The 121896-nt window shown below is 42.0% G+C and overlaps 1 protein-coding gene across 2 annotated transcripts; it reads left to right on the forward strand.

Annotated features, from left to right (window-relative positions):
* The first annotated feature begins 37353 nt into the window (after nucleotides 1-37353).
* Nucleotides 37354-116103, forward strand: tnmd (tenomodulin). Of its 2 annotated transcripts, none has more exons than XM_061686093.1 (7): nucleotides 37354-37438; nucleotides 41592-41726; nucleotides 76715-76855; nucleotides 87286-87393; nucleotides 102901-103054; nucleotides 104367-104479; nucleotides 115501-116103. In XM_061686093.1, exons 1-7 carry the CDS (start codon nucleotides 37391-37393, stop codon nucleotides 115708-115710), a joined length of 909 nt encoding a protein of 302 aa, XP_061542077.1. In that variant the 5' UTR covers nucleotides 37354-37390; the 3' UTR covers nucleotides 115711-116103. The 2 variants fall into 2 exon arrangements, with proteins under 2 accessions (XP_061542077.1, XP_061542078.1); XM_061686094.1 differs by having other exon boundaries at nucleotides 102904-103054.
* The last annotated feature ends 5793 nt before the right edge of the window (nucleotides 116104-121896 follow it).

Raw genomic sequence — 121896 nt, forward strand, 5'->3', positions numbered from 1 at the left:
GAGTCAGGAAGTTCTGCACGTACACGCACCCCAGTCAGCAAACATACATAGCACCAATGTCGGCCTTAGGAAGGCGCGTCAGCCGGCAGTTGCTGTACATCTGACAAGCATCAGCTGAAAATCATGTATTTCCCAGCCTCATTAAATGTCTCAGCAAGGTCTGTTTTGTGTCGGCTCGGCTGGCCAATTTCGTGTTGTGTGGTTGGAAACTTACCGGTCCTCGTGCAGAGGCTGCACTCATTTTTCACAGCTGTATTAATTAAAGCATCAGCACGCCTATCGCCACCAGCATTTTTCAGGTAAGTTATCATTTCAGTTAAATTGGCGAAAATTGACCATGTTGCCAAAAGTAATTAAGTTGTGTGTTACTGTAGGAACAAACTAAGTGTTCCCGGAGCCCATATCCATCCTGACTGCCAGCTTTACGCACGTACTAAAGGTAACTCGACCAGCTGGCTGTGAATTTCACGGACGAGTACTACAGAATATAAATCGGTGCGTACCTGATTCACCACCCAGCATTGTTTTGTGATAATTCTTTATGTAAACGGTTTACCTTTCATTACCATCCTTTTTTTTTTCAAACTTTGTCCTGTTTTAGGTGGCACGGTGAACGACTGGTTAGAGCGTCTGTCTCACAGTTCTGACGACTGGGGTTCAATCCCCGTCCCCGCCTGTGTGGAGTTTGCATGTTCTCCCCGTGCCTGCGTGGGTTTTCTCCGGACACTCCGGTTTCCTCCCACATCCCAAAAACATGCATGGTAGGTTAATTGACAACTCTCAGCTCGGCTCAGAAAATGGATGAATTGATGGATGTCCTGTTTTAACCTGACCAGGTATTGACTCATAATAATTGCAGGTGATGTCACTCAAAACAAATCCATGTGTGGACACCAAACAATAGCGCCGGCCATGAGTTTGACACATGGTTTGAATGATGAAACATACTGTACGCGATGACGTAAACTATTCTAAGTGATGTTGTGCTCATATAGGTTTTTTTCCCCCTTCTGCAGGCTGTCAAAGGAGGAATTTGGTGCTGATTTTGCTTTTGTTTATTGTTTATTCATCTTGACTAATAGTTATTCATTGTATTTTTCTCGGTTTTTTTCTGGAGATTTGATCTAGCATAAACAAACATTTCTGTTAAGTACTGATGATTGGGTGCTATATGCTTGTTTGCTAAGAGTCATTCTATTATCTGAAATGGTAAAAACATAACAGTGATAAGTGGTGGATGATCAGCGTGACCTCTTGTTTGGCTTTCAACCAATTCCGAGGTTTGAACTGAAATGTCAGAGCAAGTAAGCCCGCCCATCTTACATTAGTCACAAAAGAAAAATAAATCCTGCTCTTTAAAGTATGTGGATTATTTATTTTATTGCAAAAATGCAGAGTTTTTGATTAATTGGCATGATGGTATGTGGGTCCTTAAGGTGAAAAGCAACCCAGAAATAGTATTTTATATCAGAGTTCAGACATCTTTTGCAGCAGATGCCAACACGATAACATACTGAATACAGTAAATGGTGGGAGGTCATTGGAGTCGGGCTGCACAGATTAAATGGCATAAACATTAGGGAATATACAGCATTACTTGATTTGGAAGATAAATGTTTAAAAAAACAATCGCTTGTGGCGGCTCTTCAATGATGTGATTGAGGCTTCCGTCGGGGAGTTAACCTCCATAAGGACCTTGGTTAAAGTTTTAGCAGCGATAAATAGCATTAGCCTTGGACAGTTTAAGAGGTCAGACTAATGCATGTTATTGAAAATCAGTTTCAAGACGATAGCCATACAGAGGGAATATAAGCATACAGTATTCATCTTATCTGTGAACCTGGAGTGTTTAATGGGCTGTCCATAGGATTATCGCTAGCCTCAGCAGATGTTCATTTCCAAAACATATGTCAAGGTTTAAAGCCTGCTTTAAACACCACCTGTGGACAGTCGATCAGTGGCGCCACAGACTACTACTTGCCGTATAGCCCAAAGCCACATATGTCGAGCCTATCCACTCACCCAACTCACATTGTCTGACCAAAGAATGTGGTGCTATTTAGCAAGGAAACAGTGCTCACACATAAAACCAGCATCTAGGGAAGTGAATCCAAACTACTGTGCTGTGGGAAATTATCTGATTTCATTGAAAAAAAATTTTCTAGCTATAATATCTTTGTTCATCTATCTATACCATTGTCATATAGTGACAGGCAGAACAACTTAATGCTCTTGCACTAGATGGCAGAAGGTACATCCATCCATTTTCTGTCCCGCTTATCCTCACTAGGGTCACTGGCGTGCTGGAGCCTATCCCAGCTATCTTCGGACGAGAGGCGGGGCACACCCTGAACTGGTCGCCAAGTGTCCCTTGCTGAAAAAATATGATCAGATTATTTACCAGTGTGATGATGAATACAGTTTCCATGCAACATTATGGGATTATAATCAACATAAATATCTCTTGCAAGGTTTTTACCTGTCTTTCTGGATGCAACACTGCTATTTTTCAATTTTTTCTTTGAGGGACTCTAGTCTGGGCCAAAGCTGAAAACATTTCAGGAGATACAGTATTTTTTCAGATTCATTTTCATCACAGGTAAGTGTTCCCTAAATTCCATTCTGTCTGTAGGTTCCTGCAACCACTACTTAGCCTTCCAAGCAAAGTAACTGTATTTGTGAAGGGTAAATTATATAGATCAAGGACAGAGTAAATGTAGCTCTTGTCACACCTACATTACATTGCTGCATGTAAAGCAGTTTTTTTTCCCTCCCACATTTGGCATAATCACTACCACTCTTTCCTTACCTTCACCATCTGACTAATGATCAACATCTACTTCTCATTTCAAAAATGATACACCAACAAAAAACCTTTTAGTCCAAACACCCTCAAGAGTTAACAATAATAAAAGCATTTCCAATGTGTTTTTAGACTGCAGAAAGTTCCCTCAATGTTATTTTATTGTGGCACTAAGATTTACTATCAAGGGGTTAGGGATTAGAGGCCCTCAAATGGTGCCTCTGCCTTGAATTTACTTGAAGTTGCTCTTACCTTTGAAAACGCTTTTCTAACTCCAAAGAAGAGATTGAAAATATAATACATACATAGTTCTGCTTTTATTCTTTTCGTGTATAGATTATTAGTGAAAGTCTTTGATAGAAATGTCACATACGGGATTACTTCTAGGGATTGTCAATACCGGTCGAGATTTACAATATGTGAGAGACAACAAACCATAGTAGAAAAATGAAAAATATTGGAGGTTTGGAAGCACATACAGTACTTCAGGTCAAAACTTTCCAATGTGTGTAAAGATCACTGCTTTTGCAGCATATAAATGGCAACCAATTCTTTGGCAATGTTCAGGGTGATTGACTACGTGATTGCCTTCCACTGGGTTCCTTTCTTGTAATATGAACACAATGTAAAGATTATTCTGCTCATGTTGTCTGTTTCAAATAGCTGAGTTGGCAACACTGCCTGTAATTTTGTAAACTACCTCCTCTCTGGTCACAGCTATGTTGTTCATGCAAGCAGTACACTTCAGCTAGTGACAATGGGTACATTTTGAATAGAATTTGGTTAAATTCCTTTCAATTAAACAGGTCGGGAATAGTTAGGTTGAAACATTTTTAAAAATTATTATTATTATTAGGAATCTCATGTGTGTTACTGGCAGGACACGCCCTGTTCTCATATTATTGGTTAATCCTAACCTTTACCTGTCCTAAACTCCCATAGCCCTAACCCTAGCCCTAAACATAACCATAACAAACTTATTTGCTTTTATTTCATAAAAATGTAATACACATTTGAGATGGTCATCATACTACATCTGTAAAGACTGCCCGTCCCGCGACACAGGAGCCAATCATGTTGAAGCGGGGCGTGTCTTGCCAGGAACGTAGGTGGGATTCCGAATAACATATCAATGGCGTGCAGCAACACAGGGCAACGCAACCCAAAATAAATGGGGGTCTTGCATAGAGTGCCTTTCAAGATAGGATGGCACTGGTTAGGATTATGAGGATGTCCTTCAAAAGCTTTTGCGTCCCTGGACCCAAAAAGTTTGAGAACCCCTTAAATACAAGCCTTTAGTCCTATATAAACTCCACACATGATATTAATATGCCAACCGGATGGTCCAGTCACAGACACACACATTTGTGAACTCAGTCCAGACACATTGTTAATACAATGAGATCAGAAACTTTAAAAGAGCCAGAGTAATTCTTTGATTTCTTCTTTTAATTTCCGACAAAGGGGATCGTCACATCCCATAAAAACTATGCACTTGGTCCCTGACACTGGGAATGAAGTCCAGAGGGACATTGTAATTTCAAAGTATGGGGAAAGTAGACAGTGAAACAAGGATTTTGTCTACTGGGTACTGCAGGACAGAAAGCGGCAAACTCACCTTTTACCTTCTTTGTTTACCTCACACTGGATTATAGTTTGTACTGAAATAAATATTTGAATTCAGACTTTTAATTGGGGCTAAAAACACACTACTGTGCAAGTCACTACTAGATTTGTTATAGATTTTCATTTTGAGACCATAAGACAGTAACTAGTAGGATTTTGTGGGAACCCCAAAACCACTGTTAAAAGCGTGTAGCTAAACAACTAAGGAAAATACATTTTATAATGCCATTTTAAAACATTTTATCATGTATTTCTGCTGCATAACTAATGCAGCCCTGTGGGGGGCACAAGCCAGTGCAAAATGTAGGCCGGTCCCAAGCCCGGATAAATGCAAAGGGTTGTATCAGGAAGGGCATCAGGCTTAAAACTTTGCCAAACAAATATGAGCGTTCATCCAAAGAATTCCATACCGGATCTGTCATGGCACGTTAACAACGTCCAGCACTGGCGCCGCCAACCTGCAGGGCGCCGGTGGAAATTCAGCTACTGTGGGTCGAAGTCGAAGAAGAAGAAGAAGAGGTGGAAAGAGGGTTCTTTGGCAGAAAGAGAAGAGGAAAGCACAGAGCCTAGAACTGAATGTTGGGACTATGACAGGTACATCTCGGGAGTTGGTTGACATGATGATTAGGAGAAAGGTTGATATATTGTGTATCCAGGAGACCAGGTGGAAAGGCAGTCAGGCTACAAGTTTAGGGGCAGGGTTTAAATAATTTTACCATGGTGTAGATGGGAAGAGAAATGGAGTCGGGGTTATTTTAAAAGATGCGGCTGAAACTTGAAATTGAGGGTGTTATGAATAATGTGATTAGTGGCTATGCCCCACAGGTAGGATGTGACCTAGAGGTGAAAGAGAAATTCTTGAAGGAGCTAGACGAAGTATTTCTGAGCATCCCAGACAGCGAGGGAGTCGTGATTGGTGCAGATTGTAATGGAAATGTTGGTGAAGGAAATAGGGGTGATGAAGAAGTGATGGGTAAGTATGGCATCCAGGAAAGAAACTTGGGGGAACAGATATGTGGTAGACTTTGCAAAAAGGATGCAAATGGCTGTAGTGAACATTTTTTTCCAGAAGAGGCAGGAACATAGGGTAACCTACAAGAGCGGAGGTAGAAGCATGCAGGTGGATTACATCTTGTGCAGACGATGTAATCTGAAGGAGGTTACCGACTGTAAAGTAGTGGTAGGGGAGTGTGTGGCTCTACAGCATAGGATGGTGTGTAAAATTACTCTGGTGGTGGGGAGGAAGATTAAGAAGACAAAGGCAGAGCAGAGAACCATGTGGTGGAAGCTGAGACAGGATGAGTGTTGTGCAGCTTTTCGGGAAGAGGTGAGACAGGCTCTCGGTGGACAGGAGGAGCTTCCAGAAGACTGGACCACTACAGCCAATGTGATCAGAGAGGCAGGCAGCAGAGTACTTGGTGTATCTTCTCGCAGGAAAGGAGAGGAGACTTGGTGGTGGAACCTCACAGTACAGGAAATCATACAAGGAAAAAGGTTAGCTAAGAAGAAGTGGGACACTGAGAGAACCGAGGAGAGGTGAAAGGAATACATTGAGATGCGACACAGGGCAAAGGTAGAGGTGGCAAAGGCCAAACAAGAGGCATATGGTGACATGTATGCCAGGTTGGACACTAAAGAAGGAGAAAAGGATCTATACAGGTTGGCCAGACAGAGGAATAGAGATGGGAAGGATGTACAGCAGGTTAGGGTGATTATGGATAGAGATGGAAATATGTTGACTGGTGCCAGCAGTGTGCTAGATAGATGGAAAGAATACTTCGAGGAGTTGATGAATGAGGAAAATAAAAAGGGAGAGTAGAAGAAGCAAGTGTGATGGACCAGGAAGTGGCAATGATTAGTCAGGGAGAAGTTAGAAATGCATTAAAGAGGATGAAAAATGGAAAGGCAGTTGGTCCTGATGACATTCCTGTGGAGGTATGGAAGCATCTAGGAGAGATGACTGTGGAGTTTTTGACTAGCTTGTTCAATAGAATTCCAGCGCGTGAGAAGATGCCTGAGAAATGGAGGAAAAGTGTGCTGGTGCCCATTTTTAAGAACAAGGGAGATATGCAGAGCTGTGGGAACTATAGAGGAATAAAGTTGATGAGCCACACAATGAAGTTATGGGGAAGAGTAGTGGAGGCTAGACACAGGACAGAAGTGAGTATTTGCGAGCAACAGTATGGTTTCATGCCTAGAAAGAGTACCACAGATGCATTATTTGCCTTGAGGATGTTGATGGAAAAGTACAGAGAAGGTCAGAAGGAGCTACATTGTGTCTTTGTGGATCTAGAGAATGCCTTGACAGAGTACCCAGAGAGGAATTGTGGTACTACATGCGGAAGTCTGGAGTGGCAGAGAAGTATGTTAGAAAAATACAGGACATATATGAGGGCAGCAGAACAGTGATAAGGTGTGCTATTGGTATAACAGATGAATTTAAGGTGGAGGTGGGACTGCATCAGGGATCAGCCATGAGGCCCTTCCTGTTTGCAGTAGTAATGGATAGGCTGACAGATGAGGTTAGACTGGAATCCCCATGGACGAAGATGTTTGCAGATGACATTGTGATCTGCAGTGAAAGCAGGGAGCAGGTGGAGGAACAGTTAGAAAGATGGAGGCATGCACCGGAAAGCAGAGAAATGAAGATTAGCCGAAGTAAGACAGAATATATGTGCATGAATGAGAGGGATGGCGGGGGGAGAGTGAGGCTACAGGGAGAAGAGATAGCAAGGGTGGAGGACTGTAAATACTTGGGGTCAACTTTCCAGAGCAATGGTGAGTGTGGTCAGGAAGTGAAGAAACGGGTCCAAGCAGGTTGGAACGGGTGGAGGAAGGTGTCAGGTGTGTTATGTGACAGAAGAGTCTCTTCGAGGATGAAGGGCAAAGTTTATAAGATAGTGGTGAGGCCAGCCATGATGTACAGATTAGAGACAGTGGCACTGAAGAGACAACAGGGAGCAGAGCTGGAAGTGGCGGAAATGAAGATGTTGAGGTTCGCTCTCGGGGTGACCAGGTTGGGTAAAATTAGAAATGAGCTCATCAGAGGGACAGCCAAGGTTCGATGTTTTGGAGACAAAGTTAGAGAGAGCAGACTTCAATGGCTTGGACACGTCCAGAGGAGAAATAGTGAGTATATTGGTAGAAGGATGATGAGGATGGAGCTGCCAGGCAAGAGAGCTAGAGGAAGACCAAAGAGAAGGTTGATGGATGTCCTGAGGGAAGACATGAGGGCAGTTGGTGTTAGAGAGGAGGATGCAGGAGATAGGCTTCCATGGAAAAGGATGACGCGCTGTGGGACTAAAGGGACAAGCCGAAAGGAAAAGGGGAAGATTTCTGCTGCAGTACTCCATTTAATTTGAATTGAAGGTGACACACACCAAGCTGAAAAGGCAGTAGCTGATTGCTGCTGCTTTTTTTTGATGAACCAAGTCTCATTAAACTTTGACTGACAAACTGAGAGGAACAAAAATTACTCATGAATATGGGTTATAGATTATTACACAGATGCAGAAGTTATGATTTTGTCTGCTTCAACATGAAATGAAAATATTGTATATGTATTTGTAATATTTAAAATATTACGTATACATGTAAAACAAACCATGCAAGAATGGCTTTGGAAGCACAGATATTTGTGGCGCTAAATTACTCTAATAAGTATCATTTTTGGTGTGTTTTTATGAAACACGCTGTAAAACACTTTATTTCCTGGGGAAAAAAAAGTGTCATACACTGTTTTATGGCGAAGATATATTTTTATGGTTTGTCACTCAAAGGATTAATACATTTTCTATCTATCTATCTATCTATCTATCTATCTATCTATCTATCTATCTATCTATCTATCTATCTATCTATCTATCTATCTATCTATCTCGCTATCTATCTAACAGTATTTCTAAAACTACAAATGCAATTGTGGCTTAAGACTTGCACAGCCCTGTAATGCGAAATATTGGAAAACAGCTGATTCCTGAGAATTTGTGTTCAATGTGTTTAGCCATTTCTAATGTATTTTTTTCTACTTATAGAAGATGTTTGTACATTCTATATACATTTTCGACAGCCTTACATCAGTTCTCTGTATTACTGTGCCAATGGCTTCAGAGCCCGGAGTGCATGTACTGTACATCAAGTTATTTATAATCATTGATTGGTATCTATAGTGTATTATTAAATCCCCCTCTCTTAATTTGCCACTATATTCTTCAAGCTGTTCTCCTCTTGAGAGAGAATGACCACATGGTTTCTATACAGTCATTACGAGCATTTCACCAATAGAACTTTTACGTGCTCTTCAGGCATTATCTCCGAATTACTTTTAGAGTACAAATTCTAAAAATCTCATTCACTAATACATCCAGCTTTGTTCCGTGCTAATCATAAAGGTTTGCTGCACGTAGCAACAAAATATAGTATGGCCCCATGGGTGTGCTCCAAAAGTGAGAGCTGGAATGATGCAACGACAAAGAAACAACTCGGGATAACAAGTACCCACCTCGAAACCACTCTTTAGGTAGTTAATATTACATGGATTGCAGCAATGATGTTGCAACAACCTTATAAAAGGTTACTAAAATGTTCTCCCCTTCTGTTTATAAAAGCTTCTGTTCCTCCCCAAAATTGGCTCCACTTGGAGGAAAATCTTACCTGTTGTGAGACACACTCATCATGACCCAGAAACAGAAGCAGATGGATGGTCATGATTGATTTTCACATGCACCTGTTCCCTATTCAACAGGTTTATGAAGATGCTCACATAATTGCTAACAACAGGAGCAGTTTGTTATTCTCAGAGACTTTGAAGATTGAGTTCATCTCCAGTATAATGCATAGTGATTGCCATTTGTCACAATAACAATAAATTATTTACTTTTTCAGATGTATTGTGGCTACACGGTAAGTATGGTATTATGGCCCGTATGAGCAGAATCAGTGCTTTATATACCGCTCTTCAACTGTGTGCAAAGTAGTCCCAAGCAAACATTTTACAGATTGTCATTTCGCCTTTTTTTTTTTTTTTAAAGTATCTACTCAAAAACCTGATGTATACCTTTTATTCTTTCAATGCCAACATCCTTTGCACCAAGTTCATTTGCAACATGAACTGAAACTGGTGGTGCAGTCTCTCAAGTAAATTTGGGAATTTTTTAAACTAACCGTGCAATTAGTTTAAAGTTAGGATTCTTGAATTTTCATGTCACACATTTTTTAGGTGATATGATAATCTACGTCAGCATGGTTGTCGAGTGGTTAGCACGTCTGCCTTACAGTTCTGAGGTACGGTATTCTCGGCTCCAACCTTCGTGTATGAAGTTTGCATGTTCTCCTCATGCTTGTGTGAGTTTTCCAGAGGTACTCTGCCTTCCTCCTACATTCCAAAATCATGCTTCTTAGGTTAATTGAAGACTCCAAATTATCCATTGGTGAGATTGTGGGTGTGAATACTTGTATACAGTATAGTATATACTGTATGTGCCCTATGGTTGACTGGTAACCAGTCCAGGGTATACCTTGCCTCTCATCCAAAGATAGCTGGGATAGGTTCTCAGCTCACCTGCAACCCTTGATTTATGGATGGGTGGATGATAATTTACAGTGAAGTTATAACAGTTTTCTTGTCAACAGCAAGGACCCTTCTTTTTAAATCGTATTGTAGCGTATATCGGTTGAATAAAAATGTAATTAATTTAGGAGAAAAGAATAAGCCGGAAGCGACGCCTGCGTTACTTCCAGTTTAGCGTAATTTTAAGTTTAATACAGGGGTGCTCAATGCGTCGAGCGCGATCGACCAGTCGACCACGAATGTAGTATTGGTAGATCGCATGACATCGCATGACATAAAAAAAAAAGACATCAGCCTATCATTCATCCCGTTGCTTGATTGATATACATATATAATCGATGATATCTGAATTTGTCTGACACTTAAGTCACGCACATGCGCAAACAACCCTGCTAAAAGGTAACTGCAGATGCGCAAACAACGGCGCCAAGTGTGTCAAAACTAACAAGCTAGTCAGTGAGTTACCTCCAATTTTTAGCTCTCGGTGTTTTCTCCAAAACTTAAGAAAGGGTATAAAAATGAATGGGGGAGCTGAACCAAGTAAGAAGACAAAAAATTACCACTTTCATACGGAATGGGACGAGGAGTATTTTTTCACGATGACATTTTCGAAATGAATATGCTTCATCTGCCAGTCTGCCATCGCATTACCAAAGAACGGAAAAGTGGAGCGGCATTTTAGGACTGTGCATGGAAAATACGACACTGACTACGCATCCCTGGCTGATTCACTTCAGTGCATCCCATCTTTCATTTCATTGGAGTAAACTCAGGTATTGACAAAAACATTTAAATTGTTAATTATGTTGTGTTGTGCAAGATTGGCTCATGCGGTGATGCAAGGTACATCAACATACATTGGTGCTGAGCTGTGTCGGCGGCCCAGAATTTTAGTTCATTGGGAGCGCTCTGCGCTCTCAAACCGGAGACATGGTCGCGCCCCCCCACCAAAAAAAAGGTAGATCGCGGGAGGTTGGCTGCTTGAAAAGTAGATGATGGGGCAAAAAGGTTTGGGCACCCCTGGTTTTATAGTTAAAATCAAACTAATCTGTCTCATAAAGGGTCACCACGTCACTTTTTATGTATAAAATTAAGGGAAAGTGACAAGTCTCATATCAGTCTCATAATCTGAAGGTTGCTACATTTTATGAAATTTTGATTTTTTCATTTTTCTAGATGACAGAGACTTACTTAAACTCAGAACACACACAAAATACAACCAAGAGTGGAATTTTATAGAATATTTAATGACATCTACAAGGGATCTAGAGGGAAACACGCAAAAGGGGTCTAACTAAAGAAAGAAAATAAAACTAATAAAAAGAAAAATAGGCCTAAGAAAAGGGAAATAGAAGATCGTGTGTTGGACTAAAGTGGAAAACGCAAGCGTTTAACGAGTCCATTCCGGACGAGAGGGAGAGCGAGAGGACAAAATTTAGATTTTTTCTGGAGATAGTAATTTCCCCGAAATTATTAGGCCCTAATTTTGTACAATCTGGCAAACACTTGCAGTGTCTACTCATGAGCATAAATCAGATGGCCTCTGGGAGTGGTCTCTGTCTGGGCGCATCTCAGAATCACGGGGACAGGATTAGTTGCAGAAGAAAAAGATGCACAAAAATGAAACAAAAACAAAAGAGGTGGAATAAGAAAAAGATTTCTTCAGGAAGGGCCTCATTGGGAGAATATGACCGCATCTCTTGCTGCCTTTTCAGGGTCTCGCTAGCAATTCCAGAGTGATCACGCTTGGCTGGAAGCCTACCTGGTACCTTAGTAGCAGCTGCTCTGATTGATTAGCGGTCGCCCACGGATAGGTTGGGAAGCCGAGTCTGTTCTCATCCCGGCCTTCGCAGTTACCGACCCATGTGCCCGAACAAAAGGAAGGGTAGGAGTGGCCCACAACCGCCCCGCGGCTGGGGAGCTATCAGTAAGACAAAAACTAATAAGCCAGAGCAAAAACACCAGAGAGGCAAGAAGGTGGGAGTCAGGAGTTAACTACCCCGGGGGCGGGGTGTGTGCAAGAGGGACGAGGAAACCTGGAGAAGACCGCACCCATCAGCTTGAATATAGACTCCAATTTTGACCCATTAAATGGGTTTAAAATCATATTCGTGTATTAATATAAAATAACCCCAATTTGGTACTCTCTTTACTCAGAGGGCAAGCATATAGGACTGACTGTTTATACTTTAGCCTTGGCAAATCAACTGCTTATGATTCAAGCACATTTCATGCTGCTTGGAATTAAATCAAGACAAACAGTTCTCAAAATCTCGCAGCTGCATTTGTAAAGTTGACACACTAACACAGACATCAAGGTATACATTTGGAAGAATTCAGCAGAGTTCGTAAAATATCAAAACAGACATTTATCCTTTGGTGAAACCTCAAATGAGAGTTTGACTTTGCTGTTCCTCTCGACGGCAGCGGGTGTTGCCTTGTCCCAGCAATTGTTCCTATTCAAAGACAGGTGGTCCGGTGGAAACATCTAGGAGCCTTTGATGCTTGGGAGTTCAGACTTCGAGAGTAGATGTTAATTAGTTTAGGGTCCACGAGGCGTCTTCTGGGGCAGTCTCACAACAGGGTTGGGGGGGTCTGGCAACTGGGTCTGAGTCACTACAGGATGAAAATCTTTGCAATTTGCATTGCCTATCTGTCTAGAATACGTTATTCCACCTGAGGCTCATTTGGGTGAAATCCCTGTTTGTAGTTTGTAGAAGTATGAAGAGTGCTGTTTTATGGTACTTTGTGTTGCCCCAAAGTGATGTAGTCACTATTTGATCAAGTTGACATTGTGACATCTTCATCATGCACACACACACACAGTTTGATCAAGAGAGGTGATTTATTAGTTTTCTGTTCATGGAAATTTGCAGTGTTTTTTTATCCATGCTATGGTGCCTTTACATACACTTTGTGCGGCACGGTGGTCGAGTGGTTAGAGCGTCGGCCTCACAGTTTTGAGGTCTGGGGTTCAATCCCCGGCCCCGCCTGTGTGGAGTTTGCATGTTCTCCCTGTGCCTGCGTGGGTTTTCATCAGGCACTCTGGTTTCCTCCCACATCCCAAAAACATGTATGGTAGGTTAATTGACAACTCTAAATTGCCTGTAGGTGTGAATGTGAGTGCGAATGGTTATTTGTTTATATGTGCCCTGTGATTGGCTGGCAACCAGTTCAGGGTGTACCCCGCCTCCTGCCCGATGAAAGCTGGGATAGGCTCCAGCACGCCCGCGGCCCTAGTGAGGAGAAGCAGCTCAGAAAATGGACGGATGGATGGACATACACTTTGTAGACAAACATATTTAGACAGGCTTCCTCTTAATCAATTAATTAATCCATCTGGAGTGAAATTTTCCCTTCCGTTATGTCAACAACAAGTGTCCAAATACTGTATAATGTAGTTAGTGTGAGTGAATGCGCTCAACTAATCAGCTCCCATCTCATCACAGTGTGAGGCGAAAAATTTATGTAAATGACTGCAGTAGTGGTAAGTAATAAACTTACTTTAATTACGATCCAGTCTATACGTTTTTTCAGTTTTTGGCTGCCTTCGCTGCTACATAGAAGCATTCCACAAATATGCTGACAGCGCTAAACTTTGTAATGACTACTTTGCCGGGCTTTGGAATGTAATGTATGTATGCTGGGCTCTCCTCATGGGACAAAGTTACTGATTAGATCCCCTGCACAGAAATTGCCTCTCTTGACCCAAAGTCTCCTTGCTTCGTACGGATATGCACAACACGCTGCCAGTTTCATCATTCCATTCATTCTCAATGACAGTTTTAATTAGACAGACTTCCCGCTGTTGTTCAGCAAACACGTCATCTTTCTACTTTCAGATTTCCAACCATTTTGACAACAAACATGGATCTATTTCTAACATTAACTCCTGAATAATATGATTAAACAGAACTGCTCACTTTATTGCTTAACCAATTGTCAGTCGATTCATAATTGCTTCATCAGTGTAAATAAATGTAAATGAGACTACAATAGTGATATTAAGTACCGTTTTAAAACTTTTAAATGTGTTACCATAAAGTGTTTGGCATAGACAGAATGTAGAGGGAATGTGAAGCAGGGTGGCTTAATAAGAGACTTCGTCAGTAACACTTTTCAGGCACCCAAACCCCAACCCTGTGACTATTTTTCAATAAACAGACAACAAATCTTCCTTTTGACCCTTAAGGCTTTTGCCAGCAATATAAATCTTGTCATATTTGGTTTTCTATGAAAAATACTTTCAAATGTGACTAAACAGATTCAGATTTCTCGTAGGGTAGAAAACAAAGTCTAATGTAATTTTGCTTAATTATGTTCCCATAATGTATTTTACTCTAAACCTGCTGTCCAAACTCCAGATGTTTTTTTTCTCTTCACGCTGCAAGTGGATCACCAACCAAGCCTAGGAGAATCGTGAAAGAAGGATTAACATACAGTATAAGGTGTGTAAGACAAATTGCGGGACTGCTGTCACAGACGACATACTGGTATTTCAAATCAAAATTAAAAGTTTTCCTCTTTGAAGTAATCTCCAAAACGGTTCTACTTGATGAGCCCTTAAGCTTGGGAAAGAGAAAAAAATCACATGGAGCCAGGTTTGTAGGGAGGTTGATCCAGCACGGGAATGTTCTTCTCAGGCAGGAATTGTCTGATGCTCAGAGCATTGTAAGCAGATGCAGTCGTTGTGAAGTAGACACAAGTTGTCTTATCTACAAAGCAAACGCCACAGGATGTCTTTCTTGTGTTTGGCACCTCTGCGGTGGTTGATTATCTGACCTACCTGTACATTGAAGGGGAACGAAATCATAGTTTGTAGTTTGGGGTTTTAAAGATGTCTTTTGTGACACCAGTACTGGAACCTTTCTGACACACCTCATACTGAGGCTATCAACAATTTATGATTAAAACATGCCACTTCAAAATAAATAATTAACTACCTTCAAAGTTTAGTGTTTTGAGAGAATATTTTTGTTTAGATCACAGGTAGGCGGCACGGTAGACGACTGGTTAGAGCGTCAGCCTCACAGTTCTGAGGACCGGGGTTCAATCCCGGGCCCTGCCTGTGTGGAGTTTGCATATTCTCCCCGTGCCTGTGTTGGGTTTTCTCCGGGCACTCCCGTTTCCTCCCACATTCCAAAAACATGCATTAATTGGAGACTCTAAATTTCCCATAGGTGTGACTGTGAGTGCGAATGGTTGTATGTGCCCTGCGATTGGCTGGCAACCAGTTCAGGGTGTACCCCCCTCCTGCCCGATGACAGCTGGGATAGGCTCCAGCACGCCCGCGACCCTAGTGAGGAGAAGTGGCTCAGAAAATGGATGGATGGATGGATAGATCACAGGTGTCAAACTCAAGGCCTGGGGACCACATTCGGCCCATCACATTTTATGTGGCCCACGAAAGCAAATCATTGCCGTCAACTTCCATGATTCTTGCTAAAATCTGTACAAAAAAATTCACATCGTCATATGTAATAAATAACGTTGAGATTTTGCAAGCATTTTTTTGTTACCAAATTACTTTTTATATAACTCCACCAATAGCTGAACAAACTATTTTCCTTGACTTCTCATTTGAAAAATAGTTATCCATCAATTCTGTTGTGTACAGTATATGTAATACTTTGACTAGGCGCTGAAACATTCACACAGTTTCACAGTCATATTGGCCCTGTGAGGGGAAACCGTACCAACAATGTGGGCCGCAACAAAAATTAGTTTGACACCCCTGCTAACCCTAACTTCAGCATGTTCATGCTGGATTTGATAATTGTCCCTCATAAAGCAAAATAGTGTACATGGCTCTGAGGTTAAACGGCTCATATGTTTAAAATAATGTCAGTCATGAATGATTTTTGTCTTTTTCTTCCTTTGTGGACGTTGAGCAAAAAGTAATGAGAAATATTTTAAATCCTCAGAGGGAATGATAAATAACCAGTAGATAGGTTTGACCTGCTGCGTGAATTTATTTTTTAAGGAGACAGGGTCCCATCTGCATGCGCAAGTGGACACTTATAACTGGCATATAATTACAGAGCAAGGATGTGGCAACCTTGCCTGGGAGTGTGTACGCTGCGATGATGGGAGACTTGTGAAAGTCAAACAGCTACTTAGAAGTTGAAGGTGCATGCCAAAAATCTGGTTTGTTGGCCTCAGGACAAGGACAAATGTGGATGAGGCTGGGGGGAAGGAGCTGGAGGGATGGATTACTCCCCGAAGCGTGCGGCGCTCTGCATGATGACGAGTGTTCATCTGCATGACAGGTGACCGCCATGATGAATTCCAGACAACGGTCATATGTCTGGAACGACTCACTGAAAGTGTGAAGTGATAAGTGCAGAAAGACAGTGGAAGGAGGGTGGAAGAAACACATCGGCATTCGAGCTTGCTCGTGTTCATCCAGTTAATTACTGTAATTGGTTCCGGCTGTGTACAAGAGAGTAAGCATTGATCAAGGAATATAGCAGATAATGACCACACCTCTGAGGGCTAAGACTATATTATTATTGCTACATATCTCATTTAGTTGTTCATATAGCATGGATAGCTCACAGATGAGCATTGGGAACCAAAGGATGCAGGTTAAAGTCCTGCGGTGGATAAAAATGTATGAAAATTGGGGCAAACCATTGGGGGTATGACACCATTTTGTGGCCCCCTACTGTGACACCTCAGAATATTCCCCACATACTGTCTTCTGCCTGCCTGTTTGTCTGTCTGTCTGCCCGTCTAATAGATGTCAATTAGTTGCAGTGTCTGTCGTCCACTTAAACAAATCAACACTTCCCTTAAATAAATGCTACTCTTTCCCATGAGGATAAAAAAAAAGGTTGGAAATGTCTCAGTATATTCTGTGAAGATAGTAGATAGTTCACATGGAGAGCTAAGAGTAACTTTTTGAGCCCATTTAAACTGTGTTGCTAACAAAACAGCAGTATCTACCGAGGCCCATAAACACTCTCTCACTTTCTCTCAAATAAACTAAACTATGGAAAGGTTTAAACAGTTTTTCTGCAGTTTTAAAGATGATCTACTGTGGTGACGGACTCAATAGTGTGCGATGTCATTGTGAAACATCAAGTGCCACAGCTTTGAGGAGCTGATCCTGTTTCTTCTGTCGGAAATTAATCTGCCCTATTTTGGAGAAGATTCTCTCAGAGGGGACTGACATTGCTATAATGCAGCTTCCAGCATCAGCAGCAGCAGTTGCAGTATCCACACTGGTACCTCTGTTAAAATGTTGGTGTTCATTCTTCCAATTGCACGGATGGGTGCCTTGTTTGTGGAGCCAGCTCAATAAGATTTTTTTTTTTTCTTGCAGACTTTACACTGCCTTTGTATTGCCAATAAAGTTTAAATGTGTCCAGCCCTGCTGTTCCTGCTGTCACTCATCATCTTAACTATGCCTTATCAGCATGCTTCTGTTGTCTATGTTTGTGGCCCCTTGCTCTGTCTCTCTCATCTTCATCCCTCATCTGTGTGCTCTGTGTTGCGCTGCTGCCCCTACCCCTATCTGCTTCACGCAGTCAGAGAGAGAAGATGCCACACATCCTGACCAATCGTGTGCAAGCTTTCATCGCTCACTTCAAAGATCTGGATCTCAGAGCTGTTTCATTCGTGAGCGACACATCACTAGCCTGCAACAGCGAGGCGGAAAACCAACATTGAATGCCCGAGACCTTCGATCCCTCAGGCGGTACGGCATTAAAGACCGGCATCATTTTGTAAAGGATATTGCCACATGGGTTAAGGAACACTTGAGAAAACCATTATCAGTTAACACAGTTTGTCGCAACATCTACAAATGCAAGTTAAAACTGTACCATGCAAAGTGAAAGACAAAAATCAACAACACCCATAAACGCCGCCAGCTTCTCTGGGCCTGAGCTCATCTGAGATTGACTGATGGAAAGTGTGCTGTGTTTTGATGAGTCGACATTTGAAATTGTTTTTGGAAGTCATGGACGTCGTGTCCTCTTGGCCAAAGAGGACAAGTACCATCTGGATTGTTACCAAGTTCAAAAGCCAGTATATGTGATGGTATTTGGGTGTGTTAGTGCCCATGGCATGGGTAACTTGCACATCTGTGAAGGCACCATTAATGGTAAAAGGTAAATACAGATTTTGGAGCAACATATGTTGCCATCCAAGCAATGTCGTTTTCAGGAACGTCCCTGCTTATTTCAGCAACACTTTGTAGTAAAAGAGTATGAGTACTAAATTGGCCTGCCAGCAGTCCAGACCTGTCTCTCATTGAAAATGTGTGGTGCATTATGAGGTGCAAAATATCGTAACGGAGAACCCGAGCTGTTGAGCAACTCAAGTTGTAATTAGTTTCCTCCATTCCCAAATGCTTGAGTGTTGTTAAAAGGAAAAGCGATGTAACACAGTGTTAAACATGCCCCTGTCCCAGCTTTTTTGGAATGTGTTGCAGGCGTGAAATTCAAAATGAGTGAATATTTGCGGAATCAACAATAAAGTTCATTAATTTGAACAATATATTGTCTTTATAATGTGTTCAATTGAATATACTGCAGGTTGAAAATTATTTGCAAATCATTGTATTCTGTTTTTTGTTTGACACAAGGTCCCCACTTCATTGGAATTGGGGTTTGTATATATATTTTTGTGCTAAACAGGGGTTTTGTTTTCGTTTAGCAAAATGCATTCCTATTGTGAACAATATTATTCTTACAGCTTTATGGTCTAGTAATGCAAATGACATTGCAATTTTATCTTCTGTTATATCCGAGTCGCTACACTTAAAAATTCTCTGGCGAGTTAAATTATTTATAAACTGACACAGTGAAGAAATGTCATAAAGTGAATGGCTTCGTTCCATCGCATGAAATAAAGCTGGATTAGTTTAGTTCCATTTGATTTATTTCAATGATTAACTAGTAGCATTATTTTCACACGAAAAGTAATATTATACATCTGCTTCTGCACTCCCGTTATCATCCAGTGCCTGCAAGCATATACATCTGTGCCTAAAATTGGCTTTTTAGTGAGTCCCACGATTTTCATGTGTCTATGCGACGAGCTGCAGGCAGTTGTTGGGGCAGCATCTACCATTGATGGAGAACACCAAGAAACAATTTATCGCCGGCGCACCGAAGGTAGCAAACATTAGCGATGCTGTTACAGCGTCTGCTTCGTGGTCATGAGGTGTTGTTGCCTCCGGTCATACGGCCATCATCATCAACGACCGATTGAATGAAGAAAAGGAGGAAGAAACTAGCAATGAACTTTCTACCTCAGGGAAAATAAGGACACTTTGTTGCTTTCAACTTTTTTCAGCTGTTGTCTTTAATGTTGAATTAACAATGCATAAGACTTTACGTATATGATCTCTTTAATTGCATGCTTTATGGTGGTATATAAACCTTGAATTAAACTGGAAGGTTGTAAATTTTATTATTACCATGAACTCACCAATATTTCCTTAATTGCCATTACGAGTACATGTTGACCATTGCAATTTTCCAAATAAGACGTCAAGTGAATGTAACATATAATCACTAAAATAAAGTGAATCCTCCCCATTTGCGGTTTGCGATTGCTTTAAAAAACTCATCCATTTGCAGGTTTTGTGCTCTTTCTGGAATGGCCCATGATAACAAAAGATGGCATAGTAAATAGTATGTCATGGAAGTATGTTCAAGTGATACAGCTAGACTGAGAGGCTAAGCTCTTTGTATATTGGGGAGGAGCCAAGTGTAGCGTGGGATTTTAGCGGAGGTAATTGAGAGTCTCTCCTGCATGTGTATGTTTTTGCTATGCTGAGTGGCTATTAAAACAATGTTTTTTGAATAATGTTGAAAGATGAGTTTGAAATCATCATTGTTTTTGGATTACAGTTTGGTGTACTTTTATGGTTTAAACGATTAATATAGGCAATTATATACATCTTGAGGAGTGCGTCAATTACGTTTTTTCTTTTTTTGCCTCTTTGCAGTAGACATTTACAGTCCTGTATTACAATCAATTTTACTGTTATTGTCTTCATAACAGAGGCATTTTGATTTGCCCTTTTATGTTGCTAATACCATTATATTAGCGGCATCTCTTACTATAATGCAGTGCAGTTCAAGACCACTCTAAACTGCAACAATCAGAACATACTGTTAATGGCTACCTCTCTGGCAGTGTCAGTCAAAAGTGAGCATTAGTAATTAAAGGTTGAATTTGTCTTGAGTATTGCATCACCAAGGTCCACTATTGCTGCACTGTTGCTGTTACCTCTGGACTACACTGTCTCCCTTTCTTGCAATCGTACCAGATTATGAGCAAATATTCATGAGGTAATACTGAATTAAAGTAGCACTTACATTGGCACGAGAATGTCATTTAAAGCCAGGTTATCAAAATCACTATTGTGTGGCTCTATGAAAGATTAAGTCATTTATGATTACGGCTAATGTTGGACATTAAAGCTGACACTTTGGCTGACTTTGCAGTGAGCATTCTGTTGCAGAAAGAGAACCTCTACAAAAACAAATCCATCAAACACTTTGTAATTCAAACTATATTTTGTTACATATGAGTTTGGAAATGAGTTTTAACTGCTGTTATGCACTCAACAAGCAAATTTAGCTTTTTCTTTGGTTGTGTGTGTGTGTGTGTGTGTGTGTGTGTCTTCTTAAAAGAGTATCCGTGATAACAAAGCAGCACCACATGCAGCTCTGTCCGGCCTGCAAGTACTTTATGCTACATCGACAATAATAATACATCAAGACATATCTGAAGTGACTTCTCTCTTGTCAAAGAGCGTGTGACTTTTTAAAAATGTTTTAGTTTTCAAAGCAGCAGCTTCTTTTTATGCTTGTATGACAGTTACAGTACATTGAAATATTACTTTAAACATTATCTAAAAAAGTAAAGGTTTGCCTTTTGATATTGTACAAGTAATTAATTGGGGCAGCTGTGGCTCAGTTGATAGAGCCCGTCGTCCAGTGACTGAGGGGTCGGCAGTTTGAATCCTGGCTCCAACTGTCTGCTGTCGAAGTGCCCTTGGGCAGGACGTTGAATCTTAATTTGGTACCATTGGGCTGGCACCGCATTGCATAGCAGCAGCTGCCCCTTGGTGTGTGAATGTGAGCCTCTGTAAAGCACTTTAGGCAGCGCTATATAAGTGCACTCGATTTACCATTCAAGTATAAAAATTAAAATTGTGTCATTGTAGATCGCAAGAAAGCCTATGGCAGGGTACCCAGAGAGGAACTGTGGTACTGCATGAAGAAGTCTGGACTGGTAGGGATGTACACTGTATTGCCAATAGTATCTGCGCACCTGTCCAAATAATTGAAATCAGGTGTTCCAATCACTTCCATGGCCACAGGTGCATAAAATCAAGCGCCTAGGCATGCAGACTGTTTTTAAAAACCTTTGTGAAAGAATGTGTCGCTCTCAGGAGCTCAGTGAATTCCAGTGTGTAACTGCGAATGGATGCTACCTGTGCAACAAGTCCAGTCGTGAAATTTCCCCACTCCTAAATATTCCACAGTCAATTGTCAGATGTATTGCAAGAACATGGAAGTGTTTGTGCACGTCAGCAACTCAGCCACGTAGTGGTAGGCCATGTAAATTGACGGATGCTGAGGCGCATAATGTGAAGAGGTCGCCAACTATCTGCCGAGTCAATCGCTACAGACCTCCGAACTTCATGTGGCCTTCAGATTAGTTTAAGACCAGTGCGCAAAGAGCTTCATGGAATGGGTTTCCATGACTGAGCAGCTGCATTCAAGCCATACATAAACCAAGTGCAATTCAAAGTGTTAGTTGTAGTGGTATAAAGCACGCTGCCACTGGAGTGTAGAGCAGTGGAGATGCGTTCTCTGGAGTGATGAATCACGCTTCCCCATCTGGCAATCTGATGGACGAGTCTGTGTTTGGTGGTGACCAGGAGAAAGGTACTTGTCTGACTGCATTGTGCCAAGTGTAAAGTTTGGTGGAGGGGGGATTATGGTTTGGGGTTGTTTTCGGGAGCTCGGCTTGGCACCTTAGTTCCAGTGTAAGGAACTCTGAATGCTTCAACATACCAGGAGATTTTAGACAATTTCATGCTCCCAACTTTGTGGGAACAGTTTGGAGCTGCTCCCTTCCTCTTCCAACATGACTGTGCACCAGTGCACAAAACAAGTACTATAGAGACATGGATGACAGAGTCTGGTGTGGATAAACTTGACTGGCCTGAACAGAGTCCTCATCTTAACCTGACGGAACACCTTTGGGATGAATTAAAGCGAGAGCTAGACCTTCTTGTCCAACATCAGTGTGTGATCTCACAAATGTGCCTCTGGAAAAAATTGTCAAGAATTCCCATAAACACACTCCTAACCCTTGTGAACAGCCTTCCCGGAAGAGTTGAAGCTGTTATGGCTGCAAAGGGTGTACCGACATCATATTTAACCCTATGGATTAGGAATGGGATATGAGTCCGGGCAGGTGAGCGAATACTTTTGAAAATATAGTGTATGTTAGAGTAGTACAGGACATGTATGATGAGGGCAGCAGAAGAGTGGTTGGGTATGTTGTAGGTGTGATAGAGGAGTTTAAATTGGAATTGGGACTGGATCAGGGATCAGCTCTAAGCAGAACAGCGATGAGGTGTGGTGTTGGTGTGACAGAAGAATTTAAGGTGGAGGTGGGACTGCATCATGGATCAGCCCTGAGTCCCTTCCTGTTTGCAGTGGTCCTGGATAGGCTGACAGATGACGTTAGACTGGAATCCCCCTGAACCATGATGTTTGCAGATGACATTGTGATCTCCAGTGAAAGCACGGAGCAGGTGGAGGAACAGTTAGAAAGATGGAGGCATGCACTGGAAAGCAGAGGAATGAAGATTAGCCGAAGTAAGACTGAATATACTGTAGGTGCATGAATGAGAGGGGTGGAGGGGGGAGAGTGAGACTAAAGGGAGAAGAGATCCCAAAGGTGAAGGACTTTAAATACTTGGGGTCAACAGTCCAGAGCAATGGTGAGTGTGGCAAGGAAGTGAAGAAACAGGTCCAAGCAAGTTGAAACTTCAGAGGAGCAAGTCAATAGATCAAATTAAAGGTCCAATAAAGTATGTTCTTTGTGTAGCTGTTTGTTCCTGCAGCCATTTCAACCTTCAGTACTACGCAGCTTCGCCATCATAGCCATCATTCCTAATCCATATCAGTGACTTTTTTATTGCTCTGCTTTGCCTCCTTTACATCATATTTCCTGATTCAATACTCCAGCACTCAAGTTACCCGTTCAAGGCAAAACCGCCTGTCACATTAAAAGTAAACAGGCAACCTGTTCTATTTCAGTCAACCTAAAGTTTGCTTTGACAATAAAAAAAAATAACGGCTTTGAGTCGCCATGCCTGCTTAATTTGAAAAGTCAACAAAATCAATAAGATGTCGGTTTATTCATCATTACTGTCCATAAAGGCAACCATTTTTGCAACAGTCCCTGCAGCAAAGTTGCTTAGGAACTGCCCCAAAACCATCTTTTTCTACTCACCTATTTATTCCACCTTCCGAAATCCCTGCGGTATCTATGCAATATATACTTATATATATAATATATACTATATATTATATATATATATATATATATATAATATATACTATACCGGCATTACCAGATAACTAGCAACCCTTTATTGCTCAGTGACTGTTTTTCTCAATGTCTTCATGTCTCAAAAGTGTTCTCTGTCAATTGACTGTCTGTTGTCCTACTAGAGCGGCTCCAATTACTGGAGACAAATTCCTTGTGTGTTTTTGGGACATACTTGGCAAATAAAGATGATTCTGATTCTGATTCTGATTCTGATTTTGTTTAAACTGAATGATAACAGACTGGCAGTAGTTTACAGCTTCAATGTCTATGTAAACTGCTTGATACCCTGGATGAAAAATTCATCCTCTAGTTATTTGTGCAACGCCTACAATAGAAGGTGACAGTTTGCAGACTGCTGTTCCAAGCCAACAGGTGTACAGTGATGGTTCAGCACGGGATGTTTTCATAGATCATTTAATCATTCATTCCAGTGTTGTCGTCACTCAGGTTGCCATCCGTGCTGCAGTGGTTAAAAGCTTCAAATGCGTCACTTTGTCCAAATATCGCTCATGTCAAAATTAATAATTAGATTTTCTTGAATTCAATCACTGAAACAGCAGTAGAATGAGGATATCGCAATAATACTGCAAAACACTACCACTGGGACGAATGTGCATGGCCACTAAAAGATGGCCTAAAATCCATTTAATGAGAAACAGTTGAGTCCTCTACATTTGAATTCAGTTTGAAATCATTGTTCAATGTTAAATGCATATTTTGCTGTATTATAATTCATTAATACACATTACATAGCACTGTAAATAATATTATACTTCCCCTTTTGCACTAATTGTGTATTAATGTAGCATAATTACACTATATTTATGCCTTACTACAGTGTATTCCAACATGCAACTTTAATCTTCTGTTGTGTTCTTGTTTCTACTGTTCAGCCTGTATATGCTACCCTTGGGTTTAATTCTTCAGAACTTTAATTTTGACTATCATAGCTATGCAGATGACACACAGTTATATTTAGCAGTGTCTCCATATGACAGTCATGTCAAATCAATGACTAAAACTGCCTTCTACCTTTGAAGAACATATCCAGAGTGAAGGCTTGCATGTGTCAAGCAGACCAGGAGAAGCTCATCCATGCTTTTATCTCAAGTAGACTTAACTATTGTAATGGTCTTCTGACTGGACTCCTCAAAAAGAGCATTACACAGCTGCAGCTCATTCAGAAGGCTGCAGCTAGGGTTCTGACCAGAACAAAGAGGTCAGAGCATATCATCGTATTTTCACGACCATAAGGCACACTTAAAAGTCTAAAATGTTCTCCAAAATGGGCGAGGCGCCTTATAATGCGGCACGCCTTATGTGTGCATCGAGTTCCAACATCTATAAATGTTGCTGTGTGATGAGCGCTCCGCTTGACTTTTTTTTTTTTTTTTTTTAGCATTTCCTGCCGACACGCTGCTTACACAGAGGAAATTGGACGTGGCTGAGGACAGGGAAATGGTGCGTGAAGTAGGACGCTAAAGCCACCCCCTCAGTAGGTATATAGTGCCGGGTTTTTTTTTTTTTTTTTTTTTTTACCGCTTGACTGACTGGGAGCATTTCCAGGGTGTCAGTTATGCGGAGGAACATGGGAATCGAGCATTTCAAGATCAACTAATCCATGGTTCGCAAGTGGAGGAAGCAGGTAAACGAGCTTCGCCAAGTCAAGAAGACGAAGCTGAGTTTCTACGGATAAAATAGAAAAACAAAACGCGGAAACAAGGCGAGGTGGCCTGAGTTGGAAGACCAACTCGAGCAATGGATTAATGAGCAAAGAACAGCCGGGAGAAGCGTCTCTACAGTCACTATTTGACTGAGTACAATAACTCGGGGATTGCCATCATTCCGGGAGGCTTGACGAACCGCTGGACATCCGTGTAAACAGGGCGTTCAAAGTGAAGTGAGTGGCGTGGGAGCCATGGATGACAGATGGTGAACACATTTTTACTAAGACTAGGAGGCAGCGCCGGGCGAGTTACGCCACAATTTGTGAATGCATTGTGGATGCTGGGGCTAACGTGTCTGCTTGCACTGTCGTTCGAGCTTTCGCACGGCAACGAGACTGTCTCGAGACTGTCTGTGTTGAGAACTGTACGTCAACAATGTCACCATTAGCAAGCACACCGGCATGGTAAGTTTGGATAAAATATAAAACTTTTAAACATTTTCAAGCTTTTTATTATACTTATTTACAATAACTTTGTATTGTACTTGCCGTTTTAGGCCACGAAAAAACCCACTAAGGAATAATTTTGTACTGTACAGTGATATGTGTGCATATGGCCTAAAAAAAGTGCTTCCATGGAATAGACAATCGGCTATAACGGACTATTAGTCCTTTCTATCGAGGTTCCACTGTATAAGAACCATTCCCTCCCCCCCCCCCCCCCCCCCAGTAAGTAGTACTTTTTAAAATCAATCACAACAAGCACAACAATGTAATTGTGTTGACGAATGTTAGTGTTTGCAGCCTTAAATTTTAAGTCAGAAAATAAGACTACCTTCAACCAGAAGATGAGCTAATACACATTCATTTGAAGTTGGTCATGATGCAACAACTGCTCACAATGCAGACAGGTTGATGTACTAGACTGTTTGTGAGACAGGCTTTCATGACCAGTGAGGCGTCTCGTTGCGAATGTCAATAATAATCCCAAAGAAAAAGATAAATGTTACAAATAAGTCATAAATTCAGTCCGAAATGAAATATTCTTCCTCCCTTCGCACCAATACGACTGTTGAAGTCTGTGGCTAATGCCTGCCCTTTACCTGTCGTCATTCATCTCGAGGAGTCAATTGGTCTGCTTCTGCAGGGTGCAGAGGTAGTTACAATCTGGCTATGACTCACGTTTGGCTCAATTGTATGATTCCGTTGCACTCTTTGATAGGATGTCGGGGACTTGAAGCTTGATGCACTTTGACTAAATGACCACAAAGTGAAGATAGCGAAACAGAGAAAATAATATCACAGAGATATATTTTCATCTCTTACCTGGAGGAATGTATTTGTGGAAATACAATTACAGGGTATACTAAAGAAGGAAAAAGCATTCCCTTTCATTGCCTCTGTTCCAGTTTTGTGTGATTAAAAATGCTGCAAAGCAGAAAGAACAATTTTCCGCTATTCCAGTAGAGATCATTTTCAAAGGAATGCCCGTGTTCAAATCCCAAATTGTATTAATATTTAATTGCATTAGAAATTTAATAGGTAATACAATTATATAAGTAAATACCGGTACATCTGTTTCGCCAAGCAATAAATTGAGAAAACTCCCTGTTAAGTGGCAAGGTAAGATGTGAGGAAATGGCTGTTTCAGTGTGGAGGCATGAGGAGTGGCGTAATCCATATTTCTATTCATCGACTTCCTCGATGTGAGAGAAAGAGAGAAATTCCTCTGTGATTGGCCTCTGTGATTCATCTCATGTTTGGTCTTTTCCTTGAACGTTTGTGATAAAAGGTAGGAATTGATGCCGGAGTATATTTAAAATGTATAAGCAGTCTTTCAATTAACAGTTGCTTCTTTCATTTTGTCACCACCATTATCTGTTTATTTGTCCTGGAGAGCTACAAATTGTTATATGCTTAACTAAACAATGTAAGCAAAGTCAGCCCAGCATGGAAGGTTGCTTTGTGTGGTCATAGTGTGGTCATGGATATACCCAGGATCAACATCTTTTCGTTCAACTCTGTATCCCAAAGTTGTAATGTTTTTTTGTGTGCCAGAAGTTTTTTTCTCGAGATTTAGTTCCATTGGCAGAGGCTTTACTAATTTGTCTTGACCATTAGTCCGTCTATCCTGTCCCTGTGTAGCCCCAAGGCCAGTTTTCTTCATCTCTTCTTATCTCAACAATATTTGCGCACTCATGCCGCTGGGTCCTGTTCTGGTCGGTTCATTCTGTCACAGTTAGGATTTTTGAAGGCAAGGACGAGCACCGCCGGCTGAACGAGCACCACCGGAGCAGGGACGGGTGGCGGCCGCTGGACGAGCGCCGCCGGAGCCTGCCGCAGCTGCCGAGGAGCAGGAACGGGGTCTGCAGTCGCTTCCTCAGCCTGCCCCCATTGAGGTTTGGGAGCAGAGGAAATGAGAGGGGCAGAGTGCACAGGGACTCGGGAAGGTAAACTAGGAAAAACAGGTGGCACGGAACTAGGTGCCGAGGAGCCGGAACGGGAGCCTGCCGCAGCTACCAAGGAGCAGGAATGGGGTCTGCAGTCGCTTCCTCAGCCTGCCGCCATTGAGGTTTGGGAGCAAAGGAAATGAGAGGGGCAGAGTGCACAGGGACTCGGGAAGGTAAACTAGGAAAAACAGGTGGTACGGAACTAGGTAACTTGGGGGCTGGTTTGGATGGATGTGACTTAGGCGTAGAACAAGGTGTGGAAACTTGTGAAAAATTATATAAAATGGGAGGACAAAATATGACCTTTACTTGGGCGCTTCCATTGGCCACCACGCAGTGGTCCCGGATAAATAAAGGTAAGTAAAGGTCAGAGGAAAAGGACTTGGGCTTGGACTCCCAGGGGTCGGAAAAGGGGAGATGTGACAAAAACTGACTAGGACGGGAAAAACTAGGAAAGGAACCAGAAAAATCTAAATCTGTGTCAGAGTCAGAATCAGACAGGAGGTTAATTAAATCGGGGCCAACTTCACAATCGGAAAAATCTGAATCTAAAAAAACATGGAGGTAAAATGGTAGGGCATGGTGAATAACTCGGAAAAGTGAGGGACGCAGGTGAAAAGGACAGAAGACGCAACGATAGGGCTGACTGGGGGAGGGTAGGCATGGTTGGCAGGCTGAGGGCGCTGGGAGGCAGACTGGTGGCGTGCAGGGTGACGCAATGTTCTTCCTGCTGGGTCCTGTTCTGGTCGGTTCATTCTGTCACAGTTAGGGTTTTTTAAGCCAAGGAAGACAAGGCAAAAACATGGAGGACCCAAGTGCAGGGAAGCATGGAGGCAAGGCAGGAGTGCAGGAGTCTCAAAAAATGATATTTTTTCCCCCCAAAAAAGGCAAACAAGGAACATGGAAAAAGTAAACTAAACAAAGTCCCACAACTGAGAAGAAACACTTGAATAAACCTAAAACTGGAAACAAAGCATGACTGGTGAAATAACTGAGAGACAACTGGCGATTATGATGTGGCACAGAGACAATGACACCTCACAACGACAATGAACCGACCCGAGCTGAAAGAAACTAGGGAATTAAACACAAGCAGATTGACGAGACAACGAGGAACACTTGGACAGGACACGAGTGGCTGGAGGGAGCTGATTGGTTGACACAAGGTAGAAGGTTGACGAGAACAGGTGGACACTAACTAAATGAGCACACAAGACATGAAAAACGTGGACACAGGAAAACATGAAACAAAACCAAACACAACCCAAACCAAAACAAGATGACTAACAAATGAATGCTGTCTTTGACTTCGGTTACTGCTACTGTATGTTAGAAGCATGGAAGATTTGGAATTGTAATATATTGCATTGTGGTTTCAGTTGAGTGGTAATTAGAAGAGAAGGGATATGGAACCTTTTTAAAACCATGGTTTAAAACAAGAACTCGTTTGAATTAACATGTACATGGTTGCACATGATTCAAATGTGTTAAACTAACATATTATTTGATAATTTTGTTTGAGGGAAAAATGGGGAAATTATGTCAGTTTAACACATTTTAATCATGTGCAAGCGAAAATTACCTTTTTTCCAGGTTATATATATATATTGCTTCTTACATTTGCCAGAGAATTAATACTGTGAAATGCATGCAATTATGCCTCTGTCATCCAGATGCTATGTTGATGACAGTGTGACCTTTATTTAACAAATCAAAGTCAAATGGAAGTTGCTTGTGAACTGGGCTTTGTTGAGTGTTGCACTTCTGAAGCAGTATTTCATCACATGGTGGCAAAACTTCACTTGAAGACCCAAACATCTACTGGGGAAAGAACAGTGTAAATTTCCTGCACAGAGCTGCACTTCCTTCCCTACCTTCAATGGAGCATGAGGAAAAATCCTGAAAGATGACAGTTGGAGAGTCTCAAATCTTCTTTGTCTAGACCATGCTCGTAAAGGTGACTGGCTTTTCAGGTCGAGCCCATTCCACCCCACCTCTGCTTCCTCTTTAATGAAAGCCTGAGGAGGTGTAGCTGCATCGAGGCAGGAAGCGGATGATTAAATCACACAGGATTCCTTGTCATATTTGACCTGAATGGACCCAGAGGAGATGTGGCGCAGGTGGGAAACACATAGACCATTCGCAGCCCCGCTTGGGTTGTGTCTGTTTTCTAAATGTATACGAACCTTTTGTTCATGCAAATCATCATGTCATTTTTTTCTGAGTACCATGAGTTTCCCTTCATGTTGTAACGGTATCATAATGAATGTGGCTATCTGAGCCTCTTTCTTTCTGAGTGACACAAAGAATCAAGCTGAAAAGGATCCTTTTTTTCCAGATGTTCACAACAAGAAAGGAAAAAAATACATTTGTTTGAGGAAGTCTTATCTGCTTGAAAAACTACTACTTTGAGCAGAACATCAGTGTTCTTTTTATAAAGAAAACAAAACTACTCAATGGCTTCCACTACCAGCGACACAGTATGTTTTTGGCAAATACTGCAAGTAGAGTCCAACAAAAGAACATCATGAGGAGTGTATAGTCAAAACAGTTCTACTTTGAAGATGGAACATTTTAAGTTTCAACAAAGAAAAGGATTCTGGTTGAACTTCTGTTTTATTTATGTAGGTTTTTACTTCCCGTTTTTGTTCCATTGCCATTGGCTTGATAAGACACTCAACTAGATCTGCGTATCATTCATTCTTCCCCTTTTTAATTGGCAATTTTAAATCAAATAAGAAAATAATGACTATTTTGTCATGTGTTTTTAATCTAACACAAAATAAAAAAAATTCACCTGTTTACTTTTAGGCTTATTTCAAAACTACAAAATTGGAAAGAAAAAAAACGGTCACAAGACTGAGTTTGATTTTAATATTTTATTCAACATCAGGGACAAAAGTGTTTGAAGCATTATTGTAATCGGCTTCATGCATGGCGTCTGACACGGAAGATATGCTTTTGCTGAATTCAGAACCAGTTTATGAACGTTTTCTTATTGCTTGATCTATTTGCACCGTACTGTTGTGGCTTTCTGGAGCCGCACCCCACAACTAAGACATGTTGCACACAGTTCTTCGTGTATCATTGCACAATGGTTGAAATAAGAATGAAAATAACTGTGTTAAAGTGATTTGCCCTCAGTCTACTTGTCCACCTGTGGTGTTTCATGCAGGCAGGAGTGAGTTATACTGTGAACAATGCGACCACACAGACAAACAGCAGTTAGAATAATTATGTATTCCTTCTTAAGAGTAACACCTTTTATTACTCACAATACATAATAGTCCAGGTTTTAATAAGCCTGATGGCTCATTTGATGGCTCTTGGTTGTGATCTGGACTAATTGTGGCAACTAACATGTTAAAATATCTTAACCAATGCTTTGTTACCAAAATTCCAGGTCATGTTATAACCCAACCAATTAAATATTAAAATCAAACTCAGTCCTGTGGCCTTTTTTTTCCAATTTAGTGTTTTTTCTAAATATGAAAAATCTGAAACTTTTTTGGGGTGTCACATTTAAAACAAATAACTAGATGAGTAACGTTTTCATTTTTTGATTGCCAATTGAAAGAAAACGAATGATTCGCAGATTCAGCTGGTATCCAGCAGCTGAACAAATGATTTTGAGTTGGCTCTGCGCTGACTCACGTCGTGCACTCGAGTCCATCTGTCTGTGATGTTTGACAAGGAGCACCAAGTGAATATGTAGACTACTACGGTAGCTTTGCGCAGTAGCATCAAGCCATCTATTGGTTACTTGCACAAAAATAGTGATTGTTTTGTGTGTTTTAACGTTACATTAGCGGTTGATTTCATTTCATACTCACATGACAGTGTGTGTAATAGAGAGTAGCCCATCCTTGTTTGTGTTAAAGTTAAGAAAGTGTTTAAATTGTTTTAAAGTTTTTATTTTATTTAGTGTGTTTTTTGTTTGTTTGTTTTTTTAACTTCTGGTTGTATTTTATGACAATAAAGTAATGTTAAAATGTTACTTACAATATTGCCTGTACAGGTAGACATAATAAAAGCTTTAACAGATTGCTCTTCCAAAGGCAAAGGATGTCCCAGAATGCTGCTGACACAACACAAATCCTGAAAGAGAGGCGACTTGATTTTCCCAAGCAAAATGTCACAGTAATTTGAAGATTTATATCAATGGGAAAGAGCTGACAAGGTTCCTCCACTATCAGATCTTGAAGACCACGACATAGGCTTAAATGAGGTCTGCTAAAAGGCTTGCAGCTTGACAATTTCTCCCAAGGATGGTTACCTTCAGACCGAATGGACCGTGCATTCCTTCAGCACTTTTCTAAATAGAACGTAAAGCACAACTGAAACACCACAGGTGGGTGTTGTTTGCATATTAAAGGGATCATCGTACTTAGTGTGTGTCTTTGTACTGCAATCACCAGAATAAATAATATCTAACTGTAATACATTATATAATGTAATATCTACCAGGTGTCCTTCTAGAGAGATGCTGCCAATGAAATTGTGCAACAAATGATGTTCAAGGGGAGTCAGGGGGCCAATTTGAACAATGGCAGCTTGTTGTGAGGTAGCGGTTACTGAAACATTTTGGCATTGGATGAGGGACAATAAGCACAAACCACACTTCTCATTTTGTATCATTAACCATCATTAACTGAGGCCCGCTGCACACAGAGTGACGCGGTCAAAGGGGACTGAAGAAGACCTTCGCTAACAAAAAAATTACAGCTGGCAACTCTTTGTCAGACACCAAGCCACTGAGCACAGCACATCAACTGTCGCATTGCAACTGAAAAACTGTGACCCTGTTGAGTTTTGAGGCTCCAAATACAATGGAGTGTGACACAGTGTGTCACAGTTTTATTACCCAAGAAGGATATTTACAGGAAGGAGCAGGTATACATTACGTCACTGTCACGAGGCCTCAAGCTTACTGTATGTGCGCCTGATGTAAACATACAATATACGATTTTTTTACACCTCTGTTCTGCCCCCCCCCCCCCCCCCCGACCCCCACCCCCCAAAAATAATAATAATGGTGCAATCAGACCTTTTGTTGAGTTGCAATGGCATTTCAACAGCGCACTTGTAGTACAGATGAGACAAATAACTGGATGTCAGCGGCTGACATTATAAAGCTCGCCAAGAGCTGAATTAAGTTTAAGGGTGGCGTTATTTGAAGAGCTTGAATCGCTTCTTCAGTCATCCCCTGTCGGTCCTTAAACCGGTTCAATACTTATTGCATTTAGGAGAAAAAAAAAGAAATTACCACACCAAAGTCCCAACTTACCCTAGTATAACATTGGTTCTCAACTGTTGTCACGCCCGCATTTTTCTATGGTTGCCAAGTCACAACCCAATTTTATAGCAGTTAGGAACAATAAAGAACATATTGTTCAGAAATAGCCCATGAACATATGAATATCATATTGTTAAATAAAAAATACTCATGCTAAAATCTTTAATGTGCCTTTCAGAGGACCTTATTAAGAAACTGAGGATCAAGATAACAGCACAAAATGTAATATATTGGCACTGATCTCTTCTTTTTAGAAAAGCGGAACATCAATAATCTTTCTTTTTAAGAAACTAACAGTTTTAACTAGGGCTTTTGCACACCGCGATTTTTCAGGCCGGTACCAGTATGAATACTCACTGATACCGAGTACCAATATCATCAGTACCTTTGATGAATAAATATCAGTTAACGATGCACATGATGATCCATCCATCCATTTTCTTTACCGCTTATCCACACTAGGGTCGCGGGCTGCTGGAGCCTATGGAGGCTTGATAATAAACTCTTAAACTCACTGCTGAGAACTATAATTTACCATTTCTTAAGCTTCCCTTGGCACACTCTCCCTCACCTTGTCCCTATCACTGTACACTGTCACGACCTGTCCCTCCTCCGCTCTTTGCTGCTCCACAATCTGTTTTTTTAGTCCTAACGGACTCCAGACTGTAGGTAATGTTAGGAGATGTTGGTGATTCTGGGACTGGGAAACTTGTCTCTCTTAGGAGGAGGCGGCATTGTGTTAAGCAGTGCTCACACGCACATAGCGTTCTGCTTCCTCAAGAATCATTGCAATGTGGACTGCTCTTGGCGGGGGAAATTGATTATCTAATGTCAGTGGTTAAAGCGTCTCAGCGACGTGATTGGGCCAGGCAAGTGTCATTTACAGTATAGATCGGGGCTATTCAAGTTCATAATGAAGAGGCCCACATTTAAAAAACGTGCCATTATACTTACAATTCACTGAACACGAGTGACCACGTTTTAAATGCCTTCACTGACTGGTTAACACATCTGCCTCACAGTTCTGAGGTTCTGGGTTCAAATCCAGCCGTCCTGTGTGGCCTTTGAATGTTCTCCTCGTGCCTGGGTTTCCTCCGGGTAGTCCGATTTCCTCCCACATTCCAAAAACGTGCATGTAGGTTAATTGAAGACTCTTAAATTGTCCATAGGTGTGAATGGTTGTTCCTTTTTACTGTATGTGCCCTGCAAATAGCTGGCGACCAGTTCAGGGTGTACCCCGCCTCTTGCCCAAAGTCAACTGAGTTTGGCGCCAGCACACCCGTGACCCTAGTGAGGTTAAGCGGTTCAGAAAATGGATAGATGAATGCATGTTGTCGTTAAACAGCAGTACAAAAGTGCTTTTAACAAAATTGACATGCATCACAGCATTTAAAAGTAAGTATAAAGTGCAAAGAAAAATGGGTTGCATCACCCCAGCATTTTTAGTAAATATAAAGTGCTAACAAAAATGAGCTTGAATCCTTTGTCTTTTAAAAAAAAAAAAAAGTCACCAATCATTTTAAACATACTGTATTTTTCCTGGTTGTTTGACCTTCGAGTGGTAAAAGGCCCAGGATGTCCTCTCGAAAGCAGTCACCGTAAAAAAAATGCACATACAAACAACGTTGATCTGTGTGATAGTTGTCCGTACATTTGTCCGCTGCCAGCGACATAACATCAGCTGCCCTCAGTTTATTGAGAACAGTTATGAAAACATACAATAGGTGGCCAAAGCGTCCACTATCGTATCCGACAATGGTATAGAAATGATGGATACTCTTTACCTGGTTTTTAATTTGGTCATCAGATACCACCCAATTAACAGAAGTCAGCATTCAATCCTTTGCCATTTCTGTGTCGACAAATGCCTTTTTCTTTTAAGCAACGATCAGTGCCACCCGGCTAGAAGCTGCCTTTTGTTACGTACAGGACTGAGTGAAGATAATCCGGCTTTACTCGTAGTCGTCTTTTAAACTTTTTATTTCCCGTGTGCGTGTATCCGAACCAAGGGGATAAACTGCATCAAAGTTGTCGTTTTGTTTGAAAGTGCCTCCGTAGGTAATACCGGCATTCTTTCGAAACCGTGTTCACCTCGTTACCAAGCAAACACATGGGTGTTTCCTCTGCATTTTCCGTGAATGAATATTGTGTTGAAAAATCTGAGTTTCTGTCGATCTGTCCATCTTTTCCTTCAGGTCGATAACGGCATGTTTGTTCGAATACACGAGCCTTTTCTGGAGAAGAAGAGGACACAATAGGTTTAGCGCTTCATCGTGATGCATACGCCTCACTGTTGCCCACTGCCATTGCAGAGGACGTACAGCATGAATCAACGCTTCACTAGACTGAATAATTTACATTATTTTGGTGAAGTTTGGCGGGCCAGATGTGTGCCTGTCAATTGATCAGGGCTTGTATAGTTCAATGCACTGCCATAATTGGTACACATTTTTCGTGCGGTCCTAGTTCTTGCCTATTCAGTTTATTATCGTGTTACATCGTTATTGGATGGTTTAAAAAAAAGGACCAAAGCTGCTCTCTAAAACAGTGAAGGGGACATGTCCTCTGCGTGTTTAACTACGCCTTTGTTTGGAATCAACATAATTCCATGACAAAGACAAGCAGTGATGTAGAAATTATGTCACCAAATTGCCGAAAAATCACTCATATTGTACTGAGCAGCCAGAACCTTTCATATTCAGCAGTAAGTTCCATGACTGGTTGAAGGGTGATAATCACAACTTTAATCTGTGGTACCTAAAAGTGGTACTGTTACTAAATAAATAAATAAATAAATAATTTACAAAAAATTACAAGATTTCCTGACATCTTGGTTATGTAGTATGGTGGATCTGGATGCATTTATAGACTGGAACAGTTTTGCTGCGCAGCAGAGGAGTCTGGTATACTCCCGCAGAAGTTATTTGTGTTGTATTGTGTTATTGGAATTGCAGTCGGACAGAGCGAAAAGGGTTATAACAACATCATATGACATCAGTAACCTGACATAGGACTTGGATTTACAGAATATTACTTGGACTGGGAAGGGCACGACAAAAGTAGTTAGTCAGGCAGTGCTAACATTGTGTGGTGGGAGTGCTTTTGCAGTGCCAGAACACTTGTTAAGAATTTGAGGGGAAATGAGGACAGTCCAAGAAGTTAACGTAATCATAAGTACTGTGTAGTTCAGCGGTGGCCACACACCAAGCAACTTAACCCCTCCAGAGACATGCTAGTGCCTAGTTTCCCAATCTTAACTGAACCAAGACACATACTGTATATTGCATAGACTATTCACATGGCACACCACCAAAAGAAATTTAACAAAAAAGGAAGTTAACTGAAAAAACATCTTGTTTCAATTGACTCACAAATTTACTCACTTGATGTAAAGTCTGATTCAGTTTAGTTGAACACAAAGCTTTCATTCTGTGGTACGAATGTCAGTACGTGACTACAGAGGTTGATTTTACCTTCTGCCAGCGAGTGAAAGAGCATTTAATTGTTCTGCCTGTAACTGTATGTCGCTGGCATAGATAGATGAATAAAGATGTATTATTTGTACTAAACCAATCATTTTCAGCTCAGTTAAGTAAATTTGGATTATTTCCCACAGCACAATTTATGACACTAATATGCTACGGCACGGTGGTTGAGATCACCTGTGCTAGGAAATCAACATTGTAACAGCAGCACATCAGTTATCAGAGTTGCTATGTAGGCACAATGAGGATGGGCGGACCCCACCTCACCTCTTCAAGAGGGATGCATGGGCCAGGGGGCGCACCCCAGTGGGACCCAGCCGGCAGAGCACCATCCGCTCCCAGGGACCCAGGGTTGTCCGCCAGCCCCCCAGAGGAGGACGCGGTGCTGCTGGTAGGGTCCAGGAGGCTACTAGTCCCTAGCACTTGCCTACTAGTTGGGCTTAATCGTATTACTAGAGGAGCATATTAGTTTGCTGTTAAGGTGTATTTGCATATTAGTAGGCCAAAAGTACCACTAGTAGTAGAAAAAAAATATCACTTGTAAGACATTCTACTCGTGCACCAGAGGCGCTTACTGCTAAGCTTGATAGCAAGGATATATAATAAATGCTAACGGCGTGCCATAAGATAGAGCTTGTTGCGTGTGATATTTTCATCAGAGGGCTGTTCGTAGTGTTCTACCTGGAATGCAGGCATGCAGGAGACTGCTGCCTTGGCTTATAATGGCTATCACAAATGTTGCAGTAATTCCACTCCGTCTTAGAAACTTCCCTCCCCTCCCAAATTGCAGCAATGGAATGAGGCTGCGACTCTTTTGGTTTGCAGAGAAGAAGGCAGTTTTTTTTTCTCCCCACAGCCAAGAGGAACGGAACGCATTCCTTCTGTGGGCTTGCATCATGGAGGCCAGCAGCCAGTCCAGCAGCAATCAGGTTCTCTATAAAGATGTGAGTATTTTTTTTTTCTTTAGCTATTTCATTTGGGAAAGTGTAGGGGGACATTTTTATCACATTGATATTAACTGTTACTCTTTTGGTATTTTTAAGAAGACATTGTGTGTCATTCAAATTGATTGGTATTCAAATTGAAGAAAGGGTGAACACCTGTGAAATATTCCAGCAAAACAAATTAAAATGTTGGAGGCAGCAGAAGTTCATTAAAAAGAGAGAGTGAGAGAGAATGTGTGCTCTTTGAATAAACTGAAGGTTCCACTTCTGAAAAAGAAGTGTACCTCGGTCTTTTGCTGAGTGCTTTGAGTTTAGTCAGAATTTAAGTTTGTCCATCTCATTTCACTTTTTTTTTCATGGCTCGCTTCCACTTGAAACTCTTCTATTTGCCTTATATCTGGGATGTCCTTGCACCGCTCACTTTATTATGGAGCAGGAGGGAAGATGGGCTTTTTGGCTGTGAAATACCTGCTCTTTTCACCTGTTGCAGAATTTCCACACAACAGAGTAACCTTGAAGTCGTATTAATATTCATGGACATAACAAAGACGTGGATCACATCAGATTAAAATCATAAAGATGATGAATAAGTGATGGGGGTGGCTGATTTTCATCGCAAATGTGTACATAAGAGTTTGAGTGTGTCTTGGTGTGATAAACTGCCATCTCTGCTTGCTGCTTCTGTTGTTTCCCCGAGCAAGCGTTCGCTCTTTGCACACTAACAGCGGGGGGCTGCAGGCACTATTCTCCTCACAGTTCCTGGCTTATTCTGAACTCCAAACCCTTTAAAGCAGTAGCTGGTGTGTGTGTCTGTGTGTGTGTGTGTGTGTGTGTTGGGGGGTGGGTGCACACTCTCACACGGCTCAGTCGGATGCCATAGCTGCCTTTTCTGAATCTTTCCTCTCGAGCCCCACCTTCCCTCTTGATACCGAAACGGCACACAGTTAAGTTTCCACTTGGCTTCAGTTGCCAGAGCTTATGCAAGCTGCCCCATGTGAGTCGTTCACTCCCCAGCGGACCCGGAGGACACTTTGATGTACCTGATGTTTTATGGTCACTATCACTGATGTGTCACACCAATGTAATCCATTAATCACAAATACTATATAAAATAATATATGCTCCTACAAACGTCATGCAGTGTATGTAGAGATAGAAAACTGTTCATATTGAATGCTACCCACCTTGCTGCTGTTCTCTAAAATAGTAGGGGTGTATCAAAGTATACAGTGAAATTTTACGATGTGTAATATAAACTGCATACAGCACAGTGGAACACAATCACAATTTGTACAGAATGGGCAAAAGTACTCCCATTCTATACGTAAGTAGAAGTACAAATACTGGTAGAAGTACTGAATCAACTACTTATGTAAAACGTTAAAAAGTACACACTTTGAAATGTGCTCAAGTTCAAAAGTAAAACGGTACCGTTAAAAAAAATGTAAAGTTAGTTTTATATATAATAGTCGTTTTGATAACTTGGCATGAAAAAAATATATTTTTCTTTGCACCGAATAGTTTCCCTCTTTTATTAATTTGCATAGTGCTCCTACTGAGAATGAAAAGAAATCTAGCTCGGGCTTTTATGCTATCAAAAAAATAAATAAATAAATAACATTTAAAATCAAAATGTGTTCCCATAGCTTTGCCATGTTGTGAACTGACTAACAAAAAAATACTGAATTAACTATAATAACATTTGAAAAAAAAAACACCTTACCTGTACTGGATGTTGTTGTTGTTTTTTTCTCAGATTAAGCTGTGAATATTTGAATGCCAGAATCATTCTTAGAGCCAAAAACATATAGATATACAAGTACAGATGTCTGTTTTCAAATGTAGAGAGTAAAAGTAAAAAAAAAATTATAAAAATGAATACTCAAGTAAAGCACAGACAGCTGAAATATCAACTAACTATAATAACAAAGAATTTGTCGTTAATTAGTTCCCACCACTGTGATTGGCTGGCAACCAGTTCAGGGTGTACCCCGCCTCCTGCCCGTTGATAGCTGGGAGAGGCTCCAGCACTCCCGCGACCCTTGTGAGGATAAGCAGCTCAGATAATGGATGGATGGATGGATGGATAGTTCCCACCACTGGACATGGAAGAAATTTTCGCTAACCAATAATGGAAATAGAAATCATTCATTCAACGCTCAAATTTGTGGTACCGCTATATTTGTGCGGTAATAATTGAACATTTTATACTGCATATAAGTGTTTAATAAAATATGAAACATGTGAAATGAATTAATAACAGGCATAATGTTGAGTTGATCAGGCATTAACTTGTGTGATTTTGTGACTTTTGTATGTTTTTTTTCTGAAAATGTTGATCAAATCCCAAACTGTACAATTTCAGCACTATTTCCCCCAAAATAAAGCATGGGCCTTTTTGTAATCAGCAGGTTGTCCAGACTACTCTGGCTGAACAGTCACAATACAAAGTGCAAATGAGAGGCTTTCATTTTCTCCCTACAGAAGGTCTGCTGGAACAAAAGCCTGCCTTTATTAATTTGTGCCGTCAAGCTCAGGGAATTGCTGACAGCGGGCAGATTAAAATTAAAATTGAAGGGGGAAAAAATGAAAGAAATTAATAATTGTAACCTTTCTACAGAACTTGTTGCAGTCGGCTCGTCCCTGTGGTCTGCTCAAGGAGGGTGGCTGTAGTTCATTCATAGGGAGTTTTTAATGGTGGATAAATCCTGTAGAATGCCACAGTCAGAAAGGTCATTTCTTGTGTTAGGACGTGAGAAGAGAAAGATGCCAAAAGAAAAGAAGATATAATGTAACTTTAATGCTACATTGTGAAGTTAAAGCTGCAGACTGTAGCTGCTTAGCTTAGTTTTATGGTTTTCGACAAAATCATACTTTTGAACTGTAAACTGCAAAGTTGGCTTAAAGAATTAAACTTAAAATAATATGTTAGGAGTAATATTATTATTATTATTATTATTATTATTATTATTATTATCCATCCCTCCATCCATCCATTTTCTTCTGCTTATCTGGGGTTGGTGGGGACAGCAGCTTAAGCAGGGAAGTCTAGTCTTCCCTCTCCCCAGCAAAAAGCAGGGGAGTAATACTGAGGCCACCAAACCAGATCCCCTCAACACCTCGGCTGCGCCAAGAATACGTTTGGGTTTGCTGGGTCAGACCGGCATCTTCCTGATTATCGGAGCCAATACACCACCAACTGGTGATGTGTTCCAACGCCAGAGCGGAAGATAGTCCAACCCTTCTCAAGAGGACTGGTACCAGAGGCCAAGCTGTGTTGAGGTGAGCCCAACTATGTGTAGTCAGAACTTCTCGACCATCCACAGTAGCTTAGGTTCCTTCCCTGTCAGTGAGGTGACGTTCCACATTCATAGAGCCTTCTGGAGATGGATATCTGACCACCAAGGTGCCCGCCTTCGGCCGCTACCCAGCTCACACTGCACTCGACTCCCTTGACCCCTCCCATGTGTGGTGAGCCCATGGGAAGGGGGACCCACATTACCTCTTCAGGGTGTCCGCAGCTGGGCCACATGGGTTCAGTCTCGGCCACCAGGCGTTTACCATTGAACCCCACCTCCAGACCTGGCTCCAGAGGGGAGTGGGCACAGGTGACCCATGTCCAGGCAAGGAAAAAATTGGTTCATTTAAATTCACCTTCATAAGAGGTTCTGAGCTGTGCTTAGTCTCGTCCCTCACTTAGGACCTGCCCTAGGTGATCTTGCCATGAGCATAAAACCTCAGACAACTTAGCTCTTAGGAACATTGGGACATGCAAACCCCTCTACTATGATAAGATCAGGGAGGAGAGTAATACTAATATGATATATCAATCTTTCGTCATAGAGTGCCAAGGTAAAATGACCTACTGTCTCCTGTGTCGGGGTTTAAATTCAGTGGGGCCTCCCAACTCCTCTCCACAATACAAACATTACTGTCACAACATGGTATGTCATTTTAATACCCGACCTCAAGAGTTTTCCCTTCTCACTGACTATCCTGTAATAGTGACAAATAAAAAAATCTATCAATTTTGCCTTTGTATCATTATTTTCCACTTTATTTTTCACAAGCTGCTTTGCATCCTTTGGAATAACAAAAAAGATTGACTCAAAATAAAAAAGAGCTGTACTCATGTAAATTTTACCATTTGCAGGTTGAAGGGGTTAAAGAGAAGAGGGCCAAGTATCGCATCTACCAGCACATGGCTCTGATTCTGGCGTTTGTCTTCCTCTTTTTGGGCCTGTGCATTTTCAGCTTGGCATATCTTTGGAGCCCCACTCTGGGAAAAGTAAGATGTATTTTTGTTGATGTGTCATTAACCTCTCTGTGTCTTTGCATGCAAAACAGAATCAAATACTGTGTAGACATACTGTATGCAGTTTCAATGAAGCCAAGGACATCTTTAGCACACAAACCATTTTGGAAAGCATCCATTATCTTGAAACAGTACTTGGACAGTAATTTAATTTGGGGTCTGAATCAATGTGTTGTTCTTTTTGGCTTATTAATATGTATGTCTATGTATGTCTGTAACATTGAGCTAAATCAAAGTTTGCACGCGTGAAATCAACGTCATTGACACATTTGGTAAATGTCGAGATGAAAGTCAGATGGAAAAAAAAAACGCAGCAACATCACACAGGTTGCATCAAAGCAAAGCTACATAAGTACTGCACACACTGTATTTATGCAGTCTTGTGGAGGTTTCGCTGGTGCAAATTTCAACCTGTTGCATTTATCTATTTTTTTTATCATACCGTCAAGCTGACCAGAGTGCCTGTAGCAAGACGTGAGCCCCTTGGCAATGTAATCAGGATAAACTCTTGTCCTGGCAATTTATCTTCTAAAATCCAATCCAATCACACTTGATGGAGAACATTTTCACTCGGCTGCCTTCCCCCCAATATTCCCAAGGCGTCAGAAAAAGCTTATTTACCCAAACTAAAATGAAAATAAAATCGATGATCGGACATCCAAAAATGTGTGACACATTGTAAGCACACTTGGAGGAAAAATAATTTAAACTAAACAATGGTTAAGGAATACAGCACATATATATTGAGCGTTAAATGCTATTACTGTGAAGATCCCTATATAATGCCCTTCACACTTATATAATTACTTCAATCACTTTTTAATTAACATAATTATGCAAAAGTCTTCTCGAAGCTCAAACTAAATCAGGCTCATTTTTCACCTCGAGTGTTGGCAGATTTGTCCATGTTTCCTGCTTTCAGCATACGAATCACCTTTGAGCAATTTCCTTTGTCCTTGTTAAATTTCTCATGCTGCAGGTAAAGCAGTCATTATTTCCCCTTTAATAAGCTGTGATCCTTTCTCACAAGGCTTGATGTTGATGATCTCAAGCTGTTGATGGCAGAGAACCCCGGGTTTTGCTTTAATGGGGTCTTTGGGGGGTAGGAATCATTCTCTGGCCTCCTCATTAATCGAGCGACATGGAGCCACTTTAAGGCGCAGCACCAGTCTGTTCCATCTGATGGACAGGTGCTTCTCACATTCAGTGAAAGCACAATCCTCTTGGAAACCATTGTGGATGCCATTCCAATGGCAAAGTCATGGATTTACAACTAGACAGACAGACGGATGGACGGATACATCTGCCGGGAGGGATTAAATCTAGTCCAAGACATATGGAGTCAGCACCATGTTTGTTGGGCAAGGGATAAGGCGGCAAAAGCCAAACTAGCATTGACTCAACAGCTAATGGCTAATATTAGGTGTCATAGTAATTACTTTGGGAAATGTAAGCAACCCAGACTTCAGTGCTTAGGTCCTCAGCCATAACACTCCGGTTTTCAAAGACAACTTTATTTACTAGGGTCCCTTTCGACTCAAGGTAATTCAGGGTGTGTTTACACTTGAGTTACGTTGAGACAAACCCAGATGCGAACCAAACAAGCGAACTGAGACTGCTTTAAAGAGCAAATTGTGGTGCGTGGTCTGTTAAACTGAAATATGAAAATAGTACAAACAACAGGCATCTGAACACACCAAAAACAGAACCATCTTGCGTTGACTCGACTAAATGCTAACATTAGGAACCAGACTTCGTGTGAATTCGGTCGATGTTAACAACTTGGATTTTATTGCTTATTTACTTAGATAGAGTAAATACATAGTCGATACAATGGTTTTTAAACACAAATTAACTTTAGGGAGTCACTCTAGACCTAACCTTCCTCACTCAGCACTTACTGTGTTCGCAATTGAGGGAAATGATTTACTTAATGCAAACCTGTGTGGAAAACTTTAATTGGTTTCATGTCTGTTCAGCTGAAATATGAACAAAAGGCATCTAAACGCACCAAAAACTGGATGTTTATTGTAACAAAAGTATCGTAAAGCTTATCTAAGTGTACTGCACAAAGGAGGAACTCCCAACAAAGTCAAGCATATCTTCAGTATACCAGAAGACAGCAATATTGTTTGGGAAGTTTAGTTATTTTTTTTGCACAATAAACGTCGCACACAAGGTCCCATCGGGATGCGACAAAGTAATCCAACTAACCATAGTCTACAAACACTCAGACTCTGCAACAAAGGTACAGGCAAATTGCGGTATATTGTGGTTACTGTATATCCACTGTGTCTGAAATACAGTAGTAAAGTCTGAATCCACCATCATACTACATTCAAACAAAATACTGAATGTTCCTTTTTTTCTCTATTTTCTATGTAACATTTTACAGTTGCCACAATTCTGCTCTTTTCGAGATACGAATCAGTGAAAAAGAAAGTTCCAGTTCATACAAAAATAAGTTTCCATCCATCCCCCCGAATTCCTGAAGGATTCCTGACTATGCAGCTAGTCTGTTGTATATACTGTATAATAGTGCCCAAAATCACAAATTGTATACTACAAGTATTCTATGTTCATGTAATATTTGTATGTTACTATTGTGTTCATTTCTTTTGACTGTGTGATCAGAATGAAAGGAGTCTGCTTTTCCATGAGACAAAAGAGCATAGATCAGTTCAGAGAGCTGACGTCATGATTCTCTCTGCAAACATTTACTTACAATGAGCCACACAGAAGCCTTAGTGTGTCCAATCAACGGGCAAATGCACTTTTGCTAAAAAAAAAAAAAAAAAAAAATACAAATAATATAATATAATAATATCCTTCAAAGAGTCAAGCACAGTCACAAGGATGGCAGGGTGTAACGGTCCATGTACTTTGTGGCCATTCGTTTATCTTTTGATGTAGGAAAACAAAAAACAGGAGCTTCAGCTGACCTGAAGTCAATGAACAGCAGTCTGACAGTCCTTAGAGTCCAGGTGTGTGAGGGCGGTGGAGACATTGTCGTCGGTCGACCAGTTGGACCGATATGCAAACTGGAAGGAGTCCAAGGAGGAGCGGAGGGAGGACTTAATTTGGTGCATGACTAGCCGCTCGAACCACTTCATCAGGATGGGAGTGAGCGCTACCGGACAGAAGTTATTGAGCCAGGAGGGAGATTACTTCTCCAGGACCGGGATGATTGTGGTGGCTTTGAAGCATGTGGGGACAACACCCTGACTCAAGGAGGTGCAGCTGCACAGTCCCTCAGAACATGACCAGGTATGTTGTCTGAGTCTGGGGCTTTTCGTGTGTTGATCCCAGCGAGAGATCTTTTCACACTGTCCCGGGTCAGTGTCAGCATTTGGTCACCAGGAGGGGGTAAAGTCTTGTGTGCAGGGGTGATGTTGTGTGCCTCGAAGCGAGCAAAGAAGTCATTTAGCTCATTTAGCAGGGAGGTGGCGCTGTCGCATGTCTGTGGTGAGGGTTTATAGTCCGTAATGGTCTGAATACCACGCCACAGACTCCTGATGTCACTGCTGTCACTGAAACGGTGGGCGATCTTCCTGGAGTACTCACTCTTGGCCTCCCTGATGCCACGGGACAAATTGGCCCTGGCTATCCTCAGCCCTTCCTCATCCCCAGATTTAAAAGCCATGTTGCAGTAGTCTGTAGACCTCCCCCGACAGCCATGGCTTCTGATTAGCACAGACGGTGATGGACTTAGTGATGGTGACATGATCCATGGACTTGCTGATGTAGTAACAGTCTCTGTGTACACCTGATCGTCTGTGATGGAGTTATAGGTGGCAGCCTGTACACGGTCCAGTCTGTGGTGACGAAAAAGTCTTGAAGTGCCTCAAGGGACCCTTATGGCCACACTCGCACCTGTTTCCTAACTGGTTGGGAGACTTTAACCAGTGGTCTGTAAGATTGCATTACCATAACAGTGAGATGGTCTGAGCCGCCGAGGTTGGGGAGGGGAATGGGGTTAAAAACATTGTCCAGAGGGTTATTTCCCCGTGTTGGAAAGTCAATGTTTGAGTAAAGATTTATCTGTGTTTGTGATGAAGAAAGTTAGTAATTTTTCAGGTACTTGAATAGGTTGGTACATTTATGATGTAACAGTGGATGAAATAGCGAAGCTTAGGGTCATGAGCGATGACCTCAAAATATCCCTGCTCTCTTTTCATTTTCACCTACGTCCCCTTTCAGCACACATTCCATATGAGTGGACTAACAATCCCAATCTTGATGTACACCCTGGACTGGTCACTAGTCAATAGCAGGGCACACATAGACAAAGAAACAGTTACACTCACACCTATGGACAATTTAGAGTCTTCAGTGGACCTAACTTGCATGTTTTTGCAAAGTGGAAGGCAGACAAAGTACCCATAGAAAAACCACACAGGCACAGGGAGAACATGCAAACTCCACACACGAAGCGTCTAGTTGAGATTGGAACCTAGAACCTCTCGACTGTGAGGCAGACATGCCTACTAGGCCAGCATTGGTAAATATAATACTGCAAAATGTACGACTTCTTCTGCATTTTAGTTCAAAATAGTCCCAAGAGGTCAAGTTCTGTTTTGATTTGTACAGTCACAAATTTGTTCAGGCCGCGGAGTAGTTGGGTTTAAATTTCACTTTTCACCTGTACACTCACCTGGTTGTTCACGTCGATTCCGACTCAATTGCTTCTAGACTGCTTGTTCAATTAATCAAAAGCCACAGGATCAACAAAACTTTGTACACAGCGTTGTTGTCCCCAAAAAAATCAATAACTGATGGTAAAGATTACATAATATAACTTTGTTGCCGCATGGGAGATCCAGATCAGAGCTTCACCACAGCCATGAGTACTTTAGCACCAGCTCACCAAGACAACACATTTCTATGTACCCTCAGCAGTGTATGTCGAAACCCAGGCTGGTAATTTGCTCTGTCCATTGTATCTCAATATGACATGAGAACCGCCTGGGATCTTTTTTTAATTACGTGCAAACATATGTTCTTACACAAGCTTTGGGAAGAGTCCATCATCTTCCCTGTGTGTGTGTTTGCGTGTATGTATGTCTGGCTCGTGCACACTCCATTGCATCAGCGTGCATTATGTGTGCATTCTCTTTTGGCTTACGGCGAATTTTCTATTTGCTATGTGCTCATTATTGTTCTGGGCCACAAGTCTCGCAGGGGGATTGCGCCTCCTGGTAAAATCCAGTTTTACATCAGCACCCTTTGAAAATGGATTCTAAGATAAATGAAGATTGAGTGAGAAATTTTCCCTGTAAAAATCCATCCAGACAAATAGACAATCAAAATGTTGATGTGTGTTTGTACCGTATATACTGTACACTGTTTAAAAGTCCGATGTTTATGCCATAGCTATTCTTTTTACATTCTGAAGTGGTTAATAGACTAGTATGGCAAAGCCCTTTAACAGAAAATTATATTTTTGTTATTTTTTTTTATTTTCAAATGAGATGTTTTCAAAAAATAAAGTGGACCAAATTAGTAAAGTATTTTTTTTTTTCTTGATTAAGATGTCAAATTATAGTTATATCCTTGAGTCCATGAACTGAAAATGAGTTTTAGTGGTTAAATTGTTTTCGGTCCGTTGTGGTAAAGAAGGAGCTAAGCCAAAATGCGAAGCTCTCCATTTACCGGTCGATTTATGTTCCTACCCTCACCAATGGTCACGAGCGGTGGGTCGTGACCAAAAGAACAAGCGGTCGAAATGAGTTTCCACCGCAGGGTGTCCGGGCTCTCCCTGAGAAGCTCGGTCATCCGGGAGGATCTCAGAGTAGAGCCGCTGCTCCTCCACATCGAGAGGTGCCAGATGAGGTGGCTGGGGGATCTGATTCGGATGCCTCCCGGGCGCCTACCTGGTGAGGTGTTCCAGGCACGTTCCACCGGGAGGAGACCCCGGGGACAACCCAGGACACGCAGGAGAGACTACGTCTTTCGGCTGGCCTGGGAACGCCTCGGGATCCCCCCGGAAGAGCTGGATGAAGTGGCTGGGAAGAAGGAAGTCTGGGCGTCCCTGTTAAAGCTATTGCCCCCACGACCCGACCTCGGATAAAATGGATGGATGGATGGTTACATTTTATGAGCAGTATGGTAGGTGAGTGGTTTGCACAGCTGCCTCGCAGTTCTGAGGTTTCAGGTTTAAATCCAGGATCTGGCCTTCCTGTGTGTTGTTTGCATGTTCTCTCCCTGCTTGTATGGTTTTGCAGGTTAGGTTCATTGAAGAGACTCAATTGTACAATACTGTAGGTGTCAATGTGAGTGTGAGTGGTTGGTTTTCAATATGTGCCGTGCGTTTGGCTTGCGTGTACCCCGCCTCTCACCTGATCTGTGCAGTGATAGGCTCCAGCTCACACACAACTCTAATAGAACATTTATCCAACCTGGTCATTCCTAGAAAGAACATCAACATCTTCATTTCCGCCACTTCCAGGTCTGCCTCCTGTTGTCTCTTCAGTACCGCTGTCTCTAATCCGTACATCATGGCTGGCCTCACCACTGTTTTATAAACTTCATCCTTCATCCTAGCAGAGACTCTTCAGTCCCATAACACACCTGACATCTTCCTCCACCTGTTCCAACCTGATGCGACACATTTCTTCACTTCCTTACCACACTCAACATTGCTCTGAACTGTTGACCCCAAGTATTTAAAGTCCTCCACCCTCGCTATCTCTTCTCCCTGTAGCCTCACTCTTCCCCCTCTACCACTCTCATTCATGCATTTATATTCTGTCTTACTTCGGCTAATCTTCATTCCTCTCCCTTCCAGTGCATTCCTCCAACTTTCCAACTGTTCCGCCACCTGCTCCCCGCTTTCACTGGAGATCACAATGTGATCTGCGAAAATCATGGTCCATGGGGATTCAATTCTAACCTTATCTGTCAGCCTATCCATCACCATTCCAAACGGGAAGGGGCTCAGGGCTGATCCCTGATGCAGTCCCACCTCCACAATAAACTTCTTTGTCACACCTACAGCACACCTCATCGCTATTCTGCTGCAATCATACATGTCCTGTACTATTCTAACGCACTTCTCTGCCACTCCAGACTTCCGCATGCAGTACCACAGTTCCTCTCTGGGTACTCTGTCATAGCCTTTCTCTCGATCTACAAAGACACAATGTAGCTCCTTCTGACCTTCTCTGTACTTCTCCATCAACATCCTCAAGGCAAATAGTCCATCCAGCCCATGAACAATTCATTCTTTCATCTCAAAGACATTCTTAGCTAACTCTTCCTTTAAAATAACCCCGACTCCATTTCTCTTCCCTTCTACACCATAGTAAAATAATTTTAACCCTGCACCTAAACTTCTAGCCTTACTGCCTTTCCAGCTACTCTCCTGGACACACAATATATCAACCTTTCTCCTAACCATCATGTTAACCAACTCCCTAGGTTTTCCTGTCATTGTCCCAACATTTGAAGTCTCCACATTCAGTTCAAGGCTCTGTGCTTTCCTCTGCTATTTCTGCCAAAGAACCCGCTCTCCACCTCTCCTTTATCTTCGACCCACAATGGATGGGTTGAATGTTATGCTTTATTAATTTCCGAGAACTAAATGCACGGTGAACTGCCGCAATATTGGTTGCAAAAAGGTGGAGTCCGTTTTAAAATCTTCTTTCCTACTCGAATGTAAAGTGGTATAAACGATGCCCAAAGTGCTTTACAGATGATCACAGTCACCCATTCACACACACATTTATACACCAATGAATTGCCACTGCCTGGGCAAACAGATGCAATTTAGGGTTCAATGACTTGCCAACGGACACGTCAACAGTGGACAGTCAGAGCCGGGATTCGAACCATCATCACTGGACAACCGGCTCTACCAACTGAGTGAGCCACAGCCACCATATTGGCATAGTCTTCATGAAAGCACTTCATGGTGCTGGATAGTCTCTTTTCGTTTTCATTTCAGGTGGTGTATAAAAGTAAAAAATAAATATTATAAATAATACATTTGTTAAGCATGTTATGTGTGAGGCCAAGCATTACAAATGAAAACTGCATATTAGATGTGCTAAATCGCATGCTATTTTTAATTCAAGAACCACTTTGAAGGGGATTATCTTCAGACGGACAGCCTGACAGGGAGTAATTGCGGACCTGTAGATGAACCTTGAATGGCTCACAGGTGCTGCTGAATGGTATGCGATCAGAAAAAAAGAAAAGAAAAAAAAACCTCAGGAATACGTGAATGAGAGGCAACCGGACCATTATTCAAATGAAAATTGCATCACTCATCCTGTCCCTCAGTAGCTGCTAGATTGTCCCTGGTGATGGCCTCTTAAAGGCCTCACTGTTGGGATCTCCTTGTGTAATAAACATTGCTTCTCCACCAGTCACACATACAAGTATATTATCTCTCAAAGCTTGGACAACCAACCCGTTTTGTTTATTTATTGTAAGCTGCGTACCTTTCAGACCCCGTAGCATCCAGTTGTCAACATGTAACCGGTGCAGCAGGACATTATTTGAAGTGATTCTGTCCATGAACACACACACAAACAAACAAACAACATACCTATGTTGCAGTGTTTGTTTACACAGTGTCAAATAATTAATTTCCATTCATGGGGGGGTCCTGTGGATAGAATTTATTCAGTGCAAATGCTCTGGATTTGAATCTCAGTTCAGGCCATTCTGTGTGGAATTGACCTGCTCTCTATGGGTACTGCAGCTTCTTTCACAGGCCCAAAATGTGTATTACATTAATTGAAGTCTTCAGAAATCGCTGATTAACTTTTAATACAATATCAGTGTATGTCTAAGATAATTATCCACAAAATGGGAAAAAAAGCTAGATTTCTATGAAATGCTGCCATATTCACTTAATGTAAATATAAATAAATAACCCAGTACAAACATAAGTCATTTAAATTTAGCTCAGGTTTTAGTTTAAAGCCAGAATTGCACATTTTAAAACTTACAAAATTACATCATGTATTGCCATAATTGACAATCAGTTACCCAACAAAGAGAGACCCACATCATTTTTCTGGGTCCCAATTCTAAATTTGTAAACCCTTTAGCAGCATTGCTGTATGTGTTTAATATTTTAGAACGTTTAAGCTGATTTACAAGTTCGAATAGGAACTGCCAGATAAGATGAAAGTTTCCCAATTACTGTAAGTTTCTCGCAGCTTTGAAGGAAAGATAAACAAAATTATTTCATTGGCTTTTATTGAAACAAAAGAGGCGAGTTGTTTGTTAAAACCACAGCTTAATACAACAAAACGTTTTCATTGTTCATTAAGATACGCATTGTTGACAGGATATGGAGTACAGTGAGATTCATATCACATTAAAAATGTGCATCACTAAATAAAATTTAATGACAGACAGAGACAGTATTGATTTGAAGCTGATGTATTGATATATCCATCCCTCCATCCATCCATTTTCTGAGCCACTTCTCCTCACAAGGGTCGCGGGCGTGCTGGAGCCTATCCCAGCTATCATCGGGCAGGAGGCGGGGTACACCCTGAACTGGTTGCCAGCCAATCGCAGGGCACATACAAACAAATAACCATTCGCACTCACATTCACACCTACGGGCAATTTAGAGTCGTCAATTAACCTACCATGCATGTTTTTGGATGTGGGAGGAAACCGGAGTGCCCGGAGAAAACCCACGCAGGCACTGGGAGAACATGCAAACTCCACACAGGCGGGGCCGGGGATTGAACCCCGGTCCTCAGAACTGTGATGCAGACGCTCTAACCAGTCGCCCACCGTGGCGCCCTGTATTGATATATTATCATAAAATATTGTGATGCAATCTAGCAAAATAAGGATATTTTGTCCCTGTGACTGAATTGCAATCAGTCTCGGGTCTGACGGAACTGCAGTAAAGTACAATAAATTGATGATTGGGATGCAAGGGTGCTTATTTAAACATCTGGTGGGGCAAGGCATTTTAAGGAGAACTACTCTTCTGTCTGCTAGCTAGTAGGATTTAACACTTAAAGCTCATTTGTTCATTAGTAGGTGAATGCCCACTAACATTTCATTGTGAACACCACACTTCCTTCTTTGATGACCGGGAAGTCAGGATGACTTGGGGAGAGAGGGGAGTGCAGAGCAGGGTAAAACAAAGTGAGGTTGTTTGAAATTGTTGCCAGTGGATTGCCTGAGGTAGGAATTGTTGATTGTTGGTGGCTGCAACAGCAGAGCGTGACAGAACTGCAAAGCCCACAGTCAGGTATTTATTATGGCACACAGCTGGCATGTGTTTTTCACCCCCTCCCCTCCCTGAAAGAGTCATTTACATCTAAAGGATTATGCATCTAAATTACCAACACTTTATTTTGCCGGTAGCTCCGATTGCAGTATGTCATACGTTCAGCATGTTGGGTGTGCAGCGTGGTGGGTACACACACACAAAAGCTTTGTTTTCTCTCTCCACCTTATCTTCCCTCTTCGACTGCCAAGCAAGACTCCTCTGTTGTACAATTTACAGTGATTGAGCTTTCACATTCACTTTCACTCACCCGGTAAGTCAGCGGCGCTTGCCTCTGGGGACACAAGACCAGCACATTCCCAAACAGGCTGCATACAAGAGATTGCATGCTGGAAATGCACCATTGAGCCGCGCCTTCTTTGGGAGTATGGGGTGGGAATGCAGGCGTTTTTCATGTTGCTCTGAGTCCTGATGGGTCTCTTGGAAATGATTAAATCTCTATCCTGAAAATAGGCCAATTAGTCACCTCACTCAATATGCAAGGAGAGAAGTGCCATCTAAATCATCACCACAGGTCTCTGGCTGAGACTCAATATGACACCTCGTGAAAAATAACCACAGCTCATTAGCCTGTTAATGTGAGAAAAATTGCTGCAGCTCCAAAGACTAGAATTTTAATGACACGTATACATATTGCGTCTTAACATGCCAGACTGAAACAAAAAGTAAATCAGTCCTTTTTTTAAAGAAAAGATTTCAGAACCAAAGAATCTACAGGGAATAAGTAAACCAGACATATGTGTTATTGGAACAGATATCTATTCTAGGCATGCTTTGGTCCCACTCCAGTGGTATAAGATGTTAAGCAAGGGGTGTTTACAATGCTAAAAGAGAGGGAGAACAAAATCTTATCATTTACACTTTTACAATATGAGAAAAGTGTGAAAATGAAAAGTTCAAGCGCTGTCCCTACGGATTTATGTAGATTTAGATTAGACACACTCAGCACAGCATAAACTTGATGTGTCCTTAAAAAGTAATGAATACTGGACTTTACCTGACCAAATGGGAATAGATATGAATCCTTACTCATTCATCCATTTTCAGTAGTGCTTATTGTCACTAGGGACGCGGGCGTGCTGGAGACTATCCCAGCTGACTCTGGGCGAGACACCCTGAACTGGTTAACAGCCAATCGTAGGGCACATATGGACAAACAACCATTCGCACTCACATTCACAACTATGGGCAATTTAGAGTTCTCACTTAACCTAGCATGCATGTTTTTGAAATGTCAGAGGAAACCGAAGTACCCGGAGAAATCCCACGCAGGCACGGGGAGAACATGCAAACTCCGTACAGATGAGGTTGGATTTGAACCCGGGTCCTCAGAACTGTGAGGCAGATGTGCTAACCAGTCGTCCACCGTGCTGCCATGAATCCTTATGTTTGTGTTTAAATAAGATTGTTTACTGCTGCATATGAACTCCAATGCTGGTATTGTACAGTATATCAATGATAATGTTGCCACTGCCCTCAAATGGCCAAAGATGAGCTACTGCAGCTTCAAATTCAGCAAAAATAACTCTTAGGTTGTTCATTCTGTTTAATGTTTGACAATTAAGATGGCTGTTTTCTGTTTGTGAAAGGATACAAAGCTTCTCCTCAGTTCCTCCGAGCATGTCTCTCGCTGAGATAATTTGGGGATCATTAGCTGCCTGACAGGAACAAACAATAGCCTAGGTGAAATGTTGCAGGGTTTAATTAACAACAACATTGTAATAAAGTAGGCATTAATATCAAGCACCCACTGTGAGTAGGATTAGGAGTTGGAAATTCTGGAGACTCTATGACTTCTAGCGTTTATACCTCCAAATTATCATCAGCTTAATCACCGGCTGTTCCTGAACCTTTATCCGGAAAGGTTAAAAGAAATTCTGATATTTGTTGGGTAACTATAAGTGTTGGTCTGGACATGGAGGTAATTGAGTGGAGTCTGACCATGCCTTTACAACACTGTAGTCATTCCTGACCTCTCCCCAGGGTGTATTCAACAACCTTTCCCCTCAGTGATCCTCTTATTTTCTGTAACCTCCTGGAGTAAACCATACTTCAGTAAATTGGCTCTACCGGCTATAACTTATCTATGCTAGCTGGTAGTGGTTTTTATACATATTGTGAAGCATTTTACGCATCTCTTTTGCACGACACAATACCTAGCTCTGTTGTAATGCTTTTGCATTGGCAAGGTACAAGTTGGTGTATCTGGCTCCCAAGTGTGTCGAGTTGATACCATATGGGGGGCACTGACGTATTACACTTTTAGTCATGTGCAACTTAAATTTTTTCCAGTATAGCTTTATGACAATGTTAAAAAAAAAAAAACTTGAACTCATAGCTCCAGTTTACCTCACCAGACAGTTGTGAATGGGTGGGTGTCCCAATTCGAGGCAGGTCCGAACTGCTGTAGTGTGAAGCCTTTGCTGAATTTAACTTAATGCAACAGACTGAATCGAATCAAATCAAAATCTCGGCAGCGTGAAAGAAACACCAGTGCCGGACATGAAGTAGCCAATGAGTGTGAGTTGAAAGCAGCAATGTGGATCATGTGTCAGAAGAAGTGACCACCAGGAGCAACATTTAATCACACGTTTCTGCACCTTCTCTGGTCCATGAAATCACTTGTTCTATATTGAGTGTCTCTGTCATGTGTAAATTGTCCAGTCTGCGCATTCTCTGGATTAAAAGATTAAATTTGTAGAAATGTCTTTAAAAATTTCAATTTCAATTTCCTCCAGTGTGCATCAGGCATCTGAACGAATCTGCCAAAAAGCATTCTCAGGTTCCCAGAGATGAACTTAAGTAGTCGTTAAAGAAAAAGCCTCGAAGATAGCAGTCAATGAGGCGCACTAAATGTAAAGTAATCCAAAGTGACAAATACGCAGGCTTTGAAGATACATTTGAAATTTGAAGGCCTTGTTTCAGCAGTGGTCAGGATGGACTGGGTGTCCAGTGGTGTACTGCACAGCAGTGTAATAATAATTTGGTTTACTTTTGATGTGAATAGGCAGAAGCATTCTCAATCCGTGAAAACCCAGGCCACAGACTTTTAGGGGCACAAGCTAATGTGTTACCCCAAAGCAAATTCAAAGTAGCCTATTAAATAAAAATAAAAAAACAACAACAACAAAAAAGCAGTCCACTCACTCCAAAAGCTTTTCATCAGTACTCAATGTTCCAGTGCTTCTGCATCTGACCATGACACCTTTTTATTGTGTCAGATGAATGGTATCAGAATCAGAATAATCTTTATTTGCCAAGTATGTCAAAAACACACAAAGAATTTGTCTCCGGTAGTTGGAGCTGCTCTAGTATGACCACAGACAGCCACTGTGAGAAAATGTACTTTTAGGACATAAAAACACACTACTGAACGAATCATTGAGCAATGAAAGGTTACCAGTAATGTGGTAATGCTGCCACAATGGCAGTTCTGCACATGATGCAGAGTCCTCAAGCAATTTAGAGCAGTTTGAAGTGATTACTCGTGCGATTATCTGGTACAGTTACAATTGCTATCCCAGCTGTCATCGGGCAGGATGATAGCTGGGATAGGATCCAGCACTCCCGCAACCCTTGTGAGGATAAGCGGCTCAGAAAATGGATGGATGGAGTTACAATTGTGCAAATGGTGCAGAGTCCTTAAGACATTTAAACAGTTTAATACAAAGTGAAAAATATACAGGCTTTTTTGAACCTGTTCTAGGATTTCTGTGCCCTCATCATAAGTGAAGGCGGCCATGGTCTTGTTGTAGCAGTTCCATCTTTGATCATCTTGCTCACCGAACATGTTTCTGTTATTTGCGATCATATGTGTAATATTACATGTACCCTCAGTTTTAATACAGTGGAGCCTCTCAGGTTGAACACATTCCAGAAGTTCTGGTCAACATCTTTCCCCATAGGATATAATGGAAACTGAATTAAGGGGGACGTATGCTCTTTTCATACTGCTACCAAGATTTGAATGAAGCTTCACTTCACTCTCTGGCCCCGCTCCCTCTCGTCTCTGCCCAAAGAAACACCCCCAGCTCACTATGTTTATTTTTTAAATTATTTAACCTGTCCTGTTGAGCTGCATGGCCATGCAGAATGATGGCTTTGTATGCCTTTTGTGCTGGAACAGTTTTGCTGTGCAACAGGAGAGTTTGAAACACTCCCTCTGCTTATTTTTTAATGTTTTAATATTATGACATTTATTGAAAACGCGGCCGGAAAGAAAAGGGTTTTAGGGGACAGACAGAGGGACAGAACAGACAAGGGGAATAGGGGTGCGAAACACAGCAGAACAACAGTTACACAATCTCGATATTTGTTACAAAAATCGTGTTCTTATTTGTGGACAAGGGACATGCAACAAGTAACCAATAGGACAAGATGAGAGAGGACAGAAAAGGGCAGGGCAGGATGTGGGAAATGAGCAAGGCAGTGCTGATGATCAGTGGTGCAGTGGGATGCTTTTATAGTGTCTAAACACCTGTAAAAACCTGAGAGTTGATATCTTAATTGAACCTGTGTTATTATTAGTGGTCCCAGTGCAAGCAATTAAAGCCGATAGTGTGTCTATGGCACGTGTGCTGAATAGGTTTGACTCGCCAACATCAGGTCTGGATACTGATGCCAACCGATATCTGACACAGACAGGTAGGTAGATGAGCACATTTGCAGAGATTTCCGCCATTTAAACCTGTAAAGCTTTTTTTTTTTTTTTTTTTTTGCGTTTCGGAACTGCAGGAAGCTTAATTACTAAAAGGCTAACAAAATGCTAATTGCAATTAATGATGTTAATCTGACCGTGTATCTAATTGCTCCAAATTACAACCTTACTGCGCTCACAAACTGTTTCTTTAAATGCCACTTGGCTCCTGGATCCTGGAGTGTGTTCTTGTTTGATTTATTTGGAGGTGAACCCGACAAAAACCTGGAAAGCGACAAGGAGATGTGTTCATAATGGAGGTGACTCTTGTTGTGACACAGCTCAGAAACTTGTATGTACAGTAGTCACAGCCTACAATTATCTTTGTCGGGGTCTGCCGCAGGTCCTCTGCTTTGCCTCTGAATGCATCCCACTCTCAAGATGCTGTACTTTTATTACAGTTTTGAGTGGCATTCAAAGCCAGATCTTTACAGCAACAATATGTACCGGGATTCATTCAACACGCCTGATGAAGAGCAGATTGATCTACAGCTTGATCTACACCTAGGTGTCATACTTACTCCGGGGCGCCCAAGAGGAAGAAGAAGATGATCACCATCAGCGAAAAAGTGAAACTTTTAGATATGATCAAAGAGGGCAGAAGTTATCCATCTGTGGAACGCCATTATGGCGTGAATGAATCTACAGTGCGGTACATCAAGAAAGAGGAAGCAAACATCCGCAAAACTGCTTCAATAACCTTCAATAAGGAAGCGAAACGTGTGGTAACTCCGTGTAATAAGAGAATTGTGAAAATGGAAGCTGCATTGGCATTGTGGATTGCTGTTTGCAGGGAAAAGACAGTGAGTTTGGACACTTATATGATCAGGACAAATGCCAAAGTTCTCTACGACCAAATCTTGCCCGATGACGACAATGAAGCACTCGCCTTGAAAGCATACTGGCGTAGTTACGACATTGCCTCATGTTTGTCTAATATCCAGCAAGCAGTAAAGGACATGAAAAGTGAGAACATAAATTCTAGCTGGAAGAAATTATGGCCGAACGCGATGCACGACTAGCCAGACGGGAATTTTGAAGCAAAAGAAAAAACAAAGACAACAACTACGCATCACCATGTTCTGCTCCAACGTAAAAAGAGTCTCCGAGTGAACGTAAAGCCTCTACGAGTCAATCCATGTGATTTGCGATTCGCCAGCGTTGTCACTTACTTCGGCGAATGACCAATGAGCAGCCAGCATCAGGCAGCGCCATGCAGGTGGGGGAGGGACTTAATTAAAATTTATTTACTGGTTTATTGGTGTACTGAAGAACTGTAGAACTGAAGAGTGATTCATTCGTTGAACATCTTCGTTTGCAATCCGTTAGACACGAGTGATTCGTTCATTGCACTTCTTCGTTCGCGAGCAGTTAGACACTAGTGATTCGTTCGTTGAACTTGTTTGTTCGTGATCCGCGAAGGAGCGATGTACTAGAATGATGAGTGATTCATATGCGCAAGGAATGACGTAATACGCAGTGTACGTACTCATGAGTGGTTTTTAACCGCTCGTCCCGATGTCCTCGCGGGGATAGCTGAGTCAGTCAAGCACACAGAAACAAGCGCACACACGGGGCGTGGGTCGGACGGCGTCTCCATAATCTTAACAGACTCCACATAAAGTCATGAGAGGACAGGGGATCGACATGCAAGTTAGATTCGCCAGTGCAAGGCAAGCTGAAGCGTAAGCAGCAGGGAATTTAAGGGTGGAGATTTATTTGAAAAGATTAATAACAAAAGTAAAATAAAATTTATATATTTACATATACATATCACTCCCTCTCTGTCTCTAATGCAATTATTAAAGCTTTTTGTGTAATAATAATAATAATAATACATTAAACATATCATGCCTCTCAAGACACTCAAAGACGCTTTCCACTCATCAGATGTCAATAACAGTAAGGTGAGTGAGCAGGAAGCCCAGGTGGCAGGTTCTAATGCCAGCGACGCTGTCCACCGCGGTAGAATGCAGAAAAGACACGCCGGCCGGCGAGAGCCTGGCTGGATGTAAGGGGACGCGGAAGCATGTTCGCTAGCTGAGCTCGGTGCACATATGTTCACGAGTCACAACCGAAGCCAGGTGTTTGAGAGCTTGCTGAGACAGAGATAGATAGGTGATAATTTAGCTTTATTATTTTTGTTAATTTTATTTTATTATTATTATTTTTTTTTTAATCTCCCCGCCTTTCCTAGTACGTAACAACCACAATGCATAGTCCTTCGGTAAACGTGTTGAGTGAATGTGAACCTCAGGTGTGGATCATTAACGGAATGAGGAATGATTGAATGATTTTGTGAAAAAGAACTGAACGATTCAGTGAACAGATTTTTGAACAAATCTTTTTTACGAACTGATTCTAATGATTCAGTACACTCAAAAGAACTGCCGTGCCCATTACGCAGTGTTGATTCTACAATGCACAGTGACGATACAGTACCATAAAAGTGTAAAGAAATGCACAATTTCACTATCTCCACACTATTTTTGCTATTTTCCTTCGTAAAAAGTTCATTTTGATCGTTGTTACTTTTTTATTTACACATTAAGAATACATTTTTACTGGCGTGTTCAGCACGCAGCGCATTGAGGGCTTATTATTCATACCGAAGTGCGCATTTATAAATCGTCAAACAATAAGGACTGACTCACTGAAGGACTTACAGTACTATCTTAAATAATATTTACAATGAAAAGTGAGAACTTTCAACTTTGTCTGTAGTCCGAACCGTGAGCTGGTTTAATGTGCTGCACGGCTGACGTCAAGTAAGTAAGTGCTTCTCCCCCCGTCAATCACCCACAGCTTTGCTAGTTAAAGAGTTGCCTAATCTTGTCACCTTTTCTCGCTTGTCGCATCAAAATTACGATGGCGGGAGCAATGATGTGTGTGAGTGAGTGTGTATATATGTGTGTGTGTGTGTGTGTGTGTGTGTGTGTGCGTATGCCCCCAATATTAAACCGCCACTCACTTTCACGTTTACGTACATGCACGCACAAAAGCATGCACACGTAATCAAAGTAATCAGTAAAGTAACTGAGTTACTGTGGCAAAACTGTGCATTTTTCATTATTTCCCATCGGGAAAATTGATAAGCAATACAACACAAATCAGGGATCAATCGTCATCAAAGAGCTTCCATTCTAATTTTCACTTGTCGGTGACAGTTGTGGACAGTATTTCTCCAGTGTTGGCATGTGGACTCTCTTGGGATGGGAGTTTGGATGTCATAGAATTTGCGTTCAAAATCATTTTTAAAAAATGCTACAGTAGCTCACCCTTGAAGGAATTGATTTTCAACTGGTCTATTGCAGGACTGAAATTCACTGTGGATGGAAAATCTGTATAATGGGACAAGTTGAGAGACTAGTTCACTTGTTGGGGCCTTGTTAAAATGCCCCAGGACAAGGAAATGAACTCCCAAATAGTCTGAGTAAAGAAACTGTGGCACAGCCCCTTCCTACACAGAACGTTGCTGTTAACTGTATAACACTGCATTGGCTCCCAGTGTGTTACAGGATCGATTTTAAAGTTCTTTTACTGTTTTTTTAAATGAAATGTCTTAATGGTCTTGGGCCTTCCTATCTCTCAGAACTCCTTTTACTGGATGACGCATTGTGAGCGCTGAGATCCTCCGGCACTGGCCTTTTAATAATTCCGAAAGTCAAGACACATACTTGCGGTGGTGCATCATTTCAGTTTTAAAGGCCTCATTTGTGGAACAGCCTGCCGGAGAACATCAGGGCTGCAGAGAATGTTCTTGTTTTTAAGAACAGTCTCAAGACCCACCTTTTTAATTTAGCTTTTAAATAAATATTTAATTTATTTATCTTTTAGTTATCTTAGCTTCTATTTCTACTTCCTGCCTTTCTATCCTTAGGTCTAGTTTTTATGTTTCATTTATTTCATCTTTTATATTTTTAGGTCTTTTACTTGTGTTTTGATCATTCTAGCTTAATAGTTTTAGTTTTACAAGGTTTTATACACTATATCGCCAAAAGTATTCGCATTCAGAGTTCCTTTCACTGGAGCTCAGGGCTAATGTTTTGGACATTACCAACTTTGTGGGAACAGTTTGAAGATGACCCCTTCCTGTTCCAACGTGACTGTGCATCAGTACACAAATCAATAAAGTCCTTAAAGACGCGAATGAGAGAGTTTGATGTGGTGAATTTGACTTGCCTGCACAATCCTAGCCTCAACCCAATAGAACACTTTTGGATAAATTAGAGCGGAGACTGAGAGCCAGGCCTTCTTCTCCTATATCGGTGTGCAACCTCACAAATGCGCTTCTAGAAAACCTTACCAAAAGAGTTTAAGATGTTATAATTGCAGAGGGGAAACCAATGTCATATCAAACCGTATGGATTAAATGTAACCCATAAAGCCCTTAAACATAGCATCACTGCAAAACTTGCCTAATAGATGCTTTACAAGCATTTACTAAAGACAGCGAAAACTAAAAGCCACACACCTCATTATGACTATATCATGGAAAATTGATTAATTATAAACGTTAGATGTCAGGAGTGCTTGGCCACCCATCACGTGCAAAAATTACCCAACCAAGTAAATATTTTGTGAGTTGTCTATTTGCATAAATGTGCCATATTGTTGTGACGTATAATCCTTGGTGATAAAATGCTGCATCCCTCAGTGAAAATACAATCGATTTCTTCAAACTCTGGTCCCCCTCTTCCTCAAGCAATAACCACTCGCCTCGGAAAACTCTTGGGATAGCCTGCTGAAAGCATGTTCAAAGCATGTTATGAAGACACCTGGGAAATGTTTCAAATATTGAAAATAAATTGCATAATATGTTTCTTTAAAACATGTATCCCCTACAGCATATTTACATGATGCCTTTATGGGGAACACTGTGAATTTTGTAAAATGTTACCACTGCGAAATGCTTTAAAAAGAAGAAAGAAAGAGAAAGAGCAAGGAAGGCGCATCCTATTCCCCTTAGCTGTTGCACAAAGACAATACAATATGTTGTTTTCACTTTGATTTTGGTTGGATCATAACAGCAAACTACACAATGAGCAACAATATGTCCCAGTCCTCGAGTTAGTGTCACGATGCTGTGCTACCCAAGAGCTCTCAAAAGTTAGCTGCACTATTCTGCCCCATGAGGGCGACTCTATTATCGGAACAGTAGCACGTATCAAGGTGATTTATTGCCACCGAGCGCTCAAGTTGTTTGAAATGACTGCCGTGATTAGTCATATATGCTTCAGAGCGAGCGAAGAAAAGCGAACGGCGCTCCTGTAAATTAACAGCAGCTGCACACTGTAGTCGACCACGACGAAGTGGTCAAACACGTTGAGCAACAGAGTGGCCAGGGGACAAGGAGAAAGTGGGTCATTACACCCCCTTCAGGTAGGAGCGGGTTGACAGGGAAGAGAGAGAGGCTACTTCAAGATTCAGAGGTTGTGGGATGAATTGATTTTTTCCGCAGTGGAAATAAAACTGCAGAAGAATGATAGCCTGTAGCCTCTGCCAAAATCCGACTTGAGTAGCTGCACATATGCTCTATATATTCCACCGGGCTCTACACCCACCCAGATAAGTCCATGGTTCATTACTCCAGATACAAATGTGCTCGTTGAAGAGCCTTTTGACTCGTTAGTTGCTTCCAAACGTTGTATGTTTTTCCTTTTATTTTACTAAATTGGCATAACCTCATATGTTCACCTTATTATTGTTATTATTCAAGCGTTATTCTGCTATTCATATTCCGCCCCATGTTTTGACGGTTTTCGACATCCACATTTTACATCCGATTCACATCGTTCCAACTTCAACATGTTCCAAAAATTCACGGCACGTGGCATTTCTCATCTCATTCAAAAAGTTGCATATTCCCCACAATTCTATATTTTAATAACATTCAACTGAACACATTCACAACGTTCCCAATTCCCAAATTCTAAATGCTCATTCAGTTCAACTTGGGATCCATTTCAACATTCCAAAAATTCCCACACACCAAAAATGTCACGTTTTTCAGCAACAGAATTTCTGCTTTAGGACAAATTCTACATTATTCCCTCCTCCTTCATCATTTTTCAAGCAATTCAAACCATTTGAACTACATAATATTATCAACATTCCAAAGATTGCCACACACCAAAGATTTTATGTTTCACCAAATATTTACACATTTTTTATCAACAAAAAATCCTGTATTACGACATATTCAACAAAATCCCCTCCTTCTTCCACATTTCTTGACCAATTCAAACCATTGCAGCTACAAAATATTTTCCACATTCCAAAAATTCCCACACACCAACAAAATTCCTGTATTAGGACATATTCAATATTATTCCCTCCTCCTTCAACATTTCTCTCCCGATTCAAACCATTCCAACTTCAAACTGTAGAGCCCATTCTATGTCATTTCATGTCACTCAACATCATTCCAAATAATTCCACATCATTCCACGTTACCATATGAGTTCATTCAGCATTTCAGCATTCACACGCAGTTTTTCCAGAAATTGCAGATTCTATTACTAATGTTTTCACATGCATGTATTGTCAACAAACAATAAAATCATGTTTTATGTGTGGTTTTTAACGAGTATCTCCAATGGCCCCAAGTTCTGTCTGCCACATACTTCCACTTCAGATAAGGGAAAAGTCTCAAGGCAAGATCCATTCGCCTTCCAGTTTTGCCAACTCCTCAGTCAGGAAAGTAGCTATTGGCCGTCCTAAAAGTTGCTAGAAATCGCTAGATAATGTCATAGCCTTATTTGCATAATTGATTGCAAGAGAGAGGAATAATGTTGTGGAAGAGATAAAAAGTGAGTTTTAAAAAAATGCTAAGTATGATTGGAACTGCAAATGAACTTTCTGTTGATTCTTAGTTTGTTTTCTTTAAAGTTAAATGAGTTTTGTTTGGTATTGTTGAATGCTAAGAGTAACAAACTTTATCAAAAGAATGGAGGGCTGTAAGATTCACAATAAACCGAATCTATTGACTGGCAAATTAACATGAATGATGGGATTGGGACCAAGTAGCAGTTGTGAGCCGTGTTTTTCTGTGAGTGCTTTGCGTTAGTGGAGGGGCTTATGGCAGCACCCGCTGCTCCTTAAAGGGTTAGTGTTAACGTGGCAACACTGTCACCTTGACTTTGTTTTTATAAACCAAATGGTGAAAATCAAGATTAAAATGGACAAAGAGTAAATTATAATGATTTCTATGGAGCATTTTAATGAGAATGGAGGTTTTTTTTGGAGTTCCTGCCTTGGTTTGATGTCTCTCTTTTTGAACGTGGTGTCGAAATACTCGAACTTGGTCACGTTGGTCATTATATGAGATGTAGCCCCTGTGTCCACCATCAGGCCTCTCTCCTGATGCCTGTCCGTCTGCCGCTGGGTACTGGTCTCTCCGTTTCTCATCTTCAACGTGAAGTCAGCTTCAGCATGTGAGATTTTACTCATGGTGTCCTGTCTGTTCTTGTCCTTCTGCCTGCACGTGGCATCTCTTTTTTTATAACTGACGTCCATCCATCCATCCATCTGCTTCTCCTCACTAGGGTCGCGGGCGTGCTGGAGCCTATCCCAGCTATCATCGGGCAGGAGGCGGGGTACACCCTGAACTGGTTGCCAGCCAATTTAAATAAATGTAAAACTGTTCAAACGCCCCCCCCACACACACACACACACGCACACTCTTCGACGCACTTGGACATATGTCTTCAACTTGTCAACCTAAGGCCACAACCAGTGAGGAGCCAACTACTCAGAGTATATTATATTTGGCTTTATATTATATTATTATAGCTATACATAGGGTAGTTATGTAGGCTAAGCCAGAAGAAAACACTTGCAAAGTTTGAAGGTAATATAGAGCGCAGAAGAAACATAATTGACTTCATTTAAGTAGTTACATCCAATTATCTTTTCTTGAGCTTTTAAATTGCACTGCAGAAAAACATTTAAAGCAACCTTGTGCTTTTTTCCACATTAAACTGACAAGCAACAGCTGTCAGTGTTATTTCTTGACAAGTACACAAAAGGATGTGGAAAAAAGTTGCAGGAGCTTTGAAAACAACTGAGGGGAGGGTGACACAACTTTTTAATGCAAAACACATAGAACGGAAATTCAATTATGAGTCGTACAACCGACAGAATAGTGTTTTAATTCCTGGGACGGCTTGAATGGAATATATCATTGAAACAACTGTGGTTTCTCTGGTGAGGAATGATACTTTTAAAGCAAAATTTGGCAGCAGATAAAAGAGAGAGCACCGTGAACAGCAAATGTTGATGCTCGACCTCACAGGTTGGAATGGTCATCGATCAGATGTACTGAATGGGTTTCTGGTGCAAACGTTGGTCTTGTAACAAAAAAATGTTTTATTACAATGGGTTACAAACAAATTGTTTTCATTTAAGACAATTTTGCATCTTTGAAAATGAAAATGACGTGTTTCTCTTGTTCAGATCAGGTTTTTATGCCAAGTTATGAACAGTTTATTTAGCAAATGTTACAAACTTTGACTACTGTAAATTCTATAGTAGACATTGATCAAAGTGAGTGACTGTAAATTGAATGTTACGCCATCATTGTTCAAAATTCAGGGCATGAACTTCCATTTATTTGAACCTCTAAAACGAAAATATCTGTACCTGTAAACAAAAACATGTGGCCATAGTTATTAAAAGTTAACCTGATTTAGCAAATCCAATGTGATATTTGTATTCAGCGCAAAAAAAAAATTCTAAATTGTACTGAATCAGCTAAAAAAAAAAAATCAGCAAACATTTGTTGACCAGTGTTGTCAGTAAACTGTATTTAGCCACACGGTATTTTGATTTAACAGGTAAAAGAGTAACAAGTAAAGGTAGATAGCCACCATTAAGGCCCTACAGTTAAGGAACGAACATAGTTTAGTTAAGTTAGATTAGCGGAAACAATTAACTGTTGTTTCAGGTAAAATAAGATTAGAATGTAAGATTAGGTCAACTCCCTCAAGAAATGCTTCCTATCTTTTAAATTAAATTTTTTTAAATTTCACATTGTGAGGCATTGTGTGGATAATGTTAACATATTTTATCCATTTTGGAATATGGTTGTAACATAAAAAAATGTATAAAAATGTAGGGGGTGAATACATTGTATTTGAAAAATTACCTTTTCTGCTGTAAATCAGGTTTTGTCAGTAAAGATTAATGCTGTACACACACAGCATGACCAATCAAGGGTGCTGTTGTAATTGACATGTAAAACCAGTCAATGATTGCATGAAATCCTGCTGTTTGTTTGCTCTAAGAAGTCCTCTAAAGTAGAAGTCTGGCTACTCTAGATCTTGGGATACACTGTGCCAATCAAGCTAATTTCAAGCCTGATTCAGTCGCTGATTTCTACTCTCGTCAGTCACGCGGTATAGAGGGTGTATGAGGATTGGCAGCTCTTGACCACTCGCACAACAATATCTTGAATTGAATTGAAATAGAAATTTTGTCACCTGTGACAATCATTTCGCATGGCTGATGCAGGGTTATGACTTGATTTTTCATTTCTGTCTTTCATTGTGGATGAACTGCCAGCTAAAAACAAGTTATGGACGGTGGTTATTGTGAGTCCATTTATGCCCCATAAAATAGAAGAGAGTTGCACTACTTTTCTGTTAGCCTTGTACTGTATTTAACGCTAACATGTAGTCTACAGTTGGCGGAAACATTTTGGTTTAGCCCGTTCCTTGAAACAAGACTTACGTGGCTCAGCAAGGACCGGACATGACAGTGTGAGCATTGTACTATGTAAAGTTGGAATTTAAAATTAACATTTCTAAAACTGTATGTCCAAGACTATCCATCCATTTTCTATACTGCTTATCCTGTTCAGGATCAGTGGAAGCTGGAGCCTATCCCAGCTGGCTGTGCGAAAGGTGGACGACACCCTGGACTGGTCGCCATCCAGTCACAGATGACATATAGAGAAAGACAGTCATTTCAACTAGTTGACCAGCAAATCATCAAAGACCTTGAAGACATGGCTATCTGCTATCTGCTTGTCGGAGTCAGTCTCGTTGCCGTGCGGCTCCTCAGAAATGATGCGAAAAGCTACGAAAGCTCTAACAACAGTGCAAACAGACACGTTAGCCCAAGCATCTACAATCCATTCACAAATTGTGACTTAACTCGCCCAGCGCTGCCCCCTAGTCTTGTGTTCGCCGTCTGTCATCCATCGCTCCCACGCTGCTCGTAACTTCACTTTGAATGCCCTGTTTACACCAATGTCCAGCGGTTGGAGTTCCTTCGTCAAGCCTCCCAGAATGATGGCAAGCTCCGAGTTATTTCACTCAGTCAAATGGTGACTGTAGAGACGCTTCTCCTGGCTGTTCTTTGCTCATTAATACATTGCTCGAGTTGATCTTCCAACTCGGGCCACCTCGCCTTGTTTCCGCAGAAACTCAGCTTCGTCCTCTTGACTTTTTTTTTTAATTTTCCTGCTTCCTCCACTTGCGAACCATGGATTCATTGATCTTGAATTATTTCGCGGGTGATCGATTCCCATGTTCCTCCACGTATCTGATAGTTTGCAGTTTAAACTGTGCTTCGTAAGCGTGTATCTTCGTAGGTGCCATTTTCGGGGGTCCTTAGCCAAACCGATGTTGTTTTGCACAATGCACATACCAGCGCAATATACCTACTGGGGGCGTGCCTTTAGCGTCCTCTGTCACGCGCACCCTTACCCCTTTACGTCCGCATGCTGTCCTCAGTCACGTCCGCCTTTCCTCGATATAAGCAGTGTGTCGGCAGGAAATGCTCCCAGTCCGTCAAGAGATTTTGTTTTACAGATTTTGGAACTCGGTGCTCAGATAAGGCGCCCCTGTCCATTTTGGAGAAAATGTAAGACTTTTAAGTCCGTCTTATGGTTGTGAAAATACGGTAATTGTTTGGGTGGAGTCCCAAAAGCACTTGAACCCCTTGCCACCTTATCTTAATGCTACATTCACAACATACTCAGAATGCAATTTGGGGGTCTCTAACATTTAAGTAATTGCAGAAGCTTAACCTGTAACTTCAACTTTTCCTTTTATAAACTTAATAGGCTGGCAATCCATTTCCCCTTTACAAAAACAAACTACAGAAAAGTGCGGTGCTAATGACAATGTAGCACTGTAGCAACACTTTAAAAGTGTTTATATTTAGTCGCTTCCTTCATATCTTTTCATTACCAACCCAGCACATGCAGCCAGCATGTTTTCATGCTTTTTCTAAACATGATCCAACACCTGAATGTCAAGTCCATCCAATTTCTATCCCACTTATCCTCATTTGGGTCACATTTGAGCTGGAGCATATCTCATCTGACTGGACGAGATGCAGGGTATGCTGAACAACCATTCACTGGCAATTTAGAGTCTTCAATCAACCTACCACACAGGCACGGGGAGAACATGCAAGCATGCATGCAGGCCCTGCCTGTGTGGAATTTTTAAAAGTTTGAAGAAGCAATTTAGTTGTTGTGTTAGTACAAAACTGTCAGTCTTTTGCTAGAAAGTGAAAAACTAAACAAAAGCCGAATAAAACAGCTGGAATTTATTTCGGGTCTATCAGAGGCAATTTATAGCAGAGCCACGTTAATTAATGGTGGAACATGTTTTGGAATGATTTATCTAGTTCAAAATGTTTTTATATCACAAAAAAACTGGCATTTGAGCAGGGGTGAGTAGACTTTTAAAATCCACTGTAATATGATAAGTGAATGGATGTGTATGGGGATAAAAAGTTCTAAATATTACCATTTTAAATAAAACTGATGCCAAAAACATAGTTCATTGTTGTTGCTACATAACAATATACAGTATAGTAGCCTATAGCACTAGTACTATAAGGATGTTATACTGTACACGTGAGTTGGGAAGTCGGGTCTGACTCTTAATGCAAAGCTGCTACTGGACTAAGCGCCATGAGTGAGCAGGAACATCACACGGTTCTTACGATCTGAGGACATCGACGCCAACTGGTTAAGCTATGGTGTCTATACTGCGGCTGTGGAGTCAGTCAAAGACGTACTCTGCACTTCGAATAAAATAAAATACAATTCCATAAAATGTGTACAGCTGTTATGCACCAGTAGTCCTTCTATCCAGCTGTACATATAACGAAGTTGAGTTGTGAGTGTGACTGACTTTACAGGCTCTGATGCACTACAACAAAAAACAAAACACAAATGGGCAGCCAGCAAAGTGTCTCTTATTCTTTTTGGCAAATGGTAATGCAGTGCTTGGCAGCCCACAAAGTCATCATCCTAGATACACGATGCCTGTTGGATGTTTGTAGCTTATGCAGGTATTCTGGACTTTTAACTTGAAACTACTTCAGTCAGTTTTTTGCTGTGATACAGCTCCAATGTTTTCTTGATGAAGATATAAAAACTGTCTAGTTCATTTAACTTATTCATTGCTTGACAAATATTTTTGAATGTTACCAAAGGCTTACAGTATTTCCACCACATACTGGATACACATTTTATTGTGTTTCCATTGTAAAAGGTCCCACACTATTCAACCCACTTTTCAGTATCTTTTCAGTTTGGCGTCAGATGCAGAGTTATGTATGTAAATAAACACAACAGGCACCTTTAAAAAAAAAATACTGCGGATTATGATGGAAGGAGGTTTAAAACCAATGTATAATGTCATGCATATTTTCTTTGTTTTGTTAATTGGCCATTTCAACATTGTCTCTCGCTCCTAAGGTATAACGTCACACAAAGTAATTGATGCAGTTAGCCTAGCACCATCCGCCCTATCCACCCTGGCAGTGATATGCAGTCTTAATCAGCGTTTACAAGATTTGAACCGTACTACCGTGGCTAATTGAATTGTGCTGCTTGGTGAAAACCTTCAGTATGGTTGTAATCGTTTTGACACAGCGGCCAATTTCTTGTATTTCTATTGTCCAAAGGTTGTGAAAGGTACTAGAATGAATGATCTGTGCCATATCACATACAGTATGGTGCCCTACTGCTGGAGACAAAACAAAGTTCCTTAAGAATGTAAAAAATGTCTTGCTTCACCCTTTAGGTACCATACCACATTGTTACGTTCCCAAACAGCTGGATGCCTACCATATGTGATCATATAGTTTTTCTAGCACTTTCATTCATGGTATAAACAGGCACTGGGCTTCTTGTCGAGTAAAGGAAATTAAAAGCATTCAACAATCGTGAAGCAGTGAACAGTACCACGATAAGCCGAACTGAACTACTGTTTAATAGACATATTCTTTGTATTCTGTGTTTGTCTGTTGAGGCTGAATGTGCACTTGGACGTGGAAGCTGCAAACGAATTGCCTGCACCGGGATCAATAAAGCTGTCTGAATGTGAATCTGAAACATTAAGAAGTCCAATGAAACACACCAATGTGTGAACATGAAATTCAACAGTCACAAACTGAACCTCATACCGTGGGGCGTTGCACTCAACTGTCATCGTCTTCACAGAGATTAGTGTCGCACACTGCCCAAAGCCTGTAGCCCCTGTAGCAACTAAGTGGATGACACATTAGTGATTGACCAATACTCTCCAAATTGAATTTTTGTAGCTGGCGTCCATCCAGAACCAGCTGCTTGTATGCATCTGGCATCACCAAACAGCAGGCCACATGTGTTAGTTAGCCACAGAGTGTTCCTACTTCATTTATCTGAATCCTGCAAGCCTTGGGAGATGACAGGCTCGGTAATTAGTGTCCACAAGCATAATCCCCGTGGTATCGAGACCCCACACTATCTGATCCAAATTACCTCGTGCAAGAAAGCAGAGCCGCAAATCTTCATCCCACATGGGCCGACAGCCTGACACCAACAAAAAGGTGTGTAAATGTGCGAAGGCCATGTGCAGCTCTGTTTCTGGGTTGAAAATCTATATGGGCTGTGAATTATTTCCCTTGCAGGTCCTCATTTTCCACCCTTATCTTTGGATGAATCTGCTGCTATTCTTGTTTGAGTGTGTTTTTCCTCTACGATCTTTCCACCCAGGTTTGTTTTCATTACCTGTAATTATCCTGTGTGGTTTTGCTGATAAAGCTTCAGTGTGCACGAGTCTCTTTAATCATCATTATACAAGGGCTTGGCTTTAATATTCTAGCTAAACAAAGGTATTCTTGCTCGTATTTGCAAAGGTGCAAATCTGCAGTGGTAAATTAGAAAGAATGGAGTCGAGATGTTCCATTTTTCATGTTGTGATACTCCAAAAAACATTCTAAAGGAAGGTACTCGGGCGAGAAGAGTGTAGTTCTCCTGTGGGTGCCCATGTGAAGAGACCTGCTATCTAAATATGCGTGCTGCAGGCAACTTGACGATACAAGTAGAAGTGAGGGAGCCACAAAGTGCCCTCATTCTGACTTCGTGCTCAGCTGTCTCCATTTCAAACTCCTCTTTAAGTCTGTTGATATTTTTTCTTTACTTCATACCTGGGAGACAGACATGCTCAAAGGGTCGTCCCTTTATTTTCTTTTAAGCTCAGTAATTTCAAAAATATTTCTCTATGACTGCAGTTTAAAAGTTGTTACAAGCATTACTGAGTATATGAATGTGTTCTTAGAGGAATATCTCTATTAACTGTACATGCATCCATTCATCCATCTGCAGTGATGCCGGCCTGTCGTGGTGAAGAAGGCGTTGAGCCAAAAGGCGAAGCTCTCGATTTACCGGTCACTCTACGTTCCTACCCTCACCTATTGTCACGAGCTGTGGGTCATGATCGAAAGAAAATCGGGGATATAAGCGGCCAAACTGATTTTCCTCCGGAGGCTCTCCTTTAGAGGTGGGATGAGACGCTCGATCATCCGGGAGGGCCTCAGAGTCGAGCTGCTGCTCCTCCAATGAGGTGGCTCAGGGATCTTGTTAGGATGCCACCTGGACGCATCCCTGTGAAGTGTTCCGGGCACGTCCCCGGGACGACCCAGGACACGCCGGAGAGAATACGTCTCTCGACTGGCCTGAGAACGCCTCGAGGTCTCCCAGGAAAAGCTGGATGAAGTGGCTGGGAAGAAGGAAGTCTGGGCTTCCCTGCTTAAGCTGCTGTCCCCGTGACAGCGGAAGCAAATTGATGGATGGATGGATTTATTTATTTTTTTCAGTGCAATTCTAATGGGCATCAATTATACGCGGATTTTCGCTACTTGTGGTATGGCCCAGTCCCTATCCCTCATGAATAGCGGGGGCTCCACCTAAATACTTCAGCGAGTCTTTTTTTGACACTCTGAATTAGGGTTGAGTGAGGTATGCCAAGTTCTTGAGCCACATTTCAAACTCAAAGTTTTCGAGCCATTTTTTCCTGAAAAGATGTTCCTCTGTTTAGACACATCAGTCTCTTTTGCCATCTGAGCCAGCAATTTCGGTGTCTAGTGTGTAAAGTACCGATGCGGGATATGGGGTTGAAATGGGCCCTGGAATTTGCTGGTTTATGATGTTCTATCAGAGGGGTAACAGAAGCATAACGCCGACAGTCTTTGGCAAATAGTGAGCAATTCTTCAAAAAAAAAAGCTTCGTCAAGCTGTTTGCTCTCAACTAAACAGAAAACTCAGCGAATTATACGTTATTGCGCACATATTTTACAGATATATTACAACACCTATTTTAGCCTTTAGTCTTTTAGCTTAATGCTAATGCTAACACATAATGGGAAACACATACATAACCCTTTATGCAACTGAAATTTGAGCACAAATGGTGCAACAATGTATTGAGACTTGGAATATAACAGTACTTAGTCCTGTATTGATTATGTTCTGCAAGAAGCTGGGAGGATCATAGATGTCTATACCGTACAGACATCCATTTAGAGTACCGGATATCTGTCTATCTATCTGACACTGCACCCAGGTGGCCAAAGGGGGGCAGCATTGAATTAAAAGAGAAAGAGTGACTAAAACGTTTTAATTAATTTTAATTCCATTGAATTACTTCATTAATGTCTGTTTTTCGAAAGTACAATATTGGAGAGTAATTTTTGTTTTATAATTCAAATAACACGTTACTATTTTCTTGTTGCTTTATGGGAGGCTTGAACAGATTAATTCCATTTCCTCTCAATGAAGAAAATGATTTGGAACATGGTAACAGAATGAACTAAAATTGTTGTTTTTTTTCCATTCCTCCGCTATATCACAGATCACTTACCGTGGCTTCCCAAAATTGCAGTTTTGTGTGAGTGTGTGAGTGTGTGGGTGTGTGTAATGTAACTACATGTCTGTTGCGGAAACCCCTGCAACAGAATGTGGTTTATAGTGATTGTTTTGAGGGTTTTTTACACTATATCTACCACTATAGTTACCACAGTCGCTGACGCACTTCTCAGCCATTTATTGAATGCCAGGAGAACAGTAAAATACATGAACAGAATACGCACACTTACTGTATTCAAGCCGAGACACTCACGCAATACCCTACCAGGCCCTGCCTCTTAAAGGCACAGATCTAACACAGAGACACTACAATATGTACAGAATTTTCTCAGCATTTTATACTTATAGTTCTTTGTGTGTTCAAATATGCTTACAATGTCTTTAACAAAGCTTGTTTAAATGAGTTTAAATGGTTAAAGTGTATGGGAGGGGTAAAAAAAAACAACAACAACAACAACAACAATAACAACAAAAACATTTATACGGTCTCGCTGTATCGTGGATTTCTACCTGTATCAAGTGGCTCTGGAATGTCTCCCCCGAATGAACGGGGATTCACTGTCTATAAAATAGACTACAGCTTGTTTTTTCCGCAAGTTGTCGGGCAGAATGACAAATGCAAGAGAGTGTGTGAAAAAGTGGAGAGGACCTTATAAGGACTGAAACCAAAAGGACATAGCGTTCACTGGTGTAACTGTCTAAGCTGCTGCCCACCTCAATCCATCACACGGCTGCCTATGGCTCCCTGGAGGCCCGTTGCGCCGCTCTGCCCCCGCGCCACCTTTCCCTCCCACTGCTGCCCGCCTTACACCCACCGCCACTGCCTCCGCCACCACCCACCCGCCTGCCGTGAGTGACAGGCATCTAGTTCCGCCTGACTGCAGCGTCGATCTCCTTCCCCTCAAGGACAACGAAGAGGGCATATTGTCATCAACTCATCTCTCTCACACTCCCACGGCCGCCGCCTTGGCCATCACTGACATCTGAACATATGCACGCTGTCTCTCGCCACATACACACACACATTTATGCACGCAGCAATCCAGTCACCTATAACAACATCTATTCAACCTTTTCCTAATGTCCCCGGGCTCAGCACGACCACGAGCCTTTCGCACAAACAACCCACAGGTTTGGCAGCGCCTGCCGCTTTTCATTCACTGCTTTCAATGTGAGTATGCGGCGGAAAGCATCTCGCCGCTGTTGTTAAGAAGCACGTCAGATGGAAACCTTGACTGAATAAACAGGGTATTGTCTGCGGGGGCTTTAACATGGAGCACCTGATGTGGTTTTCTTGCTGTGCATAAAATTCCTTTTTGTAAGTGTGTGATGAGCATAAGGACCAGCTTGTACAAGAGAATAACCAACAAAATGGAAGGTATTTGCTAGAAAAAGAAACATGGACATTTCCCAGTACATACCCACTTTGGACATCAACATTAATTTGACATTCATTTTACATCTTTGAAAAAGAACTGCAGATTTCTGCCAGTGACTTTTCTGCAACTGACACTTGACAACATGGGGTTAGCGCTGAACCTCAGCTTAAAGTCTGTTTTGAAAAAGTGGCAGTAAATTGAATTGTGAGACTTTCAAAATCCCCCAGAATGTTGACATGAGATTTTCAGAGCTACGCACCGTTACATTTTTCAAGTCAGTTTCCTTGGAAACTCAGTTTATTCAAGTAGATTAGGCCAAACGTGCTCGGGATGTCTGGAGACTTATCATTCACACATTGCAGTAAATACCCTAATTAATACAGTACAATGATGAATATTGTAATTAACAATGGGTCAAAAGGTCTCTTGTAATGGGAAAATGGTCACATGTAAAAATTAACCCACTGTTAATTATGGCTTCATGCTTGCTTTAGCCTCTTTTCACGCCATTCAAATATAACCTGAAATGCAAGTACGATAAACTGTTTTGTTAGGGGGCAGGGCTTCTTTCAAGCATTTTTTGAATAATATAGCACATACATATTTATTCATTTTTTATTTTTTTTTTTCATAATACATTAAGACTACCTGTTGCCAGTTCTTGATATATTTTTTTTAATGGGACAACTATAAGTGGCTTCTGCACAGTGTAGTAAAAACAACAAGCAGCTTCAATACTACTGGAAGATCACTGAGAGTTTCAACTGGATAATGTAAGTCTTTGTTTAAACAAGGAGCGACACGGTGTCCTTTTGGAGTATTCGTATAGGAAGTATAAGACAAATTGGGAGTTTTTCCATGCACTTTCACCTGCCTGCACTGTCACGAGTGAAGCTAATTAATTTTCATAAGGCTTTTTAAATGTCTCGTAGCCCAGTGACACTTGATATTTAGAACTTTAGTATATAGTTTCAGTACCGCATTGGAAATAATGAGAACTAGCACTTCAACAAATATTAACCCATACCATCTTTAACGAGACAAGATACTGCATCGTGTTCTAACACCTTCCACTTATAGCAACTCAGCTCAGCGCTCTCTCTCTCTCTCTCTCTCTCTCTCTCGCTCTCTCTATCTCTCTATCTCTAACACACAGTCCAAGTATCAAAAGTGGTATATGCTGTAAATATATCCATCCATCCATCTTCCATCCTGCTTATCCTCACTAGGATCGCGGGCGTGCTGAAGCCTATCCCAGCTATCATCGGGCAGGAGGCGGGGTACACTCTGGACTGGTTGCCAGCCAATCGCAGGGCACATACAAACAAACAACCATTCGCACTCACATTCACACCTACGGGCAATTTAGAGTTGTCAATGAACCTACCATGCATGTTTTTGGGATGTGGGAGGAAACCGGAGTGCCCAGAGAAAACCCACGCAGGCACGGGGAGAACATGCAAACTCCACACAGGCGGGGCCGGGGATTGAACCCCGGTCCTCAGAACTGTGAGGCAGACACTCTAACCAGTCGTCCACCGTGCCGCCGTTTTTGTTATTATTATGATCCCATAGGGATACTCTCACTGTTGAATTTCCATTACAAATGATCGTAATTCACTGTTTTCCCCAATTGCACATTTATGCTCATATAAAAGAATGCTAAAATAGAAGTTTAATTCACCACTCTTGCGGATTATTTAATAGCCCCGACTTTATCCATAACGGTCCAATTGACACTTAAATCTCAAAGCCATTTTCATTTGGCTTCTTCTGGCGGTTTTAAGTTCTAGGTCTCTTTGCCGATTCTGCTGTGACCCATGTAAATGGAGATTTATAGGGCAATGCCACTCTAATAGTGATCTGCTATTAAGAATTATATCCCATTATCATCCTACTGTTCTCTAACCTGACAAAAATAAAGGTTCTGATGACAGTATGTAAGCAGGCAGACACAAAACAATGAGCATGTGGGAGAGCATAAAGTGAAAGCTAATTTTTGTCTTTGAGCATTGGAGGTCAGCTGTGTCTGATGTACATAAATCCTGACGGAGTCCCGTTTGAATGTATTCATTAATAATGCGTCTCATTGGCAAGCGTCTGATTTACCACAGAGAAAAATGAAGATGGACTTAGCGATATATTTCACCGCGCAAACACAACCCTCACATAAATATTAATGGCCTATTTTCAACCGGTGGGCATGAATCGGTTTTCAAAAAGGGAATTTTATCTGCCATCCAAGCATGTCTGCACCAATTTCGGGCCACAGTGAAGAGAACACTTGAACTATTTATTTTAGATCCTTGAGGAAACCACTGATCGATAATCTCATTCATCTTTCTTATGATACATTTTAACATTGACATATTGTTTAGGCATTGTATTTATCCTAAAATATATTCCACCCTTGTAGTATTCGTGTGTGATTTTGTGCTGATTATTCTACCATCATTTTAGGTGTACGACCACCAGTACAAAGCGCTTCTAGATGGCGTCGAGACACACAGCCTAATGGAGATCGACCCGATTCGGCAGATTGAAATCTTCCGAATTGGAAATGGGAGTCAGGAGGTTCTCGAGGTGCACGACTTTAAACATGTAAGTGAAGGGATATACATGAGGATTTAAGAGGAAATGTGGGAAATTACGATGATGACCATGTTTATATATTGGCCTTTTCAAAGAGTCAATGGATAACTGTATTGACATCATGGTTTGTTGTCTGTATTTTAACATCTTTTAGAGCAGAGATTCTCAAAGTGTGGAACAAATACCACTCGCGGTACGTGTGCTCCGTCTACACGAAAGAACCACTGCCTAACAACAGTTCAATTGTATTTCACTTTTTAAGTTCAAAAACATTTGCATTTGATCGTTAAGAACTGTTTGTTTTTAAATATTGATTCAGGTACAATTTTCATTTAACCTTTATTTGCCATGCATTTTAATTGAATGAGTATGTTTTTTTTTTTGTATTTTACTATACTTAAGCGCAGAGATAATGTTCAAACTGCAAAATCTTACACTAGCTTATAATAATATTAAATATTGTAGACCTTTTAGAAATAAAAACTGTCTTTTTGTTGATGAACACATATACCTACTATACCACTGTATATAGTCGCTGTTGGGCGGAAACTATGGTCAATTTCACATTTTTTCACAAATCAATACTATTGGTTTGTCTCCACTTTGTCTTTTGTTTTCACGCAATATCAACCAATATAAAGTGGTGAAAATAGCTTGAGAACAAATCTGTTGATGGTCTTGAAGGCTCAAAATATCTGAGAAGGGTTGTGATTTGTCGCCTATTTCCTCGTTCTGCGGAAGCCGTGCAGCATGATAGTCGCCTATATTAGAAGTCTGGATGTTTTTAAGACAATAACGAGTGAAAATAGTGATGTTAGATGCAGTTGAGTAGGCTTGTTTTGTTAAAATCGAACGCTGTAATGCTTCATTGCAGAAGGACGCTAGTCATCCTTGGAGGTAAGTTTGCATGCGCAATAATATCTGATAAATACACGGGGATAGTCGGCTCATTGGTGTATTTGTTCCATCGCTCTAAAAGAGTTTGGGATTATGATGTTACACAGGCGTTTGGTTCTGTAACATATTGAAGGCTTTTTATATAGCCGGGGGCTCGCCGTCACCACGGATGTAGATGTGCACAGCTGGGGCCCGGCGCCATGTTCGTAGTGGTATGTTACTAAAATGTTATAACCAGCTATATATCAAAATTGACAATATCATTGGCTAAAGGATAGAAACACAAATAAAATGATCCCTGGTTTTGTAAGAATTGGCTAATGATGAAGGATTTAAATCAGCGCAAATTTAATCAATGTAAATCAATAGGAAATGTGTGACCGAAACCTTGACTTTTTGGCTTGTTTCGTAGTAGTTGAGACGAAAATGTGATGTTTAAACAGGCCATTTTCAGATTTTTCAATGGTGGCGTCCGGCTGGGCCATCTCATTTTCTCATAACCGCGAGGCACCAGAGGGTTAAGGTCACAGGTGAGCTGGAGCATAACCCAGCTGACATTGGGGGAGAGGCGAGGTACAGCCTGGACTGGTCGCCAGTCAGTCGCAGGGCTTCAATAGACATCTTTGACAGGACAACAACTTCTTAAAATGCCATTGCTGAAAATGTAGGGCACAAGAAATAAAACTATGTGGACACTGCAGGTGAAGGTCAAATTATACACTTTGGAACACGACCACCAACAAGATTCAGGTCAGCTGTTGAATGCAAGTGTGAATGTTAATATGTGATTTGCTGCCAGTCCCGGCCAGGGCGTGCCCCTTTTCTGCGCCAGGAATGGCTTTAGCTCCCTTCAAACAGGATAATTGGTGCAGATAATGAATGAGTGGATGACCATAAATTCCCGGAATAACTGCTTAAACACACAGTCATAAGAAGAGCGGATTTACTGTTTAGATGCACTCAAAGCAGTCCCAAGAGGGGGTTTGTTCTTTTCCTAAAAGACTAATTCGCTAGTAGCAAGTTGTTAGCGGTACAAACACTATTCAGAAGCCGTCTCCATTTGTTTCACGCCGTAGCTTTTGCAGTAGCAATTTTGTCTCCAGCAAAAACTCATTAGCTTACCTTTCATTTCTAAATCCTGCTCGAGTGTGCTGGTGGTTGCGCAAGCAGCACCTCAGACAACGAAGCAATGTGTGTGCTGATAGTTAAATTGATTTCTAACACAAAGAAAAAGCTTGCTTGTTATTGAAAATGACCGCACTTGGCCAGTCCAGACACGGTCTCCATCAAGCCTGAGGGCATTTTGGGCAATATGCCACCAGAACTCTGGGCCACAGATTTCAGCTGCTTATCTTCCACAACAATTCATGACTTGTATAAACGGCAGAGAGGAATAATACACCTTGAGAGCAAAGAAGAAGTCATTCTCCCATTAAAGTCCTAATTATTCCAATTGGTTGCAAACTTGCACTGAAACTTCGTTATAAGGACGTTCATTTCGTTACAAGGATGGAGGGGGGTGAGAATAATGCCGTCCCTTTCATTTGTAGCTGGTACACATACATTATAGACTATCAGTTATGAAATCAAAACTACTGACTAAAAGGTGCACATTGCATTACACAATAAGAAATCATTTTTAAAAAATAAAACGGTTCATTTTTACGACAGAATACTTTCAGAAAATTTTCTTTCAAGGTCCAGAAAGTTAGGAAGGCATAAAGTTCACATCTTGTCATGTCTTAGACCCAATGGATCAAATGGTTTACGGTTTAGTTAACCATATACTAGGATCAAATTTAAGATGGTCAGCATTACACTTTCAAGTTTTTCTATACTGTAGGTGAAATTGTCTAATTTTAGGTATAGTTATGTACTACTAGGGGAGGCAACTTTACTACTCTCCATCGACCTTTAAAGCTTTGAATCCCTGTAAAGTCAAAATAAAAAGTGTTCTAAATTTTACACACCCCAGAGAAGAGTGTCGTTAACAATGCTGCCAAATTTAAATGATTGAAAACATTTATATAGGATGTAAAGTGAGACTTCAAAATCATAAAACCAAGCCTTTCTTCCTGCTCTTGAACGCTATGGGTGTGTGTAACCACGCCCTCTTCAACTGTCAGTCAAATAACACACATCTGTCTGATGCCTACACATCCCTACAAAGAAAAAATATATCCGCTTAAAGCATCCAGTGGCCGGATTATATCTCACCACGTCGTCGCAGATTTTTCACAGTCACAGTCATACACAAAAAAAAAAGGGTTTTGGGTTTGTAAATGAGCCCAGTCAGATGGCAGCCGCTGCAGCCATACCAATACAGTATCTACAGTATAGATATTAGTTTACAATATTACTTAACTACACGGTGACCGACTGGTTAGAGCGACCTGGGTTCAATCCCCGGCCCCGCCTGCGTGGAGTTTGCATGTTCTCCCCGTGCCTGCGTCGGTTTTCTCCAGGCACTCCGGTTTCCTCCCACATCGCAAAAACATGCATTAATTGGAGACTCTAAATTGCCCGTAGGTGTGACTGTGAGTGCGAATGGTTGTCTGTTTGTATGTGCCCTGCGATTGGCTGGCAACCAGTTCAGGGTGTACCCCGCCTCCTGCCCGATGACAGCTGGGATAGGCTCCAGCACGCCCGCGACCCTAGTGAGGAGAAGCGGCTCAGAAAATGGATGGATAGATGGATTACTTAACTATATTTATAATATTATATGCGCCTGTGGCTGTGGCACGGTGGTCAATTGGTTGGCACATCCTCCTCACGGATTTGAGGTCCTGCATTAAAATCTGGGCTCTGGCCTTCCTGTTTGAATTTTGCATGTTCTCTCCGTGCCTGCGTGGGTTTTCTCTTGGTAGTCCGAGTTCCTCCCACATTCCCAAAAATAATTGAACCCTCTAAATTGGCCATAGGTGTGAATGTGTGTGTGAATGGTTGTTTGTTTATACATTATGTGTCGTGCGATTAGCTGGTGACCAGTTTAGGGTGTACCCCGCCACTCGGCCTAAATCAGCTGGGATAGGTGCCATCGCATCCGTGACCCTAGTGAGGATAAGCGGTACAGATAATGGCTGTATGGCTGTACCTGTGGCAAAACCAAAGCGCAGAGTGTCTGTTGCTGAAATGCACCCATGCTGATCATTACGAGCAGCCTCAAACCCAGAGCGAAAGTATTAAAGTGCATCATGTTTGAATCTTCACCACTTTGGGAAAAACTCTCCGACTTGAGATCATCAACATCAAACGTAGCATCAGGGGGAAAAGCAGTTAAAAACAACAACAGTGAACACATGTGACCTTTAAGCCATGTGACCTTGGAGTCTATTGTGCAGAGGAGCACACAAAAAGTGGCATTAGAAGTGCAGTTGACTTCAGGGGACGTGTGCTGCGCTTCGATGGTCTCGGATTGTTTAATGTTAGTGGGCCCTTTAGTAGTTTTTCTTCCTTCACCCATGTCACTTAAAGCTTCAGCGAAACCTTTGTAGCGTGGCATGGTGTCATCTCTCACTCCCCCAAAACATCCCCCTGCCACCTCCTCGCTGACATCGCAGTCTTGTCGGATCATGGTGGCCATCCGCCAACCATCCAGAACTCAAGCACAGCATTCATCAGTGAGTAAAACTTGTCAAAGTCAAACAAAGTCCTTCAGAAGTTTCATTGCATAATAATACACAATTTCTATTGACATAGTCAGAGAGATAATAATTTAATAATATGTTTATTGTTAGTAAACTTTTAATCATGAATGTACATGGACAGCTCAAGGATAGGAAAGCAATTAGATGAGATGAAGTAGTGTGAGGTACCAGAGTTGCACAGCCTTGTTTTTCATGGTTTTTATTTCCAAATGTTGAACTGAATATGGGTTGAAAAGAATTATGCAAATCACTGCAGTGTAACTTTTTTTAGAATGAGGCTTTGTTAGACTTGCTGACATTGCTTTAGATCTTTATTCACAGGAGCTGAATGATGCATGCCGTTATGTCCTCCATCCTGTTGAGTAGACGCAGATGAACATCTCGCAAATGGATACACCAAGTGCCCCCCCCCCCTCCCCCCTTTTATTTTTCTAGCGTCATCTCACAAAATGACATCGCTTTTCCATTTCTCATCCCTGTGTCAATGTGTCTTTCTTCATTTTCTGGTTGACCAATCCCAGTAATCATTGTATCTCATCACAACATTGGCCTTTGCTTTCCCGCCCGCTGCTTCCCGATACAACCCAGCCAAATTAAACAGAGACTCATCACAATAAAGCCAGGCATAAACATCATGCTTCTGTGCTTGAGACTATTATTTCCCTATCCTTCCCGACGCAGATGAAATTACAGGCGGTAGATTGCGACTGGCTTCACATTTTATCCTGTCATGTGCGGCTGCTGTCTGCTTTTCTGGGTGAAGACACCTTGCCGAAGAAATCCAGGATGTAGACGTGGCGGCCACACGGTCAAGTTAACTGATTCAAAAGGAAATGTCACAGCAATCGGCATGTTGCCCCAATTAAATTAAGAGAGAATCAAGTTCATTTTCATATCGCCACTCGTAAAATGTTTAGCCGACGCCATTCTGTGGCAGATGTAGATCCTGCTGTCTGTTCTAATAGAGTGTGATGAATGAGCAGCTCTCTGCAGGAAATAAATTGGATACAATCCGATCTTATGGGCGAGTTTCAGACACTGTCTCGGCAGAATATGTTAGATTAACATACAATAGTGTGGAGCGAATTAACAGATCTCTCGCTCTCATGCCCGTTGAGGTTTGACGTGTCAGACTGAACAGAGCACCCAGTGGAGGATCACCGCTGCGGCTGAAGAGAGTGACTTCAACACTTGACTGCGCAGATTAAGAAGTGACAGCAACCTGTGACTGGTTAATTCAATGGGGGCCCTCTGCAAAAAACACTTCATTCTCCAAGCATGTCACTCAACTCTCTGGCGTATACGCAATGAAGTGTTGTACAGCCACAGCGGAGTATCCACGCCATTTGTCTTCTGTTCCATCTAAAAGCAGGAGCGCTGATGCGTTGGTCAATAGTCTGTGGTTGCAAAACATGCTGCTAAAAAAAGGGTATACACTATTATCGTAAACCCCTGCTATTCCCGGGGAATAGGGACCGAGCCCTACTACAAAAAGCGAAAAAAAAAAATAATGCAAGCAATTGACACCCCCCAAAAAAGTTTCAAATTGCGTTCATATATATGTATAATAATAGTTTATACCTTACATATCCCACAAACTAGGATCCCAAAACACATCATTTCAAACAATATTACCCTTAAAAATAATTGGCTTACAGATGATTTGTTTAAAAAAAAATACAGCAGCAAAAACGTATACATGCAGCCAAGACACCATAATTTCTGCTAACAACCCAGGCTAAATTTAGCTCCTCCCCAACATACAAAGATCTTCATAGAGATGAAGTGTATCGCTAAAACATACTTCTTTGTCGCCAGTTACTACTTTCCTATAAACCTAGACTTTGGCACCTTTTTAGGGCGTTACAGAAAACACAAAAATGTAAAAACATTTTAGCTGAGGATATCTTCCACAAAAAGAACACAAATATGTGAATTTGTGAAGAGTGAACCAAGAATAAGCAAAGGATTACTGTAATTGGCTACATGAGACTATGTATATTTCAATTGCAAAATAGTGTAAAAAGTGAGTTTTTTTGTTGTTGTTTTTTTTTACATTCGTCTGAGTTTGGCTGCTTTCCTTCCAACTCTACTCACCATTCCTTGTGTTGCAAAGAAAACATGAAAAAAATGATTGTGGGTGCGGCACAAATGACTGTAACCCTTGAATTCTAACTAACAACAAGTGACTCCAGAAACAATGCCAGCCTGCACCTGCTACTTGGTAAAATGGTAAATGGACTGCACTTATAGTGTAGCACTTTATGTACACCATCACAATGCACTTTGCAAAGCCTCACATTCACCCACTCACACACCAATGGGCAGCTGCTGCCATGCAAGGTGCTACCAGGCCCAATGGGAGCAAATTAGGGTTCAGTGTCTTGCCCAAATACACTTCAATATACAGACTGTTGCAGCCGGGATTCGAACTATTGACCCTTTGGTCACTGGACAACCCGCTCTACCTACTGTGCCAAAGCCGCCCAGCCTGCCCAGTGATTACCAACCAGTGTGCCATGAGAGATCATTAAGTGTGCCGTGGTAAATTACTGCCCTAAGCCTGTGATTCCCAACCACCAAAGTAACCAATTTCACATAATTGGGCTGGAAATTATTATTTATTTTCTACAAATAATGTATCATTGTTCATCTATTTATGGCAACGTGGTGACTGGTAGAACAAAGTAATGCTCTTCCACTAGATGGCAGAATGTACAATTAAACTGCGTATCCACCTTTTGCCATCCATAAAACAAAAAAATTGCTGTAACTCTAACAGGCCCTGATTTCCCTCTTGAGTAATTTGTGAGTAAATTGAAATGATATAATTCTTTAAGTATTCATACATTTTGTGACATTTGTGTTTGTTGATGTGTCGTGAGATTTTCCTAATGTAAAGTGTTTGCCTTGCCTCTCTCGTTATGGCATTTAAAAATGAATAATGTCAACTTTTTATTTGTCTGTTACAAGAAAGAACATCTGTGGCATCCATCCATCCATCCATTTTCTGAGCCGCTTCTCCTCACTAGGGTCGCGGGCGTGCTGGAGCCTATCCCAGCTGTCATCGGGCAGGAGGCGGGGTACATCCTGAACTGGTTGCCAGCCAATCGCAGGGCACATACAAACAGACAACCGTTCGCACTCACAGTCACACCTATGGGCAATTTAGAGTCTCCAATTTATGTTTTTGGGATGTGGGAGGAAACCGGAGTGCCCGGAGAAAACCCACGCAGGCACGGGGAGAACATGCAAACTCCACACAGAGCCTCAGAACTGTGAAGCTGACGCTCTAACCAGTCGGCCACCGTGCCGCCACATCTGTGGCAATTTTGAAAATCTCCTTTCTCATCTGCTAACTTTTAAAAGTAGTTGTTCCCACATCTGCTCACTGGCGAAAATGTTATTTTGGTCATGATTTTGAACTGGCGCACATCTGCAGATATACGTTGCTGTGTTCACTATGTAGCTGGTTAAAGTTTTGTTTTGTTTCTGACATTCTGACATAAATAACATTTGTTGCTGGTGGTGTAGAACCAGGAAAAGATTTCAAGAAATCATGCTCAACTTTCTGCATTATTTAATTTGTGATTTATTTTTTAAACTAGGAATCACATATTTATGTCTTGTCAATCGCCCGTTGCCAGGAAAACAAGTTTGCAGTTCTATGCAGTCTGCTTGCTGAAGTTACATTTTTTTCACAGACTGGTGTTCAACAATGGTCTATTATCAGGGAAAATAATTAAGTATTTTCACTGCTGCAGCTGCTAGCTATAAGAATTATTTTTACTTTGTGACTGCCTGTTACCTTCGAAAAAGAGTAGGAACAATTCTGCAAATATAGGTATTCGCTAGCCAAATGTTATTTCAATAGTGATTTTTGTTATTATTATTATTAGTAATCACATTCATGTTTGATTATTTGTCTAGAACTAGGAGAAAGAACTGGAGCCAGTCAGCAGATATTCGTTAGCTAGTGGGTTAGCCTACCTTTTTTAGCTAAATGAAATGGATTATATAATATTATAATATTATTATTATTATTATAATATTATCCATTTTCTGAGCCGCTTCTCCTCACTAGGGTCGCGGGGGTGCTGGAGCCTATCCCAGCTGTCATCGGGCAGGAGGCGGGGTACACCCTGAACTGGTCGCCAGCCAATCGCACTCACAGTCACACCTACGGGCAATTTAGAGTCTCCAATTCATGCATGTTTTTGGGATGTGGGGGGAAACCGGAGTGTCCGGAGAAAGCCGGACACTCTGGGATTGAACCCGGGTCCTCAGAACTGTGAGGCTGACGGCTCTAACCAGTCGTCCACCGTGCCGCCCGCTTCATAATGCGCCACACATTTTCAATGGGAGACAGGTCTGGACTGCAGGCAGGCCAGTATAGTACCTGCACTCTTTTACTACGAAGCCACGCTGTTGTAACACGTGCAGAATGTGGTTTGGCATTGTCTTCATGGGTGTCAAGGCATTGGTGCCTTCACAGATGTGTAAGTTACCCATGCCATTGGCACTAACACAGCCCCATACCATCACAGATGCTGGCTTTTGAACTTTGGTCCATAACAGTCCAGATGGTTCTTTTCCTCGTTGGCCCGGAGGACACGACGTCCGAAATTTCCAAAAACAATTTGAAATGTGGACTCGTCAGACCACAGAACACTTTTCCACTTTGCATCAGTCCATCTTAGATGAGCTCGGGCCCAGAGAAGCCAGCGGCATTTCTGGGTGTTGGTGATAAATGGCTTTTGCTTTGCATAGTAGAGTTTTAAGTTGCACTTACGGATGTAGCGCCGAACTGCATTTACTGACATAGGTTTTCTTAAGTGTTCCTGAGCCCATGTGGTAATAGCCTTTACACGTTGATGTCGGTTTTTGATACAGTGCCACCTGAGGGATTGATGTTCAATGTTAGGTTTCGGCCTTGCCGCTTACATGCAGTGATTTCTCCAGATTCTATGAACTTTTTGATGATATTATGGACCGTAGATGATGAAATCCCTAAATTCCTTGCTATTGTACATTGAGGAACATTGTCCTTAAAATGTTTGACTATTTTCTCACATACTTGTTCACAAAGCGGTGAACCTCGCCTCGTCTTTGCTTGTGAATGACTGAGTAATTCAGGGAAGATCCTTTTATACCCAATCATGGCACCCACCTGTTCCCAATTAGCCTGTTAAACTGTGGGATGTTCCAAACAGGTGTTTGATAAGCATTCCTCAACTTTCTCAGTCTTTTTTGCACCTGTCCCAGCTTTTTGCGAACGTGTTGCAGCCATAAAATTCCAAGTTAATAATTGTTTAGCAATTTGAGCATTAAATATCTTGTCTTTGTAGTGTATTCAATTAAATATAAGTTGAACATGATTTACAAATCATTGTATTCTGTTTTTATTTATGTTTAACACAACGTCCCAACTTCATTGGAATTGGGGTTGTATAAACTCCTCTCGGCATGATGCAGTGCAATTGTACGAACACTACACCAATACACATATTGTTATTGTTAATTGTCATTGTTAATAATTTTTTTTATTGTTATATTGTTGTTAAATGAGTGCCTCTTTCGGAGTCTATCGAAACTACACTTTCCATGGGAAAGTGCTGCCTTCTCATCGTTGTTCAACCATACCCATGCATTTTTTCATCTATTGCACTTTTAAGTGCATTCTTGCACTGGTGAACTCTTCATCAGTTGCATAACGGACTACAAAAAAAACAAAAAAGAAAGATTTAAAGGAATGCATTACACATCGACTCCTCTTTTGATTATCTTCTCAAATCGGCCCCCTTCAATACAATTGCCTGGGTGAATGAAATGAATTAATGAATGAAAGATATATCTGAATTTCTGAGCAATCTTTTTTTCCTGACATTTTCAAAGGGACTCACTGGGATCCGCTTTGCCGAACATCAGAGGTGCTACATCAGGAGCCAAACCAGGACACTGCCCACAGCGGCAGAGGTGGAGACTGAAGACGGCGACTTAGAGGTATGCGTCGCGTGTAGCGCTACAGAAAGTGGTCATGCATACTGAAGGGAGATAACCAGTATATGGGTGCCTCACAGAACCTCAACCGGTCCATCCCCATCCTGTCCCTCTTACTGAGCTTTGTGGTGCCTGTGGAACACTCAGCTGCCGACAAACCCACAGCCTCTTTGTGGCTCACATCAAATGGTGTTTGCTGTCAATCCTGAGCCAATATTAATTTTTAATCATGTCCTCCAAAGGCTCTACTCAGATAGCCTAAAGGGGTACACTCGGACTGAGAGGGGTGACTGTAATATACAAGTTTTTCTTTTTCTTTGTAAAAGACATTTTCTTTTTGCGAGGCTCCTCTCAAAGTTTATAGGGATTCATTTGACTTCTCTGAGTGTTAGCTGTTTGGTGAACTCTGCAAAAGAAATGGAAGGAATTCAATCAATCAAAATTCCCATTTTTGTCTGTGTCACAGTGCAATTCATTGAGTGGGCAGCATGTTCAAAGGGAAAATCCAGCCTCATATCCGCTCATTTCCATTTTACCTCTTAGCTGAGAAAAAAATAGCTGGCAAATACGCAGCAAAGAGACTCCATTCAAAAACACAGTAAGTCAAATGTCGGCACAAGCAAAACTTAAGTCTCAGTTTTTTAAAGTTTGAGAGTACAAGCCGTACCCAGATAATCAAGTACGCTTTCGTTTTCCTGTCATCGTCATGTCAGATCCATGTTTAAAGATATTAATCGCTGGGCTAGCATTTGTGTGAACATATGGATAACCAAGTACGCTTTCGTTTTCCTGTCATCGTCATGTCAGATCCATGTTTAAAGATATTAATCGCTGGGCTAGCATTTGTGTGAACATATGGATAACCAAGTATGCTTTCGTTTTCCTGTCATCGTCATGTCAGATCCATGTTTACAGATATTAATTGCTGGGCTAGCACCATATGTTCACACAATTTCTGTCCTTTCAAGTGTAATTGGCTGAAACGGCAGTTCCCAATTGAATCATCTGAAGCCAACAAAGTGATTGGGGCGAGATATTGGTCGCTTTTAGTATGACTGCCATGAGGATAGTTCTGGTCCAGGTTCAGTGGAATCCATATTTCAGATCCTACTTTTGTAAGCGATGATTTACAGCATGTAGTAGTTACCATCATATGCTATGGAAGGGTGAATAGACTGTATTATTAGTGGCAGTGGTGGGAAGTAAGAAAGTACAGTACTAAGTAGATTTCTCAGGTGTGTCGATCTACTGCATTTATTTTTCTGATGACTTTTTACCTTGTTTGACTGGGTGCTTGAGATCTTGGGGACTTATAAGGCAGAAAAAACAGGGACACCGGTGACATGAAGGAACATGAACGAGGGAGCATTCATGACAATGGCGTAGCGGATTTGGACAAGCAAGATATTCCAAATCCACGGCCTGTTTTAAGACAAATTGTTTGACGTTTTCACCTCCACGAATGATTTGTGGCGAATATGTTGTGTCTTGTTCCAGCATAAAAGTCACAAGCCTCTGACATAAAAAGATGTTGTCTAATCTTAAAACACTTACAGGTAAGGTGTATTTATCAGACGTTATTATTAGGTAATTTATCGTTTTTTTGTCTGTTAAATAAAAGCTATGAGAAAACATTGTTTTGATAACGTATAGCCTATTTTTGGGGCTGCTGAAGCATGTATATACAGCGGCTAAAATGAGTTTTTAATACATTTACATTTACATTTTACATTTTTATAATACATAATACATTTTTCTCACTAAATATACTTTCAAAGGTGCTATTGACCTGAAAATTTCACCAGATGTTGGGAACAACCCAAGTAATCCATGCATACAAAGAAAGTAGAACAAATAAGCGCACAAATTAAGTTAAAAATGTGAAATGATACAGGGGGAAAGTATTGAACACACAAGGAGGTGCAAAAAGGCATGGAAAGCCAAGACAACACCTAAAATCTATCAATAATTAAACAGCAATCCAGCCCCTTGTCAGTCTAAATTAATATCAGCTGGTTCAGTCCTACTTGTAATCGACGGCCAACAAAAAGGTCTCAATGTCAAGGTGTGAGTCAAGACAAATCTCATGATGGATAAGAGCAGAGAGCTGTCTCAAGACCATCGCTAACTAATTGTTGCAAAACATAAGATTGGCATTGGTTACAGGCGCATATCTAAGCTTCTGAACGTTCCAGTGAGCACAATTGGGGGCATAATACGTAAGTAAGTAACTAACTTAGACATAAATAAAATCTTTAATTTAAAGCAAAAAAAACAGTTTAATTATATTTTGTTTGATATGCAGTACAGTTTACAAAAGATCACTTGATTGAAAAACGTTCATTTACATGACAACTGTGTTTTGGGAACCTGAAAAAGGCTCAAAGTGTAACTTTTTTTCACAGATTGCAGTAGATAGCTAAATGTGGTCGTCTGTAAAAGGTTTTTACACAGCTTAAGTCCACCACTAGTTTTATTGTATCACGGAAAGCTATCACAACAGGCGGTTTGTAATCACGAAATTGAAAATAATGAAAAAGATAGAGTTTGGAGTACTACACAAAACGTACTAAAAAATTCTTGACATTATGCAGAGCAGGGCTGCATGGACCCATGAGATTCTGGTGATGATTTGGTTTAAAGTGCGGATAAAATAGCTTTTTTTTTTTTAGTCACTATGGCACCGTTTGTTTGTTAACTAACCACGGACAGATGGATAAACAAATTTTAACATGATGCTTCACCAAACATTTGTTACTTGTGTTAGTCTGAATTCGAACAGTGATCTGAACAGTGGTCTGAATTCTACCTCGCATTATTAAACAACAAACCTGATGGGGTCTAAAACGTGTGCAGGGAATTGTATGGTGGTACAAAAACTATTACAGGCGCCAATATAACCAAACAATAGTTCTAAATGGTAAAACGTAACCTAGTTACCTCATCAACAGAGGTAGCTGTACAGCAGGTTTAATTGCCTTTAAAGTATGTTTTTATGGATCCGCCAACTGCTCTGGCGCTGTCTGCTGCTAAGGATGTTTCTTTTTCCATATCCCTTTGCTGCATGGAAGAACTGCAGTAAATATTATCATGGGGACTGTGTTTAGAAAATATACAGTGACCTTGACCAGACCTCACCAACAATAGACAGAAGCCCCTGAACCGTCCTCTGTGAGAATCCTCCCACGGTTGACCTGTCGAAGCTCAGCACAAGTTCCTCTTCAAGTGGTGGAGCACAATGAAGCTCACAGGGGTTAAAGCCCAGCACAAGTGGCTTCTCGCTCAACCCAGCCGCAGGCTTTCTGCAAGGAGGTCTCAGAGGAACCACGGTGGGCTTCACAAGTGCGCTGAAAAACAATGGAAAAATGTGAGAGAAACTGCTGGCGATTGATGACATATCCAGCCCATATGAGGGCACCACCAGGTGATAAACATGAATTGTTTGCAAGAGTTTCCCCGACCCATCCTTTTCCAATTTGCCTCTTTCATGCCATGTCTGATAGAGTAATGCCTGAGCTTCATTTCCCCCAGAGTGACACAGAAGTCGCCTTACACCTCCCTCACTGTCTTTATTGTCAACGGATGCTGCCTGCTCCATTTAACAGTCACTTAATATGGATGACCAACGCTCGCCCTGCATTGAAAAACCTCCCACTCAGACGGCTGCAAACACGGGTGAATAGCAAGGCGATACACCAAAGTCCTGCAAGAATAGCGGCTGCCCCTTCTTTAGAATGCGTCGAGAAATCAGTGCAGCACAATGCTACCAAAAAAAGTGTGATATGACTAATTGATAGTCATCCATTGCAACATGATCTATTACCATTTAAAGCAGGGGTCTCAAACTCAATCTACCTTGGGGCCGCTGGAGGCAGAGTCTGGCTAAGGATGGGCCACACATGCACGCGCGTGCAATTTAAATTTTAAAAAATTTTTAAAAAATCCATTCTTCTCAAACTTATTTTTTATTTTTTAATGAGATAAACGAGGACGCTGGTGTAAACGAGTTGTGTGCAAAACTACTAATAAAACTTTCAATCAATCAATCAATTAACAAATAAATAAACAAACACAAAATAAAATGAACAAGGACCCTGATTGTGTATAACTTTCCTCGGGTATTTCCCTTCTTTGGTAGTCAATTTGTATGGAACATACTGTACTGTTAACTGTATAACTGTTTTCTGTACAAAACTCTTAATAAAACAATCAATCAATCAACAAATTAAGAACTAATAAGTATTTAAATCAGTAATAAATTTCAGTTTTCAGTTTCTTCAGTCTTCTATATCTGCTGTATTCCAATTTAAATGTCGTTATTAACACAGTTCATGGCAACGCTGCTATAAGTTTCACTCCTTGAAATATGTTTCTCTGCTTGCATCAAGCCCGGTCGATGTCACGCCCCCAAGAGCCATATACCCCACCATGATTGACGATATTTGGTGGGGGCCACCAAATATCGTCCCGCGGGCCATTTGCGGCCGCCAGTTTGAGACCCCTGCTTTAAAGTTAATGGGTTGTAGAAAATTTGATTTAGAAAAAAAATGCACCATCAAAAACAGACACTGCGGTGAAGCCACAATGTACTACAAGTACTTCTCCTCATAATCCAGGCTAAATTTAGCTCCTCCCAACATACAAAGATCTTCATACAGTCAAAATGTATCACTTTAACATGCAGTACTTTCTTGGCAGCTACTTTCCCATTAGCCTGGACTTTAGTGCCAACTTGAAGAATTTTAGGGAATATCAGAAAGCACTAGTGGCACGGTGACCGACGGTTAGGATGTCTGCCTCACAGTTCTGAGGACTGGGGTTCAAATCCCGGCCCCGCCTGTGTGAAGTTTGCATGTTCTCCCTGTGCCTGCATTGGTTTTCTCTTGGTACTCCTGTTTCCTCCCACATAGAGCAAAACACGCATGGTAGGTTAATTGAATGACTTTTCCCCATTATAGAGGACTGTCCGTGTTCCAATGGCTGAGCACTGGAGTTGTCAAAAGAGTCAAAACTCTTAAATGGGCAGCAAGCTGCAGCTGCACACAACAATGCCCCTGCCACACATTACTTGTTTTTCTTCAATTGTTTTTAGAATTGTGAGTAATTTAAATTATGATTAAAATTTGATGAATTGCCCTACCCGTATGCCAAAAAGTGTAAATCGTTTTGTCTGAATTTCAAGCTGATATTAGGCCTGTGTGTCTGCATTAATTATTTACAAAACCTGTGTCTCTCTCTTTGTAGGCAATCAATCAGTTTTAACCTACCATCACCTTGTTTAAAAAAAAACACACTCTCTCTCTCTCACACACACGCACACATGTACATATATATATATATATATATATATATATATATATATATATATATATATATAGTATTATAAGTTGTCTGAGGCTTCACCCATGGCAAACAGGTCCTCGGTGAGGGACCAGACAAAGCACGGCTAAAAGACCCCTACGATGAAGAATATATATGGATTTAGGTTTCCCTTGCCTGGACGCGGGTCACCGGGGCCCCCCTCTGGAGCCAAGCCTGGAGGTGGGGCTCGAAGGTGAGCGCCTGGTGGCCGGGCCTGTACCAATGGGGCCCGGCTGGGCACAGCCCGAAAGGGTAACGTTGCTCCCCCTTCCCATGGGCTCACCACCTGTAGGAAGGGCCATAGGGGTCGGGTGCAGTGCGAGCTGGGCGGTGGCCGAAGGCAGGGACCTTGGCGATCTGATCCCCGGCTACAGAAGCTGGCTCTAGGGACGTGGAATGTCACCTCTCTGTCAGGGAAGGAGCCCGAGCTGGTGTGTGAGGTTGAGAAGTTCCGACTGCATATTGTCAGGATCACATCCACACACGGCTTGGGGTCTGGTACCAGTCCTCTTGAGAGGGGTTGGAATCTCTCCCAGTCTGGAGTTGCCCATGGTGAGAGGCGCCGAGCAGGTGTGGGTATACTTATTGCCCCCCACCTCAGCGCCTGAAAGGTCAGAGTACCCACCCTTTTTGGAGTCCTTGGAAGGGGTGCTGGAGAGCGATCCTGCTGGGGACTCCATCGTTCTGCTGGGGGACTTCAATGCCCATGTGGGCAATGACAGTGAGACCTGGAAGGGCGTGATTGGGAGGAACGGCCCCCCGATCAGAACCCGAGCGGTGTTCTGTTATTTGACTTCTGTGCTCATCATGGACTGTCCATAGCAAACACCATGTTCAAGCATAAGAGTGTCCACACGTGCACTTGGCACCAAGACACCATAGGTCGCAGTTCGATGATCGACTTTGTGATTGTGTTATCGGACTTGCAGCCGCATGTCTTGGACACTCGGGTAAAGAGAGGGGCGCAGCTGTCAACTGATCACCACTTGGTGGTTAGTGGGATCTGATGGTCCAACCTGGCAGGCCCAAACGTATTGTGAGGGACTGCTGGGAACGTCTGGCAGAATCCCCTGTCAGAAGGTGTTTCAACTCCCACTCCAACAGAACTTTGCTCATGTTCCGGGGGAAGTGGGGGACATTGAGTCCGAGTGGACCATGTTCTGCGCCTCCATTGCTGAGGGGGCCGACGAAGGTGGATTACCGCCTGTCGTGGCGGTAATCCTTGAACCCGTTGGTGGACACCAACGGTAAGGGATGCCGTCAAGCTGAAGGAGTCCTATTGGGCCTTTTTGGCCTGTGGGACTCCTGAGGCAGCTGATGGGTACTGGTTGGCCAAGCGGAATTCAGCTTTGGTGGTTGCTGAAGCAAAAACCCGGGCGTGGGAGGAGTTCGGTGAGGCCATGGAGAAAGACTTCCGGACGGCTTCAAGGAAATTCTGGTCCACCAGGAGGGTGAAGCAGTGCACCAACAACCCTGTGTAAAGTGGGGAGGGGGCGTTGCTGACCTTGACTTGGGACGTTGTAAGTCGGTGGGGAGAATACTTCGAAGACCTCCTCAATTCCACCGACACGCCTTCTCATGAGGATCAGAGTCTAGGGTCTCTGAGGCGGGTCTCCTATAGCTGGGGTTGAAGTCGAAAACCGAAGCTCTCAAGGTCGATCTACATTCCTACCCTCACCTATGGTCACAAGCTGTGGGTCGTGACCAAAAGAACAAGATCCCGGACACAAGCAGCCAAAATGAGTTTCCTCCACAGGGTGTCCGGGCTGTCCCTTCGAGATAGGGTGAGAAGCTCAGTCATCTGGGAGGAGCTCAGAGTAGAACAACTGCTCATCCAAATTGAGAGCAGCCAGATGAGGTGGCTAGGACATCTGATTAAGATGCCTCCCGGACGCCTCCCTGGTGAGGTGTTCCGGGCACGTCCTACTGGGAGGAGACCCGGAGGACGACCCAGGACACGCTGAAGAGACTATGTCTCCCAGCTGGCCTCGGAACACCTCGGGATCCCCTGTAAGAGCTGGATGAAGTGGGTGGGGAGAGGGAGGTCTGGGCATTCCTGCTAAAGCTACTGTCCCCACGACCCGACGTTGGATAAGTGGAAGAAAAAAAAATAAATATATATATATATATATATATATATATATATATATATATATATATATATAAAATATATATATATATATATATAGGTGCACGACCAGTTAGCACATCTGCCTCACATTTCTGAGGACCCGGGTTCAAATCCGGCCACCCCTGTGTGGTGTTTGCATGATCTTCCCGTGCCTGTGTGGGTTTTCTCAGGGTACTCCGGTTTTCTCCTACATCCCAAAACATTGCATGCTAAATTAATTGGCGACCCTAAATTCCCTGTCGTTGTGAATATGAGTTGTTGGTTTATATGTGCCTTGCAATTGGCTGGCGACCAGTTCAGGCTGAACCAGAGTCAGCTGGGATAGGCTCCAGCATGCCGAGTGAGGGTGCAAACTTGCTAGCACTGATTTACAACCCAAATGCGTTTATATGAGAAGGCAGCTACTGCATGAGCTAGCCGAGAAGCTCCTTAAGCTGCTCTTTCATCTTCCTTGTTGTTCTGATGACTTAGTAGCTAAAACCTGCTAACATTAATATTGTGCAATGGAATATATTTGCATTTGTTTTTATTAATAGCTCCATTTAGAGCCTGGAATATGTTGTTTAGGATGCACAATATTACGATGAAAGATGGTAGGAGCAGTGCACTGTTTAAGAGAGTAAAAACAAAAACATAGTAAATGCACTCTTTAATTTAAGGAGCTTAGACATTCATAACATTTCGGGATTTTTTTTAGAGAATAAAATAACTCATTTATAACTGTAATAATTAATTTAAAATTTTTTATTACATTATACATCATTGGCTGGGGACTAGTCCAGGGTGTACCTTGTGTGTCTCACCCAATGTCAGCTGGGATAGGCTCCAGATCAAGGGTAGAAAATGGATGGATGGATGGATGGATGGATGGATTACATTATAAATACAGTTTCACATTTCGAGATAATTAACTCAATTCGCCCACGACCCTTGTGAGGATAAGCGGTACAGGGATGAATGGATGCATAATTGGATGGATGGATGGATGGATGGATAACTTAATTCCAGTGCTTTCAACTTATACTATACCATACTGGAATGTTGCAGAATAATGATTTACTTCACATTGACCTTGTTGCTAATATGGTTGCTTGGTTGGGATCGTAGTTGGGATCTGAAAAGCATGTCCGAAGCATGATTCCTGGTACTGGATAATGAATTATTCACTTCAGTAATTCATGGCCAAATGGATGAGATATTGCAGAGTTGAAATGCCAGTACAAACGTCATATAGCTATAGTGGCAAAAGTTGCCTGTATTAACATGTCAACTGAAATTCGTGTCCTGGCGCAATTCGTGGCGCATGAAAAAAAAACAGATATGCCCAATAAAGCTCCTGGGTGCCATGATAAAACATTTATTGGTCTCTAGCAAACATAGCAACACTTTAAACAATGTGTCATGGCCATGTCATGGCTCTGGGTAGCAGAAGAGGGTAAATTCATTAACTACAGTACAAGCAGCATATAATTAGTAAGTCAACACCACTGTAGGCGGAATGTCGTACATACACAGGGAGTACACTTCACAAAACAAATCATCCTTTTTCCCAAGGTCCAAAGTTGCTTGTGTCCTAATAACACATGATTAGTCAGTAGCCAAATAAACGGGCCTCGGAGAAGTGTGTATAAACCAAGGACTGTAATTATGTTCTCTTTGTTCTTGTTAACTGGCATTTAGAAATCCCTGCCCCATGCTAAAAGGTTGACATTTTAGCACACCTCCCTCCCGGGTGCACCACCACCCCCGCCTCAAGTTATTGCAGTCGTTTATCAGCTGTGAAGACCAAGTCATGTTGCGAGACACGTGTCGTGACCTCCATTTACTTTACGCTTTAAAAGGTCCATTTAGAGTGGGCTGCGTGTGTTCCTCCACTTTGACTTTAATTTCTAAGAGTTGACCGACTTAACGCCACAGCCAGTGGCTTATGTTGGTTTGCCAGTGCGTGGGGCGCATCAAACAATTTAGCCCCCCGAGATAGCATAGTCAAGATTCCAGTGCAGCTCTAAGGGTTCATGGTTTGAATCTCAGCTTCAGCCTTGGATGTTTTCTCCAGGTATTCTGGCTTCCTCCCAAATCCCCAAAACAACAATTTCATTAATTTAAGACTGAATTGTCCATTGGTGGGATAAGTGTGAATGATTGTTTGTATATCTGCCTTGCAATTGACTCGTGGTCAGTCCAGGGTTCACCACTCAAAGTCAGCCGGGATAGGCTCCAGCTCACGGTAAAGAAATTGTTTGGATAAGGGTGGGAATCCCAGAGTAACGCATGAGGCAATATTACCGTGAACCCAGTAGCGAGCGTCACACAGCCGTTGCGGCCCAGAGCAATTAGATAAGGAGATATGTGGCATTGTTAGGGAGTTAGAATTCACACTCTCATACACATTTGCAGCAATTTTTTTGTGTAATGGTTGTACAGTGTTACCAATTCACAGGGCGGTCAATTTACTGTTAGTAGTACCTTACACACAGGACAGAAATACATGTAATACTGCATGTAATATATCAGCAACATAATTTTTGTGGGCCACATAGCACATCACTGTATTATGTAAACATCTCTCACAGGCAGAGGAGGTGGCACAGAGTGAGGAGGGTAATAGACATTATGACTCTGAAATGCTGATTTTATTTATTTAGTTAGTTGGTTATTTTCAAATATAACCACTTCAACTTCTAGACTTCCTTCCTTCCACATTACAACACTGCCACCTGCTATTTTAATCTGTAAAAAGAAAGTGTACGATTTCCCTGATACAGGAAGTTCGGAGCTTTTTGGTACAGGAAGGTCTCAAACACGGCTTATTTTTAACGAGGAGTGATGGGGCGAAAGGGGAAAAAAGGCACGATATTATTAAGTCCTGCTCTGATGATAGCCCCAGATTTCAAGGCGCGATACTGTCATATACTGCACTGCAGTTCCATTATAGTAGCCTGGAGGGCTCTTTGCGTCCGCTCTCTCTCCCCCCTCCCCTCTCTGTTTTCAGCACCTGTCGCCAATCAGCCTCATCACCACCGGTATTTAAGCCTAGCTGTTCCAAGAATTCCTCGCCAAAGTATCACAGCCTCTCCTCACGGTACCACGGCCCACCGTACTCAAGTAAGCCACTTAACGCCTCGTTCCCTTGTTAACGCTTGTGTCTCCTCGTTCCCAGTGCTCCCCTGTGTTCCTGACCCACGTCATTCCTGCCACCAACCCAGCCGCCTGTTCTGTCCACTGCCTGCCACCTGTCCACGCCACCGCCTGCCAACACATCCAGGACCACCTCCATAACCTTTGCTCAATAAACTCGCATTCAATCTCAAACCGTACAGTTATCCCACCGAATGTTCCAAAGTAGCACACATCACTAACCTCCTCCGCGGCAAAGCAGCAAAATGGTCCACTTCATTATGGCACAACTCCTCCCCGTCCTCCTTTCGTTCGATTCCTTTTCTGCCGAACTCCCTAAGGTTTTCGATCACCCCATTCAGGGTCGTCATCTCCTCACACTCACTCAGGGCGCTAAGTCCGTCGCGGAATATTCCATCGACTTCCGTATCCTTGCTGGTGAATGCAGGTAGGATGATGCAGCCCTTAGGGGAGTCTTTTCAAACGGTCTCTCCGAACAAATCAAAGACGAGCTTGCGGTCCGGGATGAGCCCTCCTCTCTCGAGGCTCTAATCGCCCTCTCCAACCATCCATCTGGATAACAGACTGTGAGAGAGAGGCTGTGAGAGAGGGCTATGCTCGCGTAAACACTCTCCCACTCTGAGCACCACGCTGTCAGTCTTCCGCACTTTGGTCACTCCCCGTCGCATCCGATGAAACCATACAAATTGGTCAAACATGTTGAGATCCACAAGAACGTCAGCGTCTTGTCATCCAGCGGCTGTGCATCTACTCCGGTCAATCCGGTCACTTTATTTCCTCGTGCCACCTCCGACCAGAAAGACCAGGCTCACCACGTCCCGAGAGCGTCGCGGTGAGCCAAACCTCCGTTCTCTCAAGCTCTCCCTCGCGCATGACCATGCCCGCTTGCATTATCATTTATGCTCATAACACCCCCATCACTGCCCTTATTGATTCCGCTGCCGATGATAATTTTATTCATGAAGAAATAATTCACCAGCTCCAAATCCCTCTCCAACCACTTCCATCCCCGAAAAAGGTCACAGCCCTGGATGGCCGAGTAATTTCCCTGGTCACCCACCAAACAGTGCCCATCACACTCCTTATTCCAGGCAATCACCGCGATAACATTTCCCTTTTTGTCATTACTTCCCCTGAGACCCCCTTAGTTCTTGGTATTCCCTGGCTCCAACTCCACAACTCCGCCATAGACTGGACTCGTTTATCCATTATCAGATGGAGTCCTCATTGCCATTCCCACTGTCTGCTTTCTGACGTTGCACCCTGAGAAGACCCACCACCCTTTGCCGTCTCAGTGGACCTCTCCCAAGTTCCAGAAGAATATAATGACCTCTCCCCAGTATTCAGCAAGGACTTGGCCATTTCTCTACCCCCTCCCGCCACCGCTCATATGATTGCATCATAGACCGCATGCCGGGAACTCCACTTCCCACCAGCCGACTCTACAATCTCTCCCGGCCTGAAAAAAAGGCTATGGAGGATTACATGGCTGCTGGCCTCATACGCCCCTCCTCGTCGCTGGTCAGATTTTTCTTCGTAGAGAAAAATGATACCACTCTCCGCCCGTGCATCGACGACCGAGGACTCAATGACATTACAATTAAAAATAAGTCACCGCTGCCCCTGATCCACCCATCCTTTGACATCCTCATTTTCTCCCACTCCCTCGAAGAACACCACATCCATGTACACCAAGTCCTCCAGCACCTCCTCGAGAACCGTCTATACGTCAAACAGGAAAAATGTGAATTCCACCAATCCTCAGTACATTTCCTCGGCTACATCATTGCAAAAGAAAAAACTACAACCGGACCCCGCAAAAATTCAAGCCATCATCGACTGGCCCGTCCCCGCAACCCGCAAAGAACGTTTCCTTGGATTCGCCAATTTCTACCGCCGATTCATCCGTAATTACAGCAAGGTCGCTATTCCCCTTACCAGTCTCACATCCACCAGCTCCCCCTTTCAGTGGACCCCGGCTGCCTCACAAGCATTCAATAAACTCAAATCCCTGTTCACCACTGCTCCTATTCTGTGCCACCCTGACCCTTACCTCCAGTTTGTGGTGGAGGTTGACGCCACGGATTCCGGAGCTGGAGCAATCCTTTTGCAGCGAGACACCATGAGCCATAAACTTCACCCCTGTGCTTTTTTTTCCCGTCGCCTATCTCCAGCAGAAAGGAATTATGACGTCGGAAACCACGAGCTGCTGGCCATAAAATGGGCCCTGGAACAATGGAGGCACTGGCTGGAGGGGACTAAACAACCATTTCTCATTTTGACTGAACACAAAAACCTTCCTTACCTCCGTACCGCTAAACGTCTCAACCCCCGACAAGCATGCTGGGCACTATTCCTCAGCAGATTCAATTTCAGTCTCTCCTTCCGTCCCGGTTCCCATAACACCAAGGCAGATTCTCTCTCCCGTATTCACTCACCACCCTCCAGCACAGCAGAACCCGAATCCATCCTTCCGGCCTCCTGTTTCCTTGGAGTGGCCACGTGGGAGACCGAGCAGGTGGTCAAGGAGGCCCAAAAGACCCAACCTGATTCCAAGACCGGGCCTCCTGACCGCCTGTTCGTCCCAGATTCAGCACAGTCGGAAGTTTTGCAGTGGGCCCACAACTCTAAATTCACTTTTCACCCTGGCATCACCCGTACTACCCAGTTCATTCAACAGTACTTCTGGTGGCCCAGCCTCATCAAAGACACCAGAGAGTTCATTCAAGCCTGCTCCGTCTGCGCCCGAGGGAAGTCTTCTCACCGACCTCCAGCTGGCCTGCTGCACCCGTTGCCATTTCCCAGCCGCCCTTGGTGTCACATCGCTGTGGACTTTGTTACCAGCATGCCCCCCTCTGAAGGTAACACAGTTATTTTCACAATCATCGATCTTTTTTCCAAGTGTGTCCATTATGTGACCCTCCCCAAACTCCCGTCCGCCCTGGACTTACATGTCTTCAAACTCCATGGTATTCCCATCGACATAGTCGCCGATCGAGGTCCCCAGTTTTCCTCTCGGTCTGGAAGGAATTCTGCAAGGCGGTGGGCGCAGCAGCCAGCTTATCCTTGGGGTATAACCCACAGACCAACAGCCAGATGGAGCTGGCCAACCAAACCCTGGAATGGGCACTCCGCTGTGTGGCCGCCCGCAACCTCTCCTCATGGAGTTCCTTCCTCCCATGGGTTTAATACGCTCATAATTCCCTCACCAGCTCCGCTACTGATATGCCCCATTCATGGTTTGCTATGGTTTCCAACCTCCACTACATGAGCAGGCGGTGGCAGTCCCCTCCGTACAAGATCGCCTCCAGAGAGTCCAGGTGGTTTGGTAGGACGTCCAGGCAGCGCTGAACTGGTCCGCGGCACACAACAAGTAGCTCACGGACCGTCATTGCTCCCCGACCCCCGAATACAAGGTGGGTCAATCCGTCTGGCTCTCTTGCCACAAGCTTCCTCTTCAAACAGAGTCCCGTAAACTCGCTCCAAGCTTCATTGGTCCTTTTCCCATCATCAAAATCATTAATACCACTTCCATCCAGTTAAAAGTGCCACAGTCCCTAAAGATTCATCCCACATTCTACGTCTCGTTGCTCAAGCCTGTCTCCACCTGCGCCCTAAGCCCTCCGGCCGAACCCCCTCCACTGCCCCAGATTATTGACGACCATCCGGCCTTCACTGTGTCGCGCATCCTTGACGTGAGGCCTCGGGGGAGAGGGTTCCAGTAGGGGAGGGGGTTCCAGTACCTGGTCGACTGGGAAGGGTACGGGCCGGAGGAGCGGTCTTGGATTTCCCGGAAGCTTATACTTGATCATATCCTTTTGGACGACTTCTACGCGGTTCAGCAGGGGAAGACTGGCAGGACACCAGGAGGCGTCCGTTGAGAGGGTGGTACTGTCATATACTGCCCTGCAGTTCCATTATAGTAGCCTGGAGGGCTCTTTGCGTCCTCTCTCTCTCCCCCCTCCCCTCTCTGTTTTCAGCACCTGTCTCCAATCAGCATCATCTTATTGCAGCCTCTCCTAGCGGTACCACGGCCCACCGTACTCAAGCAAGCCACTTAACGCCTCGTTCTCTTGTTAACTCTTGTGTCTCCTCGTTGCCAGTGCTCCCCTGTGTTCCTGACCCACGTCATTCCTTCCACCAAGCCAGCCACTTGTTCTGTCCACTGCCTGCCACCTGTCCACGCCGCCGCCTGCCAACACATCCAGGACCACCTCCATAACCTTTGCTCAATAAACTGTTCATCATTTTACATCTGCCTCCGCCTGCTCTTGGGTCCAGCTACTCCCCACACGTGACAGATACTATGCAATTAAGCTTTAAACTGAGGGAAAATCACCTTGTAAAAACATTTGTCAAGTTAACTGTTCTTCTGGTTGGCTAATTAAAGAGGGACTTGAACGTGTACTGCATTAGCAGTTAGCATTACCCAGTGCCTGTCATATGTCTCTATTAAACAACACTGACATGTAGTCGTGATCATTAAACAATAATAGTTTACTTTACAGCTCATGAACTACAGTATCAACAAATTAAGCCCACTAATAGTGCTCTGATGCCAAGCGATGCATCGTGGCGGTGAAGAAGAGAAGGAGGAGGAGGAGGAGAATGCAAGGCTTTATTGTCTGTCACATTAAACGATACTGTCGCTACGCAATAATGAAGATCACATGCAAAGTCATTTGAAAGTCAAATCATCACTGTCTGTGAATTTCAATGATGTGTAATAGAAAGAGCATGCTGCAGGCTTGCTGGAGAGAGGCAGAGGAGGAGGGGGTCAGAAAACAGGAGTCAGGAAGTCAGCGCCCTCGACTCATAGAGATGATAGATTAAAACAATAAGGCTGATGTTGCTATTTGGCTCAATGGTGTGTGTGCTAGCAGGTCGATGCCATGGATACTAAAATGGAGGACTCCCAAGTGTGGGTTCCCGCCGAGGAGCCTATCATTGACCCGGCGTTCCTCTTGCAGTCGAAGATCTGGGAATTCTGCCAGGAGCTGCCCATCCACTGGATCCATCCCTCCCCTTTGAGCGGTGAGGCATCAGGGAGGATTTTGACGGGGGGCTTCTAAGCTTAAATGCACACTATTAACACCCGGACTGGAGGGTGCGTAGTGCCACGAGCCATGTGAATGGTTTGTTGAGGGAGGCCGCATGGAGCACAGAATTTAACACGTATTTTTTTTTATTTTTGACAACAATCCCAATAGCCCAATAGCCTCTCTACATTGTGTCATTTCAGACAAATGCTGTTACGTAGAATTTCAAAACAAATGCTGTTACGTAGAATTAAGAAGCAGATGATTACTCTGGCTTAGATCATGCTCTGATATGCATGGTTAACTCTGGGAACTTCTGAAGACAGATGTGTGTCTTGCCAAATCATGTTAAACAGTTGACTAGATGGACTCCAATCAAGGTGCAGAATAGTCTCATTAATATTCAACATTGTGGCAGTGAAGAAGTGACACCAAAGCACACCCTATTTCCTCAAATAGTGGCCACACCCTGCCCCAATTAGTCGCCATGGATATCGTCCACTTTAACCAATTAACGCCACCCTCAATTAGACGCCTCCCTTTTACCATCAGGGTAAAAATGGTAATTACATCAGTTGATATATGGTATTCTTTATCAACGGACATTAAAGACACAACTGCTGAGCACATTTGAACACAACTGCTAACCAAAACTACAGCACCTGCGAATATGGTCTGGTAGTAATAGTGAAGGCTTACTTAACAGCAAATAGCATTCCAAGAGACTAAAATCACACCACAATATTGTGTCGGTCCATGTTTGTTATTTGCGGAGCTCCTAGACAAGTAATAAAGTTAAAATAGACGTTTTTTGTGCTTTTAATGTATTTTTACCGGGATTTTACTGTTTCATTGTGCGGTGTCCTTGTGTGTGATAAAATTAGCCTTTAAATAAAATGCATGATGATTATTCGGCTGCATCTCTCCATGAAAGTCACATTTAACTACAGTTTCACTTGACATACTGTACAATGTAATACACCAGTAATATTGTTGAATATTCCAAAAGTTTACTTGTACTGATAAACAGTGTATGAGTTCTAGTAGTCTGCTCATGTTATTGGGATTACAGTAGTGTAAAAAGGAGTTAAATACATTTTCTTGGTTCTGTTCCATCACTAGAAACAACGATGTGGATATTGAATTTGGGATTATTTTGCATGGCAGAATCATAACAGTACCTCCATTATTTGATTCGTAAATCTCTTGTGGCTTGTGAGCTTTTGTCATTAGAGCATTTCTGACAATTTTGTGTATTCAAAACAGTCGTGCAACTGTGTAGGCATCTTATCCTACTTGTGTTTCAGAATCAGATTCTGAGCTGCAAGAGGAGGTAGAGCACTTGGACTCCCCTGACACAGAGGTGAAAGGTCATCGCTCCACCCGTGATGTGGAGGACCACCCTCCAGTGAACGACTACGTAAGTGTGCCGTGACATCTGAGGAATTCTCCACCAGTTACAGTCGAATCACTTCAATTAGCTGCATCTCTGCCTCCACTTTTTATGCATATAAATCGCTCCCTAATTGATGTTAAAACTGACTTTGTGCACCAGAGGGCACAGCAATTGCTCTATATTTCTGTTTAAGTAAGGCCAGTTCATTGAAGACTCCCTTAATGTTCCTCCATTAATTGAGAGGAACATCCAGCCTCTCCAAGGCAGAAAATTGCGCCTAAAGCACCTCTTACTGCCTTTTCGCACTTTGCAGTGAAACGCGCCACACAAAAGGAAGCGCGCTCAAGGTCATTCGCTGCTGCACAGTTAAGTTACATTTATTAACAACGCTTTAAATATCAAAGTGTACGACATGAAGGGGGAAAGACGGACGGCATATTCCGTTGCGGCACATCTAAACTACTCAGCAGTGCAGGATTAATTATCCATGACTGTGTGAGAAAAATATATTTGGTAATGACATAAAGGAAAGCACACTACAAACCATAACATCACCCGACACGACACACACACACTCACACTACACACACACACACACACACACACGTGACACAGCACATTCATCACAACACGCGAATGGCCACAAAAAGCAGGGGCGCTGTCTCTTCAGAGCAGTGCGCCACACGGGCAGGAAGGAGACTTCCTATAATCGCCACATTTATCAGAGCCATCCCAAAAACACTTTTGGATACTCCTTGACTTTATCGTGAGAATGACATTTGTATGAATTTAGTAGGAAAACATGCCAAGGGCTCCTTATTGGCTCACTAGCAGCAAGTTAGTTGAACAATGGAATTTTGTACTAATATTAAATAACACAACCAATTAATGATAACTGATTTAAATAACACTGTATATTATAAACGTCTTTAAGGAATAAATATATGAGAATTGACTTTCTTTTTTTTTTTTAATCATGGCTGCAACACTATGTTACTAAAATATAACATATTCTCTACCTAACTTTCTTCCCCCAGCAGGGTGTCTCTTCTTGTCAAAGGACATCACTCATTACTTCTTTCCAATCCTTAATTTTTTGTAATTTATTTTGCCCAATGTGACATACCTGTTTTTTTTCATGTCAATGTGAACAGTACAATTCTTTTTTTTTTTTTCAAATCTGACCCAGGCTTCTTTTATATGTGGATGTAAATTGGATACGTATCCGATGCGAGTACAGTCTAGACGCTCACGTCGTGCTCATCCAACCTATACAGTACGTCATCAAAAAAGGCGAAAACCGTCACGATTGTTCTATCAAACAGATACGTGGGACAATTAAGGGCGGACGAAGGAGTAGGAAACAGTCTGTGGCAAAAGGAAGATGCTTTAGAACTGATAAATGTAAGAGGGGACTGGTCAGTCCAAGCTTAAAATCTTTGAAATTGCCACAAATACGTCTTGAGACGTACACGCGGAATCATATTTACTTCTGTAAAGAGACAGCACCTCGCGATGGTGCACATGCGCGACGGGACGTCGGGTTTTGCGGCATGGATGTGATGTCACAACGCTTTGTGTAATGTGAACAACTACATAATAACCTCGGATTTAACCAAAAAATCTGAATTTGGCATCATGCCCTACAGTGTGAGCGTAGCTAGTGTTTCACAAACATACCGTAACCACTAGCGGCGTTCGACTCCATTCTGCCAATCAAACAGAGCCAGACAATCACATGACCACAACTGAAGTCTGCGCAGCCCCACACGGAAGCAAAGTTTTCAAAGCGATTCGTTTATGTGAAGCATGGCAGAAACCATCGAGGGTTACCTTGGCGCATGACTCACGGTCAGAAGAGGTAGAACACCCCTGGCGTCACATTCAATATGTTCACATCACAGACTATGAAAAGCAACAGCTACTGTATGGCATGCGCGTGCATCTGTGTCTGCTTAAAAATGTCCACATTTCAGCCTACGAGAACTCCACTTGGAACTTGAGAAAATGCTCTCTGCCGATTTTGCTGTTTCATGGGTGTGAGCAAAGAAAATTAATTGTGGATTATTTCTTGTCGGGGAATTTTCGTGAATTTGTTTTTATTTTATGAAGATTTAATTTGCATTCACATTGAGAGGAGCGAGATGAGGTGACTCGGGCATCTGGTTAGGATGTCTCCCAGACACTTCACTGGTGAGGTGTTCTGGGCACATTCCACCGGGAAGAGGCCCCGGGGACGACCCAGGACACTCTGAAGAGACTACGTCTCTCGACTAGCCTGGGATGGATGGATGAAGTGGCTGGGAAGAGGAAAGTCTGGGCTTCCCTGCTTAGGCTGCCCCGCAACTTGACCTTGAATAGGCAGAGGAAAAAGGATGGATGGATGAGGCCCGAAATACTACTATTGTATTTCTAGTAGTAGAAGTGGCCCGTAGTTTACAACAGAGCTCAGTTCCTATGGCGGCGACAATTACAATTTGTACTTGAGTCTTTACGCCAAGGTACCCCTGTACAATAATAGCACAGTAGTAGAATTTAGTAGTTTTTTGCACAAACTACTAAATTCTTATTTAGCTAAATCAACCCTGACATATCGCCCACACAGAGCAATGACAAGTCTGGCAACAAAGGGAATTTTGGCCCAAAAGAGGGACAATCAGCAATCTCCATTTGGAAGAGTGCACTGGTGGAATGCCATACAATATATCACACACAAGTCATGTACAACCCCAATTCCAATGAAGTCGGGACGTGTGTGAAACATAAATCAAAACAGAATACAATGATTTGCAAATCATGTTCAACCTATATTTAATTGAATACACTACAAAGACAAGATATTTCATGTTCAAACTGATAAACCTGATTGTTTTTCGTAAATAATCATGAACCTAGAATTTTATGGCTGCAACACGTTCCAAAAAAGCTGGGACAGGTGGCAAAAACACCTGTTTGGAACATCCCAGAGGTGAACAGGCTAATTGGGAACAGGTGGGTGCCATCATTGGGTATAAAAGGAGCTTCCCTGAATTGCTCAGTCATTGGTCATTCACCAAAGATTCAGAAGTGAGTGACAGAAGGCTTCAGCAGTTCCTTTCCGCTCCCAGACGGGGGGGCGGGGTCCCAGCTCAAAGAATGAATCATTTCATTAATGGATTAATTCAGTACGTTCACTAAAAAGATTTGTTCTTCTGAACGAAACGTTCGGGAACGAAACAACACTATAGTCCACTGACTTTCCAGGAAAGAGTAACGTGTTACTTTGCTCATTGCTCAAAAAGGACAGCATTCTGGAGTAACACGTTCTTTTGTAAAGCGTTACCGGCAACACTGAAAATGCAGTATATAAAAATCAAGTCAAGCAACAACTCGCCCTTGTCTACGACAGTGATGCGCCAAATTCTCCACCCCCTTCCAGTTTCTCAATTGTTTTATGTTGTGTTTAACGTCTTTCCCAGCCAAGTAAGTATGGCGCCTAGCTGTAGATCAATCTGCTCTTTGTCAGGCGTGTTGAATGAATCCCGGTACATATTGTTGCTGTAAAGATCTGGCTTTGAATGCCACTCAAAACTGTAATAAAAGTACAGCATCTTGAGAGTGGGATGCATTCGGAGGCAGACCCCGACCTGCGGCAGACCACGACAAAGATAATTGTAGGCTGTGACTACTGTACATACAAGTTTCTGAGCTGTGTCACAACAAGAGTCACCTCCATTATGAACACATCTCCTTGTCGCTTTCCAGGTTTTTGTCGGGTTCACCTCCAAATGAATCAAACAAGAACACACTCCAGGATCCAGGAGCCAAGTGGCATTTAAAGAAACAGTTTGCGAGCGCGGTAAGGTTGTAATTTGGAGCAATTAGATACACGGTCAGGTTAGCAGCATTAATTGCAATTAGCATTTTGTTAGCCTTTTGGTAATTAAGCTCCCTGCGGTTCCAAAACGCAAAAAAAAAAAGAAAAAAAGGCTTTACAGGTTTAAATGGCGGAAATCTCTGCAAATGTGCTCATCTACCTACCTGTCTGTGTCAGATATCGGATGGCATCAGTATCCAGACCTGATGTTGGCGAGTCAACCCTTTTCAGCACACGTGCCATAGGCTTTAATTGCTTGCGCACTAATAATAACACAGGTTCAATTAAGATATCAACTCTCAGGTTTTTACAGGTGTTTAGACACTATAAAAGCATCCCACTGCACCACTGATCATCAGCACTGCCTTGCTCATTTCCCACATCCTGCCCTGCGCTTTTCTGTCCTCTCTCATCTTGTCCTATTGGTTACTTGTTGCATGTCCCTCGTCCACAAATAAGAACACCATTTTTGTAACCAATATCGAGACTGTCTAACTGTTGTTCTGCTGTGTTTCGCACCCCTATTCCCCTTGTCTGTTCTCTCCCTCTGTCTGTCCCCTAAAACCCTTTTCTTTTTTTCAACAAGACCATGGCTGCCTTCATTTACAAGTGTATAAAATGTCCACACCATCAATCAGTAAAATAGCTAGAGCACACACAAACACACACACACACACACACACACACACACACAAAGATATGCAATTAGCTGCAGCTACGATTTGTCAGTGCATGACTCTCATGGGCAGAAGAAGTCAACATTCGAGTGCACCTTCTCGTCCCAGCGCACATTTATAAGGCATGATGCCTGTTTGGGTCCCTGCGACAGGCTGTCAGATATGACCTTTAACACGGCTGCACGTGCATCGCACACTCTGAGGCCCAAACAGAATAACTGCCGCCAGACAAGGCTGAGGGGATGGTGCCGCTGTCCTTGACCCGTATATCAAGGATGTGCTCACAAAATGGATGGCCCACATACATACAAATACAATGGTAACTTGGCGCCAAAGTTTAATTCCTTCTATGACCAAGCTTGTAGCTCAATTAATCATACAGTAAGTCAAATAAATGTGACCCATTTAAATTAAATTAAATGCCATTAATCCCTTGCAGGCCCCCAAAAAACACCACAGTTTTTGTGTTTTTAAAAAAAAAATGTTTTTATAAGAAAGTCAACACTGTGTTCTACAAAAACTTAATAAAAAAAAATCTAAAGCAATAAATGCTGTATTTGTGCCTAGTGCCATCAGGAGCTGGAATCAGATTGGCTGGTTTGTCTGCATGTGAGCATCTGAGTGTGAGTTGAGGCCTACAGCAGCTCCTTGCAAGTGTTCTCATTTTGTGTTTGTGTGTTTAACTCTTTGTCCGTTCAATAAATGGCTCAAAGTGAGCCAGTGATTGTGGCTCTACTTGCCCACGTTGGTGGACTTCACTCCAGCAGCGGGCTATCTGAAGCTCACTCGAAACTCAAATTATGGCTCCCAAGATAAGAAAAATTAATAATAATAAAAAAATAACCGAGCAACTCATAACTCCAAAAACCCCTAACTTGGGGCACTCGTAAGTCAAACTACCACGATACACAAACACGGGAGCTCCTGTTCAAAGTAAGCTGGAGCAATTCAAACCCATCAGAGCAGGATGCCTTCAAAGGAATCTTTACAGTAGCGCCAGAGCTGCTCATCACTGGAGAGTTTCGCGAAATAAATAGCGATCACCCTTTTCAATTACATCCACCTTGGCGAGGCGCAGATCTGAGATCGGGCAGAGCAGCGTGGCGGTTCACACAAACACAAAAGCAAGATGATGAACATGGAAGTTATCACAAATTCTTTTGTCAAAAGAATGAATGGATTTTTTTATAGACATTCAGGGATGTGCTTCGAGCAGTGTGCGTGTGTGTAGGGGGAAAAAAGTGTGCAGCTGAGGGCAGTGGTGCTTTCAATCATTACGTCTTAATAGAAAATGACAATATGTTTACCATGTTGCTGTATACTAGCTCACAGCTGTATTATAATCCACAGTCTCCACTTTGCTGCACTTTGCCCACATTGTCTTCCAGAATAAAACACATGTATCGTGACCGTGACCAGCAAATAGATACCTAGACCAGGGATGTCAAACATTTCAACGTAGTAATTGTTGCCAAAAATCCCGCTTCATTAACTACCTCGGTTTTAAATTCATAATTCCATTCACATTGGGAAGAGTAAAATGCAAAACTAAAACAAACTTTTTAAATGAAACATTACATTACAACATTATCCGTGTATACATGTGCACTACATTTAATCAGAACAGCTGTGTGACATGCGGTCATTGTCATAAACGTCACGTCATTTCTCGAGATGGAGGTCCGTCGTCCATTGAACAATGTAGTTGGGATTGTTTTTACACGTTTATAAAAAGAAAGATTTCCCCCCCCCCCCCTCCAGTCACGAATCACATTTCGATGGCGTATGTAGCTGTGCGACTTTGGGCTGTGTTGCCAAATACGGCGTGTGTCCCCCAACATATGAAGCCTTCTTAACAGTGTGTTTAGCTGAGATTTTCAGACAAAAATTAACTGCCATTCAAAAAACATTTACAGATGCTAGAATGAGTGTTTGCGATAATGTTCACCAGACATAAATACAATTCGTTCAGTTCACATTTGTCCAAAATATGAGTTCATGAAGTTTTGTTCATTGAACTGTATCTCCATTGCCAAGTGCTTGCCCATGTGGGGTTCAGTTTTTTGTTTAGTTATTTATGTATGAGAAGTGTGGTTCTTGACCTGCTCAATTTGTAAAATGTCTTGAGATATACAATTAAAACTGACAGCGTTTTCATTCATTTTTGCAATGGGTATTTTTAAAATGTCTCTCGATGTAAACATTTTCAAAAACCCACAGAAAAACTAGAACGGCTGACACAGTTTTCGGAGATGTATGGTTGAGTAAGCTTGTATGTGCGCTCTAATCACATGCAACAAAGAGACCTAATGGCTCTTACGCTTCATTAAGGCTGCTTGTTTGTGAGCGACTGTCTCAGATTTCCCAAGGTGAGCCATTCTTATCACTGCAGCATTTCCACTAGAGGAGACGACTCAAAGCCACAGTGATTAATATCTGCCCCCCGTTTTAACAAGCTACCTCATTAATTGTCTTTAAGGTACAATGCTGACTTTTGGCTGTTCGTTTGATTTGTTTCCTGGTACGCGATCATTTGAATAAAACATTTTCTCTATTTTTCCGAAGCAGTGTCCCAATTTGTTGTGTGATAAGCAGATAAGATAATCGTCGGTCCCTTGACGGGTTTGTTGTTGTTTCTATAACAGATTGTTGACAGCCAGCTGATGACCCTGAAACTTGACTGAAACTATAAATCATTAGAAGCCTACCTCTGCGTGTCGTGGTGATAAATCTAAGAGGCCTAACCAAGATATCAGCTGTCACGGCATTTCTATTTGCATTTGGTCTCCTACGTTTGCATTTCTACTCGACTTTATCAGGGCTCACATCAGAAGCCTCCAAATAATGGTCATGGCCAAATACTGTCAATCACTACACAAACTAAATCATGTTTGTGTACACTACTCTGACGGATGTTACTGTATGTCCACCAGCAAATCACAAATGAATTAGTTTCTACACTATAAATGTGAAAGGTCAAAATCAGCCTTTTCAAAATACACCAGGCTAATCTAAATAAACATGTTTATGTCATCTTTAGGCTGTCAAATAAATGGCAAAGCATACCTCTTGACTGTATGGAAAACATGCTCAAGCAGCGGTTCTTAAACCCATGGTTTCATACAATACATGCATTCACTGAACCCTTTTTTTGGGGGTCGGGGGGGAATAATCATTTTTATTTTCAAATTCAAAACATGGTATGTAATGTATTAGTGCGCAAAATGAGCAACACATCAGTTGTACACAAAACCAGTGCTCAAAGAATACAAACAAAAAATATGAATTTCCCACAACAAAAAAACAAAGCCATAACCCAGTGAATATTTACTGCCAATCATTTGACTTACTGTATATAGTTCAGGGTGTACCCCGCCTCTGTAACCGGAGTGCCCGGAGAAAACCCGCCCAGGCACGGAGAGAACAGGCAAACTCCACACAGGTGGGGCCGGAATTTGAACCCCGGACCCCAGAACTGTGAGTCAGATGTGCTAACCAGTCGACTACCGTGGCGGCAAGGCCTGAACAATTGAAGAAAATGTTTTCCTTTATGGTCTCTCTATATTGAAATCACTGTATTCCGTACAAAGTTTGACAATAAAAGCATGTAAGCATGCAATGATGGATTACAAAAATGCCAGTTTTCTAGTTTACATGCAAACTGAATACAGTGGTACCTTGGCTTACGAGTGCCCTAACTTATGGGTTTTTGAGGTTGGTCTCTTTTATTTATTTTTTTTTTTTTTATTTTATTAAATTTTTTTGCTTTCTGTTGCAAGCCAAACCTTACGAGCGAGGTTGAGCTATCCCAGCATTCGAGTGAAATGGGAATCAAATGAAACAGTTAATGTGCTGTAATGCCCTCAAACATGGGCAAGGAAAGCGGAAGAACTTCCAGCCGTTTATTGAACGGGGCAAAAAGTCAAACACACAATTACAAAATGAGAGCACCCGCAGTGAACTGCTGTAGAATAACCGCCCAATCCGACTTCAACTCCTGATGTCACTCACTAGGCCACGTCCCTTAACACACAAACACTAGTACCTACAGTAATTACACCTCTTCATGTGTGAACATGGCATGTTTGCCCTCTGCTTGCGTGGGTTTTCCTCTGGCCACTCTGGCTTCCTCCCATATTCCCAAAATATGCCCGTTAGTATGTAGGCAGAAGTCCAAGAATAGAGTTATAAATAAAAGTCAACCAGTGAGAAAGTCTATCACCATACAAAGCTGTGTGTGAGATTGCATGCACAAAAGGAACAATGATGTATACAATAGCTGCAGCCAGTAATAAAACGTAAACCACAGTGGTAAACAGTATCCAATTTCTTTAAAAACTGATCAGGAGCATTCATAAAAAGCAAGTCCTCATAATCCAACAACGGTAAAAATGTTGTGGTGATCAAATGTTTTCTGACTTGCAATGAAAAACGTGATTTACTGTATTTCTAAAAAAGAAACCCAATTTCAATTTCAACTTGGAGACAAGTTTATCAATGTGCAGTTTAAAGGACAGGGTTCTCATCAATTAGAATGCATAAGCATTTTATAAGATGTGATCATATCAATTTCAACCTTGAGCAGTTGACAATCTAGGTCTTCCATTTATCTACATTCAGCACTCGCTTGAGCCGAGTCAAACAAATCTGAACCGCGTCAAAGGCTGCTCGCAACAATTCAAGTGATTTTAAAACAATAAATTACTGAATCATCAACATAAAATCATAGCATCAGGCAAATGATCACAAAGCTTTTTCCGAAAGTAAAGCTAGCGCACGCTCGGAGCGACACCCCTTGAGTGTCTCAGAGGAGCCATTTACTAAAAGAGATTGAAATGTGGTGAAACGTGGACCGAGGGCAGTGGAGTTAAGTGGCACTTCTCCGAAGCCCATTAGGCCTTGCTCATGATCAAAGGCCTGGCCCCTGCGAGTCTTCCAGGGTGTGAAGCAGCTAGCACAATGGGAAAAGCCAGGGGCCATTAAATCTAGCTAATATACCTTTCGTTTGGGCTCCAATTGGCCCCTCTATAAATTTAGAGGCAGCCAGCGAGAGTAAATGAAAGAATCCTTGTTAGGCCATCATTAGCCTGCTAATTGCTTTAGCAATGGGTTACATACTGAAAGTCAAGGTCAGGGAGATGTTGCTCATTCGAATCCTGTACGGGGAGCCAGGGCTGACACGTTGCAGCGAGTTATGAGGTCAGAGATGAATGAAATAGTGAAATGATGCCACTAACAAACCTTCACTAGGTGTTACTCTCCTTTTGAGCATTCACGCCTTGAGGAGATGCTATCATAACCGGGGTACACGTAACAATTTTGGTCTACTTCTCAAATGAGGATCTGAGGTTGTCGCTTGGTGCAAATGCTTTTCATGACCCACCGACCTCACTAGATGAACTTATGTCCGTTTGCAGACACACGTCCTGTTTGTTCGTACCGTGTCGATTTCCTATACAAATAAAGGAATACAACTTTTTTGGGGGTTTGTTTCATGATCTTATCACCGTTCATTTTTTTCTTGTAGGTCTTTTTGCATGTGCTTCATGTTCTACTGTAGTAGTCTTAGTGTGAAACATTTCACAACTTGTACATACCTACCTGTAGCAATAGACATTTATTTTGACACACTGCATATTGTTTCATACCTTGCATTCTGTATATACATGTAATTACACCTAATAATTTTATAATCCCATGAAGAAATGTTCATTGTTATATTTTTCTAATTTATGGCGAAAGGGGGAGGACCATGGTTGTGCCAGCCCAGAATGATGATGAGGAGGAATTTGATAGGGTGGGAGGTTGGGGGGGCGCCATCGAGGGGTCTCGTACAGGTTTCGGTTCAAGCTAGCACTGCCCCTAACTGATTTGGCGCACTTCTCTAGGGTAGCGGTCGTCAATGTTTTTGGAGCCTCGGTCCGGTGTCCCCTCAAGGCATGTTTTGATGGACCGTTGTAGGTGATGTACAGTAACACGCCCATGGAGCCCGCCGCAGCGCTGCCTCGTCGTCGGCCCCCACGCGCACTCAGATAAATCTGCCGCCCACGAGTGTCGCCGTTTGCCAGCAACATCCTTGTGCGCCACCGGTGAGCTCAACTGAAATGAGAACGAAAGGGATCAGCTCATGAAGTGGTTCCATTCAGTACGTTCACTCAAAAGATTGGTTCATTCGAACAAGTTGTTCATGAACGACGACACTACTCAAGCCTCGCCTATTGCTGCATCGCACCCCCACCCCCCTCCCCCCAAAAAAGAAATGCTTGGTGGTATACAAAAGTACACTGATACAATTGAATTGGGTGCGCATTTCATAGCTTCATTGTACATCCACACCTGTGCACCACTTATGTGCATCCCTGATCATAACCTTAGCCACCTATGAGGTCCCTGAGGTACCTATGTACTTCTAAGCACTATTACCATCAGTAGAAACAGGGTTTATAGTCTTCAAATTTCACTTAGGCTGTCATGTTGGCGATGGTGACTCAGTCTCATGTCCCCCTCCACAGAGAGCTGTGGGTCTGGAGCTGGACAACCGCCTGGACGAGCGCGGTTACTGCTGCCAGTACTGTCACCGTGGGTACCGCTTCTGCCGCCGCTACCACGTGCCGCTGGGCGGCTTCAACCCGTGGCCGTACTACTACCGAGGAGGCCACGTCATCTGCCAGGTGGTGATGCCGTGCAACTGGTGGATAGCCCGCATGCTGGGCAGGGTCTGAGAGGGCCGGGCTGGGGGAACGTTGTTGTCCGCGTTGAATTGTTGCTTCGATGCATCTTTCACCACTCATGAGATGAAAGTGGACCGACGGCCGTTAATTATTTCCCGAGCCGAATGTTGGCTGGAGGCGTGCTCGTCACACTAAATAGGCCCTGGGGCATTTTGGAGGCTTTCTTAAAAGGCAGCCGTCATTTATCATTTCCTTTGCTTTTTGTTTTCTGTCATCCTGTGTATAATGCATGCTAGCATGTTTGGACGATGTCAAATATTTGAGATAAAAATCAGTTTTGTTTTTTTTACTATTACTGTTATGTATTAATATTTACTCAGAGTATAACAGTAGTTTATGTTGAGATTTTTAATATACTATTTAGTGTCATATTTTGGGCAAGTTGCTATGAATAAACTTCTCTTATTTACACATTTAGTGCCCTTTTCTTGGGGGAGGTGGTGTGGTCGCGGGGGGGGGGGGGGTGTTTTTGTTGTTGTTTTTGTTTTGTTTTGTTTTTTTATTCATTGGGGTTGAAAAGTACTATAATGTATAAAGGTTTACATCCATGATCACAGTATAAATGGCAACTAAAGTGTAAATTGTATTCTATAACTATTTGGCTGCATTTCTGTTTTTAATGGCTGTTTTGTATAGCTTTTATAATAAAATTCCTAAAAAAAAAATTTTATGGAAAAAAACCTCAAATTCTATATTCATTGTCCAAAGTTGTCTTGACAATGTTGTACAAAATTGTACCTAAAGGTAAGCACTAGAGACCGTTTCATTTTGTAAACAATAGACACAAGGATACTTGCAGGTGGAAGAAAAAATGTGGAGTACTTCACCTGAAATAAAACAATAACAAAAACATGTTTGGTGTTGCACTGCCAGATGCAGTGGGAGATGAAAGTATGTGAATTTCTTTAATTTCTGCATAAATTGGTCATCAAATGTAGTCTGATCTTTATCTCAATAACTAGACTAAAGAGAGTCTGGTTAAACACAAACAATTATGTTTCATGTAAAGAATCACAGGAGAGTGAGGAAAAAGTGAACCTCGAGGCCTCAAGGATTCTCCAAGAGCTAATCAGTCAGGAGTGAGCCAATCTGGAGTCCAGTGAATGAGTAAAGCTTGGAGGTGTGGCTTGAATTCGCTCTGGCCACTCGAAAACAGTTAAGAAATGTTTCCTGTCAAGAAGGATTGCCTGATGTGTACCGTGCCTCGCTCAAAAGAGCTCTCAGAAGACCGATGATTTATGAATTGTTGATATGTATGAAGATGGAAAAGCTTACAAAAGTATCTGTAATATTCCGCATATTTCAAAATATGAAATCTTGATTGTTTGTGTGATATTAGTTTAAGTAGACTCTGTTGGTTTAGTCTTGTGATTTAGATGACGATAAGACCACATTTATGCAGAAATGTAAGAAATTCAAAGAGTTCACATACTTTTTCCTCCCACTGAATACGCCAAAAGGTTTTTTTTTTGGTTTTTTTTTCCCTTTAAAAAAAATCTAAATTAAGCCAACGGAACCTGTGGGTGAGGAGGATCAATGAAGTGGATGTCGCTAGATTGTCTTGTGGTGTTGTAGCTACTTCTAGTGACAGACTTGAAACCAGATCTTGTGGAACCCATTTTTCCACAGGCATGTATAAGATTTTTGGCTGGATTGTTTGAGTAATTTAGCAAAACATAATAGCTAACCTGCCATTCAATATTGTCATTCAAGTCACTGTCAAAAGAGCAAGTGTGTGCCAATCCAAGCAAAAGAAAAATCAATTAATTAGCCAGTGCCTCAATGATCATGTGAACTAATTTTCTGAACTTCCACCACATCTATTTTTGAATCAACTTACCTTTTGAAAAACGTGCGGCTGCCCTCAAGAAGCTTACCTCACCTAACATCTTTTTTTCAACTAACACTTCACACATTGAAACTGCAGCAGTAGAGAAGATGGCTAATATCACTCTGGAAGAACTTGTGATGTCATGGTAAAATGTCCTATAGTACACTTCGTATTTTTATGTCAATAAGGTGTATTTTGTTTGTCATACAACACAAGAAAATGTGTATATATATATATATATATATATATATATATATATATATATATATTGTGTGTATGTGTTGATACTCATACACACAATCTTGATACACGGACAAACGACTTAATGGGAAAGCTCAGAGACAAAACAACAACAATTAAAATAAATATATTACAATATGATAAAATAGAAGCGCTCAAGCTGTGAAGCGTCTTCACGTACTTGTATAAAGATGGCAGAATATATTAATAACAATGCACACACACACGCACACACACACACACACACACAGACTCCTCAATTATCAATTGTGCATCTTCTTAAAGCACAACACATTTCAATCTGTCATAAATGAATTGTGTGTAACTAAGAAATGAATAGACATCACATATTACAGTATTGACCATTTCAAAGTTAAAGACAAAAAAATCCTCCTTTTTGTCATAGTTACCTTTCCTGCTTTCTTTTAATTAAAATGTCATTAAATATTAAAGGTCACATTTTCTGTCATTAATAAAACAATGTGAGCACCCTCAAAGAGACTTGACATCCCTCGGGTGTGTTGCGTAAACGCTGATGCAATGTGGGATTGAAAGTAACGCAATCCGTCTCATTCTGCACTGCAAACAAAAAAATTCCTGTCAAGTATGTTCCTAATGCAAACCATTGCAGTACCAGCACTAATGTATTGCATCTTGACTCTGTTCCTTATAGAAAAGTCACTGATATAAATACAATTTGGATATGGATGAAAAAGAGGGAAAGACATTTTAGCTCATGCAAATACATCTGGATCGAGCTAAGGCGGCGGCAACTATATTATTATTTCTAAATCAATATAGTCGATGGCCCGGAGCAATGTGTCGAGTATAAGGAATAGTGGCACAATTTCACAACTGTAATAATTGCAAGCATACGTCAAATATACTGACAAGTGCATTGCCGGTAAGAGAAAAAAAACTGAGGCACTTTGGGAAAATTCACATAATCTGTGTGTATATTTCTCTCTATTTCCACCTCATCACAAGCTTTATTATTATTGTTATTATTATTATTAAAGCATGCTTTTGTGGATGCTGCTGCATTTACAATGTGGAGGAAAGGAGTTGTTGTTTTTTCACACAAAAAGTCGTTGCTTGTTACTTTGTGAGTCAATTGTCACGGAAGCCCTGAGAGTCCTTTTGAATGCGGAATATTGGTTTACACACATATTGAAGACGGCTCACTGAGCACTCATCATGCCTGTTGGGACACCACATTCAATAATAACCACAAAATTGGAGCTTTAAAAGCCTCTGAATTGAGCACAATCCAATTTTATTGAAATGTTAAACTATTTTCACCATACGACGGGGATGTCCAATTCATTTTTTGTCACGGGCCACATCGTAGTTATGACTTCCCTCGGAGAGCCGCTACAACTGTGAACCCATACAAATGAAAGATGACCTTATATCCTGTAATTACATACAGTATACACAACACATTGATGAATAGCCAGTTTTGAAATCAGAAGCCTATAAAGACATTTTTTTCCACTATTAAATTTCTTTTCAAAGGGGGATTGGTAACAAAGAAATGCTTGCAAATATCTCAATGGTATTACACCAGAACACAATGAGAAATCTTGATTTGCTTTTGCGGGCCACATAAAATGATGTGGCGGTCCGGATCTGGCCCCCAGGCCACCAGTTGGACCCCTGTGCCGCAGGATATGGAAATAACCGCAGCCAGGGTCAAACTGGGAGCCATCATCCATCCATTTTCTGAGCCGCTTCTCCTCACCAGGGTCGCGGGCATGCTGGAGCCTATCCCAGCTGTCATCGGGCATGAGGCGGGGTACACCCTGAACTGGTTGCCAGCCAATCGCAGGGCACATACAAACAAACAACCATTCGCACTCACAGTCATGCCTACGGGCAATTTAGAGTCTCCAATTAATGCATGTTTTTTGGGATGTGGGAGGAAACCGGAGTGCCCGGAGAAAACCCACGCAGGCACAGGGAGAACATGCAAACTCCACACAGGCGGGGCCGGGGATTGAACCCGGGTCCTCAGAACTGTGAGGCTGACGCTCTAACCGGTCGGCCACCGTGCCGCCAGGGGCCATCATAACAACTTTATTAATTAAGGTGATGATAGTCGAGTCGACGACTGATTGATGACGTCATTATTTTTCTCAATGTTTAAAAAAAAAAAAAAAAAAAGAAAAAAATCGGTGTGCGATCTCCGAACACAGTCTCGCTCACTCACACACTCTGGCTGCTGAAGGCACAACCATCCACCGGCACGCTCGTCCAATCACATTCAGATGCCTTCGATGTAAAGTCGGAATTTGTACAACTAACAACAATTCTTCTTTCAATTGTGGTCGCAATGCCGCTCGTGACGAGGAGGAAAGTTTCTTCGGGATTGCAAAAATAAGGAATCGCGACAAAACGGATCAAGCGCTGTTCCCAGAACGCCGTGTGCAATGGTTAAAAAATATACACAGTGAGACTTCTTCTCATGCATCGCTGAAGTATCCTTCAGGTGGAGGTTTGCCACTGTTTTGATGAGGGGAGGAAGCGGGAAGGACGAGCATCTCTCAAGTGAACACGGTTCAAAGAAGCTTCACCGCTCTCCTCCCTTGAAGACGAGCCTTTATTATCCAGTAAAGCTCTCTAGCAATTTAATTTCTCTTGTTACTTATTGAGAGAGTGGACCCCCCACAAAGCCCTTATTTTCATTTGAAATAATCCTCTTATGCAAGAGGAGAGGCTCTGTATTCACATAAATGACTTGCCTCGAGAGAGCCTGCACAGTGGACGACTGGTTAGCACATCTGCCTCACAGTTCTGAGGACCCGGGTTCATATCCGGCCTCGCCTGTGTGGCGTTTGCATGGTCTCCCTGTGCCTGCGTGGGTTTTCTCCAGGTACTCTGGTTTCCTCCCACATCCCCAAAACATACATTGTAGGTTAATTAAAGACTCTAAATCGCCTGTAGGTGTGAATATGAGTGCAAATGGTTGTTTGTTTATATGTACCCTGCGATTGGCTGGCGACCAGTTCAAGGTGTACCGAGCCTCTCGCCCAGAGTCAGCTGAGATAGGCTCCAGCACGTCTGTGAGCCTAGGGAGAATGAATGGTACGTAAAATGGATGACTGGGTGGACCTGCAGAGAAACACTCGCCTCTCCTCAGAGAATGGCTTGACAGTGCCATCTTGAGTAAAGAGAGGTAAACATCATCTCATAGCACACTTTTCCTCAATCTACATCAACAGCACACTGTTACAAATAGAAAAAGATTTCAACCACACCAGCGGTGAGCCAACTTTTTACATCACTGAATACCACCGTCATGACCAACATTATAACAGTAGTAAACCTAAGTGTTTAGAATAATGAGACTGAGGTTTTATTCTTAATTAAGGACATTTTATGTTATTGTAAGCCAATGTAACAGTGTGCATGAATTGTGTGTGAACATTAACAATGCAATTAAATATAGGAAAATAAAAAGACTGTACTTCGTCTATCCATCCATGCTTTGAACCATTGTCACTAGGGTCGCAGGTGTGACGGAGCCTGTCTCAGATGACTTTGGGTGAGAGGTGGGGTACACCCTGAACTGGTCGCCAGACAATCGCAGGGCACAAATAGACTGTGAGGCGGATGCGCTAACCAGTCGTTCAACGTGCCGCCTGGACTGCTGGTAAATGATTCAATTAAAATGTGAAAATAAACAGTTTGTTCTGATTAAATGCACATGTATTTAACTTAAAAGTTAACAGCTCTTAAGTTAAATACAACTGAACTGTACTGATTCCTTCATTTACCACTAGAAGGAGCCTACATACTACTTTGAAAGAAGAAGAACGCTGCTTTATTGATCTCACAGCGAGGAAATTTACTTGGAGCAAACAATGATATAGAGTATTAGGAGATGAGAAAGAAATCTATCATTAGCTTTATCTCAAAGCTGTCATTTGTTTGCTTCGTTTTTATCCAAAACAACACAAAGGGACAGTTCATCGGGGAGCAAAAATGCATTTCTGCAAAATTTTTACATTTTTGGGAATGAGGGGGCCAAAAAACTAAAACAAAATTGTTCTTTAGTGCTTCAGCAAAGACTACTCCATTTCCTAAGAATCCTACTACTGTAC

Source organism: Phycodurus eques, chromosome 9 (assembly GCF_024500275.1).
Source record: "Phycodurus eques isolate BA_2022a chromosome 9, UOR_Pequ_1.1, whole genome shotgun sequence".
NCBI lineage: Eukaryota > Metazoa > Chordata > Actinopteri > Syngnathiformes > Syngnathidae > Phycodurus > Phycodurus eques.

Coding starts and splice junctions, on each gene's coding strand:
- tnmd (XM_061686093.1), top strand. CDS start 37,391: ATGGAGGCCAGCAGCCAGTCCAGCAGCAATCAGGTTCTCTATAAAGAT. Junction 37,439..41,591: donor ATCAGGTTCTCTATAAAGAT/GTGAGTATTTTT, acceptor TACCATTTGCAG/GTTGAAGGGGTTAAAGAGAA. Junction 76,856..87,285: donor AGGTGCACGACTTTAAACAT/GTAAGTGAAGGG, acceptor ACATTTTCAAAG/GGACTCACTGGGATCCGCTT.